Below are 120,121 nucleotides of genomic sequence, written 5' to 3' on the forward strand. Positions count from 1 at the left end.
AAGTTTGGAAAATCCTGTCAGACGAATCTGGCCAATTTATCTTTTGTAGAAAACATCAATATACTCGTAACAACCTACCATTATAAAACTTAAATTTAATCAAATATTCCTCACCTATCAAAATACTGTTGGAATTCACTTTTATCTTGAACAAATTCGACACTCATTGCTCCCCATACAAAACCTTACTTGTTCTGCTTAACATCAGACTTAGGGTAGAATCAACCTTCGCCATTTGCCTCTTTCTCTGTGAATACTCACCTGAGAAATATGATACCTTAATTTTTTGTTACATTTTGCTGTAAAGAGCGGCAGGCAGCATCAAATGATGTGGATAAATAGATGGATAGGCATTCAATGTTTTTTTCTGTATTTTTTTTTTCTGGTTCTATGAAAGTCAATGATCTAAGACCAGACCCAACTGCTATTGCATTGGTGTCTATGGGAGATATATTCAATTAAGTATACTGGAACTGACCATGTTTTTCTTTTCAATGGTAAACCGCCTAAGTGACCCATCTTCATTTATCCACCATCTTTGGTATCTTTTGCCAATTAAATCAAACTTTATTTGTCACATGCGCCGAATACAACAAGTGTAGACCTTACTGTGAAATGTTTACTTACAAGCCCTTAACCAACAGTGCAGTTCAAGAAGAGTTAAGAAAATATTTAACAAATAAACAAAATGTTAAAAATAAATGATAAAAAGTAACACAATCACATAACAATAATGAGGCTATGTACAAGGGTTACCAGTGCCACACTGCATAGATAATAAACAGCGAGTAGCAGCAGTGTACAAACAAATGGAGGGGGGGGCAATGTAATAGTCCGGTGGCCATTTGATTAATTGTCTTATGGCCTGGGGGTAGAAGCTTAAGGAGCCTTTTGGTCCTAGACTTGGCGCTCTGGTACCGATTGTCGTGCGTTAGCAGAGAAAACAGTCTATGACTTGGGTGACTGGAGTCTCTGACAATTTTATGGGCTTTCCTCTGACACTGTGTCCTGGATTGCAGGAAGCTTGGCCCCAGTGATGTACTGGGCCATACGCACTACCCTCTATAGCGCCTTACGGTCAGATGCCGAGCAGTTGCCATACCAGACGGTGATGCAACCGGTCAGGATGCTCTCGATGGTGCAGCTGTAGAACTTTTTGAGGATCTAGGGACTCATGCCAAATCTTTTCAGTCTCCCGAATGGGAAAAGGTTTTGTCATGCCCTCTTCACTGGGCCCCAGTGTTGGGGATCAGGGGCAGACGTGTTGTTGCCTACCCTTAACACCTGGGGGTGGACTGTCAGGAAGTCCAGGATCCAGTTGCAGAGGGAGGTGTTTAGTCCCGGGGTCCTTAGCTTAGTGATGAGCTTCGTGAGAAATATGATGTTGAACGCTGAGCTGTAGTCAATGAACAGCATTCTCACATAGGTGTTCCTTTCGTCCAGGTGGGAAAGGGCAGTGTGGAGTGCGATTGAGATTGCGTCATCTATGGCTCTGTTGGGGCGGTATGCGAATTGGAGTGGATCTAGGGTATCTGGGATGATGCTCTTGATGTGAGCCATGACCAGCCTTTCAAAGCACTTCATGGCTACCGATGTGAGTGCTACGGGACGATAATCATTTAGGCAGGTTACCTTGGCTTCCTTAGGCACAGGGACTATGGTGGTTTGCTTGAAACATGTAGGTATTACAGACTGTCAGGGAGCGGTTGAAAATATCAGTGAAGACACTTGCCAGTTTGTCTGTGCATGCTTTGAGTACACGTCCTGGTAATCCATCTGGCCCTGCGGCTTTGTGAATGTTGACCTGTTTAAAGGTTTTGCTCACATCGGCTACCGAGAGCATTATCACACCGTCATCCAGAACAGCTGGTGCTCTCATGCATGCTTCAGTGTTGCTTGCCTCAAAGCGAGCATAAAAGGCATTTTGCTAATCTGGTATGCTTGCGTCACTGGGAAGCTCGTGTTTGGGTTTCCCTTTGTAGTCTGTAATAGTTTTCAAACCCTGTCACATCCGACGAGCGTCCGAGCCGGTGTAGTAGGATTCGATCTTAATCCTGTATTGATGCTTTGCTAGTTTGATGGTTCATCTAGGGCATAGCGGGATTTCTTATTGGCATCCAGATTAGTGTTCCGCTCCTTGAAAGCGGCAGCTCTAGCCTCTAGCTCAATGCTGATGTTGCCTGTAATCAATGGCTTCTGGTTGGGATATGTACGTACGGTCACTGTGGGGACAACATTGTCGATGGCTTTATTGATGAAACCGATGACTGAGGTGTTATACTCCTCAATGCCATTATATGAATCCCGGAACATAATCCAGTCTGTGCATGCAAAACAGTCCTGTAGCGTAGCGTCTGACCTCTTCCATATTGAGTGAGTCACTGGTACTTCCTGCTTTAGTTTTTGCTTGTAAGCAGGAATCAGGAGGATAGAATTATGGTCAGATTTGCCAAATGGAGGGCGGGGAAGAGAGCAATGACTGTATATACAGTATGAATGGACAAAGCCATCAATCAAGTGACACCTTTCATTCATGTGAAGACTCAATAGCACATTGTAGCCAAATGAATTCGGTTAAGATGGCATCTCATGGAGACATAACATGTGCAGTTTGAGCTACTCCAGGAAGTGACGTTGCAGACTAGCTCAGTGCTGCCCCCTCTTATTGAGTAACTCAAGCTGAAGGCCGACTGAGGTACTGCAGGCTGCCATTAGCAACTTTATTATCCTTATAACTTCTGTGTGATTTTTAAATAATCGGTTCAAGGACATATGTCTGGCGTATTAGAAGCAATTATTGGTACCTTGATTGTCTTCAAAACGTTTTTATTTACACGAAGATTGACCAGTTGTCACTAAGTACCATAGCCACAGTCATAAACCCTGCCTATTTCTACAAATGATCTTCTTAAAATGTGATTTTAAACCTAACCTTATCCCTAACCTTAATCACACTGCTAACCCTAACCTTAAATTGAGACCAAAAAGAAAAAGAAAAAGCCTGAAATTGTGGCTGTGGTAGAATGACCACGAAGATTGCAATTTTTCCATTCACTGTAATAGGGGATCATGTTTTCTGCTAACAATGCCTGCAGTACTGCGGTCAACCTTGAATTTCCGTAGCTTCAATGAAAGGGGGCAGTCATCATTCTCATTTACATTACATTTACATTTAAGTCATTTAGCAGACGCTCTTATCCAGAGCGACTCCCCTGGTAACTGTATACGTGGAGAGTGTAAGTGGGAGGATCAAAATAAGAGGATCAACATAACTGAAAACATAGCTAATTGGGCAAATTGGTTGCCAAAATCGTTTTGCGTGGCTGCTTAATTGCTATTTCCTTGTAACATTTTAGCTAAGCTGGAGAGGCTGGTTAGGATAATTAACCTGGGAGGTTAGGAGAACTAACCTAGCAGGTATGAGAACTAAACTAGCAGGATAAATAAAAATATAGGACAAAACACACATCACGACAAGAGAGACAACACAACACTACATAAAGAGAGACCTAGGACAACAACATGACAACAACATGGTAGCAACACAACATGTCAGCAGCACAACATGGTAGAGGCACAAAATAGTGTACAAACATTATTGTTTGTGCTTTGGGGACCTTTAACAGAATGTGACTGGCAGACTGGGTGTTGTATGTGGAGGATGAGGGCAGCAGTTGATATCTCAGAAAGGGGGGAGTGAGGCCTAGACGGTTTTATAAATAAGCATCAACCATTGGGTCTTGCGACGGGTATACAGAGATGACCAGTTTACAGAGGAGTATAGAGTACAGTGATGTGTCCTATAAGAAGCATTGGTGGAAAATCTGATGGCCGACTGGTAAAGAACATCTAGCCATTCGAGAGCACCCTTACCTACCGATCTATAAATTATGTCTCCATAATCTAGCATGGGTAGGATGGCCATCTGAATCAGGGTTGTTTTGGCAGCTGGGTTGAAAGAGGAGTGGCCTTCCGTATAGCCTGATTGCACTTATTTCTCATTTGCCTGAATGAGAGCTAGTCAGCCTGAGTATGCGTGTGCTGAGCAAAATGCAAATCTAGAGGCGGAGTAACTCTGCCAGATCACAGTCGAACCAGGGGCTGAACCTGTTTTTAATTATATTTCGTTTTACTGGGGTGTGTTTGTTAACAATATCACTGAAAATATCAAAAAAGAAGGTCCAAGTGTCTTCAATAGAGGGGATCAAGCTGATTCTATACCAATTTACAGAGGCCAGTTCATGAAGGAAGGCTTGCTCATTAAAGTTTTTTAGCAAGAGTTTATGACAAATCAGGACAGGTTGTTTCTCTTAGCAGCCATTACGAACGCAGGCTGTAAAACAGGGATTACTAATGTCATTACATAAAACACTAGACTGATACCTATCAGGATTATTTGTGAGTATAACATTAAGGAGGGTAGCCTTTTCTGGGTGTTTGGGCTCATACCTTGTGGGGTTGGTAATAATCAGAGTAAGATTTAGGAAGTCCCATTGCTTTAGGACTTGGTTAGGTGGTTTAAGTATGTCCCAGTTTAGGTTAGCTAGCAGGACAAATTCAGACTTAGTGTAAGGGGCCAGGAGAGAGCTTAGGGCAGGTAGGATACAGGCCAGTGCAGATGGAGGACGATAGCACCCAGCAACAGTCAACAAAGAGCTATTTGAAAGTTTAATGCTTAAAACCAGCAAATCAAATTGTTTGGGGACAGACTTTGTGGACACAACCGAGCACTGAAGGTGATTCTTGGTAAAGATTGCCACTCCCCCACCGTTAGAAGATCTGTCTTGCCGAAAAAGTTTATAACCAGGGAGATAAACATCAGTATTCAAAACACTCTTTCTTAACCACGCCTCAGTAATGACCAACACATCTGGATTGGAGCTGTTAACCCACACTTTCAATTGATCCATTTTTAGGTAATAAGCTTCTAATGTTAATGTGCAGAAAACCCAGGCAGAAAACCCAGCATAAATCAGTGAAGCAGATAGAGCACAAGTCAAAATTTGGGCTAGCAACAGTAGATGGGCCAGGGTGTACATGCACATTTTCAGATATCATCAGCGGTAATACAATCAGGGCAATAAGGGAGAGCTCTGCCGTGTTGATTTATGACATGTGAATGTGCATTAGCTGGCAACAAGATCATATTGTACAGCAAATTTAATCTGGTAACATGAATACAAAGCTGGCGAGAGGTGGTTAAAATAGGATGGGAGGCCAAAAGTCTGTAACCAATAGAGAGTCAGAGTCCCCAGTGTGGGAACAAACATAGTCTGTCCCACGGTTGGGTAAACAAGGAAGTTCATAGTCAACATGAGGCATATAGCAAAATGCATAAGAAAAAAATATAACGACTTAGGGCTAGCCAAGTTCAGAGTCACTCAACAGTGCCTGTGTGCTGGAGGTGTGCGAAAGCTTGGGAAACAGGGAGGAGTGTGGTGGGGTACCTGTACCAGACAGGGGGAGACAACCAGGGCAGACGGTGAACAGATCGCCAGGTGGAATCCAAGCAGCAGTGCAGCAGGCAACAGGAGTAGGTGTCACACCCACTTGGGGGAAGCTTTTATTTCTGGAGGTAGATTTCTTGTAGAAAATGCCAGTGGATGGTCTCTGAACAGCAGCAGGGGGCTTCAAGGACTCTGGATTTGGGTGGGCTAGCCTGCCATTTTTGGGGGGTTTAAAGGTTTTGACACTGTTAAGGGAATTTTTATCAATGATGACTAATTATGTATACATTTCTTGACTAATCAGAATACTATTAAAATGCCAGCTGTGGAGCTGCTCTTCCTGGTCTCCATGAACAGCAGTCCTCCTCCCAGGGGGCTTCAAAGGACTCTGGTTTTGGTTCATGCTCTACAACATGGGCTAGGTCCTAATCCAGGCCTGTCATCTCCCGTCATTTTTGGCTGGGGGTGCCATTAAACCCCTTTAAAGTGGTTTTGACACTGTTAAGCTCGCATCCGCTACAAGACCATGGTTTTATCAATGATGACTAATTATGTATACATTTCAATCAGGACTGACTAATCAGAATACTATTATGTTACTGTATATGTACTAATCAGAATGAATACTATTATGTTACTGTATATGTATGAATTTTCTTTTTAATCCCAGTAATGAATATAATGTGTGTAAATATAATCAAGAATTAGAACAATGGTACCATGGTCTGTACCATGGTAGAAATGAATGAACTTATAGCCAGACTGGCTAAAAGGCTTATCTACACAAGCTGACCTTGGCTCGGTCATATATTATCTTAATAGGGAGAGACATGTGAGAACCATACAGCCATTGTACTAGAGCGGACATGACACGGGCAAGTACTGAAACTAATGACGTCATTTTCAGTTTATAACCTGTGGTAAAATGTGCAATGGGCAGTACTCTCGTGAATAAAAGCTGCTGGTTGACTTTAAGACTGGGCTCTGTCCATTTTATACAAATAAGGGTCATACAATCTCTTATGAATTGACAGACACCTCTCACTTCACACATCTGTGCTAATTGAAGTTGTGTCTGGTCTGTCTCAGTTCCAGGTTGGATGGTGTCCTTGGCAGTATTAATCCTTCCAGGTAATTTTTTCCAAAATTAGGTTGTAGGTTTGGTGTTTTGATCTGGAGTGAAGGTTATGCTGTGGTGGATAGCATCCCATACATGTCCCTGCCGAAAAATCCAAGTTTACCTAACTCCAAATCTATCTTTTAGTAAAAAAAAACATATTGAAAAATGTGAGAACTCACATTCAGCTGTGTCTCTCTCTCCTTCAGCAAGGGGGGCAGGGAAAAAATATGTCATCCTATGCACTTCAATAGCGAATGGAGGACGCTTTTCTCGCAGTTAATTTTCATGCCAGCCAGAATGGCTGGTTGGAAAGAAAAGCAATGTGCTTAGTTTTAGGGAAGTTAAGAAATAAATATAGTAGGCCTCTCCTATAGAAAGCTGATGGGATCCTCTTTTTAATAGACGCCATCAAAACTATTGCATAGCCTATAGGAATGTTGCGCAACATGGGCTTATGGGCTCTTGTGAAGTGTTTGATTAGATTTTCGATTTCATTTCCATTGATGTCCGAGTGATTGTGGGGACAATAGAGCACTGAGTACCAGACCATTAGCAACTGGCAGTTAGCAAGTTTGGTAGGCTACTAATGGCCATTGGCGGCATCAGAGCGCAGTTTTGGAGAAGCCTAGTTACCATAACTAAATTATCACGTGGGTTTTGACTGAGGTCATGACTCGTGACTGCCAGTGTGGCGGCAATTCGTTCACCGTAACAGCCCTAGTCCAGCATAAAGGAGAAAGGCTTAATCTGTGTTTGGGAAGAATCTATTACCATGGCTTGCTGTGAAGTAACTGTTTTGTAATTGAACTCATGTTTGATAGCATTGCACACACTCATGTTTTTACAGTAAGTGCAATTTACCCCCGTTTCCCTTTCAGGCTACAGTATAGTGCCTCCAAACTTGGCTTGTTGTGAGGGTCCTCATCACCCTCCTTGTACACTCATCCGGGGTTGGACCCAGCTATAAGGCTGAGATGATGAGTCTGCAACGTAACAGGAATTGAATCAGAAATGCTGTTGGGAAAGGGCATAATGTTTTTAAGACAACAGGTTTGATGTCAGTATTTGCACACTTGTGAAATTGTTTTACCGCCATAAAGTTGTGGCAGACAACAGAGCTGTGTGCCAGCCACACATTTGTGCTCATTGGCCATTGAGGAAGTAGACTAATGTTGATGGCAAATTGGTGAGCCTAGTTGATTTATTTCATGACCCATTTTCTAAATAATTATCGGGCCAAGGGGTGTTATGGGGATATTGAAACTCAGTCAGAACTAACTGTTACATGGCCAGGCCAGGTCTCCTTGTTTAGCAGCCCACATCCTTCACAAATGAAGGAGGATCTCTTGTTGTGTTTCTTTAATGACCTTCACTTTTTGAATGAAAACCTGTTTGAGTGTGTCTGTTTGAGATACTGTACACAAAGGTTTAAAATATATATTGAAAAATGATTGCCTCAATAACTACAAAATGCAGTACTTTATTGCAGGAAAACTTATGTGCAACCAGGGGAAAAGCAACTCTCGACTAACTTTACTCCACACACAGAGACGTGTACAAAGTTCTGCCTTTTCCTCCATTTGGCAAATCTGACCATAATTCTATCCTCCTAATTACAAGCAAAAACTTAAGCAGAGAAATAACAGTGACTCACTCAATACGGAGGTGGTCAGATGTCGCAGATGCTAAACTACATAACTGTTTTTCTAGCACAGACTGGAATATGTTCCAGGATTCATCCCATGGCATTGAGGAGTATACCACCTCAGTTACTGGCTTCATGAATAAGTGCATCGATGATGTTGTCCCCACAGTACTGTACGTTCATATCCCAAACAGAATCCATGGATTACAGGCAACATTCGCACTGAGTTAGGCTAGAGCTGCCACTTTCAAGGAGCAGGAAACTAATCTGGACGCTTATAAAAAATCCCGATATACTCTCAGACAAACAATCAAAGTCAAAGTGTCAATTCAGGACTAAGACTATTACGGATTACAAAGGGAAACCCAGCCGCGAGCTGCCCAGTGACGCGAGCCTAACAGACGAGTTAATGCCTTCTATGCTCGCTTCAAGGCAAGCAACACTGAAGCATGCATGAGAGCACCAGCTGTTCCGTAGCCAATGTGAGTAAGAACTTTAAACAGGTCAACATTCACAAGGCCGCTGGGCCAGATGGATTATCAGGATGTGTACTCAGAGCATGCACAGACAAAAAGGCAAGTATCTTCACTTACATTTTCAACCTCTCCCTGACCGAGTCTGTAATACCTACATGTTTCAAGCAGACCACCATAGTCCCTGTGCGCAAGAACGGCAAGGTAACCTGCCTAAATCACTATCGCCCTGTACCACTCATGTCTGCAGCCAAGAAGTGCTTTGAAAGGCTGGTCATGGCTCACATCAACACCATCATCCCGGAAACCCTGGACCCACTCCAATTCACATACCACTCCAACAGATTCAGAGATGACACAATCTCAATCGCACTCCACACTGCCCTTTCCAACCTGGACAAAAGGAACACCTATGTGAGAATGCTGTTCATTGACTACAGCTCAGCGTTCAACACCATAGTACCCAAAAGCACATCACTAAGCTAAAGACCATGGGATTAAACACCTCCCTCTGCAACCGGATCCTGGACTTCCTGACGGGCCGATAAATCAGCCCACATTCACATCGACTGGGTGCAGTGGAGTGGGTCAAGAGCTTCAATGTCCCTGTTGTCCACATCACCAACAAACTATCATGGTCCAAACACACCAAGACAGTCATGAAGAGGGCCCAACAACGCCTATTCCCCCTCAGGAGACTGAAAAGATTTGGCATGGGTCCCCAGAGCCTCAAAAAGTTCTACAGTTGCACCATGGAGAGCATCCTGACTGGTTGCATCACCGCCTGGTATGGCAACTGCTCAGCATCCGATCGTAAGGTGCGACAGAGGTTACTGCATACGGCCCAGTACATCACGGGGGCAAAGCTTCTTGCCATTCAGGACCTTTCTAATAGGTGGTGTCAGAGAACGGACCAAAAAAATGCCAAAGACTCCAGCCACCCAAGTCGCAGACTGTTCTCTCTGCAACCGCACAGCAAGCGGTACCGGAGCATCAAGTCTAGGTCCGAAAGGCTCCTTAACAGCTTCTACCCCCAAGCCATAAGACTGCTAAACAATTAATCAAATGACCACCCAGAGTATTTGCATTGACCCCCTCCCGCTGCTGCTACTCGCTGTTTATTATCTATGCATAGTCAATTTACCCCTACCTACATGTACATATTACCTCAATTACCTTGACTAACCTGTACCCCCGCACATTGAGTCGCACATTGAATCAGTACCAAAAACCCTGTATATACTGTAGCTTCATTATTGTTATTTTGTTGTGTAACTTTTTATTTTTTTTTTTATTTAGTAAATATTTACATAAACACATTTAGCATCTCCTGGCTTCCACCCATGGCCTACAAGCCACTGATGCAGACCTTTGAAACATCTCAATTTTAAAAAGTATAATAAATCCATGTAATATAAACTCAGCAAAAAAAGAAACATCCTCCCACTGTCAACCACGTTCATTTTCAGCAAACTTAACATGTGTAAATATTTGTATGAACATAAGATTCAAAAACTGAGACACAAACTGAACAAGTTCCACAGAGATGTGACTAACAGAAAATTAATAATGTGTCCATGAACAACGGGGAGTGTCAAAATCAAAGTAACAGTCCGTATCTGGTGTGGCCACCAGCTGCATTAAGTACTGCGCTGCATCTCCTCCTCATGGACTGCACCAGATTTTCCAGTTCTTGCTGTGAGATGTTACCCCACTCTTCCACCAAGTTCCCGGTTATTTCTGGGGGGAATGTCCCTAGTTCTCACCCTCCGATCCAACAAGTCCCAGACGTGATCAATAGGATCCAATTGAGATCCAGGCTCTTCACTGGCCATGGCAGAACACTGACATTCCTGTCTTGCAGGAAATCACGCACAGAACGAGCAGTATGGCTAGTGGCATTGTCATGCTGGAGGGTCATGTCAGGATGAGCTGGCAGGAAGGGTACCAGATGAGGGAGGAGGATGTCTTCCCTGTAACACACAGTGTTGAGATTGCCTGCAATGACAACAAGATCAGTCCGATGATGCTGTGACACACCACCCAAGACCATGACGGACCCTCCACCTCCAAATCGATCCCGCTCCAGAATACAGACCTCGGTGTAACGCTCATTCATTTGACGATAAACGCAAATCCGACCATCACCCCTGGTGAGACAAAACCGTAACTCGTCATTGAAGAGCACTTTTTGCCAGTCCTATCTGGTCTAGCAACGGTGGGTTTGTGCCCATAGGCCAGTCTGAGCACTGATGGTGGGATTGTGCTTTCCTGGTGTAATGCGGGCAGTTGTTGTTGCCATTTTGTACCTGTCCCGCTGGTGTGATGTTCGGATGTACCGATCCTGTGCAGGTGTTATTACACGTGGTTTTCATTGCGAGGACGATCAGCTGTCCGTCCTGTCTTCCTGCAGCGCTGTCTTAGGCGTCTCACAGTACAGACATAGCAATTTATTGCCCTGGCCACATCTGCAGTCCTCATGCCTCCTTCCAGCATGCCTAAGGCATGTTCATAGCTCAATGACTTTCAATGTGGCACGGTCATAAGATGCCACCTTTCCAACAAGTCAGTTTGTAAAATTTCTGCCCTGCTAGAGCTGTCCCGGTCAACTGTAAGTGCGGTTATTGTGAAGTGGAAACATTTAGGAGCAACAACGGCTCAGCCCGAAGTGGTAGGCCACACACAAGCTCACAGAACGGGACTGCTTTGTGCTGAAGCGCGTAAATCGGTAGCAGTCTGTAATCGGTAGCAACACTCACTACCGAGTTCCAAACTGCATCTGAAATTAACGTCAGCACAAGACGGAGCTTCATGAAATGGGTTTCCATGGCCAAGCTCCTGCACACAAGCCTAAGATCGCCATGCGCAATGCCAACTGTTGGCTGTAGTGGTGTAAAGCCTTGCCGCCATTGGACTCTAGAACAGTGGAAGCGCGTTCTCTGAAGTGAGGAATCACGCTTCACCATCTGGCAGTCCAATGGACGAATCTGGATTAGGTGGATGCTAGGAGAACATTGCCTGCCCCAATCCATACTGTCAACTTTAAAGTTTGGTGGAGGAGGAATAATGGTCTGGGGCTGTTTTTTCATGGTTCGGGCTAGGCCCCTTAGTTTCGGCAAAGGGAAATCTTAACGCTACAGCATACAATGGCATTAGACTATTCGGTTTTCAACTTTGTGGCAACAGTTTGGGCAGTGCTTCTCAATTATTTTCTGTTACGCCCCCCCCTAGGAAGAAGTAAACGTTTTGCGCCCCCCAACTCTCCGCCGCGACTGTAAATAGTATCATTTGTCTTTAAAATTGTTATAAGTACACCTCTGCTTAACATTGTATCCTTATTAACATTAAAGAAAAGAAAAAGCAAGAAATATAGATACATTTACAACAAAGAATAACTTTATTAACATTGTTTTTTAGTCTGTAACAGAAAAGACTTAAAGTGCATCAATTTGCCTGAAATTAAAAATTCAACTCTTATTTAAACTGTAAACATTTTGACCATTTGATACTGAAAAATTAAATGAAATATAATCAATAAATAATAATAAATTCAAATTGAATTTATCAGCAACATTAACTCAGGAGCACAATATATGAAACACTTTGACCTATAAAACAAAAATGAATAAAACAATTTGTGCTGATTTTAAAAGAAAAATCAAAATGAGGAAGTCAGGATTAATGGCTACAATGAGCACGTTTTGCAGAGCACAGCTTTTCGAAGCGGGGTTTGAAGTATGATACTTCAACTCTCAGCTCCTGCTCAATGTTTAGCTGGGACCTGTACTTGGTCTTCAGTGCAGCAACAGCAGAGACGCCAGTCTCACAAAGATAAGATGTTGCAAAAGGAAGAAGAATGCCCATGGCCCTCTGCCCTAAGAGTGGATACTGCCTCTCTACACTCAGCCAGAATTCACTCAGTGTCTGTGATGTGAACCTCAGTCTCAATGTGTAGTCAGACCTCATATCAATGAACTGGTCCTCCTCTGCAGAGCTGAAACCAGTTGGAGCTGGTGCATTGAAAGGATCTCTCACCCAGTCATATTGGGAACTGTTTTCAGGGAAGTACTTTTTAAAGAATCCCATCAGTGATGAAATATGTTCCTTAATATATGGAATCACTGAGGTGGCATCGTAGTCAGTAGTGTCAACAAATTCATGCAGGTTCTCGGATGAATCAGCATTTCCTTTGTCAAGTCGCCTGCCCCACATTGCAAGCTTTCGAGTGAAAGAGCTGATCTGGTCTGTGACCTGAGGGAGGTGTTTATCTTTCCCTTGAAGCTGTAGATTTAGTTCATTTAGCTTTCCAAATATGTCACTCAGGTAGGCCAATTTTGCCAGGAAGTTCTCATCACACATTTTTTCTGCGAGGTCATACTTGTGCTCCTCCCCCGAAAACATTCTTATCTGCTCTCTGAGCTCAAAAACTCGGGACAAGACTTTTCTTCGTGAAACAGCACAGCTTGATGTTCAGCTCCCATCTCCTCACAGATAGCAGAGAAGACTCTTGTTTTTGGTGGTCTGGTCTTTATAAAATTGACTACACCTACAATGTCAGTCATAACCTCACTTAATTCAGAGGAAAGGTGCCTTGATGCCAGTGCTTCTCTGTGCATAACACAGCGTGTCCACTCAGCATTAGGTGAGGCCTTCTTGATGAGTGCCCGAAGTCCTTTTCTCATCCTTGCCATGGTCTGTGCACCATCACTGCAAACACCAATGCAGTTCTCCCACTTTAGCCCATTCTCAGTCAGGAAGCAGTCCAGCATTTTGAATAGCCCTTCAGCTGTGGCTCTGTCTCTGACATATTTACAAAAAAGTAGATCCTCACACAGGGAGTTTGTCATGTCAAGACGTACATAAGCGATAAACAAACCGTCTTTGTTGCTGTCAGTTGCTTCATCGAACTGTAAGGCAACACGTTTGTCTTTGAGTTTATCTACCAGCTGTTCTTTAAGACCGTTAGCAATGTCATTTATACGTCTGGCAACAGTGTCATTGGACAGAGGGATAGTTTTTATTTTTGCAGCATTTACGTCATCCAGCATGACAGAGACCATGTCTAATGCTGCAGTCAGTATCAGCTCCTCTGCTATGGAGTGGGGTTTTTTGCACTGAGCAATTTGGTACGCCACCTTATATGATGCTAACAGTGCTGGTTTACTGAAGTAGCATTCACAAAGCGGGACGATTTTTGGCAATATTCGTTATGTTTTCGCTGAAAAAACTCAAGCGGCTTATCAGCGTGATTGGGGTGTAAATGTCTTTGTGACGCCTTAATTTATTTGGCCTCCATGCTGTCCGCTGCCAACATTTTTAGACACAGTAAACATACCGGTCTTTCCTCGTCTCCCACTGTAGCCACGGTGAAGCCAAGCGCTACATATGCTTCGTCATATTTCTTCGTCTTAGCTTTCGGGAGACTTACGTTTGTCTCATGATCTCCGTCTCTCTCCGCCTTTCTTTTCTTCCCTGTTAAATATTTTTCCATGGTGTCTCTTAAGGGTTTGTTATCTGCACTTCATATCTCCTGCTCTGTGCTCTGCAAAAAAACCTACTCCCTGTGTCAAAAAAAGCATGTTCCCCGGGGTCACACGCACCCCCCTGGCATCGCTCTGAGCCCCCCCAAGGGGGCGCGCCCCACTATTTGAGAAGGACTGAGTTTGGGGAATGCCCTTTCCCGTTTCAGCATGACGATGCCCCCTTACATACAGAAATGGTTTGTTGAAATTGGTGTGGAAGAACTTGACTGGCCTGCACAGAGCCCTGACCTCAACGCCATCGAACACCTTTGGGATGGAATTGGAACACCGACTGCCCAACCTCACGAACGCTCTTGTGGCTGAATGGAAGAAAGCCCCTGCAGTAATGTTCCAACATTTAGTGGAAAGTTTTCCCAGAAGAGTAGAGGCTGTTATAGCAGCAAAAGGGGGACCATTTTGCATGATTTTCAAATGAGATGTTTAACGAGCAGATGTCCACATACTTTTGATACAGTAACATGTTTTGGACAATTTGGGTCTTCAAAGTAGATGAACAATTTCACAGGCATTGTCACTCTTACTAGTATCTAAGTTCCAGGTTAAAATACAACTCAAATAAAGGGATAAAATACCATTAATTAATTTAATCTCTGGTGCCAGGGAAGGAGCTGTTTGCTGGGTGGCTGTGTACTTGCCATCTCAGAATGGTGTTTAGGGTCTCTGTTTCACTATGCAGAAATTGCTCCTCCATTTCCTGGTTGCTAAAATTTGAATATCTGACTGCTGTCAGATATATTTTCCATAACCAAAAATATTGTACTTTCAGCTTTTTGAAGCTGGTGTACATAACCGAAAGTAAAAGATGCAACAACAAAATGTAAGGAAAGTTAGTATAGAAATAGCGCACATTGAACAGCTCTACCGTTTCCTAGACTTGCTTTAAATGAGAATGACAGATCTCTAACACACATTTCTATGTGAATTTGGTAAGTTCGCATCCAAAAATGTACATATTGCAGCTTTAAAAGTTTGAAATCATGTCATTATCCACTGTGACAGCAAGATGATGGCAGAATTCCAACTGTAATCACTAGGCCAATAGGCTACTTTTCCTTTGTTGATGACAGACACTTCCAGACACTGAAAATAATGACACAGCAAAATAGTAATAGCATGCAACATGTCTGTCTGGGAGTAGTCTGTATCTAAGATATTGTCTGCTGCCAGGTAGCAAGATGTTGAGGGTCCATCAATGGCTGTGTGAAAAATTGCAAGTATTAGTAACAACTTGCCATTGTTGTAAGTGATGTCAAAAGAGCAGAATTGCAACACAACCATTGTGTCTCTTGATAATTCCTTGTTGATAAGGTTGACATCTGATATTCATAATGCTCCTGCAACAATGTTATCAAGATACTGTGATGAATCAGTAGTTCTTCACAGGCACATATACATCTTTGTCCATTTCATGAACTGACTAGTCAACATTTCATGCGTGTGTATATTATTTTCTTATACTTTTGAAATGTTGAAGATACATTTTTACAATCATACCTCTAGTTTTTGTTGTCTTTTGGCAGGAGGTTTCCATTGTGTTCATTGCCTGTGTCTTTAGTTCAGAGCCCTCGACTAAATAGCATACAGGATACTTTGGTCAAAAATGCAGTCAGGGTTAAGGGTTACAGAGACCAGATCAGATTCAGTGGGTGTATTGATCTGTTACCAGATCAGTTTGTGTCATACCCTCATCACAGCTGCTGTCTCTGTATTCCCTCTGTCTTTTCACTGGCCTTTTGTCAGGTAACGTTTCATCCACGCTTTCAACTGCTGACTTCCCTTCCGGAACCTTAGACCACTTCACAGATTTTGGAAAGTCATCTAAAAAAGATAGAAGAACATTAAGGGAAGGACAACTAGTACCCATCTGAAAAGTGGTAAACATTAGCAATTTCACAAGCCTGACTAGGACTGTTTGTGGGGCACTGTTAATGAATTCAATGGAGGCCAAAATGACAATAAATTGGTCCAACAGTACCTACCTCCAACAGTGGAAAATATTCTATTCCTCAAGATCTCAGCTAGGCGAGCCACCGTGTTTGTGTCAGTCTCCACAGCAGGCATCTCAAAAATGTGGTGAGTTCTGAGAGTCACTGGGCAGTGGCACGTCTTCCTGTGTGTCTAAGAGTGGCATCTCCTTTCCAGAGAGTTGCAACTTTGCATCTTCAGCAGTCAGCTCTGTCAGGCCCACTTTTATGCCACTAGTGGCATTGGAACACCCTCCATCCGTCAAGATCTCAGCTAAGTCAGCCACTTGGTTTGTGTCTGTTAGTCTCCACAGCAGGCATCTTCAGACCTGGTGTAGTACTGACACAAAAGTGGTCTTCTGTCCTCTCTCCACTCGTATGGCCCTCTGCCAGATCTCCGTGGATCTCCGTGGTCGGTATCCATTTTACAATTGTGTTTCTCCTGTGGTATTTGTACACACCAATCTTGGATGAGCTGCATGGGTCCAATAGCAGAGGTTCTGGATGGTGGAACAGCACCTTTCCCTCTTTCTCAACTACCTCCACAAGCTCACAGCTCTCTCCATCTTCCAACAGGTAGGCCTGGTCCTTGCTCTTTTTTGTGTTTCATTTTTTTGGCTGTTCAATTGGCCTGGTCAGACTTCTCCAGTCTGTTGGCTATTTGAGCCATCGGACTCTTTCCTGATCGCACAATCTTCTTGATTGTCTGCAGGTGGTTTTCAAACATGAAAGCACTGCAATTGTCCAGGCCACCAAATCTGACACCATCTGCTGTGCAGCATGATATGCGTTTTGTAGACAAGGAAGGTGGCCCCGTGAAGTTCACGTCCTTTTTCAACAAAGTACTGCAGCAGGTTGTGAGCATAGTGGTGATGCTGCTGTACCAGTGTTGGTACTAGTGTTGCAACCCAACTGCAACACTGAAGGTCAAGAAAGGATGGTAGGAAGGTCCTTCTCTGAGGACAGCCTTAGGCACCAGTTTCCCTGTGTACAAGAGAAACTGGCAGAACTCTTGCCTTCCATTTCTCAAACTCATAGAGGCCTCGGGGGGTGCGGGCAATGATTGAGTGGATCGACGACCTCAACTGTAGGAACCAGCTGCTCACCTCCCGCACCTGACTGGCAGAGATTCTCATCCCTTTCTCCCCTCTACACCAGGTCGGTCACCTGGAGTTTTTTAGTGACCCCTAGGCAGGCCTGGTGTATGTAATCGATGGGGAAACACAGCACCTTGTCAACCGGGAGGTCAGACAGTGGTGTGTTGCCGTGATGGTTCTCTGGCTGTGTTTGAGCGTGGAGTTATGCATTTGTGCGCACGGTTAGGTTAGTTGTCTCCTGGTATGTCAATCGGTTTGAACCAGTCCCCCTGTGTAACATTTGGGGTTCTTGACCATGGATCTTTCTGGAGTATCACACACAAAGCATTGGACTGTTATTTTGATGTTCCTCCCTCTGTAGTCCAGGCCATTCGTCAAGATCTCATCTAGGTCAGCCACGTGTCCTCTAGGAACACAAAGTTAGTCTGCCTTTTCAGTCCACAGGTCAGTAGTACTGTTGGGAAAATGGTCACTGGACTAAGCATGACTGCTCAGAGGACAGGCCACTTCTCGAGGAGTTTTGACGAGAGTACGGGCAGTGGATGTCACTTGTGGATGGCCATGGCTTTGCAATAGTTTCAGTAGCTTATCCACATAATTGTGCTTCAGATTGAACTCACTGGTCAAAGCAGCCAGGTCTACGGCCAATGATGTGCCCTCTGGGATTCTGTCAAGGTCTGATTCATTATTCATTGCTGATGCCCCTGCCATTCCAGGCAGTGAGTGAATCCACCCCACTTCCATAGTCTTCCACGACAGGGTCTTCATGAGGGCTAACATCACTTTCCTCCAGCTGCCGTCCTCCATCCCACTTGCATAGCTTTCACATGACTCTTCCATGACAGTGTCTTCATGAGGGCTGACATCTACAAATTGTTATGTTATGGCGTTAAGCAAATTGAAGTGGGTCTAGGGTGACAGGTATTAATTTTATTTTATATTTTTCTCCCTCAATTTCATGGTATGCAATTGGTAGTTACAGTCCCGTCTCATCGCCGCAACTCCCGTACGGACTCAGGAGAGTCGAAGGTCGAGATTCGTGTGTCCTCCACCTACACCAATGTGTCGGAGGAAACATCGTACACCTGGCGACTGTGTCAGCGTCCATGCGCCAGCCCGCCCATCGCGCTAGAGCGTCGTCCCTAACCCGGACGACGCTGGGCCAATTGTGTGCTGCCCCACAGGTCTCCCGGTCGCGGCCGGCTGTGACAGAGCCAGGACTCAAACCAGGATCTCTAGTGGCACAGCTAGCACTGCGATGTAGTTTCTTAGACCACTGCACCACTCTGGAGGCCCCGGTGATAGGATCCTTGACTAGCCTCTCAAAGCACTTCATGATGACAGAAGTGAGTGCTACAGGGCGATAGTAATTTAGTTCAGTTACTTTTGCTTTTGAAGCATGTGGGGACAGCAGAGTGGGATAGGGAGAAATTGAATATGTCCGTATACACACCAGCTAGCTGGTCTGCACATGCACTCAGAACGCAGAGGGGGTGAAGAAGGTGTTTAGCTTATCCGGAAGCAAGACGTCGGTGTCCACGCCATGGCTGGTTTTCCTTTTGAAATCTGGGATTGTCTGTAGACCCTGCCACATACGTCTCGTGTCTGAGCCACTGAATTGCGACTCCACTTTCTCTCTATACTGACGTTTTGCCTGTTTGATTGCTATGCGGAGGGAATAACTACACTGTTTCTATTCTGCCATATTCCCAATCACCTTGCCATGGTTCATGCTTTCAGTTTTGCGCAAATGTGGCCATCTATCCACGGTTTCTGGTTAGGGTATTTTTTATTAATCACATTGGGTACAACATCTCCTATACACTTCCTGATAAACTCAGTCACCGTGTCAGTATATACATCAATGTTATTCTCTGAAGCTACCCAGAACTTATCCCAGTCCGCGTGAAGCGCGGATTCCGATGGGTCAGACCAGTGTTGGATAGTCCTTAGCACAGGTACTTCCTGTTTGAGTTTCTGCCTATAGGAAGGGAGTAATATTATCCAGTGACTGAACGTTTGCGAGTAATATACTCGGAAGTTGTGGGTGGTGTGCGCATCTCCTAAGTCGGACTAGAAGACCGCTCTGAGTACCTTTGCCGTCATTGTTTTGGGTCAGCTTCTGGAATCGGTTAAATCGGGGTGCGAACAAAGGATCCACTTCGGGACAGTCGTATTCCTGGTTGTAGTGCTGGTGAGTTACTGTCACTCTGATATCCAATAGCTCTTCCCGGCTGTATGTAATAACACAAAAACATTTCTGGGCTAACAATGTAAGAAATAATACATAAAAAACAAAATACTGCAAAGTTTCCAAAGAGCGAGATGCGAGGCAGCCCTCTCTATTGGCGCCATTACAATCTGAGCGCTCTGGAGCAGGTTTTCATCAAGGATCTCTCTCTGTACTTTGTTCTGTACATCTTTGCCTCGATCCTGACTGGTCTCCCAGTCCATGCCACTGAAAAACATCCCAACAGCATGATGATGCTGCCACCACCATGCTTCACCGAGATGGTGCCAAGTTTCCTCCAGACATGACGCTTGACATTCAATCCAAAGAGTTCAGTCTTGGTTTCATCAGACTAGAGAATCTTGTTTCTCATGGTTTGAGAGTCTTTAGGTGCCTTTTTGCAAACTTCAAGCGGGCTGTCATGTGCCTTTTACTGAGGAGTGGCTTCCGTCTGGCCACTCTAACATAAAGGCCTGATTGGTGGAGTGCTGCAGAGAAGTTTTTCCTTCTGGAAGGTTCTCCCATCTCCACAGATGAACTCTGGAGCTCTGTCAGAGTGACCATCGGGATCTTGGTCACCCCCCTGACCAAGGCACTTCTCCCCCGATTGCTCAGTTTGGCTGGGCGGTCAGCTCTAGGAAGAGTCTTGGTGGTTCCAAACTTCTTTCAATTAAGAATGATGGAGGCCACTGTGTTCTTGGGGACCTTCAATGCTGCAGAAATGTTTTGGTACCCTTCCCCAGATCTGTTCCTCGACACAATCCTGTCTCGGAGCGCTACGGACAATTCCTCGACCTCATGGCTTGGTTTTTGCTCTGACGTACAATGTCAACTGTGGGACCTTATATAGACAGGTTTGTACCTTTCCAAATCATGTCCAATCAATTAAATGTACCTAAATATGTTTGTTTTTTCAGATTTTGTATTTTTTATAAATGTGCAAACATTTCTAAAAGCCTGTTTTCACTTTGTCATTATGGGGTATTGTGTGTAGATTGCTGAGGATCTTTTTTTAGAATATTGCTGTAATTTAACAAAATGTGGAAAAAGTCAACGGGTCTGAATACCCAAGGCACTGTACATGTAAGTCGATGTAAAACATGGAGGACCACAATAATAACCCACAGTGGAATGCTCAAAAGTAACAAATATTGTTTCTCATCACGCAAACTGTGACCACTTTGTGTGTGTCACACAAAACATTGGAGTAAAACAAGCTCATATTTTTGGTTATTGATAGTTTTTTTCAGTATCATGTTGAAAGAGTCAAACAATAGTTAAGTGTCAGAACTTATTCTATTTCATATCATTCTATTGCAATATGCAGTTCCAGAAACAGCCATGCCAATGGTTGAACGCAAATAATCCAGTTTCTGTGCCAGATACAATCCTACCATTAGTTTAAGGAACCCAATCCAATGCAGTGCAATCCACCATCACTGTATAATGAAACAATGAAAAGTAATGCACCTAAGCTGAGATCTGGTGTTTGGTGGCTGTAAACCCAATATAAGTGTTATGATATACAGAATGCATTTTACAGTGAAACAAGTTTTCTTTAGTCTGAATATTGATGTTTAAGACACTTTTTGGGGTTTCAGTGTATGTAAAAGTAAAAGTAAATACTGTATGTATTTTCCGACACTGTCTCTCATACATTTAAATAAAATTGCAAATTGGCTTTCTTTTGTTTCACTTTATGCATTGTGTATGTTATTTATTTATATTTTAAAGGGGAATTTCACCATGGGGGAATATGGGCTTGTTTTCATCACGTCCGAGGCATTTCTAGGTCATAGACACAGAGATTAGATTTAGAACAATATCTAGCCTAATAGAAAGAAATATGGCATAACCCTCAACCTTTGACCAGGCCATACAAATGTACCTAGGTAGGGTGGCAGACAGTATCTAGCTACAGCCATGTCTAGAAGGCATGCTTAGTAAAATAACATTTTATACTTATTTTGGTTGGGGGGCCCCTGAACTTGCCCATTCGGTAACCCGGCCCTGGTCGGACCCCAGGAAGAGTAGTTGTTGACATTGGCATTGGCTAATGGGGATCCCAATAAAATCTAAATGTACACTTGTTTTCCAACAGATGGTGCTATGAGCCAAAACATTGGGACTGAGTAATGCATTTCTTATTTGTAATGGATTATGACTTTGAACAATAACATAACATTAGATGCAACAACCATTATATCAAATAATTAATGTAGCCTAATAAAAGCACAAATCCAGAAAAGTCAAGTTTATTGTAGTCTTTGAGAATTTTTTACATTTTTTATACTAAGTAGCTAATACTTTTTAAATGTGGAAATATATGTAGATGGATAGATCCAAATAGATACATGTATGTCTTTTTTGTGTGCTTTCCCCCTCAAGAATGTTGCTTGTGGCAATCACAGGACTTTTCATTGGAGCGACTCAGACAAAAAAGGTGGATAAATTAAGATAGTTCACTCTGGCCATTTTCCATTGAAACAAATGGTCAGTTCCTGTCTATTTTAAGGGGTGGCTCTCCCATAGTTACCAATGCAGCTGGGTCTGGTGTACTTAGTTCATTGCCTTCAATTAAAGAGAACAAATGAGGGAGTGGGACTTTCCATCTCTGACTCATCTCTGACTCAGAAGGAATGTCAAACGGTGCAGTGCTATGCGGGATACTTGGGACGTCCCTACACTAGACCTTAACCCCGCTTTACCCAAACTCGGTTCTCGGGACCCTGCGCTAAACCTTAACTATAATCCTTACCTAACCCAAATCCTTCATTCAACCATTTTACATTTAAATTTCAATGGGCTAGGGACGTCATTATAAATAAGATTTTTTTTTTACTGACTTGCCTAGTTAAATAAAGGTCGAATAAAAAAAATGTCTTAACAATTCAAGATAGCACGGACCCTGCCAAAAGTAACGTTGTAGCTGTCTGAAAATATTGCCTGTTGGTCCGCGTCATCCAACAATGTTATACATTCTGATTAATATCACGTGGATTATCAATATCAATTTCACTGCTTCATCAATTTAATCATATAATGTGGTTTGATCATATATAAATATATTTCTTTCGGGTAGAGTTTGAAACAATTGTTAGTATACATTCAGGCACGTAAACAGACATTTACTCACCCCCCCCTAAACCAGAGACTTTACCAGAGATACTGTATATAATGACGAGATGCTTGTGTCTCCGCCTTAACACAATGATTCGTTGTCCACAGAGCGGAAACGGTGGGCTGTCAAACTCCGATATAAACAGTACACTCGTAACAACCTAACCATTACGAAAATAGCTATACATGTTTATATTGACTAAATTCGACACTCTCATGGTCTCCCTCCCCCCTACAAAAACTCATCACTTGCTTAATAATGAATGATCTGCTTATCGTGGACAGATTTGGGGCGGGGTAAACCCTCTCGCTTCGCCTCTTCCTCTCTGACCCTAAACAAAATTTACGCAAGACATTTCGCGGGGTTGATATACCGGGCGGGTGCTGAAACGACATGAGGGCAAAAGTTGACCTGTTGGAATTATATCTAGCTAGCAAGGTAGTTTCAATCGATCTGTGATTCACAACTACTTGAGATATCGGACTTGCTGGGTCATCGTTTAACAGCTAGGTTGCGTGTTGGAGGGAGTTTCGCTCCGCTCTTTCCCATTTTTCGCATACGTTCAAGCTTGCCAGGAGGCAAGCCAGGCGAAAATAGTCCAACAATGCCTCCCATCGACAATGACACTGGGAGGAATCAACTAAAAGCTCGGATACAGGAGCTTATTGATTCAAACCAAGTGTTGGTATTCAGTAAAAGCCACTGTCCATTTTGTGTGAAAGTAAGTCCAAAATATTTGTTTTTACTTTTTATCTACTTACCTTGCTAGCTAGTTAGTAGTTGCCGGTTACTTGCTAGCTTCTGACAGAATTAAGTAACGTTAAATGATGGGTAGTTAATCCAGCGAAGATAAAACGGGATTCAAGCAGTTTATTTGTTTTGCTTTCAGGTGAAGGATCTGTTCAAGGAACTGAACGTGAATTGCAATGTGGTGGAGCTGGATCTAATTGGTAAGGAATTGTTCACAGGAAGTGGTGGCAAGGTTCTTTCTTGGAAGGCCGGTGTACAGCATTCAAAAGTCTGACATGAAGTTCTCTTTGTTATATGACCAGTATTTTTCTAGCCTCAGTAAAGTTGGCTATACGTTTTAGGATATCATTGAATTGGCAATGGAAGTTCAAAAGCTATTAATTAGTACTCTACTAAGGATCCATGCCTCTAGACCAGTTGCCTCGTCATTCAGTCAGTGTGGACTATCAAGTGCTAAATTAGTCAATTAAATTAACTTTGGTAATGTTGATGGACCATACGCACATTTGCAATATGTCTTTTGAATGGGGAAACACAAAAATATGTACAGGACCTGTTATTCTACTAATGGGTTGTTTCCTCAAGCTCACCTTAAAGCTGTTCCTTATCACTTTATCTGATATTTCTCACTTGTTAATGGTTGATCAGAAGGTTTAAAAAAAAAAGAAGGCTAATGGGTGCCCTTTAATAAAATTAACATTGTTTTTACTTGCATAGTCAATATGTTAATGTTTTATCACAGAACACACTGTCAATGTTTGTTAGGGCCTCCACAAAATGTGCCGAGTCACTCCCTCAATCTCTTTCTCTCCTCTGGATGCTTGGCCATTTTATCTCTCACCGGTCACAGCTGTTCTGGTAAATACACACTGGGCACTACATAAATTGCTCTGGAAAAGATTGCCAGTACTGAATTATGCAGTGTATTAAAACGGTTTTGTTTGCAGAACAGACCCAAAGTACATTTGCATCAGACTGAACCCACTGTCAGCACTTAGAATTCAAGTTGTATGTTTTACGTTTACTGCTGACTCCAATTAGTCGACTGGCCGATTGTTTGTTCGATAGGCTGGTCGAGCTAGATTTGTTTTAATCGAGCAGAAGCAAATGTGTATATATTTTTCATAACACACGGGACACCAGTCTTATTCGACGACAACGATCTCGGTGTACTAATCGATTGCGGAGACCGCGGGGATGGCGAAGTTCAAGAAGGGGAGTGTGGCTAAGATGCCCAATGCACCCCTCTCTGCAGAATGCACTCTCCTGCCAATTTGTGCACATTCATTGTTTCATAAGTTCATTTGTGTGACGTGTTTGCATTTGACTGTCAGTCTCAATCAGTTCCCCGTTACATTTCACCATTAGTACCTGTACTGTTATTTCCTATTATTTCTAATCTACAATGTTTGTTTTGCTAATTTCTGTTAATACATTCAATATATTATTATTCCAGTCTTTTACCACTCTCATTGAGTGGAATGTTGTTTGCAGAGCGCACAACCTATACTAAAGTTTTTATTTATTTAATTCCATTTGTGAATTTTGTCAATTAATTTTCTTTTGTTTGGAGTGCTCCTGTCAATGTAGCGTTAGGCCGCGCACCTGATTAGGCCTATCGGCTACCTGGCCTACGTACAAATATAGGCATATAAATGTGCCCATTTTGGGGATTTGATAGTATTTCCGATTGAATTAACGCATCACCACTAATCCGCCGTAGAGCTTCTCAAAGTAATATTTTCTTCACCTCTAACAGCAAGCAAACGTCGTCTGTTTTTACATCATTGAGAATGACAACACATCCGCAATGTATTTATTTATTTTACCTTTATTTAACCAGGTAGGCAAGTTGAGAACAAGTTCTCATTTACAATTGCGACCTGGCCAAGATAAAGCAAACAGTTCGACAGATACAACGACACAGAGTTACACATGGAGTAAAACAAACATACAGTCAATGATACAGTATAAACAAGTCTATATACAATTTGAGAAAATTGGGTGAGAATGGAGGTAAAGGCATAAAAGGCCATGGTGGCAAAGTAAATACAATATAGCAACTAAAACACTAAAATGGTAGTTTAGCAATGGAAGAATGTGCAAAGTAGAAATAAAAATAATGGGGTGCAAAGGAGCTAAATAAATACATTAAATACATTTGGGAAAGAGGTAGTTGTTTGGGCTAAATTATAGGTGGGCTATGTGCAGTAATTTGTGAGCTGCTCTGACAGTTGGTGCTTAAAGCTAGTGAGGGAGGTAAGTGTTTCCAGTTTCAGAGCTTTTTGTAGTTTGTTCCCGTCATTGGCAGCAGAGTACTGGAAGGAGGGCGGCCAAAGAAAGAATTGGTTTTGGGGGTGACTAGAGAGATATACCTGCTGGAGCGTGTGCTACAGGTGGGAGATGCAATGGTGACCAGCGAGCTAAGATAAGGGGGGACTTTACCTAGCAGGGTCTTGTAGATGACATGGAGCCAGTGGGTTTGGCGATGGGTATGAAGCGAGGGCCAGCCAACGAGAGCGTACAGGTCGCAATGGTGGGTAGTATATGGGGCTTTGGTGACAAAACGGATTGCACTGTGATAGACTGCATCCAATTTGTTGAGTAGGGTATTGGAGGCTATTTTGTAAATGACATCGCCAAAGTCGAGGATTGGTAGGATGGTCAGTTTTACACGGGTGTGTTTGGCAGCATGAGTGAAGGATGCTTTGTTGCGAAATAGGAAGCCAATTCTAGATTTAACTTTGGATTGGAGATGTTTGACATGGGTCTGGAAGGAGAGTTTACAGTCTAACCAGACACCTAAGTATTTGTAGTTGTCCACGTATTCTAAGTCAGAGCCGTCCAGAGTAGTGATGTTGGACAGGCGGGTAGGTGCAGGTAGCGATCGGTTGAAGAGCATGCATTTAGTTTTACTTGTATTTAAGAGCAATTGGGGGCCACGGAAGGAGAGTTGTATGGCATTGAAGCTTGCCTGGAGGGTTGTTAACACAGTGTCCAAAGAAGGGCCGGAAGTATACAGCATGGTGTCGTCTGCGTAGAGGTAGATCAGAGACTCACCAGCAGCAAGAGTGACCTCATTGATGTATACAGAGAAGAGTCGGTCCATGAATTGAACCCTGTGGCACCCCCATAGAGACTGCCAGAGGTCCGGACAGCAGACCCTCCGATTTGACACACTGAACTCTATCAGAGAAGTAGTTGGTGAACCAGGCGAGGCAATCATTTGAGAAACCAAGGCTGTCGAGTCTGCCGATGAGGATGTGGTGATTGACAGAGTCGGAAGCCTTAGCCAGATCAATGAATACGGCTGCACAGTAATGTTTCTTATCGATGGCGGTTAAGATATCGTTTAGGACCTTGAGCGTGGCTGAGGTGCACGCATGACCAGCTCTGAAAGCAGATTGCATAGCAGAGAAGGTATGGTGAGATTCGAAATGGTCGGTAATCTGTTTGTTGACTTGGCTTTCGAAGACCTTAGAAAGGCATGGTAGGATAGATATAGGTCTGTAGCAGTTTGGGTCAAGAGTGTCCCCCCCTTTGAAGAGGGGGATGACCGCAACTGCTTTCCAATCTTTGGGAATCTGAGACGACACGAGAGGTTGAACAGGCTAGTAATAGGGGTGGCAACAATTTCGGCAGATAATTTTAGAAGGAAAGGGTCCAGATTGTCTAGCCCGGCTGATTTGTAGGGGTCCAGATTATGGAGCTCTTTCAGAACATCAGCTGAATGGATTTGGGAGAAGGAGAAATGGGGAAGGCTTGGGCGAGTTGCTGTTGGGGGTGCAGTGCTGTTGACTGGGGTAGGAGTAGCCAGGTGGAAAGCATGGCCAGCCGTAGAAAAATGCTTATTGAAATTCTCAATTATGGTGGATTTATCAGTGGTGACAGTGTTTCCTATCTTCAGTGCAGTGGGCAGCTGGGAGGAGGTGTTCTTATTCTCCATGGACTTTACAGTGTCCCAGAACTTTTTTGAGTTAGTGTTGCAGGAAGCAAATTTCTGCTTGAAAAAGCTAGCCTTGGCTTTTCTAACTGCCTGTGTATAATGGTTTCTAGCTTCCCTGAACAGTTGCATATCACAGGGGCTGTTCGATGCTAATGCAGAACGCCATAGGATGTTTTTGTGTTGGTTAAGGGCAGTCTGGTCTGGGGAGAACCAAGGGCTATATCTGTTCCTGGTTCTAAATTTCTTGAATTGGGCATGTTTATTTAAGATGGTTAGGAAGGCATTTTAAAAAAATATCCAGGCATCCTCTACTGACGGAATGAGAACTTAGGGAGGAGGCTTCTAATGTTAACATGCATGAAACCAAGGCTATTACAGTTACAGAAGTCGTCAAAAGAGAGCGCCTGGGGAATAGGAGTGGAGCTAGGCACTACAGGGCTTGGATTCACCTCTACATCGCCAGAGGAACATAGGAGTAGAATAAGGGTGCGGCTAAAAGCAATAAGAATTGGTCGTCTAAAACATCTGGAACAGAGAGTAAAAGGAGGTTTCTGGGGGCGATAAAATAGCATCTAGGTATAATGTACAGACAAAGGTATGGTAGGATGTGAATACAGTGGAGGTAAACCTAGGTATTGAGTGATGAAGAGAGAGATATTGTCTCTAGAAACATCATTGATACCAGGAGATGTCATTGCATGTGTGGGTGGTGGAACTAATAGGTTGGATAAGGTATAGTGAGCAGGACTAGAGGCTCTACAGTGAAATAAGCCAATAAACACTAACCAGAACAGCAATGGACAAGACATATTGATATTAAGGAGAGGCATGCTTAGTCGAGTGATCAAAAGGGTCCAGTGAGTGGAGAGGTTGGTTGGGGGTCACGGCGATGTAGACAGCAAGCCAGGCCATCGGTAGCAAGCTAGCATAGGATGGAGGTCTGTTGTTAGCCACCTCTTGCATTCCGTCAGTAGATTAGTGGGGTTCCGTGTGGTAGAGGGGATTAATCCAAATCACACAACAACAAAAATAAAAACAATAGATATAGTTATAAAGGCCCAAGAAGAAAACATAATAATAATAATAAAAATAAATAAATTGTCCGACTGTCTATTCAGATAGCAGCCGGTAAGACGGCTAACGGTTAGCAGGCCGCAGATGGGCGTTCAGGTAACGTCGCGACGGAGGAGCCAGCCGGATAACTTCTTCGGGTAGATAACGTCGGCAGTCCAGTTGTGAAGGCCCGGTGGGGCTTCGCGTAGGCAGTAAAACGGGTCCGGATAGGTGACTGCAGCCCAGGAGTGATTGAATTGATGGAACTCAGGAGTGATTGACGGAGCTGGGTAGCTCCGGAATAATTGATGTTTGCTCCGGAATCGATAAAAGCCGATAGTCACACGGATAGCAGCTAGCTAGCTGTGAGATCCGGGTATGAATGTCCAGAGAGCAGTTGAAATCCAGGGAAATGGAGAGAAAAATTGGTCTGGTATGTTCCGAGCCGCGCTGCACTGTACAAAACTGGCGATAGATTTTTGAGCTAAAGGATAGCTGATGACCACAAACCGTGGTTAGCTGAATACTAACGATTTGCTAGTAAACATTTAAGTCATTTAGCAGACGCTCTTATCCAGAGCGACTTACAAATTGGTGCATTCACCTTATGACATCCAGTGGAACAACCACTTTACAATAGTGCATCTAAATATTTTGAGGGGGGGGTGAGAAGGATTACTTTATCCTATCCTAGGTATTCCTTAAAGAGGTGGGGTTTCAGGTGTCTCCGGAAGGTGGTGATTGACCCCGCTGTCCTGGCGTCGTGAGGGAGTTTGTTCCACCATTGGGGAGCCAGAGCAGCGAACAGTTTTGACTGGGCTGAGCGGGAACTGTACTTCCTCAGTGGTAGGGAGGCGAGCAGGCCAGAGGTGGATGAACGCAGTGCCCTTATTTGGGTGTAGGGCCTGATCAGAGCCTGGAGGTACTGAGGTGCCGTTCCCCTCACAGCTCCGTAGGCAAGCACCATGGTCTTGTAGCGGATGCGAGCTTCAACTGGAAGCCAGTGGAGAGAGCGGAGGAGCGGGGTGACGTGAGAGAACTTGGGAAGGTTGAACACTAGACGGGCTGCGGCGTTCTGGATGAGTTGTAGGGGTTTAATGGCACAGGCAGGGAGCCCAGCCAACAGCGAGTTGCAGTAATCCAGACGGGAGATGACAAGTGCCTGGATTAGGACCTGCGCCGCTTCCTGTGTGAGGCAGGGTCGTACTCTGCGGATGTTGTAGAGCATGAACCTACAGGAACGGGCCACCGCCTTGATGTTAGTTGAGAACGACAGGGTGTTGTCCAGGATCACGCCAAGGTTCTTAGCGCTCTGGGAGGAGGACACAATGGAGTTGTCAACCGTGATGGCGAGATCATGGAACGGGCAGTCCTTCCCCGGGAGGAAGAGCAGCTCCGTCTTGCCGAAGTTCAGCTTGAGGTGGTGATCCGTCATCCACACTGATATGTCTGCCAGACATGCAGAGATGCGTTTCGCCACCTGGTCATCAGAAGGGGGAAAGGAGAAGATTAATTGTGTGTCGTCTGCATAGCAATGATAGGAGAGACCATGTGAGGTTATAACAGAGCCAAGTGACTTGGTGTATAGCGAGAATAGGAGAGGGCCTAGAACAGAGCCCTGGGGGACACCAGTGGTGAGAGCGCGTGGTGAGGAGACAGATTCTTGCCACGCCACCTGGTAGGAGCGACCTGTCAGGTAGGACGCAATCCTAGCGTGGGCCGCGCCGGAGATGCCCAACTCGGAGAGGGTGGAGAGGAGGATCTGATGGTTCACAGTATCGAAGGCAGCCGATAGGTCTAGAAGGATGAGAGCAGAGGAGAGAGAGTTAGCTTTAGAGGTGGGGAGCGCCTCCGTGATACAGAGAAGAGCAGTCTCAGTTGAATGACTAGTCTTGAAACCTGACTGATTTGGATCAAGAAGGTCATTCTGAGAGAGATAGCGGGAGAGTTGACCAAGGACGGCACGTTCAAGAGTTTTGGAGAGAAAAGAAAGAAGGGATACTGGTCTGTAGTTGTTGACATCGGAGGGATCGAGTGTAGGTTTTTTCAGAAGGGGTGCAACTCTCGCTCTCTTGAAGACGGAAGGGACGTAGCCAGCGGTCAGGGATAAGTTGATGAGCGAGGTGAGGTAAGGGAGAAGGTCTCCGGAAATGGTCTGGAGAAGAGAGGAGGGGATAGGGTCGAGCGGGCAGGTTGTTGGGCGGCCGGCCGTCACAAGACGCGAGATTTCATCTGGAGAGAGGGGAGAAAGAGGTCAGAGCACAGGGTAGGGCAGTGTGAGCAGAACCAGCGGTGTCGTTTGACTTAGCAAACGAGGATCGGATGTCGTCGACCTTCTTTTCAAAATGGTTGACGAAGTCATCTGCAGAGAGGGAGGAGGGGGAGGAGGATTCAGGAGGGAGGAGAAGGTGGCAAAGAGCTTCCTAGGGTTAGAGGCAGATGCTTGGAATTTAGAGTGGTAGAAAGGGGCTTTAGCAGCAGAGACAGAGGAGGAAAATGTAGAGAGGAGGGAGTGAAAGGATGCCAGGTCCGCAGGGAGGCGAGTTTTCCTCCATTTCCGCTCGGCTGCCCGGAGCCCTGTTCTGTGAGCTCGCAATGAGTCGTCAAGCCACGGAGCGGGAGGGGAGGACCGAGCCGGCCTGGAAGATAGGGGACATAGAGAGTCAAAGGATGCAGAAAGGGAGGAGAGGAGGGTTGAGGAGGCAGAATCAGGAGATAGGTTGGAGAAGGTTTGAGCAGAGGGAAGAGATGATAGGATGGAAGAGGAGAGAGTAGCGGGGGAGAGAGAGCGAAGGTTGGGACGGCGCGATACCATCCGAGTAGGGGCAGTGTGGGAAGTGTTGTATGAGAACGAGAGGGAAAAGGATACAAGGTAGTGGTCGGAGACTTGGAGGGGAGTTGCAATGAGGTTAGTGGAAGAACAGCATCTAGTAAAGATGAGGTCTAGCGTATTGCCTGCCTTGTGAGTAGGGGGAGAGGGTGAGGTCAAAAGAGTAGAGGAGTGGAAAGGAGGCAGAGAGGAATGAGTCAAAGGTAGACGTGGGGAGGTTAAAGTCGCCCAGAACTGTGAGAGGTGAGCCGTCCTCAGGAAAGGAGCTTATCAAGGCATCAAGCTCATTGATGAACTCTCCGAGGGGACCTGGATACATGTACTACATGTACTGTTTGTATTAGAGGTTGACCGATTAACAGGAATGGCCGATTTCAAGTTTTCATAACAATCGGAAATCTGTATTTTTGGGCGCCAATTTCCGATTTAAAATATACATATATATTATACCTTTATTTAACTTGGCAAGTCGGTTAAGAACACATTCTTATTTTCAATGACGGCCCAGGAACGGTGGGTTAACTGCCTTGTTCAGGGGCAGAACGACAGATTTTCACCTTGTCAGCTCAGAGGATCCAATCTTGCACCCGTACAGTTAACTAGTCCAACGCTCTAACCATTGCACTCCACGAGTAGCCTGCCTGTTACGCAAATGCAGTAGAAGCCAAGGTAAATTGCTAGCTAGCATTAAACTTATCTTATAAAAAATAAATCAATCATAATCATTACTTATACCTACTAATCCAGTTTAGCAGGCAATGTTAGCCAGGTGAAATTGTGTCGGGGTATATGCAACAGTTTGGGCTGCCTGGCTCATTGCGAACTAATTTGACAGAATTTTACGTAATTGTGACAACATTGAAGGTTGTGCAATGTAACAATAATATTTAGACATAGGGATGCCATCTGTTAGATAACATACCGAACGGTTCTGTATTTCACTGAAAAAATAAACATTTTGTTTTTGAAATTATAGTTTCCGGATTCGACCATATTAATGACCAAAGGCTCGTATTTCTGTGTGTTATTATGTTATAATTAAGTCTGATTTGATAGAGCAGTCTGACTGAGCAGCAGCAGGCCCGTAATCATTCATTCAAACAGCACTTTCGTGCGTTTTGCCAGCAGCTCTTCGCAAAAACAGCGCTGTTTATGACTTCAAGCCTATCAGCCTAATGGCTGGTGTAACCAATGTGAAATGGCTAGCTAGTTAGCCCGGGTATGCGCTAATACTGTTTCAAACGTCACTCGCTTTTAGATTTGGAGTAGTTATTCCCCTTGCGCTGCAAGGGCCGCGGCTTTTATGGGGCGATGGGTAACGATGCTTCGAGTGTGGCTGTGGTCGATGTGTTCCTGGTCCGAGCCCAGGTAGGGGAGAGGGATGGAAGCTATACTGTTACACTGGCAATACTATAGTGCCTATAAGAACATCCAATAGTCAAAGGTATATGAAATACAAATGGTATAGAGAGAAATAGTCCTATAAATACTATATTAACTACAACCTAAAACCTCTTACCTTGGAATATTGAAGTCTCATGTTCTGAGCAAGGAACTTAAATGTTAGCTTTTTTACATGGCACACATTTTGACATGGCACATATTGCATATTGGCACATATTACTTTCTTCTCCAACACTTTGTTTTTGCATTATTTAAACCACATTCAACATGTTTCATTATTTATTTGAGGCTAAATTGATTTTATTGATGTTTTATATTAAGTTAAAATAAGTGTTAATTCAGTATTGTTGTAATTGTCATTTATTACAAATCAAATTTTAAAAATCGTCCGATTAATCGGTATCGGCTTTTTTGGTCCTCCAATAATCTGTATCGGTGTTGAAAAATCATAATCGGTCGACCTCTAGTTTGTATGAATGTGATTTATAATGACCCTAGTGCACATGTCAGAGATATGAATGGTTAATTTCATATACATTTAGCTGCTACTCTGCTAACATCTCTTAACTGTTGTCTAGATGATGGATCAAACTATCAAGAACTTCTGCTTGAGATGACCAGGCAGAAAACTGTCCCCAATGTCTTCGTCAACAAAACTCACATTGGCGGCTGTGACAAAACAATGCAGGTATGGATCGTTGTAGCGTAAGATTTCAAGAACAACTTCATTGTCATTTCACTCGTGTTTTTGCAAATGCCACCAACTTTTGGAATGATCCTTTTTTGATTTACATTTTAGTCATTTAGCAGATGCTCTTGTCCAGAGTGACCTTAAAGTAGTGAATGTATACATTTTCACCCCCCCCCATATTGGTTCCCATTGGGAATTTAACCCCCTGGCGTTGCAAGAGCCATGCTGTACCAACTGTGCCACACAGGACCCATAACTCATAACTTCTGCTAAAATGTCAGGTTTTGGCAAAAAAAAGTGACATTTACATTTGATGTCATAGGTTCCCCTTGCATTTTAGTATGTGGTAAATTATGCCCACCTGCAGGCTTTAATTGCATTGTAATATTACTGACGAGTGTCTTTTGTCCATTTGCCAGAAACAAGGGTTGAGTGGATCTATTTGGGTCAAGTGGGGTTATAAGAGCCTGATGCCACTGCCAAACTTCTATTTACATGAAAATGGCTACTTAAGAACACTCAAATCTAGTGTCTCCTCTTCACTCTACACTGAGCTGCAATTAGCTTATGAAACTCTGTTTTTGTCTTTTCATGCGTAGCATAAGGTGACACTTTGCCAGCATGACACAATAGCTTATTTTTTACTTGAAGCCACCAACACATTCTCCTTCAGTGTATAATGTATTTTTATCCTTAAAATGTACATGCGTTCTGTCTCCTGCCCTTATCTTGGAAATGCTGGTTTAGTTTCATTTTATGTGGCACGAAGAACGCCCTCTCCGGCATGAATGGCATCGCTATTGAATGTAGAATAACCTCACAGCCATGCACATTTTTTGAATAACACCCTGGATCATCAATCAGCATGTCGGGTGTCCTTACTACATTACATTAGTTTTTTTCCCACCACAAGCTGAAACATGTTTGTGTGCCTTTTAAGATTTTGTTGGGTTAATGTTGTTCTTGCAATGGTAGCTGACCACCTGTCTTCCTCTTCAGGCCCACAAAGATGGCATCCTGCAAAAGCTACTGTGCGGGGAGAGTGAGGTCTACGAGTACGACCTCATCGTCATCGGGGGGCGGATCGGGAGGCCTGGCCTGCTCAAAGGTGAGAGCCACCCAGACAGTGCATCTCAAACCAAGCATAACTACAGGCCTGTACCTTTTCAAGTGTTGCGGCCCTTGAAGGAAGGCTGTAGTCTATCATGGGCTGTGTCTGAAAGCATTACTAGCTGTCCAATCCTTGCTTCCTCTGTCCTTGTTTCCTAAATTCCTCTCAAAACTGATTGGAGGAGAGGATCCAAGTTTTCCCTCAAACCTTCTTCTCTAATGAGCTTTGACTTCTAGTAATGTTTGCAGACTCTGCGAAATGAAGTTTCCACGATCAGCACCGCAGATATTGAGATGCAAGACCTCGCTCTCACACAGTATCTGCGTATGGGCACGTGTTCATTTCGCCCTGTTCACCTGAATGGTTCCAGGGCACCAAGACAGTTGAGCTTCAACGCTCTTCGCTGCAGAAATGTACCCTTCACGCTGTTTATTTGCTGAGTATTGCTGAGTACCTTTTAATCAAGTTGTCTAAATGGACATCTGCCCTCTTGTGCTTCTCATGGGATAGGAGGCAGCGACGCTGGGGAAGAAGGTGATGGTGTTGGACTATGTGGTGCCCACACCAAAAGGGAACTCCTGGGGTGAGTGGGCTTCCCTGGCGTACTGTATTAACTTTAAGGGGTTACAGAGTTCATGTTTACAGTGAATTCTTTCAGATTTTTTAAAGAGTTTATTGATGTGCAATGGGAATTTTATTACTTTTATGTGATTGAGAACTACACGACATGACTAAGTATGTGGACACCTGATTGTCGAACATCTCATTCCAAAGTCATAGGTGTTTAATATGAGGTTGGTTCCCCCCTTTGCTGCTATAAAAGTCTCCACTCTTCTGGGAAGGCTTTCTACTAGATGTTGGAACATTGCTGCAAGGACTTGCTTCCAGTCAGCCACGAGCATTAGAGTTCGGGCACTGCTGTTGGGTGGTTAGGCCTGGTTCTCAGTCGGCTTTCCAATTCATCCCAAAGGTGTTCGATGGGATTGAGGTCAAGGCTCAAGTTATTCCACACCTATCTCGACAAACCATTTCTGTAGGGACCTCACTTTGTGCATTGGGGACATTGTCATGCTGAAAAAGGAAAGGACCTTCCCCTAACTGTTGCCACAAAGTTGAAGACACAATGTCATTGTATGCTTTAGGGTTAAGATTTCCCTTCACTGGAACTAAGGGGCCTAGCCCGAACCATGGAAAAACATCCCCAGACCATTATTCCTCCTTCACTTAACTTTACAATTGGCACTATACATTGGGGCAGATAGCGTTCTCCTGGCATCTGCCAAACCCAGGTTTGTCTGTTGGACTGCCAGGTGGTGAAGCGTGATTCATTACTTCAGTTTCCACTGCTCCAATGAGCTTTACACCACTCCAGCCGACACTTGGCATTGTGCATGGTGATCTTAGGCTTGTGTGCAGCTGCTCAGCCATGGAAACCCATTTCATTAAGCTCCCGACGAACAGTTATTGTGCTGACGTTGCTTCCAGAGGCCGTTTGGAATTCTGAAGTGAGTGTTGCAACGGAGGACAGGCAATTATTTTTTTTAATGTACCTGCTTCAGCACTCGACAGTCCTGTTTTGTGAGCTTGTGTGGCCTACCACTTCGAGTCTGAGCCGTTGTTGCTACTATACTTCACAATAACAGCACTAACAGTTGACCGGGGCAGGTCTAGCAGGGCAGAAATTTTATGGACTGTCTTGTTGGAAAGGTATCATCCTATGACTGTGCCACGTTGAAAGTCAATGAGCTCTTCAGTAAGGCCATTCTACTGCCAATGTTTTTCTGTGGAGATTGCATGGCTATGTGTTTGATTTTATGCAATGGGTGTGGCTGAATTAGCCAAATCCACTAATTTAAAGGGGTGTCCACATACTGGTATGTATGTACAGTTGAAGTCGGAAGTTTACATACATTTAGGTTGGAGTCATTAAAACTCGTTTTTCAACCACTCCACAAATGTCTTGTTAAGCAAACTATAGTTTTGGCAAGTCTGTTACGACATCTACTTTGTGCATGACACAAGTAATTTTTCCAACAATTGTTTAGACAGATTATTTCATTTATAATTCACTATCACAATTCCAGTGGGTCAGAAGTGTGCATACACTAAGTTGACTGTGCCTGTAAACGGCTTGGAAAATTCAAGAAAATGATGCCATGGCTTTAGAAGCTTCTGATAGGCTAATTGACATCATTTGAGTCAATTGGAGGTGTACCTGTCTATGTATTTCAAGGTCTACCTTCAAACTCAGTGCCTTTTTGCTTGACATCATGGGAAAATCTAAAGATATCAGCCAAGACCTCAGAAAAGAAAATTGTAGTCCTCCACAAGTCTGGTTCATCTTTGGGAGCAATTTCCATATGCCTGAAAGTCCAACATTCATCTGTACAGACAATAGTATGCAAGTGTGGTCCTTCTGTAGCTCAGTTGGTAGAGCATGGCGCTTGTAATGCCAGGGTAGTGGGTTCGATCCCCGGGACCACCCATACGTAGAATGTATGCACACATGACTGTAAGTCGCTTTGGATAAAAGCGTCTGCTAAATGGCATTTATTATTATTATATTAAGTATAAACACCAGCTCTGTCAGGAGGATTGGGCCAAGCTTCACCCAACTTATTGTGGGAAGCTTGTGGAAGGCAACGCAAAATGTTTGACCCATGTTGAACAATTTAAAGGCAATGCTACCAAATACGAATTGAGTATATGTAAACTTCTGACCCACTGGGAATGTGATGAAAGAAATAAAAGCTGAATGAAATCATTCTTTCTAATATTATTCTGACATTTCACATTCTTAAAGTAAAGACCCAAGGCAGGGACATTTTACTAGGATTAAATGTTGGGAATTATGAAAAACTGATTTTAAATGTATTTGGCTAAGGTGTATGTAAACTTCTGACTTAAATGTATGTGTGTGCATTTTTTTCTGTATCGTTGGTTAGTATTGGATTACGCTATTGACTGGAAATGAAAGAATGAGAATACCAATTACTGCCAAGTGATTAGCCTGGCTTGTGCTAGCAACGTTATTTTATTGTTTGGTCTAATGTGTTACACTTTTACATGAACAAGTATTATTACTAAAAGATGCACAGCCTTGAGGAAAGTTTGGTGAGCAGATTCAACATGAGCTCAAGAGGAATGGACTGCTGCTCGCAGACTTTACACGAGGTGATGATCCTGAACTCTCTGTCCTGATAGGAGCAGACTACTACTGGCAGATAGTCTCTCCACTTTGCTGGATACTAAACAGAGATGCTTGTTGCTTTAGAGAGCACTTTTGGATGGTCGGTGTAGGCACCAGTGATGGACGATACCATGTGGAGTTACCATGAAAATGCAAACGACTAGAACCCGAGACGACTACAGTTCAGACTGCACGAGATCGCAGATCGCATGGCAGACATCAAGAAAGCCTTTCTGCAGATATCCCTAGCTGAGAGACAGCGACTCCGTGAAAGTCCTGCGGGTCACCAAATGGAGAAAATTACTGAAGTGGAGCTGTGTGCTGATGATGACGAGTGGTATTTGGAGCAATACAAAACAGAATAACCAGGAGTTGTAGAGGGACAAAGAGTGACTCGATGTAGATTACTTAATTTCAAGTTCACGCAATGTTAGACTTACTCTGTGAGCATTTGCTTTGCAGTTGTATCGACTGCAGGCTTGGACCTCTGCAAGTGGATGACTCTACTGAGCTCAAAATAAAATGGGAGGAGAGTACAACAACTGACCACACGTTGGTGGCAGGGACACGGAGCAGTGCTGAAAATGTTAGGCTTAGTGTAGAAACAAGAAACCGATGACTTTGTTTGACCTCAGACCACTACTGTACATTCTAAAGCAAAAGGAGAACGCAAAGAGAAGGGTTTTGCAGTCATTTTGCATGCATCTTCGACCCTATTGGCTTCCTGACCCCCTTTACCAGGATCAAGTGTGTGTTCCAGGAAATGTGGGACTGACATGGGACTCGGCTTGGACAAATGAGTGACCACCGGATTTGACACTAGAATGTGTTCAGAACTACACCATCTTGCCATACCAAGGTGGTACAGAACAGACATGCAGCCTCAGAAAAACCACACCCTGAAACTAGACGTGTTCTGTGACAAGAGATTGTATCTTACCTGTAAGGTGTAACACAAAACAAGTCCAGGATTGCCCCTCTCCAGAAAATGACGATGGAGCTGTGATTGTTTGCTAGTCTCGCTCCAATCTGACCACACTGAAAAAATGGTACAAACACAGATCAGAGTGTGGACAGACTCGATGATTGTGCTGCATTGGCTTTGCAGTTCAGCTCAAAAATGGAAACCGTTTGTCGCAAACAGTGTCGGAGATCCAGTCCTTGACCAACCGAGAGTCCTGGTCACACAATGAAGGGAAAACAAATCCAGCAGATCTCTCTGAGGACAAACTGTTCAAAACCAAAAAAGCCAGCTATGGTGGAACGGACCTAGCGATCAGTCAGAGGAAGCTAATAAGGTACCCGGAAGAGGTGATCACAGAACTTAAGTCCAGTCACTGTAGAGCTCACTGTAAACAACACAGACATCACTGAGCCATTGTTGGAGCTCGATGGGTACAGCAAACCGAAAGGAGTGTTCACAGTGACTTCCTGGATATAGCGATTCACAGCCAATGCTCATACAGACACAAGGTGAACTGACTGCTGGCAAACTGTTTGAAGCAGAAAAGTACTGGCTCAAAGTAACACGTGTTTCAGTCAGGAGATCAAACTGCTGAATGCAGGAAAAAAACTAAACAATGACTGTGAAATCAAAAAACAAACTGTTCCTGGACAAGGAAGAACTACTCAATCTCGGAGGAAGAATGCCACATTCCAACATACCATTCAGAGAGCAGCACCCATTGGTTCTGCCCAGCAAACCCAGATACTCAGAAATGCTGATGTAGTACTATCATGAGAAGGTGATGCATTCTGGAATATCAGTCACTCTAGTGCAAATCAAAGATACTGGATCTTGTGTGCTAGTCAAGGGCACCATGGCTAGATGCACAATCTGCAAGAGATTCAAAGCAAAGGCCGGATAGCAGGACACTGCTTTTACCAAAAGACGAAATAACTGAATCCCCACCACAGATGTGGATCTTGCCGGATCGTTTTACGTGAAAGCAAATGGTTCTGTGTAGTCCTACATTGCGCTGTTCACTTGTGCTGTTCCCAGAGCAATAGATTTGGATCTGATCTCAGGTCAGTCAAGAGACATTTCATGTTAGGTTATGCAGAGTAACTCATTCTGACAATGCAAAAACGTTCAAGGGAGGTGGTCAGGACTTGAAAGATCTGTAGAAATCAATAAAATATCTCCCAACTCTTGGAGTTCTTCTCAGAAAGAGGCATTGCCTGGAGGATCATCATCGGCAAGTGAGCAGCCTGGCGGGGCAGATTCTGTGAGACTCGTCAGATCAGTCAAAACATGCCTGAGAAGTTCTCGAGAGCTTCACTCAACTTTTGAAGAAATGTACACACAAAATATGAAAATGCACTCACTACTGTAAATCGCTCTGGACAAGAGCGCCTGCTAAATTACAAAAATGTAAATGTAATGTGCACAGTCCTGACGGGTTGAAGCAATCCTAATCTCTAGGCCTCTGACCTTCAAGTATTGAAGTGATTGAACCACAACTCCTGACACCAGCCCACTTCCTGGCGCACAAGCTATTTCCGAATGATGCTCAACAAGGTAGGAAAAGACATGCAGATGTAAGTACAGGCAGAGACTTGTGACCAGCTTCTGGAACGGCTGGCGAAGAGACTACTTGCTGGACTTAGTCAGCACACAGCCCACCACACTAAAAGTGGGTGATGTTTGCACTCATCGGAGAAGATGACACCCAGACAAACCTGGAAACTAGGGAAGATCAAGTAACTTTTTCCAGGCCTAGTTAGGTCATGTTCAGTTTGTGCTACCTCGGGGACATTGTTGAGACCTATTCGGTCGAATTAGGTGAACAGTTGTTTATTGGGGGGTTGTGGTAACTTGAATGGGTTACGGAGTTAAGTTTTACAGTTAATTCATTGATTATTTACAGTTATTTACAATTACACTTGTAAATATTACATTTCATGTAATGGAGATTGAGAACTATCTGTTTTGGATTACGCTATTGACTGCAAGTACCAGAATGGATTTGCGACAGGAAGTGATGAGAATGCTCCAGCTATAAACAAGTGACGTGATTAGCCTGGCTTGCACTAACAACTTTCTTTATTGTTTTGAACTGTCTAAAGTGGTGAAATGCAGCGTGAACAAGTACTATAAGCTTTAATCTTATACCTGACGTCTCAAGTCATTACTTTGAAGATAGCTTTACTATATTACGAGTGTGTGTGTGTCTTCAACCTAACTTGCAGTTGTTTTTTTGTTGTTTCAGACATACAATCTTACAGAAACTGCTGCAGGGCCACCGACGCATAAATCAAAATAGCTAGCAGAATACCGCTGTTTTCAGTTGCAACATGTCTGCGTGTTTCAATGGGATCTAAATGAAATCTCCAAATTTGTGATTCTGTACGTGTCCCTGAACAGGCCTGGGTGGCACGTGCGTGAACGTGGGCTGCATCCCCAAGAAGCTGATGCACCAGACAGCCCTGCTCGGGACGTCCATGCAGGACGCCCGCAAGTTTGGCTGGGAGGTGCCTGAGGAGACAGGTAGCGTCTGTTAGGTTACTGTGTCTAGTTAGGTTGCTGTGTCTGTATTGGCCACCTCATCCAAAGTTGTATGCTTCTAAGGATATTTGGAACAGAGCCACGGTCAGTGCTAGGCATGAAACATGAGGTGTAAGAGTACACTTTAAAAAAATTTTTTTAAACATTCAACATATAATGAAGAGTTCAAAATGTAATACTTCTGGCTGAGTACTTTTTCAGTAAGGGTAATAAATGACTAAATACACTTTAAAATAATTATTTTTTAACATTTTTGTTGACGTTGTCATTCTGGTCTGGTTTCCAGTGAAGCACAACTGGGAGACGATGAAGACAGCAGTGAACAACTACATTGGCTCATTGAACTGGGGCTACCGGGTGGCACTACGCGACAAAAATGTCAACTACGTCAACTCCTACGCAGAGTTCATCGAGCCACACAAAATCAAGGTTGGCACCCTATACATTTATAAGCAAATGTCTAACCATGGTTATTTTCTGATGCGTTTTAATTTTGAATTGACTTGCCTTCCATTTTCATACTTAATTTACTGCCTTCCATTTTCATACTGAATTGATTGTCTTCTAATGGTTAAAATTGATAAACTTTTTTTTTTTAGATGCACGGCACAATGTATTCTGAAACTGGATAGAAACTGTGTTAGTTCCTTGGCTTATCGTAAACAAACCCCAAAGATATGTAATGACTCCATACAAACACACATCACAACACAGTACAGCAGCTCGTGGACGGTTTCAAACCACACCCTTGAATTGATGCATCGATTAATTTAAACCATACTGTAGGATTGACGCAACAGACTGGGATACGCTGGGTGACTTAAAACGACTATTCTTTCAGTGTGTAAGAGAGCGTTTGACACCCTACTTCCCCTCAGGCGACCAACAAGCGAGGAAAGGAGACCTTCCACACAGCAGCTAAGTTTATCCTGGCGACGGGCGAGAGGCCGCGTTACCTGGGCATCCCCGGAGACAAAGAGTACTGCATCACCAGGTGAGACCACCCCCTCCCCAATTGCTCAGACGTTGCATGCCAATGGTTGTGTACCACGTCATTGACGGTGCCGTCAGGCACCAGATTGTTCTAACATAAGATGTGGGTTGCTGATAGGTAAAATACCTATCCAGATCTGGCATGCATCAGCAACACCTGGACAGAGTAATGTGCCCATTATTTAACCCACAATCCAATTTGACTGCTGTCCAGCCAGTGGAAAGCCCTCATTATTCAATCAACACAATAATATAGTGTATTCAGAAAGTATGCAGACCCCTTGACACTCTCCACAGTTTGCCTTATTCTAAAATCAACTATTTTTTTCCCCCCTCATCAATCAACACACAATATCCCATAATGACAAAGCAAAAACTTATATAATATATATATATATATATATAATGTTTTGCAAAAGTATTCAGACCCTTTACTCAGTACATTGTTGACGCACCTTAGGCAGAGATTACAGCCTTGGGTATGACGCTACAAGCTTGGCACACCTGTATTTGGGGAGTTTCTCCCATTCCTCTCTGCATATTCTCTCAAGCTCTGTCAGGTTGGATGGGGAGTGTCGCTGCACAGCTTTTTTCAGGTCTCTCCAGAGATATTCGATCTGGTTGAAGTCCAGGCTCTGGCTGGGCCACTCAAGGACATTCAGAGACTTGTCCTGAAGCCAATCCTGAGTTGTCTTGGCTGTGTGTTTTGGGTCCTTGTCCTGTTGGAAGGGGAACCATCACCCCAGTCTGAGGTCCTGAGAGCTCTGGAGGAGGTTCTCATCAAGGATCTCTGTCCTTTCCACAGAGGAACTCTGGAGCTCTGTCAGTAACCATTGGGTTCTTGGTCACCTCCCTGACAAAGGCCCTTCTCCCCCGATTGCTCAGTTTGGCCGGGAAGCCAGCTCTAGGAAGAGTCTTGGTGGTTCCAAACTTCTTCCATTTTAAGATTGGTGGAGGCCACTGTGTTCTTGGGAACTTTCCTAGATCTGTGCCTCGACACAATCCTTAAACGGAGCGCTACGGAATATTCCTTTGACCTCATGGCTTGGTTTTTGCTCTGACATGCACTGTCAACTGTGGGACCTTATGTATATCCACCTAAGCTCAATTTCAGGTCTCATAGCAAAAGGTCTGAAGACTTATGGAAATAAGGTATTTCTGTTTGACATTTTTTGGTAAATTTGCAAACATTTCAAAACCTGTTTTTTGTTTTGCCATTGAGGTATTGTGTGTAGATTGAGGGGGGGAAATCATTTAATCAGTTTTAGAATAAGGCTGTAACGTAACAAAATGTGGTATAAGCCAAAGGGTCTGACTACTTTCCGAATGCACTGTATAAACACACTGCAGGTGGTTTCATTAGTGTACACTGTAGTAAAACTATTTCCATCGGCATTAGAAACGGAAGTTTCTTATTGGACAAGTTAAGGTAACCCCCCTTCACTCAGAAAAAGCAAGTGAAATGTGGATGGGCATAACTTCTTGATTACTACCCATCCCGGATCCGGGAGCGCAATCATCGCCTGAAACTAATTAGCATAACGCAGCGGAATAAATATCCCTATAAAATCTTCTTATTTATGAAAATTACAAATGAAATATATTGAGACACAGCTTAGCCTTTTAATCACACGGTCATCTCAGATTTTCAAAATAATGCTTTACAGCCAACGCTAGACAAGCATTTGTGTAAGTTTATCATAGCCTAGCATAGCATTATGCCCTGCTAGCAGCAGGTAACATTTTCACAAGAATAAGAAAAGCAATCAAATTAAATAATTTACCTTTGAAGAACTACGGATGTTTTCACTCACGAGACTCCCAGTTGGATAGCAAATTTTTATATTTTTGTAGGCGAAATAGCTCCGTTTGCTCTTCACGTTTGGCTGAGAAATCGACTATTGGTCACTACAACGGCAAACTTTTTTCCCAAATTAGCTCCATAATATCGACAGAAACATGGCAAACGTTGTTTATAATCGATCCTCAAGGTGTTTTTCACATATCTATTCGATAGTATATCCGTCGGGACAATTGGTTTCTCATTAGAAGCGATTGGAATAATGGCTGCCTCTGTACTTTACGCAAGATTTTCTGTGGGAGCCATCATGTGACCACTTGCTCAATGTGGTCCCTTACGGCTATTCTTCAACATAAATGTGTAAAAATACGTCACAATGCTGTAGACATCTTGGGGATTACGTAGAAAGCGTAAGCTCATTCGTAGCCCATTCACAGCCATATAAGGAGTCATTGGCATGAGGCGGTTTCAAAAAATGCGGCACTTCCTGATTGGATTTTTATCTGGGTTTCGCCTGTAATATCTTTGCAGTTTTGGAAATGTTAGTGTTTTCTATCCAAAGCTGTCAATTATATGCATAGTCGAGCCTCTTGTGACAAAATATCTCGTTTTAAAACAGGAACGTTTTTTTTAAAATCCAAAAATGAAAATACTGCCCCACAGTCACAAAAGGATAAGGGATGTGGAACATTGCCATTAAGCTTGTGCACCGGAACACACACACACACACACACACACACACACACACACACACCTTCCCCAGGTGAGCTTAAATATCTAATTCCCATCACAGGAGGTCTTGTATCTCAGGTCATTCATTTAATAAGGCTATAATCTCCCACGTGTCTAAACACAGGTTGTCTAGAAGCTGAACCTCTTTGTGTTGGTGGGCTTTTGCTAACCTAAATGTCATAGGGACAGACCCTGGTATCCACACCCTGGTATCCATCTCTGTACCCTTTAAAGCAAATTGTATGCCTGATAGTTGTTTTGTGACTGAATACATTTTCAGAGTACATTCTTGTCGACTGGCGTCAAAGTTCACAGCCAGACCCATTTCAGACTACAACCAGTTGTAAGCTGAGCATTCTTTCAACAACAAAAAAGTTACTGGATTTTTCTGATTGTTAGTCCCAACGAATGGAAGGAGAGGGCAGCGGAGGGTCCGCCTCTCGTAGTCCCTGCTCTCGCCCTTCCTCCGGTGAGACTGATCAGAGGTCAGTCTTCCACCTGTATTTCTACCTCCTGCACAAATTAACGTTGTTTCTATGGCCAGAGAAAGTTAAATATTCCTTGATATTATTAAAACGGAAACAACGAGCCACTAAAAATAAAAATGCAAGCCTATCGATTGGCTACATATTCATTGCAGCTGCAGTGCTGGTTGGTTGGGAGAATGTAAATCGGGAGAAGCACGTTTTATGGTTAGTACAGTGTTTTATTAACTTTTTAAAAGAAAAAGAAATGCACACCTATTAAGACGAGGTGCTGGCTAGCGGAATAGAAACTTGAAAATAAAAGAGCCGCACACTCTAGAAGCACAGATGCAAAAATTTAATACCAATGTTTCGTATATACCCTGATGAAGACTGCTTGGCTGTCGAAACGTTGGTATTACATTTTTGCATCTGAGCTCCTAGAGTGTGCGGCTCTCTTTTATTTTCAAGTTATTAACTTTTTAAAACATGAAATCACTCACTCAGCAGCTCTTTTCTGCTTTCCTTGACAGTCTCTCTCTCTGATCATAGTTTTAAAAGTTCTAACATCTCACTTAGTATCAAACTTTGCCGTAGGAGCTGCAGGCACAGTGATTTTGAGCTATCCTAATCCGATTTGGCCAGCAATAGGTGCACTTGATTTAGCACTCCGGGTCGGCCAGGTTTCATACCTTGAGACAAATGAAATGCCTCTAAATGGGAACTATTCGCTTACCTGACACAGAGGGCCACTGAAACAAGTGAACCTACCACAAACTGCGTGGGACAAATTTTAAACAAATAGGAGCACAAGGCTTTATCGTTGGAATTTCTACAGAAATGTTTGGCAATCGACTAGGAATGCGACTAGGTTTGTGATCACTGGTCTAGTGAATGAATCTGACATTACAGGTATTTCACATACTAATCGCAGAAAGACTGGGAGAATTGTGACGTTTTTATACATTTTTAAGTGCATTATGGGTTTAAAAACGGAAGTGCACCCTACTATGGCTGATCTTCCCTTGTCTGTGGGTGTCTATGCTGCAGCGATGACCTGTTCTCGCTCCCCCACTGCCCCGGCAAGACCCTGGTGATCGGGGCATCCTACGTGGCACTGGAGTGCGGGGGTTTCCTTGCGGGCCTGGGCCTGGACGTGACGGTCATGGTACGCTCCATCTTGCTGAGGGGCTTCGACCAGGACATGGCCAACCGCGCCGGGGATCACATGGAAGAGCATGGTGTCAAGTTCCTCCGGAAGTACGTCCCAGTCAAGGTGAGCCAATGTGAGTTATCTACTACTAGACCTGGGTTCAAATAGTGTTTGAAGTCTTTCAAATACTATGAATGTTGCCTTAGCCTGGGTCAAGTTTGCACTCATGGGACTTTTCTATTGGTTCCCATTGCTACAGTTAAGCTTAATCATGCACGGCTAGTATTTGAAATGATTTCAATAGTATGTGAACTCAGGTACTACTACTACACCCTTTGTATCTTTACTCCGCTGTTCAGGGCTTTCTTTATGGCCTTTTTATGGTTCGGAAATGCCTGTGCTAAATTGTTCTGTCATCAGGGAAGTTGTGTAATATTTCGCTATTTATCGGAAGAGTCCTGTCATCAGATTAAGTCTAAAGTTCATGGATGTTAGTCTCTGAAGGTGAACTAAATTAAAAACCACAATCTTTCAGAGTGAAAGATGCCTTTAGTTCACCCGGCCTTGGCTATTATAGAGAATTTTGTAGCTAGATAGACCTTTTTTTCCCCCATACAATGAATTTTATATGTCAGGTGGAGGAGCTGGAGGCAGGCACTCCTGGGAGGCTGAAGGTGACAGCCAAGAGCACGGAGAGTGACGAGACCATCGAGGGAGAATACAACACTGTACGTACGCATTAAAGTCCCCTTAAGCCCCAATAGCCAAAGTAAATCTGTGAAATGAAACCAATACTGTTACTTAAATCTGCGAACAAAGTACTTTAACATATTGAATTAGGCATTATCAAACTCTGCATGATTATCAGTCTTTGAGCCTTCACTATAAGATGTTTTGTCCAGCAAAATTGAGTCATTCTTGCTCTGTAGGGATGACTGGTTTTATTTTTTGGGTGAATGGTCCCTTTAACACGGTGACTTTCTTGTCCTCCCTCAGGTGTTGATAGCCGTGGGGCGTGACGCGTGTACAGGCAAGATCGGCCTGGATCAAGCCGGAGTCGAAGTCAACCCCAAGTAAGTTTAACTTAGGGATAGGTGTCCCTTCAGACAGAACAGTTGTAAATCATTCAGCGTTGTGTGTCACGATCGCGGAAAGTTTAAATTCATGTTAATAAACTGCACTGTCCAATTTACAGTAGCTATTACTGGAAAAAAATGCCATGCTATTAGTTGAGCTCCCAACAACAAAACACTTTTTTTCACTACGTTAGGTTTGATCAATTCACCTCTGAAGGTGAAATGTGTACTTAAATCAGAGCAAGATTTCAGAATGTATCATCCGTAGGGTCCCAGCGATAACATCAAGTGTCGTTTTGTTAGATAAAATGTCTTTTTCATTTTCTACAAATATCCATATAAGCATGCACGATCAATATTGTATTTCCATTCATTAAATTTGCGAAGAAAGGAATCGGTGAAAATCTAACCCTAAACGTTGTTTCAACCAGTCAAATCGCATTTCGATGTATTCCTCAGAGATCCTAGAACGTAACCAGACTTCACTATATTATTAGGACTGTAGTATATCCTATCGGACATCAAATTTGTTCAGAGAGCAACACTTTCATGGCACGCCGATGACGCGGGCGGTCTTCACATGATTGACTTTAACTTTGGAAAATAAGCACCAATCGGGGTCAAACAAAGCTAGCTAGATAGCCAATGAGCGGGGCTTTACGGGAGTATGTGGAAACCCAGTATCTGTCGCAAAATGTTGCTGCTAACCTTATCCTTTTGGACAAATATTTAAGAGCATGGAGAGTTATGAAAACGGGGTGTTTTGCAAATGTTGAACTTATAATATGGCTACTAATACTGGAAAAGCTAAATCAAAGCCCAAGTATACAGATTTGACTATTCTTGCAGACAAATTTAATGTGAATGTAAATTGTCTCCTTCACGATTTGCCCAAATGTACCTGGGTGACTTCACACTAAATGTCATGTAGTTTGCTCATACTTCAAATTATCCGTCTGAGACTTTGCACATACACTGCCATCTTGTGGTCACCATCGCAATTACAACCAGAGTGATGGCTAGATGTAGGGACCTTCCTGTTGCATTTCAAAGGTGGTGGTAGAAAACAACTGGTTGTTTTTTGTCTTTGTATTTTCTTCTACCAGATCTATTGTTATATTCTCCTACATTCCTTTCACATTTCCACAAACTTCAATGTTTCCTTTCAAATGGTACCAAGAATATGCATATGCTTCGGGGGCTGAGCTACAGGCAGTTAGATTTGGGTATGTAATTTTAGGCAAAAAAAACAAGTTTAAGTAAAAACATTTCCTTAACCTATTGCGACGAGCAATCCCGTATCCGGGATCCTATTTATAGCCTCAAGCTCATTACCATAAGGCAACGTTAACTATTCATGAAAATCGCAAATGAAATGAAATAAATATATTGGCTCTCAAGCTTAGCCTTTTGTTAACACTGTCATCTCAGGTTTTCAAAATATGCTTTTGAACCATAGCTAAACAAGCAATTGTGTAAGAGTATTGATAGCCTAGCATAGCAGTAAGCCTGGCATTCAGCATGCAACATTTTCACAAAAACAAGAAAAGCATTAAAATAAAATTTACCTTTGAAGAACTTCAGATGTTTTCAATGAGGAGACTCTGTTAGATAGCAAATGTTCAGTTTTTCCAAAAAGATTATTTGTGAAGGACAAATCACTCAGTTTTGTTCATCACGTTTAGGTAAGAAAAAACCTGAAAATTAAGTCATTACAACGCAAACTTTTTTCCAAATTTAACTCCATAATCTCGACAAAAACATGGCAAACGTTGTTTAGAATCCATCCTCAAGGTGTTTTTCACATATCAATCGATGATAAATCATTCGTGGCAGTTTGGTTTCTCCTCTGAAGAAATGGAACGCGCATGGACCTGGAGATTACGCAATAATTTCGACGCAGGACACCGGGCGGACACCTGGTAAATGTAGTCTCTTATGGTCAATCTTCCAATGATATGCCTACAAATACTTCACAATGCTGCAGACACCTTGGGGAAACGACAGAAAGTGCAGGCTCATTCCTGGCACATTCACAGCCATATAAGGAGACATTGGAACACTGCGCCTTCAGAATCTGGGGCATTTCCTGTATGAAATTTCATCTTGGTTTCGCCTGTAGCATTAGTTCTGGGGCACCCACAGATATCTTTGCAGTTTTGGAAACGTCAGAGTTTTCTTTCCAAAGCTGTCAATTACATGCATAGTTGAGCATCTTTTCATAACAAAATATCTTGTTTAAAACGGGAACGTTTTTTATCCAAAAATTAAGAGCGCCCCCTATCTCGAAGGAGTTAACTTTCCTTTTATTTTCTTCTATTCTCTCTTTTCATTCATGCACCCTCGCGACTGTCACCAATGAGACGCAGACAAGGGTGTGTGTGCACACGCCTGTACCTTTAAGGCTCTCTACAGTCATGGTGATTCAGCACTATTGCCTCACCAGATGTGTGTGTGTGTGAGAACTGAACGGGGGGGGGGTTTTGTGGGGATAAGAGTTTTTGTGTTCGTGCTTTTTTGTGCTGTTACATTGGGACGTAACGGTATCTAAAAAATCTCAAGCTTCTTTAAAATATTGTTAACCGGATTGATTGAGGAAGAAGTGATTTCATGGGGTTTGTAACATGCAGTTCGGTTATGAATGGGTCAGCCCTACAGAGTGCTCTCTCGGCCAACGGGATTAAGCAAGCGCATGAGCCAGGCTTAGGAGTGTGTGTGCCTTAGTCAGTCATATGCCTCAGTCATATGACCTGGTCCCTAGCAGCATTTAAGGACATGAATGTGTAGTTCATACATGCATAATCTGAGAAGAATGACTGTTTTACCTCAATTAGCTACGAAATCCGTAGTTTGAAAGTGACTGTTTACTGGAAGCTGCGCAGTGCCATTTTCCTTACATTTTCCCCCACGTGGGCCAGCCCCCTAGCAATTCATGTTCCAGCCAATGAGGTTCAGCACCTCGCCATTTGAGTGAGAACTAGACCGATGCGCACACACAGCAGAGCGAGAGAGAGCAATGACGTGATGCACATATGTGACGTAGCACACAGATTTCGGTGACCACTTTTGGCTCGTGAGTGCTCCTTTCAGAACTACTGGCAAAAAAAATATACAAACATAACGGAGAATCTCTTTAACATGGGGCTGACTGACACACAGTTTAAGGTGCACCAGGTTCGGCCTCTCGGTTACACTACATGAGTGTAGCTTACCAGGCTTGGCTAAAGCGACCCAAGTCAGGTGGACTTTGAGTTTGGTATCAACCAGACTTGTAGTTTACATGTGTATTTTTACATAGCTGTTACTGAGCATTTGTCTTTTGCCAAGATAATCCGTCCACATGACGGGTGTGGCATATCAAGAAGCTAATTCAACAGCATGATCAATTACACAGGTGCACCTTTTGCTGGGGACAATAAAAGGCCATTAAAAGGCAGTTTTGTTACACAACACAATGCCACCTCAAGTTGAAGGAGCGTGCAATTGGCATGACTTGGCTGACTGCAGGAATTGAATGTTAATTTCTCAACCATAAGCAGCCTCTGTTGTTTTTAGAGAATTTAACAGCAAGTCCAACAAGCCTCACAACCGCAGACAATGTGTAACCATGCCAGCCCAGGAACTCCACATCTGACTTCAGCTGCAGGATCGCCTGGGACAAGCTACCCGGACAGCTGATGGAACTGTAGGTTTGTACAATTGAAAAGTTTCTGCACAAACTGTCAAACAGTCTCAGGGAAGCTCATCTGCATGCTCGTCGACCTCACCAGGGCCTTGACCTGACTGCAGTTCGTCGTCTTAATCGACTTCAGTGGGCAAATGCTCACCTTCGATGGCTACTGGCACGCTGAAGAAGTGTGCTCTTCGCGGATGAATCCCTGTACTGGGCAGACGGTGGCGTGTGGGCGAGACGTTTGCTGACGTCAACATTGTGAACAGAGTACCCCATGGTGGAAGTGGTGTTATGGTATGGTTAGGCGTAAGCTATGGACAACAAACAAAATAGCATTTTATCGATGGCAATTTAAATACTGTGACGACATCTGTGACATGATCTTGAGGCCAATTGTCGTGCCATTTCATCTGCCTGTTTCTGCATGATAATGCATGGCCCATGTCACAAGGATCTGTACTCAACTCCTGGAAGCTGAAAATGTCCAAGTTCTTCTATGGCCTGCATACTAACCAGAGATGTCACCCATTGAGCAGGCTTGGGATGCTCTGGATCGACGTGTACGACCGTGTGTTCCAGTTCCCTCCAATGTCCAGCAACTTCGCATAGCCAATGAAAAGGACTGGGACAACATTCCAAAAGCCACAACTAGCAGCTTGATCAACTCTATGCGAAGGAGATGCGTCACGCAGCATAAGGGAAATATAGATAATGGATGGATTTCTGATCTACCTCCCTACTTTTCTTAGGTACAGTGTCTGTGACCAACCGCTGCCTATCTGTATTCCCAGTCATGTGAAATCCATAGATTAGGGCCTAATGCTGTTATTTAAATTGACTGATGTCTTCATTTGAACTGTAACTGAGTATCTTTGAAATTGTTGCATTTTTATACATTATTGTTCAGTGTATATGCAGGTCTCATTTGTGCTACATGACTGTCGTTGATGATGAATCATCCTCATCGTTGTTGAATACTTTGTCTCTGTTTTTGTGATGGCAAGATCTTAGCCCCACCCAGACAGTCAGTACCATTCTTCATGGCCACAACCTAGGGCTGGGCGCTATGCCCTATTTGAATATACCGCTAATGATGCATGGGCCAGTTGGTGTTTTTACTTGACCTTCTATGACGATATTTTTGTTTGTTAAATGTGATATGCAACTCCGTTTTGCTTCTTGAGTAGTCTTCCTCTCCTCCTGCATGCCGCTTCCCACCATGCCTTGCCCGCTGTCACTCAAGGAGAGAGCAGTTTGTTGACCATTGATTCACGAGCACGTTCTTGCCGTTCACTCCGCATGGTCCGATGCCACAAGATGTTTGTGTGAGCATGTCAACATCTTGTTGCAGCTATATGGCAGTTCATATGCTGCAGGGGCTGGGAGACTAGTCAGGATCGAGGGAAAGATGAACGGAACAAAGTACAGAGATCCTTGAAGAGAACCTGCTCCAGACCTCTCAGGACCTCAGACTGGGGTGAAAGTTCACCTTCCAACAGGAAAACGACCCTAAGCACACAGTGAAGACAACCCAGGAGTGGCTTCTGAATGTCCTTGAGGGGCCCAGCCAGAGGCTGGACTTGATCCCGATCTGAAATCTCTTTCAACCTGAGAGCTGGAGAGGATCTGCAGAGAATGAGAGAAACTCCTCAAATATAAACTCAACAAAAAAAGAAACTTCCCTTTTTCAGGACCCTGTCTTTCAACGATCATTTGTAAAAATCCAAATATCTTCACTGTAAAGGGTTTAAACACTGTTTCCCATGCTTGTTCAATGAACCACAAGCAATTAATGAACACGCACCTGTGGAATTATGATTTTATACATTCTAATTAATTCCATACAATTGTGTTTCAGGGTGGAATATTCTAATCATTCAATTAACCAGTTGGATATAGGGGGCGCTATTTTATTTTTTTGGATGAAAAACATTCCCGTTTTAAACCAGATATTTTGTCACGAAAAGATACTCGACTGTGCATATAATTGACAGCTTTGGAAAGAAAACACTGACGTTTCCAAAGCGGCAAAGATATTGTCTGAGTGCAACAAAACTGATGTTACAGGCGAAACCCAGATAAAAATCCAATCAGGAAGTGCTGCGTTTTTTGAAACCGCCTCATGCCAATGACTCCTTATATGGCTGTGAAGGAGCTAGGAGTCAGCTTACGTTTTCCCCCAAGGTGTCTACAGCATTGTGACGTATTTGTAGGCATATCATTGGAAGATTGACCATAAGAGACTACATCTACCAGGTGGTCGCTTGGTGTCCTCAGTTGCAATTATTGTGTTATCTCCAGCTGCAGTATTTTTCCATTTGCTTCTGATGAGAAGCCAACTGCCAACACTGATATATTATCGAATAGATATGTGAAAAACACCTTGAGGATTGATTCTAAACAACGTTTGCCATGTTTCTGTCGATATTATCGAGCTAATTTGGAAAGAAGTTTGGCGTTGTAAGTGACTGCATTTTCCGGTCTTTTTCTTAGCCAAACTTGATGAACAAAACGGAGCTATACAAATATACACAAATAATATTTTGGGAAAAAAATGAACATTTGCTATTCGTCATTGAAAACATCCGAAGTTCTTCAAAGGTAAATTATTTTATTTGAATGCTTTTCTTGTTTTTGTGAAAATGTTGCCTGCTGAATGCTAGGCTTAATGCTATGCTAGGCTATCAATACTCTTACACAAATCCTTGTGTAGCTTTGGTTGAAAAGCATATTTTGAAAATCTGAGATGAGTGTTAACATAAGGCTAAGCTTGTGTTAGAATATATTCTATTTCATTTCATTTGCGATTTATGGAAATGAGCTTGAGGCTATGATTACGCTCCCGGATACGGGATTGCTCGTCGCTAGAGGTTAATGCAGCTGGTGGCCACACCAGATACCCCCCCCCTTTTGTTCAGGGACATATTATTCCATTTCTGTTAGTCACATGTCAGTGGAACTTATTCAGTTTGTCTCAGTTTTTGAATCTTGTTCTGTTCATGCAAATATTTAAATACTTTAAGTTTGCTGAAAATTAACACCGTTGACCGTGTGAGGATGTTCCTGTTTTTTTTGCTGAGTTTAGGTGTGCCAAGCTTGTAAACTCATACCCAAGAATACGCAAGGCTGTAATCGCTGCCAAAGGTGCTTCAACAAAGTACTGAGTAAAGGGTCTGAATAGTTATCTAAATGTGATATTTTATTTTTATACAGTTGCACACATTTCTAAACTTATTTTTGCTTTGTCATAATGGGGTATTGTGTGTAGATTTTGGGGGGGTAAATTTAATCAATTTTAGAATAAGGCTGTAACGTAACATAATGTGGAAAAAGTCTAGGTCTGAATTCTTTCCGAATGCACTGTATATGGTATTTTCTTTACTTAAATAATGCACCATTAAAAAGTGTGACCCGAACACCCTCTTATTGGTTTACCCTCAATCATGGAACCGTGTTGTTCTTTACATAGATATTTCTCAACCGGGAAACACACAACCACTCTTTTGTCAACATCCTGTGGTCACATTACATAATTCTTTCACATCACACTGAGAAATGTCTGTCGCAAGATCTGATTCTTTCATTTGCGAACATTTTCACCAAATAGTCTTAGCTTAATGTAGAATGCACGTTGGGAATGCTAAAATATTTACTTTGTTTGTATTCCACTTAATTGTCAAGTGGGATTTATTGACCAAATTCTGTACTTGTTGGACCTCTCACTTTACTCTGTTCTCCAATCAGTTCCTATGATGCCCTAAACATTTTTCAATCCGTCCACTGGATAATAAAGGTCAAATAGATTGGTGCGTATGTGTTCTGCAAACTGTGCTTATACATGTATGTGTAATAAGTCTTGACCAGGGATCTGCAACTTGTGGCTCCATGGGGATCTATAATAGTCAAATAGATACTTGCAACTGGAAACTATTTTCTACAGTTTTTCACCTTGGGTTTGTACAGTTTAATGTTGTCAAGGGGGAGAAAACATGTGTATGGCACTAACAGAACAGTATCTGACTATTTGCCAGTCATTTTACCCTAGCTAAGCTTCCACTCTTCCTCCCCCAGGAACGGTAAGGTTCCGGTGAACGACGAGGAACAGACCAACGTGCCGCACATCTACGCCATCGGAGACATCCTGGAGGGCAAGTGGGAGCTGACACCCGTGGCCATCCAGGCCGGAAAGCTGCTGGCACGCCGGCTGTACGCGGGAGCCTCGCTCAAGGTAATTATTGGACAGCGGGCCTCGATTCACCCCCCCCTGGGAGTTAACATGCTTTTCTATTGATAGACCATGGCAGTTTGTCAGTGTGACTCTTCTCTCTGTTGTCCCTCTGCTTTTAATAAGATTGGCTTTTGTTGCTTTCAAGTTCAAATCTTAATGTTGGCCCTCGTTGATGTTATATGGTGGGGCTTTTGCTCTCCACCTAAAATGTAAAAGGAGAAACCATGTAAACAATTTCCCAAGCTTCTATCGTCATACTGTAGTATATTCTGTCTGGTGAACCTCCAATGTGACTCCACCTGGTAAAGACTGTAAATTGTCATGTCTTGTTGTTTATTATTAACTGCGGTTGAATGTTGTTGTGTGCAGTGTGACTACGTAAACGTTCCCACCACTGTGTTCACCCCTCTGGAGTATGGCGCCTGTGGGCATTCTGAGGAGAAAGCTATTGAGCTGTACGGCCAAGACAACTTGGAGGTAGCTGCTGACGCAACACACAGACACACAGACACAGAGCCCACTTCCAGCCTAGTGGTGCCACATCACACACTTCCTTGCACTGAATGTTATAGACCAAAATCAACTGACATTTAGGTTCTGCTCCAATCTCCAATATGCATTGTAGCATACCAATTTAAATGTGGATATTGACTTGCCAGCTATTAAACGGTGATACCGATCATATACTCAGTGGTCAGTTTATTAGGTACACCACCCCGTTCGCAAATGGTTCGCTCCTACAGAGTGACTCATTCAGTTACTGTTCGATTGAATGTTAGAATGGGCAAAACTAGTGACCTAAGCGACTTTGAGCATGGTTGAGCGTTGTCAGGCGCACCGGTTACAGTACCTCAGAAACGGACATGTCCTGGGCTTTTCACGCACAGGAGCGTGACAAACAAAACCACAACATGCAGTCCTGTGGGCGAAAACAACACATTGATAAGAGGTTGAAGGAGAACGGCAAGAATCGTGCAAGCTAACGGGCGGGCCACAAACAGGCAAGTAACGGCGCAGTTAGTGGTGTGCAGAACGGAATCTCGGAGCCACACAACTCCGTCGGTCCTTGTCACGACTGGTCTATTGGCGGCAGACACCCACACCGGGCTCCTCCGCTGTCAGCTAAAAACAAGAAGCGGCTCCAGTGGTCATGCTATCACCAACACTGGACAATTGAGAGGTGGACAAACTTTACCTGGTCCGATGAATCCTGGTTCCGTCATGCTAATGGCTGAGTCACGATTTGGCATAAGCAGCATGAGTCCATAGCCCCATCCTGCCTGGCGTCAAATGTATAGGCCGGTGGCTGTGGTCATGTTGTGGGGAATGTTTTCCTGGCACAGGTCCCTTGATACCAATTGAGCAACATTTCCGTGTCCTGAAATTCCTGTTCTGGAAGCAATGGGGGGGGGTCCGACCAGTACTAGATGGGTGTACCTTATAAAATGTCCACTGACTGTATAAAACTATCATATATACGTGTGTATATATATGAATTATGCGGCTAACGTATCACAGGTTAATGTTGTAGTGTTAGTGTACATAAGATAAGAACTTTACATTTTGTGTTGAAATGGATCCCACTGCTGACACCGTACTGTAACATGCTGTTAGAATGACAAAAAAAAACAAAGGTCAAGTTCAATACCGGTAATACTGTTATAAATGGGGCCCTGTGTTTTGTGCAATCATGTGACACAGCAGGATTTGATCCTGTATTTTAAGCCTTATCCAGACATGAGAAATGCCCATTAAATGAAAGGTATTGTCTGAGGATGGTGCTGGACCATCTGGCATAAAAAGAAAAGGTGACAGTTTGAATGTAAAAAAATAATGGTTCAATACAATAAACATGTCACACAGAACACAGGGCCTAGTTATAACACCACACTCTAGAAACATACATGCATGACACTTTTAATGCAAGTTATTCTGCCCTTTCTGTACGTGTGTGTATTTAACGTGTGTCCTTAACTGTGTAGGTGTACCACAGTCTCTTCTGGCCTCTGGAGTTCACTGTCCCCGACAGGGACAACAACAAGTGCTACTCCAAGATCATCTGCAATAAACTGGACAATGTAGGAACCCTCCCCTCTCCTAACTCACCTGACTACCTGTTTGATTCATGGACACTGCAATTGTCACTTGCTGTGTAGAGTTAAAAAATTCTCACATTGAAAACTTCTAGGAAACCCGGAAAATGATTTTTTTGGGGGAGGAACAAAAATCTTCCACCCTTGTCTCTGGTCAAGAAGCTATGTGAACACTTTATCACTTGACACCATATTTCTGAAAGCTGTTCTAGAATAACAGTGGACATGCATGTCGAATTCAATAGCCATATTGAAGAAGAATGCAAGTTCTGATATGCAGGGTCTGGCTAACATAACAAACTAGTAGATTACCTATACACTTGATCTATCAGTAACATCATTCTCTGCAGGACCGTGTGATCGGGTTCCACTACCTGGGGCCCAACGCAGGCGAGGTGACGCAGGGCTATGGCGTGGCCATGAAGTGCGGACTGACTAAAGAGCAGCTGGACAACACCATCGGCATCCACCCCACCTGCGCTGAGGTAAGACTGATCTCACACCAGCTGCAGGCTGCGTTTTCATTCGACTTGCTCCCCCATTTTTGCCCCCTTTTTCTTTCCTCCTTGGATCGGGTGTAGACATAGGATGTGCGCCCTCTATCCATCTCCATCATTCCCATTAATCACTTCTATGACTGCTTTTGATTGACGTAAAAAAAAAAAACATGTGGAAGTATAACATGCAAGTCCCGCCACGGTGCAAAAAAAGTGAGCCACAACAGGTTATTCGACCTTAGAACCTATCAAATCAAGAATGTAATTGTTAACTAAAGGCTGGAAAACTAACTACTGTAACAGCTGACAGTTAGTGCCACAGGTTACTATTGCCATTACGTTCAAGGCTAATGTTATCACAGTATTTTGTAGCAAGAGTACCCTCTCTCTATGGTTGTAGCTTTAATCTGTTGCTTTTGCCCAGTTGTTTTTACATTTGTGAACGAGCCGCAGCACCACACCACAGAGATCAACGGTCGTTCTGCTTCTTCTCTTCCAGATCTTCACCACCATGGAGGTGACCAAGAGCTCGGGCGGTGACATCACCCAGACGGGCTGCTGAGGTTAAACCCTGCTCGTTTAGCAGGCTGTCCCGTTCTTCATCTTAGATATCTCCATCTCGCCCTCGCTCTCACCTTGTATCTCTGTGCCAACCTGGCCGCCACTCAAATTCTACATCCAAGACCAATCTCTTCTCAGGAAAAAACAATGAGGTGATTAGAAACCAGGGTAACGGGGTCTGAATGAATAAATCCACTCATTTTGGGAATAGCGGTGGATGGGGAAATATGTCTCACTGTCTGAAAGATTGAGCCAAAAGATGCACTGAGGGGGCCTGTAGCGTGGACATACAAGGTGAGATAATGAGAGGAGGCGAGTTACGATCTATGGGATAGCCTACTAGACAGCGGGGTTACTCTGCTGCTTTTACAAGGTGCCACTTGTGTGTCTTGCTCAGAGGTGCACCACCCCTCTAGGGATGTGTGAGTGCTGTTTGACGTCCTGGCCCTTAACCCAGTCGCTGCGGTGGGCTAGGACCGATGTCCCTCTGTGTCCAAAGGCACATGGGGTGAACCGAACCCTTCGTCCAACTCCCCAACTTAAACACATTTTACACACGCATGCATCAACATTCTTGGCAGAAGTGTACTGTCAAATATCTCGTATGGAGAAGAAAAAATCATTGAGGTTAATTAATGTGGGGGGCAAAGTATATATTTGTTTTTAATCTGCATTTCTCATGGTATCGACCTTTCTTCACATCAAGGTCGTTAGCCTTAGATTAAAGATGCCTCCCAGTTCCAATTTTTACCAAAGTGTTACCCAAAAAGGTGACTGAAGTCAAGAGAAAGCCTCCGACATTCAAAGCTCTGCTGCTTTAGGAAACACTTTCTGTTAGGACTTCCAAGGAATGAATACATAACTCTAATTGTACTGAATGTTAAAAATAAATACATCTCAAGTTTACAGTGGAGAATTAAACAAATGCTTCTTTGTATCAGTTTGCTGTTTCGTTTGCCTCTGCGTTATTTGTGTATTTAAGATGTAGCCAATCTGGTAGAGGAATTTATTTACTCTTAAAATACTGTCCTATCTGACCACTGTTGTTGAGCAGTGACACCAGTCAAATTGTATAAATGACTGCTTCACTGGTATCACCTTTGTAGATTATATTTTGTAGACAAATAAAAGTTGTCAACATACAAGCTACCATCTTGGCTGTTCGTTTGCTGTCTCAAAGTGAAATTGAAGATTATTTTTTTTGCTTCTATCATGAAGCGATCTGTTCCGTGTGGTTGCCTACGTGGGGGTTGGTGGTTGGCGTAATCTTGTGCATGCAAGAATGTCAGGTTTACAGGAAAGTACTGAAGGACGTGGGGTGATTAGGGTTCCTTAGCAACCTGCAAAGATACGTAGTCTGGTGTATAGTCTTCAGTCTGGTGTCGTTTCCTTCTTACTGGAAAGGGCCAGCAATGTAGCCTACACCGTGATCCGCTTGTGTCATCTTGCCAAGTGTGACTGACATTGGAGCTGGGACATTACTTGCATATCAAAAATTGTTATTCGTACAAGTGTATTGGTAAAGGGAAAGATATGTTGGCTATTTGTCAAGGCAATTGCTCTTCAACCTATATTATTCAACCTGTAAGTTTCTAAAGTTGAATTATGACTGAGGGAGGATTTTAGGACAAAAACTCTTTGACATTGTTTACTGATCCCTCTTTCCATACAAGTGGGCGTGCTGTTTAATAGTGATGATAATTAAAATAATCCAATAATGATCTTCATTCATCGCCCACATCGGTACAGTGGATCAAGCCAGTCTGTTGAAGTGGCCACCCAACATCCGAAAAGGGAGGTTTTGAAACATTTTAAAATGGGGTGTTTCATTTTGTGTATTTTTATTTCTATGGGTCTATTCAGCCAGCCAAGTGGCAGTTATGATCAAAAGAACCTAGACTGGTGTGACGTGCTTGTTGGGTTTAGTGGTTCCGTCCTACGCTTAGCTGTATGAACGTTGTCATCTGCACACGCTGCCATGACAACTGGCCTTTGTGAATTTTAATTTACTTTGAGTTTCAATTAAACTGTAGGACTAATCTACCAGCAATATGATTAAATTAATCTGTCATTCAGATGAGATATTTGTAAACATAAGTAGTTTTTTGGGCTATCTGTACTTTACTAGTTTATATATTTTCGACAACTTTTCAATACATTCCTAAAGAAAATAATATATTTTTTACTCCATACATTTTCCCTGACACCCAAAAGTACTCTTTTACATTTTGAATGTTTAGCAGGACAGGAAAATGGTCCAATTCACACACTTAACAAGATGACAACATCTGGTCATCCCTACCGCTTCTGATATTGCGGACTCACTAAACACTTGTGTTTGTAAATGATGTGTGAGTGTTGGAGTGTGCACTTGGCTATCTGTAAATGAAAACTAATTGTGCCGTCTGGTTTGCTTAATATAAGGAATTTTAAATGATTTATACTTTTAATTTTGGTACTTAAGTATATTTGAGAAATTACATTTACTTTTGATACTGTATATAAAACCAAATCATTTTATCTTTTTCTATTAAGGTATCTCTTTACTTTTTACTTTTACTCAAGTATGACAATTGGGTACATTTTCCCACCAATGTCCGGAGCTCTAGCCAACTGTTATTCAACCTTTTCCCTGGGTGTGTTCAGGGTGATACCTGAGTAATTCAAGGCATAAGACAAGTTATTAGAAATGTGTGACAATGAACAATCCAGAGTTTGAATAAAGTGGGAAGTAGACTCTCTTCTGGTTTAGTTATGTATCTACAAAGTCTCTCAGAGTAGTAGTGCTGATCTAGGACCTGTCCGTACAATCTTATCATGATGCTCTAAAAGGCCAAACTGACCCTAGGTCAGCACTCATACTCGGTCTTTGTGGAAATTAGTCCATGTAAATGTATTTATGAGCTAAAAGGCTGATCGTATATAAGCACTCCTACTCTGAGACACGTTTTGAATACAGATCCAGGTAGGGAAAATACTGCTGTTTTGACTTTTGTTTCAAGAACGAGGCTTGTTCTCCATACAGTTGTCTCACCGACGAAGTTGTGTCAAGGATTGCAAATATGCAAAGCCCCAAAACCACAGTGTACTTTGGTTACAGGACCCAAGGCTGGCAGTTCCTGTGTTGATTCGCGATATGCTATCAATGACGAGACATATTAGTCCTGTCCCACTGCAAACCATGACCACAGTTATGGCTGGCCCTCATCAACATGCCCCAACCACACCATATGTTGTAATGAAGGAGTATTTTGTTGAAATGTCCTTGTCTAATAGAAGGTATTCTGGTTTTACGTGCCATTGTTATTCTTTTCATCAATCAGTGGTAGTTCTCACATTTCCATTTGAATGTAATTAAGTTAAGTAGCTTGTATTGCAACCTGAACGGGTAATGTAGTTTGCTGTATTTTTACAACTCAGTGTTTTTCAAACTTCCTTGAGCTGTAACTGACCCTTGCATCAGTGACTCACTGATCCTATCATTTAGTAAGAATGGATTGATCCTTCCTTATTACTGAGGTAATGTAGTGTTTGTATTTGGGGTTTATTTTCCCACTTCCTCCTATGATCTACTGTGTTCACACAGTGGCAGAGTGCTGGACATGGACTCAACATTGCCCCCTACTGATGCTTTGGACTATTACATTCTCTGATTAAAAGCCTAGGTGCTATATAGAGTGAAGCTTTTGAAGGCTTCCATGAGCCTTTATAGGATGTATTTAGACTAGTTTAAAGTGCGACCATTCTACCAAACACCCTCGTATGAATGTGAGCAGTGGATAACTTTGATTCAAAATAAGTAGAGATGTAACATTTTCAGTTAGACTGAGTTACGAATAAGGAGAATCCATTTTGTTTCTTGCCTCAACATGTTTCACTTTTATCAATGATGTCCAGCAGGGGACAGCACAGTCTCATATTCCTCTCCAACCACTACCTCCTAGTCCATGAAGGGTTAGTGTGTTCTCATTCCAAAACATCAATCAACTGCTACGGAGTAAAGTGATTTCAGAGAGCATTACTGTTATTCCTACACCCTTCCAATACCAGCCTCCTGGCCCCTAAATTGAGTGTGGTCCAAATTGACAGCCAGTGATCAATTAAGCATGAAAAGGTCATTGTTGTTCATCAGCATGAGAAGGGAAAGGTTTTTAGCCCAACAGATAAGAGTTTGCAACTTGTCTAGAGCAAAACATGTATTTGCATAAAGACCAATACAGTCTGCATATTTAGACTCCTATTGATTATTTTTTTTACCCATTGTATGTGTTTGACTATTCAAGAAGCACCATTAGCAGCTAACGCCTTGAACTTTTCTCCCGGAATTACCTTGGAATGGCTGCAGTTTGCTGTACAGTCTGGGAACATGATATTCCCAATAAACAAATGTACCCTTCTCCTCCTCTGGAGAAAATGTGTTTCCAATGAAACCCTGGAGCCCGTGTAGGGTTTTCAAGGAGGAAGAGGTGGTAACGGGGGGAGGTAAGAAGTGAGGGAGTGAGCTCATATACCTCAACACTGTCAGAAGGGAGCTCAGCCTTGGACCTGTGTCAAGCGCAGAGCAAGAGACCATGCCAGGCTCTCGCTCACTTGCACTCTGCTGTCACCTTCTCCTTTGCCCTACGAATGCTAAAACAGTTACCACAGCAGTTTTTTTTATTTTTAAGCTGGGCAACTCAAGAACAAATTCTTATTTACAATGACTGTCTACTCCAGGCAACACCGGGCCAATTGTGCACCACCCTATGGGACTCTCAATCACAGCCAGTTGTGATACAGCCTGGATTTGAACCAGTGTGCCTGTAGTGACGCCTCTAGCACTGAGGTGCAGTGCCTTAGGGATCGGCCCATTTTTTAAATCTATTTTCAAACCGGTCCATCTGCTTTACATTTTAGTCATTTATCAGATGCTCTTATCCAGAGGGACTTACAGTTAGTGCGTTCATCTTAAGATAGCTAGTTGAGACAACCACATATCACAGTCATAGTAAGTACATTTTTCCTCAGTAAAGAAGTTATCAACAAAGGCAGTGCTAGTAGGAAAAGACGAGGAAGGTTATATTTATTTTAAAATACTTTTTTTTTTGGAGGGGGGTCTAGTTAAACACAACAGACTAATTGGCCTCAGAGCTGACAATGAACCCTCACCATTATCTCCCTAATAAACTGGCAAGCTTCACACCGTCTCCCTACGAGGGCTCTCGTTTGATCACTTGCATGGCTCCTAATCCACACTGGTTCCAAGCAGGATCTTCTGCTCTGAGACCCAGTGGGAAGCGGACGTGCCAAATGTCTGGGGGGGGTCAAGAGGCAAAGGCTGCTGTACAGGACATGTTACTAGCTCTTAATTAGAAGTACATGCCCCGACCCGAACCTGAGTCCAACGACTGTCATGCCAACAAGTTAATTGTTACGCCAAGAGGTCCGAACATCTTGAAAAGGTCGCTAGGTGTTGGGTTAAAGTCGCTACATTACCCTCTTCCTTTGGGAGAGCGTGTCCTCACGCTTCTCTTTACCGTGTCCCTCGTGTGTACACGCCTCTCCAATGGCCCTACTTCTGACACCAATGTAGCAATTTCGGGTCCAGCAACTGTCATGCCAACACCTTAACCGCTATGCCAAGAGGTCAAAACCTCTTGACGAGGTCGCTAGGTATTGGGGTCGCTACTATATGATCAGCAAACAGATTATTCAGTCCCTCTAACAACCGCATGTCCACTTAAGAATGTGTCCCTGATACATGTACAGGTATGCTGTAACTATGAGTAGATTGTTGAATATACACGCCTTTGGTGAGAGGTTACATATACACACGCCGAAGGTATAAGAGATGTATAAGTAGGCTGCTATGCAACTATTTGTACCTTGACTGTAATTACACTATAACAGCGTATGTAGCTACCATGTAATACTAAATACTAGAATGCATCATTATCTTACTTTATTACTGATAACGTTAGCCACTACTGGTAGATGCAGGGTCAATAAACACATGCCAAATATTGATTGACTTCTAAAAGGCATTATAGCCTAAATATCACTGTAATCATATCGTTATCAATATCATTGCATTGATAGTGCATTGATACCAGAAAGGTTAATTGAATAACGTATCATATTTATTTCCCAAATGTTCCAACGCTTGGGGGTGTGTGTAGCCAAAGCGTCACCTGTTCCATACATGTTTCTGGAAAGCAAGGAGTTAACAGCAAAGCTCACATTTGGAAAGATCTTAAGCTCTGAAGGGTTGCATTATAAACCCCTTCGTCGTAAGAGAAGTCGATTGCCGTTTTTATTTCGAATAAAATACCTTCTACCCTGGCCAGTAAATGTGTTCAGAACTCAAGCGACTGGCATGGCAAGTTGTGCCTGCAACTAATTATTTGCTGACTTCACGTAACTGTCGCTCCTTTTGCGGTTGGACTGTTGTAACTTTTCACCGGCGCAGGATATGCGTGGATGTACATCAAAATGATGAATCGCACAAGTAACAACCAGCAATTTGACTTGAAGAAGAGACGGTTCTATCTGTACCCGAGCAATGTACTCGAATCTCTAAATCCCTAACCTTACTTGAGCGTTGAACGGTCCTTTTTCGCATGAACCACAGAAGGACTTGGGTCGGCTTTGTCGTTCCTAAAGATTCAGGATGAGAAAACCCAAAGTTAATCGGATGGTTCTTGCAATGTGCTTGTGGTGTTTTATAATGGTTATATTCTATTTTCACAGCAACCCGAAACCAGGTGAGTCAAATATCCTGCACAAGCCTTTTATTGTATTCATGAATTTGTCACATTTCAGTACACTGAATGGAATATGCATGTTTTCCCAAGTGTTTTGCATACAAAGTTACTTTTGAACTCATCTCTATTAAAACTCTTAAATTGCATATTTTAGGAGTAAAAAAATCCATTGTATTTAGACAATGAATAATATTATAATGTCTCCTGCGTTCTAATACAGTGTGAATAGATAACAGGGGCATGTCATATCCCTACCAATGGTTGATAGCCAAGTAGCCTTCAGCCTTCCATGCCAGCACTTATTCACACTTTTCATTATAATGGGTTTAAAAGGCTCGATAGAGGTGTGCACAGTGTACAAAACATTAGGAACACCTATTTCCATGACATAGACTGACCAACATCAATAATCCTTTATTGATGTTGGTCCCATGTGGCTCAGTTGGTGGAGCATGGTGCAACGTCAGGGTTGTGGGTTTGATTCCCACAAGGGACCAGTACAAAAATGCATGCACTCACACTACTGTAAGTTGCTCTTCTCCTAAATTACGTAAATGTCATTTCACTTGTTAAATCCACTTCAATCAGTGTAGAGGAAGGGGAGGAGACAGGTTAAAGAAGGATGTTTAAGCCTTGAGACAATTGAGACATGGATTGTGTATGTGTGCCATTCAGAGGGTGAATGGGCAAGACAAAATATTTAAGTACCTCGAAAGGGTTATTGTATTAGGTTCCAGGCGCACCGGTTTGAGTGTGTTAAGAACTCCAACGCTGCTGGGTTTTTCAAGCAAACAGTTTCCCGTGTGTATCAAGAATGGTCCACCACCCAAAGGCCATCCAAACAACTTTACATCACTGTGGGAAGCATTGGAGTCAACATGGGCCAGCATCTCTGTGGAATGCTTTCAACACCTTGTAGAGTCCATGCCCCAACGAATTGAGGCTATTCTGAGGTCAAAATGGGGTGCAACTCAATATTAGAAAGGTGTTCCTAATGTTCTGTACACAATGTATATGCCCATTTACTTCAACAGAAATTCTACTTCAGTGAGAAAGTTTGTCATTGTGCAGACTTGGCCAAGTTGGCCTGACTAGACTTAGACCACACGCTATAATACTATAGAAACACGTCTCCTTTCCCTTGCGGTCAGTGAGTAAGCCACAGAGATGATATGTTTAAAGGGTGTGTTATTGTTGTACGGTGTCTCCAGCCCACCCCACGCGACAGCTTTCACAACCGTTTTACCTCATGTCCCACCCTCTGTCTCCGTTTCCCGTTGGGACGCAGAGCAGAATGGAGGAAAACTTGAATTAGCAGCCTGATTGGTTCAGTGTTTCCTCTGCCGTGTGGAATAACGTGGTGAGAGTTTGCTGCTGTCGGTGTATCCGTTCACTGTGAGACCCGGCCTTCTCCTCTAACCCCACACTGGTCCCTCTTTGCCCGCACAATGGCCTCATTCAGACATGTCCAACCATACTCAGTCCATGTGGTCCTACAAGGTAACATTTTGGGCTTTTTCTAAAAACTTTTGAACAGAATGGTCACCTTTTGTGGAGCTCTGTAGGTGCGTGTTGCTCTACTTATGACATTGTTTTTAAGAACGTATTCCGTTTATCAAATCAAAGTCCTAAACTTAAAATGTGGTTGAAATTACCCCCTTTCTATCTAGCCTAATGCCATGAAAGGTTTTGCTCAAGCTAAGGTCAATCAATATGGGTTTGTCACTACTACATGTCTAACCAAAAGGCATTTTACGGGTGCATCTTATTGTAGGTCTTCAGCATGACATAAGCACAAATGTATGCATGGAGTTCTGTAACAGGAAATGCCTCTGAGCATTCAGATAGTCAATAGATCTACGTGAAAGAGCACACTTTCATACCGATGCAGAGGTCTGGGTAACGAAATCTGCATCCTTTGCCAAATGAATTTGGACGGGCTTCTAAATGTTGCAGTCGGGCGTGCAGATGAGACTTTGGGAACATTTCCATTTCTAAGTCTGTTTTGTCAGACCCCAGTCTGACGTAGATGTCTTTCTATGTTAACAAAGGGAGAGTATCATATCACACTGGAGAGCATTGTTTAACTTACAAAAAGGGCAGCGTCAATTTTCTCCCACTTGCTGAATGGGATTTCTGTGTGCACAGTCCACACTCTCATGTTCAAGAAAGATAATTACATAGATTGCACCAGATGCTGGCTTTAGCCTCTGATCCCCCTGACCCAGGAGACACAAATAAAATGTTTGTGGTGGCCACAACGTGTATTCAACCCAATATACCCTTTGTGGTTTGCAGCGAAAGCCAGTGGATCTTGAGGGTCCGACAAAAAAAGCCTTGGTGGAACAACACAACTTTTGAAAAGATGTGAGACAGCATGTGGCACTAAACCTCAATGGCATGTTATGTCTATAACGCAGACACACTGTCAGGATCGTTCCACCACTAACCTCTCTATATGCCCTGTAAGCCAGTGCATGCTTCTGTGGTGTACAAGTCAGAAATATGTTTTACAAGTGGACGGGTGAAAGAAGACTCCAAACCAATGATTTCACTCATTTAGTTCTGTTCTGAGGCCTGATTTCCCTATCTTGGTCCCAACCATAATCATTATGGCTAATTAAGGAAACCTGGCTGTAGATCAGTGCTTGGGGCAACTATCAGCTTACACTGTGAAGTTGGTCTCCACCTCATACCTGCCTTGCCTGGGCTTGACTCAAGAGCATTGGGGTCATGAAATACTTATCTGCTCAACACACGAGTGTCAAAATCAATTGCAGTGCCCCAGACCTATACAAATATCCTTAGCCACAAATCTGTACATTGTCTTGCCTTTTAGAAGAGTAGGAGCACAAAGTGTCTTGAACTTTGTTCTGGGGAATATTCCAGTCTCTCATATGTTTGTCATTGTTGTTTGACTTCAGTCTAGTACTATGTGTCCCAGAAGAGACACCGACTGACTGTCTGTCATGCAGATCTCGATGGTACTCTCAGGTTGCCAAGTGAAATGAGTTCTGCCTGAGATTGCCGTCAGATCTGTAGCCATCTTGGGATATTGATGACAGTTCAGTTCAGCCCTGCTGTTCCAACCTGTTCTTTTCCCCCTGCCAGTTGCATATTCATGTAGAACACAGGAGGTTGGTGGTACCTTAATTGGGGAGGACAGGCTCGGGTAATGGCTGGAGCGGAATGGTATCTGATACCATTCCATTTGCGCCGTTCCAGCCATTATTATGAGCCGTCCTCCTGCTCAGCATCCTCTAATGATGTAGATCAATCGCTCCAGGATTAGATTAGTTTGTGTGATGTGGGAACACGGATTTCTTTGCTCACTCTGGTTTTGTTCATAATTGGCCTCTATTACTTCCAGCTGCTCTCACCATGGCACAAATCCCTATCTAGGATTGGATTATCTTCTCACACAGAGGACTACTGGGAATAGCAATGGGAATTCTCTCCATTTTTTTTGTGGAATTTTGATGTACCCTGTGTTCTTGTTTTGTCCCCAGTTTGGCACTGTCACCTAAATGTTAGCTTTGAAGTTAAAACTGTTCCTAGATCTGTGCTGAAGGTCACTTTATCCCCCCTAGATTGCCCATGCCCATGCTCAGCAATTTCGCAGATCCCCGTGAAGCGCTTTGAGAGGCTTGTTCTCTTCACTAGGCAAAACACTTGTCTTCTGACCGGCACATAACGGGCGTAGCATGTAAGGTGTTCCCATGTCATCAACCTGGCACGCAATTAAAGACTTCAACCTTGGTGACGATCCAAAGAACCGTCTGGAAGACGGCCCTCCTTGTGGAACACCATAGTCTGCTTTGCTGCTATAGGCAGCCTTGCTACTCTTTTTACCCCCACAAATGTGCCTGTACACAATATAAGCCTCCACCTGTTCCGTAATCCATACTATGTGTCTCGGGGAAAGACCAAGACGATACCTGCCCCACATCTGCTTGCACTCTCCTAAGACTCTCACTCTCGTTAAAAAAGATAACCCCCACCACCCACGCACCCGTGGATTTGCACTAACACCCTTCACATTAGAGGTCGACCGATTAATCGGAATAGCAGATTTCAAGTTTTCATAACAATCCGAAATCGGTATTTTTGGGCTCCAATTGTTTTGTTTTTTTTGGTGTTTTTTTTACACCTTTATTTAATCTTTATTTAATTGGGCAAGTCAGTTAAGAACACATTCTTATTTTCAATGACGGCTTAGGAACGGTGGGTTAACTGCCTCGTTCAGGGGCAGAAAGACAGATTTTCACCTTGTCAACTCGGGGGATGCAATCTTGAAACCTTACAGTTAACTAGTCCAACGCAATAACGACCTGCCTCTCGCTTGTTGCACTCCACAAGGAGACTGCCTGTTACATGAATGCAGTAAGACAAGATAAGTTGCTAGCTAGCATTAAATGTATCTTATAAAAAACAATCAATCATAATCACTAGTTAACTACACATGGTTGATGATATTACTAGATATTATCTAGCGTGTCTTGCGTTGCATATAATCTGACTGAGCATACAAGCATACAAGTGTCTAAGTATCTGACTGAGTGGTGGTAGGCAGAAGCAGGCGCGTAAACATTCATTCAAACAGCACTTTCGTGCGTTTTGCCAGCAGCTCTTTGTTGTGCGTCAAGCATTGCGCTGTTTATGACTTCAAACCTATCAACTCCCAAGTTGAGGCTGGTGTAACCGAAGTGAAATGGATAGCAAGTTAGGGCGCGCTAATAGCGTTTCAAACATCACTCGCTCTGAGCCTTGGGGTGGTTGTTTCCCTTGCTCTGCATGGGTAACGCTGCTTCGATGTGGTGGCTGTTGTCGTTGTGTTCCTGGTTCGAGCCCAGGGAGGAGCGAGGAGAGGGACGGAAGCTATACTGTTACACTGGCAATACTAAAGTGCCTATAAGAACATCCAATAGTCAAAGGTTAATGAAATACAAATGGTATAGAGGGAAATAGTCCTATAATAACTACAACCTAAAACCTCTTACCTGGGAATATTGAAGACTCATGTTAAAAGGAACCACCAGCTTTCATATGTTCTCATGTTCTGAGCAAGAAACTGAAACGTTAGCTTTCTTACATGGCACATATTGCACTTTTACGTTCTTCTCCAACACTTTGTTTTTGCATTATTTAAACCAAATTGAACATGTCTCATTATCTACTTGAGGCTAAATAGATTTTATTGATGTATTATATTAAGTTAAAATAAGTGTTCATTCAGTATGGTTGTAATTGTCATTATTACAAATACATTTTTTTTAAATCGGCCGATTAATCGGTATCGGCTTGTTTGGTCCTCCAATAATCAGTATCGGCGTTGAAAAAATCATAATCGGTCGACCTCTACTTCACATACATTGCAGCAGCAGCGGGGATCGGCCTCCACACAGCAGTGTCTCTCTCAGTAAAGCGCCTCTCTTTGGCAGACCTGGAGAGCCCGTGGAGGGGGATGGGGCCCTGCTTCCCGAGGGATTTCCACACAGAGCAGCGTTCATGGCAGGGACAGGAGAAACACACATTGGCCTTTCTACATTCTGCATCTCCTAAGATCTTGCTACTGTACCAGAAAGGGAGAGTGGGAAAGAGAGAGGATCAGCATGGGTTCTAACTTCACAGTGTTAGCTAATAGGACTTGGTCAGCTCACATAAATGGGTTTTTGGTTGAGTGCAAAGAACACCTTTATAGAGTACCACGGTATGAGTCATAATACCCATAAAACCATGTGGTCAAACAACGCAATGATTCCAATCGTTTTTCCACCATTCATTTTTCCCATAGGGATTTTAGAAACACTTAAAATAAGGGCTGTGTTTCATGTAGGCTTAGCCTGGCATGACGTTTTAATAACCGTGTAAATCTTTTCAGGACAAGGTGACTTATCAATATACAGTATGCGGCTGTATTTACTCCCCCAAAATGAAATGCTAATTAGCTGCTAATGTGGCTATCATATAGAACTACAAATGCCATAATGATATGGATGAGACTGCCGAATAGAAGCAATGGTAAGAATCTCTGCATTAACTATCTAATGTTAGCTAAATTTAGTAATTAATACATTGTCTACATTTCTTTAAATTTACAACTCTGTAAACTGTTTAAAACTGTTAAAAATTTGAAGTTTTAAATTGACTAAATACCTGTTAGCAAAGGTGTCAGCTAGAGATGGCGTCCAGGAGCTTTCAAGGATTTGTGGTCTTGCACAATGTCTACTTTGATGCTAATTAGCATTTTAGAATCTGAGAGTAAATAGAGCCAAATATATTGATAAAACTAATCTTGTCTGATTGAGATTTAACTGGTTATCAAAATGTCACGCAAACGTAAGCCGACATGAAACACAGCCCTTATTTTAAGTGTTTCTAAAATTCCCTATGGGAAAAATGAATCGTGGAAAAATGATTGGAACCATTTCCCTGTTTGACCGCTAGATTTTATGGGTATTATGACACATCCACTGTGGGGCTCTATTAGGTAGACAAGTCTGTACTTGGGTTAAATTTTCTGTCACTTAGCTAGCAGATCTTTTTATGTATCCGTTATTTTACCAGGTAAGTTGACTGAGAACATGTTCTCATTTGCAGCAACGACCTGGGGAATAGTTACAGGGGAGAGGAGGAGGATGAATGAGCCAATTGTAAACTGGGAATTATTAGGTGACTGTGATGGTTTGAGGGCCAGATTGGGAATTTAGCCAGGATACCGGGGTTAACACCCCTACTCTTACGATAAGTGCCATGGGATCTTTAATGACCTCAGAGAGTCAGGACACCCATTTAACGTCCCATCCGAAAGACGGCACCCTACACAGGGCAGTGTCCCCAATCACTGCCCTGGGGCATTGGGATAAAAAAATTAGACCAGAGGAAAGAGTGCCTCCTACTGGCCCTCCAACACCAGGTCTCCCATCCAGGAACTGACCAGGACCAACCCTGCTTAGCTTTAGAAGCAAGCAAGAAACAATCTTATTCTGAGCAATACTCAGTCAACATATACAATGAGCAATTTTTGGGGTTTACTTAGGCCTAGATCTTCAGCCGCTGGCTGGTAATGCTTGCAAATGCAACAATTTATCTTCCGTAATTGGATGGGAAACTCCTGAACGTATTGCTCATTAGTTTTCATCCGAATAAATTTGAATTCATCAGAAGAATAGCAAATAGAGTGATTTGTAGATTTTTTTGTGTAACTTTCCATGGTTGTACAATGATAATAACTAGTGCTGTGACAATACCAGTATCGCATTTGTTTTTTTTTTCATGGCAAAAATGAAAACACGAAGCAGACCAATTTGGTCCTTTAAAAACCTGCTGTTTGTAAAATATTGTGTGCTGTAGATTGGAAAATAAATTAAAGTGACTAGAAGACAACATTATGATGTCTGTTTCCAACATTATGACTGTTTTCCTAAATAAGTTACATTCACTTCATGTTTTATTTCCTTGCCACGATACTAATAAGTATAGAGATACTGGTATCGTCCCGGCCCTAATAAGAACAACAGGAAATTAAGGTACTAAGAGCGCATTGATTCAATGTGTCATCTCTGCTCGTTCCTGGAATACAGTAGCTATAGTCATCACATTCTTGCCAGGCCCTGCTTCGCATATTCAAAAATAGTACTGACGTTACCTGTACTCCTGGCATTTAATTAGGGAAAAAATGAAAAGGTTTGGGAGGGGTCGTATTTAAAATGTGTGCTGCCTTGACTGACAGTGGCAATTTCCATAAGGAAGTTGTAATGTGTTTATAAAACAGTTTGAAATACATCAATGTACTGTATCACTGTTCACCACAAAATGCCCCCACACCTTGGCACACGCTAGGCAAGGGCCAGGCCAAAGTGACAACATTGCCCTTTGGAGACCCGTTCTCTCTCTATTACTGTACAAGTTGGCTCCATTGACAACAGTGGCACTGGCAACACCTTTTTTATCATCAACATTATTTAAGTATCAACATTATTTTTGTCATTGTGATTGGCCCACAAATGGTAAAGCTATGTCTGTAGAGAAAGTAACCTTTAAATGGTCTTCAATACTGAACAAAAATATAAACCCAATGTAAGTGTTGGTCCCATGTTTCATGAGCTGAAATAAAATATCCCAGAAATGTTCCATACGCACAAAAAAACGTATTTCTCTCAATTTTGTGCACAAATTTGGTTACATCCCTGTTAGTGAGCATTTCTCCTTTGCCAAGATAATCCATCCACCTGACAGGTGCGGCATATCAAGAAGCTGATCAAACAGCCGGATCATTTCACGGGTGCACCTTGTGCTGGGGACAATAAATGGCCACTAAAAAGTGCAATTTTGTCACACAACACAATACCACAGATATCTCAAGTTTTGAGGGAGCATGCAATTGACATGCTGACTACAGGAATGCCAACCAGAGCTGTTGCTAGATAATTTCATGTTAATTTCTCTACCATAAGCCGCCTCCAACATCGTTTTAGAGAATTTGGTAGTACGTCCACTCCACCCCAGGACCTCCACATCCGGCTTCTTCACCTGCGGGATCGATTATATTTTTGGTCAGTATAATTCCAAGTTCCACAGTCATGTGTGCAAGTGCAAGTACAGTGAAATGCCTTTCTTGCAAGCTGTAAACCCAACAATGCAATGATCAATATCAATGTAGTGCTAAAAATAACATAAGGTGGAACAAAAACACATGAGAAAAAATAAAAAGAGGAACACGAGAATGTAAGAAGTTACTGTATATACAAGGTCAATGGGGCGGCAGGGTAGCCTAGTGGTTAGAGTGTTGGACTAGTAAGCGAAAGGTTGCAAGTTTGAATCCCCGAGCTGACAAGGTACAAATCTGTCGTTCTGAACAGGCAGTTAACCCACTGTTCCTAGGCCGTCATTGAAAATAAGAATTTGTTCTTAACTGACTTGCCTAGTAAAATGAAGGTAAAAATTGTTCAGCGTGGAAATGGTTGTTTCTCCACACAAATAACATGTCATTTCTAGTAGCAAGTTTCCAAAAAATATTATATTTTGACACGCAGTTATTCAGATCTAGCTTGCCAACTAAGTAGCTGTTGGGTTTATAGGTTATCCCCAGCTACAGTGGTCTACAGTATATATTTCCCGCATGCTTTGCTCTGGCATAGAGAGTGTGAGTGTGTTCATTGTTCACAAGTGGCTTTGACATTCAGACTTGCCGAGTCTCACACGGGCGTGGAGAGAGAGACACACACATCGTCCGTTTACCTTTTTCCTTGCCACACATACATACATTTCCCTCTATACTCTTCATCTTACAAAAGTAGTATTCAATTGCCTTTATCCTTGGTGGAACTACCAGGTAATGCAGAAACAGCATTGTAGATCACAGTGGCTGTCACTGACCTTTAAATGAACCCTAACCTTAACTAAACCCTTAACCATGACTCTAACCTTAACCTATTTTTAACCAATTCTTAAATGAAATATTGGTTTGCAGGTCAGGAGTGTGCATATAGCATTTACCCTCCTTGAGCCTGCCGCACACGTTGCTTCCTGCTTATACGGTGTATCTCTATAAAGTCACTCACTCCTGACTCATGTCACAACAGCATCATCAAATTGGATCTAATGCTGCTTAGCCTAATGGGTATATATAGAGCTTGAAGCTCAACAGCCTTATAAATATTGCGATCGCATGCTATTGGTTGATTGGATTGGGATCGGACAAGATTAAGCAATCAGAGCCGGTCCATTCAATGTGATAGCATGAATGCTAAGAAACAAAACATTTTCCCTTAGCCATTCTTTACACTATATCCTATTTAGCATATTACATCAGGACTCCTAGAGTATATACCGTGCACACGCACAAGGCACCTATTCTTAACTCTCCCTCATCCTTGTTGCAGGGGAAGGTTTGGTTGCGTGGCAGTCTTGCTCTGCTGGATTCCTGATGCACCCAGCCTTTCCTCTTCTGTCAGTGTGTGTGTGTGTGTGTGTTGAAGTTAATCCACACTGCAGTTAGGTGTCACTTTCCTCCCTCTTTTAGAACGTACGCCTTTTGGGTTAATCTAGCCACGTTGAGTTGTGTCATGGGTTAATCCAGCCATGTTGAGTTGTGTCGTGGGTTAATCCAGCCACGTTGAGTTGTGTCGTTTACAAGTTTTAATCTCATGTGCACAAGTATAGTGAATTGCCTTTGTTGCAAGCTCTAAACCCAACGTTGCGGTAATCAATATTACTGTATCACTAAAAATAACATAAGGTAGAACAAAATGACAAAATAAATCAAGAAATAAGAAATAAGAACACGAGAGAGTAAGAAGCTATATACAGGGTCACTTTCAATACCATATTTACATTGTGCAGGGATACTGGAGTGATAGAGGTACTGTAGATACTGTATGTATAGGGGTAAGGCATCAGGATATATGATAAACAGAGTAGCAGCAGCGTAAATGATGATTGCATGTGAGTGTAGTTAGTATAAATGTGTGTGTATGTTATGTGTGTGTTGGAGTGTCAGTGTGCGTTAGTCCAGAGTCAGTCCAAAATACAACATTTAACACAAGGGTCAAGTCAGATAGCCTGCTGAGCCATTCTGTTATCTATTTAGCAGTCATATGACTTGGGAATAGAAGCTGTTCAGGAGCCTGTTGGTGTCAGACTTGATGCACTGGTACTGCTTGCCGTACGGAAGCAGAGTCCTTAACGATTTTCCGGAATTTCCTTTCACATCGCCTGATATAGAGGTCCTGGATGGCAGGGAGCTCGGCCCCAGTGATGTACTGGGCTGTATATACCGCCCCCTGTAGCGCCATGTGATCGAGGCCGGTGCAGTTGCCATACCAAGCAGTGCAATCAGTCACAATGCTCTCAATGGTGCAGCTATATAACTTTTTGAGGATTTGAGGGCCCATTCCAAACCTTTTCAACCTCCTGAGGGGGAAGAGGCGCTTTCTTCATGACTGTACGTGTGTGAGTGGACCATTTTATGTCCTTAAGTGATTTGGAGACCGAGGAACAGAGTTCTCGAACCGCTCCACTTAAAGGAGCAGTTCTCTCTGTGGGTCTAACCCCAAGAAGTTCTGGAAGACGGTGAAATACCTTGAGAATAAACCCTCCTCCTCACAGCTGCGCATGTCACTTAATGTTGATAATCTGGTAGTTACTGTGGCTGAGCTCATTTATCAACACTTCATTAAGTCAGGAGTCCTATTTGACTCAGCCACGTCTCCTTGCCCTTTCAACACTTCCTCATCTCCCAGCCCTTCTAATGCGACTAACCCTGATGCTCCTCCCTCTTTTTCCCCTGACCCGCTAAACAGCTTCTCCCTTCAGGCGGTCTCTGAGTCTGATTTGCTAAAGGAGCTCCTTAAAAGTTGACCCCCAAAAAAACATCTGGGTCTGATGGTTTAGATCCTTTCTTCTTTAAGTTTGCTGCCCCTATCATCGCCGAGCCTATCGCTGACCTTTTAACCTGCCTCTCCTCTCTGGGGAGGTTCCCAGTGCTTGGAAGGCAGCCACGTTGCATTCCTTATTTAAAAGGGAGATCAAGCTGATCCTAACTGTTATAGTCCTATTTCTATTTTGCCCTGTTTGTCAAAAGTATTTGAAAAACTTGTCAATAATCAACTGACTTGCTTTCTTGATGTCTATAGTATTCTCTCTGGTATGCAATCTGCTTTCCACTCAGGTTATGGATGTGTCACTGCAACCTTAAAGCTCCTAAATTATGTCACCACTGCACTTGACTCTAAGCAATATTGCTGCTATATTTATTGACATGGCCAAAGCTTTCTCTGCTCTTAACCTTGTTCTGAACACCTCCAAAGCAAAGGTCATGGGGTTCGGGAAGAAGAATGTCTCTACCTTCTTGCCCTTCATGTTCTCGTCGGTGCCTAACAATGTTTGCACCGTGTTTGTATTGCTACCATGTTGTGTTGCTGCCATGTTGTGTTGTTGTCATGTGTTGCTACAATTGTTTTGTTTCTACCATTGTTGTGTTGTCTTACGTCTCTCTTTATGTAATGTTGTGGTGCCTCTTTTGTCGTGATGTGTGTTTTGTCCTACTTTTAAAAATGGTTTTATCCCAGCCCTCATCCTCACAGGAGGCCTTTTGCCTTGGTAGGCCGTCATTGTAAATAAGAATGTTATCTTAATTGACTTGCCTAGTTAAATAAAGGTTAAATACAAATAAAATAAATAAACGTACCACAATGTATATTTATATTTTCTCTGTGTGATGTCTCTCCTCTCTGGGGAGGTTCCCAGTGCTTAGAATGCAGCCACGTTGCGTCCTTTATTTAAAGAGGGAGCTCAAGCTGATCCTAACTGTTATAGGACCATTTCTATCTTAAAGTTACCTCTTAAAACGGATGAAATGCATAGTCATTTGCTTCGGGTTAGTCTCACCTTACCATACTCCCATACTCCTGAAATCGAGGCTAGCGTTGGGTCAACACACAGATGCCACTTCAAATTGTGATGCCAAGTCTTAAACCAGTTCTCTTCCATTAAAGAATATGAATTGTGAATTCTCCCAGTAAAGAAAAAACTGACAAAATATCGAAAATGCTCGTTTTGCCAAGTGTCAAACACTGCATGTCTCAGCTGGTCTTTTATGCCAAAAAAAAATCACATCTCAAGTGTTGCAGTCAATTGGAATAAAGTGGAATAAGAAAATTCAGGCGATACAAATGTATACAGTGATACACATTTATGACGGTCGTAACTTCGCAGGTAGAAAGTCTCCTCAATTCCATTTTGACAGGTTTGAGAAGTGCCTCCGTGTAGCTTTACCCGAGAGTTGAAACATGTCGGACCACTGTCAGAAGAGGCCCTCTCTTTCTCTTTGAACTGGACAGAGACCGACTGCTTTTACGGCCTTAACAGGGCTAAGTTAGTACCAGTCATATTGACTTGAACAGCGGAGGTCGTTAAAGCAAGGGATAATATATTAAAATCGGGTATACTGAAAGCAGGTGGACCGGTCTTACGAGCTGGGAATGACTGTGTAAAATGTCATCTGTGTATATGTAGCCCCATACCTTTTTTCAATGTCTTGATGCAAGGACTAAGAACACACCAGGTGGCCTTTACACTGCTAGAAGAGAAGTGTTTCCTGAAAATGTTATGGCATAGTTACAGTATGTGCTTCAGCTGTTTGCAATGTCCTTAAACTTAACATAAACACTGTCTTGCGTTTGCCAAAAGAGCTGAACATATAGAAACATACGGGATGACTGTATAAACATATTTTCTGAATGTTGATGTCCTCTTGAAGTCATGTGCTGATGGATCTCTGGTGTGTAGTGAGTAGACTGCACAAACTGGTTGAATGGTAAAAACTGGTTTAATAAACATTGTTTCCAGGTCATTTGAACAACAACAAAAATGTATGTGATGTTGAATTAATGTGGAACTGAAAAAATGTCATCAACGTAAGGGAATTTCGTCTTTATTTCACACAACATTTAACCTAAATCCAATCACGTGGTAATTTTTGTCATTAAATTCACGTTAGTTGACAACTGAACCGAATGTAAAACAAAACTAGACGTTGAAATGACGCCTGTGCCCGGTGGGTAAAACTCAACGGACACTATGAAAGCTTAACCCAAGTTTATTCTTCCCAGAGGATCAATACAGCTGCATTAGACAAATACATTTTCACAGAAGAACTGATATTTAACCCTTCCTCCTAGGCTGAGTATCCTCCTAAACATCTGAACAGACGACGCATCTCTGTTGCTAGACAGAACCTTTGTGATATCTGTTCTTCCTCACTTCCATTGACCTCTACCCCAAATTCCTCACTCCTCCCCAACTCAAGGCTGTCATGGTGATTGGTACCAGACTGTGTCTCTTCTCCCAGAGGATCCCTCCCATAGGATCCCTGATGTCTAACAATAACATATCCTGACACAATGTAAACCATTATACATTACCCTCTCTTCCTCAGTGACATGAATAAGTGTATTTCATATTCTCAGAACCCAACAGTAGTGACTAGTACGAGAATGTTACATTTTTGTGAAGGAGACGCAGGGAGTCAGAAAGCAGGTGCAGCCTGTCGGTTTAATAGGAACGAACATGGACTGAATACAACAACAGGAGTAGCATCTAAACAGGAAACAATACTACCTAATGGGTGATACAACAGAGTGCTAGATAAAAGGGAAGTAATCAGGTAGTAATAATGTCCAGGTGTGCCTCATGAGGGGGCGCAGGTGTGTGTAATGATGGTTGCCAGGTGAGCGTAATGATGGGTTGCCAGGACCGGCGGTTAGTAGACTGGTGACGTTGAGTGCCGTAGCGGGAGGAGACGTGACAATTTTGGACCAAACTACGGTGGTTGGGTCAGTGGACAGTTGGGTACATAGGAAGACTGTATGCCACCAGTTGTAGTCTCTCCAGTCTAAATCTTTCCACCAGACTGGTGTACTGTATGGTGGCTAAGTTGGTCCTGTTGACCTCCTTAGTGTGGGTTGCAGTGTGTGTTTGTGTGTTCCACTCATTTGGTCAGAGTGACACATCAGTTTGTTTTATCCTTTTCATACTTTTATGTTCAATCCCAGTCATATTTAGTTTTTTTAATTAGCTACTGGAAGTCATGCTAATTCATTTAAGTTTTAAGCTAATTATTCTCAGTAGGTGAATGCTCCATTCTTGTACAGTAACATGAAGGAATAAATTGGTGCCATTTATGGATGTCGGATTTCTGAAGACGTGCTTGATGGCACTGAAACACAGACAATTATCTCAGCCATGCCCTGTCTGGCTGCCTCCTCACCAATTCTCCCCTGTCTCGAGAGACCATGTCTGTGACTCTTTGTCTCTCTCAATTCCGATGTGAAGGTTTCTTGTCAACCCACACTGTCTGACAAATGTGACATTTTTTTAACCATAACACAGTAAATTGCATGCTTGCACTGCCAACCATTTTGTTTTTTATAGAACATCACATGAGCCACAGCATACGAAACAGAGGCTACGACAACAACAGCCTATACAACAACAATCTACATGCCACATCATGTTTCTTAAAGTAACTTTAAAGTAGTCCCAGAGGCTTCCTACCACTGTTTATCCTCCATCTACTCTCTTGGTTTTCTATGATTGCAAGCAAATATTCACCCTTTTTCGCCTCATACTTCCTTCCACTTCCTCCTCTGCTCCCATAAAGGAGTGCTGTTTTCAGTAGTGTTGCTGCCTTGTATGTTTAGGAGAGAGCTACAGTAAAAGATACAGTAGTCTGAATGGATGCACAGTCCTTTTTGAGGCCTGGTTTTACATAAAATACCCTCTCTTTTCTCTGTGACAACCAGGTGTGCGCACCTGTTTGTTAGTGTTTAATGACCCTCAGGTGTGTAGTAGTGTGTACAGTATGTAAAAAATGACACATGGGTGAGTTTCTCTTTCTGGTCTCCCTATGACTCAACTGTATTTGTGACTTTCTATTAGGCTATATTAAAGTCTCTGATTGTGGTTACATTCATACCTTTACATTTAACATGATTCAATGATTATCTCTCTTGCCACTTTTTTAGGAAGTTGCGCGTTTTCACTAACACTAACTAAACTATGGCACGGGCGTAAAATACATTTTTCCCTAGTTTCAACTAGGCTGTGTCAGAGTGGTCGCTTATCAAGCATTGGGCTCAACATTAAACAAACATGAAATTTGCATTCAAATTGAAAGTTCAGTAATAACTTGCCATACCTGATGATTTGCCACAATGGCATAACATGGAGTGTGTGGATACCAATTTAGAATGCAGCAGAGATGGCTAGCGGTCTTGAGTGTGTACTATAGGTAATCTGCCTGTACTGACCTAGATATGTGTACCTGTGTGTGTTTTCTCAGCCTCAGCGCAGGGCAGTGGGAGGAGCAGCGGCCAGGGAAAGTCAGGGAGAAGTCCACTCCAGATGCTCTATGACAGTGACCAGGTAAGTCCCGCCCACCACCAGGTAGCCTTCACATCATTGGCTGATGAATTTATAGCTACATGAGTGTTGATGACCACTGAACTTGTTTTGATCTTGTTTTGTGAATTTTTCAAGGTGCATTTTTTAAATATTCGGAGCCTTTGCTGTTTACTTGCTGAAAGTTCCGTATAATGTGAGAGTGTTAACCTTATTGGTTGAGGAAAGCTGACATTTAATTCTGCTGCTGCTGCGCTCTCTCATTGAATGACAGCAAATGCTTAATTGAAGAATCCCGTCCATATTTCCCACCCCTACTGTTGACCTACTGTATCACCGTGAAGGGTTGTAGACTTCGGCTACCAAACTTCAACTTACCTCATGAAAACATTTTGTGTGCGCGGACAGCCGAAATCTCGAATTAATATATGCGTGATCTGTTTCATTCCATCTCTGATGTGAATGGTTTGTCTGTAAAAGCAGATTTAGGTTAAATCATAATTATTAAGCCCACATTGCACTACAGATGTACCTTAAGCTACAAGGTTCGGGTGTCTTGAAATCTGTACATCTTAAGCCTTTGAAACTGTCTGCTGTAGTTACCGGTGACAGTCAGTGATTGACACAGGTGCGACCCTTGACCTTTTTTTGAGGTTTGTTTACTGTCTAGTACAGCTCTTTTGAAGTTACTCATCAGACAAAAGTTCAAACGTCTGCGTAAAATTTTGCTGCAGAAGATGATTTGAAGATGATTCATTCCTAGCCCTGATTTGGCGATTCCAGACTGCAGTCAGACATTGGTTAGCAAAATACAATTATTTTAGATGCTTAGGATGAAAAAAGATGAATTATAATGCAAAGGGAATTCACACAGTTAATTTTGCCTGCTTCTCAGGTGTGGTGGGCATAAAACCATCTTGTTCAAAATAAAAATAACTGACATAGATGCTAGCAAAGTTACAATCTCCCCCTCTCTCTCTCCCTCCCTCTTTCGACTTGTCATACCACTGTTGAAAAAATGTCCAGACAGTGATAGGGTGCAGTATAAAGTTCCCTATAAATAGTTTAGGGATTAACATGGGTAAATGGGATCCCAGGACTGTCCCAGGAACACTCTTCACATTTCCTGAAAAAATTGAATGACAAGATCTGGGAAATTACAAAAAAATGTATCCAATGTTGCACTTCTGCAATACTACAAAATACACGACATGCGCAGCAGCAGATTAGCAAAAAATAAAATGGCACCTTATCCAAACAGGTTGTCGCATGGAAGCCTTAAACTTAGTGTATTTACTTCACACAAAGTCACCATAAATTCAAAGCACACTGTTATGTTCGTTGTTTGAAGGATTGGACCAAGGTGCAGCGTGGAAAGCGCTCATCATATTTATTAAAGTGAACCAGCAACAAAACAAAATAAAGAGTAACGAAACGTCCAGCTAAATATGATCCCCAATCAGAGACAACGAAAGACAGCTGCCTCTTATTGGGAACCATACCAGGCCAACATAGAAATATACAAACTAGAGTACCCACCCTAGTCACACCCTGACCTAACCAAAATAGAGAATAAAAAGGCTCTCTAAGGTCAGGGCGTGACACACATGCATAATTGATACTGCAGTACTGCACACACACCAGAATGCAGTTTATAAGCCCTACAATAAACCCCCACAGTATGGCCTACAAAATAGCGTGTGCCTCTTTGAGCTGTCATTGGGACTCTTCAGACAGTCACAAATTGAATCTGCACAATTCACTACATAGGCATCTCTGTCTGTTAACAATTCATGAGGGAAAATTCTAACTTATCCTGTCCTACAGCCTAAGCTATTTTCCTATCCAGTCCCTATCCCACTGAAACCCAAAATCCTGAATCCTGTCTCTCATGAAAATTCCTAACTTTAATCTGTAATCGCCTATGGCTGTCAAAATACCGTTATAACATGTTCCCTGCTTCTCTGCGCCGTCTCGTACTTGCTGCCCATATGAGAGCTTCGGTAGAGAATGTGTGATCAACAAACGGTATGAGAGTAGATATGGATATTTTTATCTTGACATTTAAACTTTTTCCACTCTTCAGCTCCCGGTTATTCATGAGCTGATCTGCAAGCTGTATAATCATCAACTTGATTTTGCCAAATAGAGGAGATATTCTGTCATTCGTTGAAGGAGGTTATCTACCAAGAGTAGCAACTTTGGTCGTTTGACTTTTGTTTGACTGCCGTTGCAAACTCCGTTTGATTCTACAACTCTTTATTCAGGGTGCGTCCTGGGGGCCTCTGTGTCGAGATAGCCTACCGCTGAAATGCGATGAATTAATTGAGGAACATGATAACGCTCAGAATTTATGAATGGCCTGTTTTGCAATTCACAACAATGGCATTGGTTGATCAAAGATAGTTACTATAACATTACTAAAATATCTGTTTAATTTGCTCTGAAATCTTTCCATAGTGGCACAACCAAGCCGGTGCAGCGCCCCTCTTAACCCTGGCATAGTGACCATATCTTGGTTTTAAACACTTTAAGTGGGTAATTCTTTAAGTGGGTATTTTTGCGGTATTTCTCCGGACTCTCTCTGTTAGTAGGAATTATTCCCGGTATTTAAACGGGAAAATATGAATCCCTAATAGGTAGCCTATAGAGTTGTACTTTATAGGCTACTTAAATACCTCATGACATTCTTCTTCTAAACAAACATCTATACAGTGTGTCACTATGACGGTTTGACATTCTGGTGTCAGCAGAGGCAAAAAGCAAACCTGTGGCCTGGAACTCTCTGCAATTACTTTTCATCAACACAAGGTTCGCTAAAACTTTATGGCAACATTTGACATTACATGGGCATTACTCCAGGCCACAGGCATTACTCCAGGCCACAGGCATTACTCCAGGCCACAGGCATTACTCCAGGCCACAGGCATTACTCCAGGGTAATTGTAATGTAGAAAACATACATCATTCCCGGGATGTGTTTGTATGTACAGGTTGTGGTATATTATACAGTATGACATTACGTAGGGACTGTTCCAGAACTAAGACTTGGAGAGAATGTGAGAGAAATTAGCTTGGCTGTTGCCAATTAAATCATACAGGGAGGGTAGTCTGAGGCTCATGCCAAATGACAGAACTGCTTGAGACATTATTTACTTATAATCGCTTTGCAGTTTTCTTTTTGTTATTTTGCACTTAGCTTGTCCAAAGTGGAACTCTGTGCTCTTGCTATACTTTGAGGAATTTGAGTTTGAGTTTATGCAGGCAGCAAGCAAAACTGGTGGAAGATTTTAACAAATATTATTCTGATTTGTCTAACTTTAGTTTTGGAACATGAAAGGGTGTAATTGTTTATACTGGAAATGTAACTTAAGCAAAGGTTTTACAATGAATGGAGAGTTGACCTTGCATGCTTAAGTTACCCTTATATGCTGACTACACTGGCCAGGCACATGCGTCCGCATGCGCCATCACAAGCATTTAGATTTTGTTCATCCTTACCAGACGCGATCATGACTCGCAGGTAAAAATATTTAAACCAACTGTGAACCAACTATATTAATTGCGGGTCATGTCAAACACACCTGAAATATTCATGGACATTTATCTAGCCTCCATTGCTAACTTATTTGTCCTGGGAGATAAATATTGAGTTGTTATTTTACCAATGTACGATAACCAGAAGATGGTGGCTAGTTGATCAACAGGATTTTCACCCCAGGTCGAGGCATTGAAAACAGGGTTAAACTCCAGAATGGAGACCTCTCTCTCACCATTACCTCAGCTGGGCTACTATGAGTGTATCTGCAATAACAACATTTAACAGGATGTAGAACTAGTCGTTTTGGTCAAATCTGCTCATGTTGGTGATAACGTGAAGCTTACTTGCCACGGCTCAACTGAAAAACAAACTCCTGACTAGGGTTTGGAAATATATGCAAATTAATATTAGTACCATTTAAATGTAAAAGTTTTTAGCATTGGATATATTTACCATATCATATAGAGACAGAAACATAAACCTTTTACCTGATCATAAGTTGACATAATTGCAAATGATTCAATCCTTCCAACAGAAAGAAAATCTAAACAAATTGTTACGAATGAAACTTTAATTAAATGAGTTGACTCTTCACATGGGATGATTTCACTGAACAACAAAAGGGAATATTGAATGATTCCCAATGATCCATCGCATCTCCCAAAAATGTTTTCAACATACATCTGTAAAATGATAGTCTAGAAACTAAAGCTTTGGTTGTCTTCCTCTCAGGCTTCCATGTCTTCTTCCTGGACCTCCTCAATGTCCACCTTTGTCCAACTCTGAGGCCTCATCTTCACTGTAACTTTACAACCTTGTTGAGGATGGCTTGTTGTCAGGCTCAAAAAGCCTCAAATATGCCCGGATGGCCACCAATTTGTCAACCCTTGTATTGGTCAGCCTGTTGCATGCTTTGGTGTGTGTGTTCCCAAACAAGGAACAGTTGCGCTCTGAGGCGGCTGATGTTGGTGGGATTTGAAGGATGATGAAGGCAACAGGGTTGAAGAGCCTCAGATCCACAAAGTCCCTTCCACCAGGTGACTGATGAGATATGTTGGCACGACTGACATATTGCATATCCATCCCAAAGCCCTTGCTTGGAAGTGTACTTCACCAGAATGCCAAGAACCTTGCCCTCATCCAGGCCAAGGTGGCGAGACACGGTAGTGATGACACCATAGGCCTTCTTGATCTCTGCACCAGACAGGATGCTCTTGCCAGCATACTTGGGGTCCAACATGTACGCTGCAGCATGTATGGGCTTCAGGCAGAAGTCTTCACGCTTTTTGATGTATTTCAGAACTATAGTTTCCTCTGCATGTAGCAATAGTGTAGTGGGCAGGGCAGTACGGATTTCTTCTCTTACATCTGCAAGCAGAGTCTGAACATCAGACAGGACGGCATTGTCTCTCTCAATCCGTGCAATGGCCACTGCTATAGGTTTCAGGCTGCTTAGTACTCTTTACCAAAATACATCATCCATGAGGATCCTCTTGATGGGGCTGTCCATATCGGCAGACTGTGATATGACCATTTCTTGGAGAGACTCCTTCCCCTCCAGGAGACTGTCAAACATGATGACAACACCACCCCAACGGGTGTTGCTGGGCTGCTTCAAAGTGGTGCTCTTATTCTGCTCAGTTTGCTTGGTGAGGTAAGTTGCTGCTATAACTTGATGACCCTTCACATACCTAACCATTTCCTTGGTTCTCTTGTAGAGTCTATCCATAGTTTTCAGTGCCATGATGTCCTTGAGGAGCAGATTCAATGCATGAGCAGCACAGCCAATGGGTGTGATGTGAGGGTAGAACTCGTCCACTTTAGACCAAGTAGCCTTCATGTTCGCAGCATTGTCTGTCACTAGTGCAAATACCTTCTGTGCTCCAAGGTCATTGATGACTGCCTTCAGCTCATCTGCAATGTAGAGAACGGTGTGTCTGTTGTCCCTTGTGTCTATGCTCTTGTAGAATACTAGTTGAGGGGTGGAGATTAGAGGTTGACCTATTAATCGGAATGGCCGATTAATTAAATCGGTAATCGCCATTTTTGGACACCAATCATTGCACTCCACGAGGAGACTGCGTTGCAGGCTGACTACCTGTTATGCGAGTGCAGCAAGGAGCCACGGTAAGGTGCAAGTTAGCATTAAACGTATCTTATAAAAAACAATCAATCTTAACATAATCACTAGTTAACTACACATGGTTGATGATATTACTAGTTTATCTAGCTTGTCCTGCATTGCATATAATTGATGCGGTGCCTGTTAATTTATCATTGGATCACAGCCTACTTCGCCAAACAGGTGATTTAACAAGCGCATTTGCGAAAAAAGCACTGTCGTTGCACCAATGTGTACCTAACCATAAACATCAACGCCTTTCTTCAAATCAATACACAATGATATTTTTTTAAACATGCATATTTAGTTAATATTGCCTGCTGACATGAATGTCTTTTAACTAGGGAAATTGTGTCACTCTCTTGCATTCTGTGCAACAGATTCAGGATATATGCAGCCATTTGGGCTGCCTGGCTCATTGTGAACTGTGTGAAGACAATGTCTTCCTAACAAAGACAGCCAACTTTGCCAAACGGGGGATAATTTACGAATTTGCGAAAAAAAAGCACAATCGTTGCACAAATGTACCCAACCATAAACATCAATGTTATGCAGGTGAATGAGGACCCAAAAGCGACTTGGCGAAAACAGAGTCTTTAATCCAGTTTAAGGAAATAGCAATACTCCTAGACAAATCGGAGCGGTAAATAAAGCATAAGAAACAATTTCACTCGTAATCACGAGAACTGACTGGAGACTCGATAACGAACTGCAGGTTGCCTCGGGAAGGCTCTTGACCGTAGCAGACTCAGACACCTGCTCACCACGCAGCATCTGAGGGAAACACGACACGACAGGGCGATACAAAGACACAGCACGGTGAACAGTATACAAGGATCCGACAGGACAGAAACGGAAAACAAGGGGAGAAATAGGGACTCTAATCAGGGGGAAAGATAGGGAACAGGTGTGGGAAGACTAAATGATTGATTAGGGGAATAGGAACAGCTGGGAGCAGGAACGGAACGATAGAGAGAAGAGAGAGAGAGAGGGAGAGAGAAAAAGGGGAACGAACCTAAAAAAACCAGCAGGGGGAAAACGAACAGAAGGAAAAGCAAAATGACAAGACAATATAAGACAAAACATGACAATCAATGCCTTTCTTAAAATCATTACACAGAAGTATTTTTTTAAACCTGCATATTTAGTTAAAAGGAATTAATGTTAGCAGGCAAAACTAGGGAAATTTGTGTCACTTCTCTTGAGTTCATTGCACACAGAGTCAGAGTATATGCAACAGTTTGGGCCGCCTGGCTCGTTGCGAACTAATTTGCCAGAATTTTACGTAATTATGACAACATTGAAGGTTGTGCAATGTAACAGCAATATTTAGACTTATGGATGCCACCCGTTAGATAAAATACGGAACGGTTCCGTATTTCACTGAAAGAATAAATGTTTTGTTTTCGAAATGATAGTTTCTGGATTTGACCAAGTTAATGACATAAGGCTCGTATTTCTGTGTGTTATTATATTATAATTAAGTCTACCATTTGATAGAGCAGTCTGACTGAGCGGTGGTAGGCAGCAGCAGGTTGTATTGCCAGCAGCTCTTCACAATGCTTCAAGCATTGCACTGTTTGACTTCAAGCCTATCAACTCCCGAGATTAGGCTGGCAATACTAAAGTACCTGTTAGAACATCCAATAGTCAAAGGTATATGAAATATAAATGGTATAGAGAAAAATAGTCCTATAATAACTACAACCTAAAACTTCTTACCTGGGAATATTGAAGACTCATTTTAAAAGAACCACAAGATTTCATATGTTCTCATGTTCTGAGCAAGGAACTTAAACGTTAGCTTTTTTACATGGCACATATTGCACTTTTACTTTCTTCTCCAACACTTTGTTTTTGCGATATTTAAACCAAATTTAACATGTTTCATTATTTATTTGAGACTAAATTGATTTTATTGATGTATTATATTAAGTTAAAATAAAAGTGTTCATTGTTCATTCAGTATTGTTGTCATTGTCATCATTACAAATATATATATAAAAATTGCCTGATTAATCAGTATTTGCTTTTTTTGGTCCTCCAATAATCGGTATAGGTATCGGCGTTGAAAAACCATAATCAGTCGACCTCTAGTGGAGATGAGGTAGTTGATTATTCCTTGCCCATGAACATTCGACCACCCATCAGAGATGATTGCAATACAGTCTGATTTCTCTATGATTTGCTTGACATTCACTTGAACTCTGTTGAACTCTGCATCCAGCAAATGAGTAGATAAAGCATGTCTGGTTGGAGGGGTGTATGCTGGGTGAAGAACATTCAGAAATCTCTTCCAATACACATTGCCTGTGAGCATCAGTGGTGAACCAGTTGCATACACAGCTCGAGCAAGACATTCATCAGCACTTCTCTGACTACGTTCCTCCATTGAGTCAAAAAAAACTTCTGATTCCAGGAGGACCATGAGCTGTTGCTATCGATAAAGATTAGGAAAAAACGAGTTCAAAAACTCAAGTGTCTGATTAATAATGTTCACCTCGAATAGAAGTAGAGGGACTTTTGTCAGCGCTGAGGTAACTTTATGCACTTGGCCAGATGATTCTGCATCTATGTTGCATTCTTCACATATGATTTGGCACAGTATTTGGAAATGTACACAGCTTTTCCTTCATTAGCTGCATGTCACGCCTTGGTCATTGTATCTTGTGTTTTTGTTTTATGTTTGGGTAGGCCAGGGTGTGACATGGGTTTATAGACTGAGGAGGTCCAAGCCTTACTTTTGAAAGGGTGTTTTTTCCCCCTCATATTCGGGTTGAAAATGGCCCCATACAGAAACAACCCCTAGCCCCTAATAAGGCACTTGTGTAAATCTGAAAGAATTGGATGGGTATAAGCAATATGTAAACAAAATTCCATCCATCTAGCCTCTCTGATTCAGAGGGGTTGGGTTTAATGCAGAAGACACATTTTGGTTGAATGCATTCAGTTGTGCAACTGACTAGGTCTCCCCTTTCCCCTTCATTTTTACATTTGACATTTTAGTCATTTAGCAGACACTCTTATCCAGAGTGACTTGCAGTTAGTGCATCCATCTTAAGATATGTAGGTGAGACGACCACATGTCATAGTACGTACATTTCTCCTCAATAAACTATCTGCAAAGCCAGTGCTACTAAGAAAATACAAGTGCAAGTTGTTAGTTCGAGAAAAGCAAGGGTGTTATTATACTTTTGTTGATTAATCAAGATACGGGCAAGGTGGCGCTACAACAACATTGCCTATACCTATCCAATTATTTTGGATGTACTTGAAGTGTGTTTGGGCTAGGGGTTGTTGTGGGGCCAGAACCCTTCGTAGATTGTCCAGCCTTGTGTTCAGCCTCATTAAATATATATTTTTTTCGTATTGTGTAGACCGGTTTCTTGTCTCCCATTCTGCAATCTGATGAGTGTTGAAACTTCCTGCGTTCACCTGTTGAAATATGCCAATGTGTTCAGTAACATGGATATAAAGTATCCTCCAGCCATAACCATCTCACTTTCTACTCACCTCAAGAAAACAAACTGATCAAACAACACGAGACATCTACCAGAATTTCAGACAAATTCAAGCTGGTTTTTTATGTCACTACCTGGAATACTCACTGAATCCTCTCCTCTCTTCTCCTGTAGCTGGAGCAGTCGGCAGTGCAGGTGACCCACCAGGGTCGGCGGGAGCTGCTGGAAGACGCCTGCCGCTCGTACACGCGCAAGCGCCGCGTCCTCATCCCCGAGGACCTCAAGCACATCATTGTGGACGACCAGCATGGTCTGCTCTACTGCTACGTGCCCAAGGTGGCCTGCACCAACTGGAAACGAGTTCTCATGGTCCTGACAGGTGCCGCTGGCCCCAACCGCGACCCCCTCGCCATTCCCGCCAATGAGGCCCACGTGCCGGGCAACCTACGCACCCTCTCTGAGTACTCCACCTCCCAGATCAACCAGCGACTGCGCTCTTACCTGAAGTTTGTGTTTGTGCGCGAGCCTTTTGAGCGGCTCGTCTCGGCCTACCGCAACAAGTTCACACGGAGCTACAACACAGCTTTCCACAAGCGCTATGGCACCAAGATCATCCGCCAGCATCGGCCCGACCCGCAGGCCGAGGCGCTGGAGCGGGGCGACGACGTCTCCTTTGAGGAATTTGTGTACTACCTGGTGGACCCGGCCACGCAGCGTGAGGAGCCCTTCAACGAGCACTGGGAGCGGGTGCACACGCTGTGCCACCCCTGCCTCATCCACTATGATGTGGTGGGCAAGTACGAGACGCTGGAGCAGGACTCCCGCTACGTGCTGCAGCTGGCCGGGGTGAAGGGCCAGGTGACCTTCCCCACCTCAGCCAAGAGCACCAGGACTACGGGAGACATGGCTGCCCAGTTCTTCCACAGCATCAGCCCCTTCTACCAGAAGAAGCTGTACAACCTATACCACATGGACTTCCTGCTGTTCAACTACTCCACGCCGGAGTACCTGAAGTTTGGATGAAGTAACTTTTCTTAGGAGTAGGCTTTGTTTGAACCGTCTGTCATAAGGACTAGGTAATGCAGTTGTAAGCATGAAGTCGTGCCCAGTCCCCACTAGCTTATTGCTTGTGTCGTGGCAGCTTGAAGTAGTCAAATATCAGACAGCTGATATCAGCTGTTTGTATGACTTTTAGCAGCTGTTGCTTTATGACAACATTTGTATAACCTATGACAGAGGGCTCAAGATAATTGTTACAGACAATTTTAACATGGATCCCGGGACTCTCCAAAGCACAATAACACTTGTTACCGAGAGACCTAACCTGGTGAACTCTAAGCAACTAACTAAAGATATCTTTCATATCAAAGGTAAGAGTGGCTTTAAGATGAGATGTCCTCACAACCGGCAATGGACACTTTCTCAAGATGGAGAAGTTGACTAAACTAGGCAAATGATGTTGTACTGTAACAATGAGCCACTGGAGATTGAACTGTTGCCTTTGTATGTGTAAAATGCACCTACAGTATAGTGCACATTAACTCAAAATGACCAAACTCTATGACACCACCAACAAACCTTGTTTTTTTCTTACAAAGTTTCAATTGTCACCAACAATGCTCCATTCTACAGTCAGACTAAGAGGAACACAAGCTGTCTGAAAGTAATATTTATCTCACAGGGGTGCTGAAAGTCTTCATTTTAGTGCCTTTGAGTGTTGGCCTTGTGACTCAAAGGTGTATGACATCCTTTGGAAATGTGACTGACGTCAGCGTCTTCTTTGTACTGTAGAGAGTGCCTCTGGTGTGTACAGAGCATGGCATTGACTATCATTGTGATATTTGCGTCTCGATGTCAACAAACTGCGGTTAGATCACACGGAGACATTTGGAATATCTACCATAACTTCAGACATATTCAAATAAACACATAAACAATGCTGGTTTTGTGTGTCCCTGTCTGGAATGCTGGTGGACCGGTCAACATCAAGGATAAGAATCCAGCTGTGCAATATGTGGAATTTACTGTGTGTGAATGTTTGAAATATTGAGGTAAAATCAAGCTGTCTTGTAGTTGTTTTGAAAGAACATATGGAAAACCGATTTGTGTCCAATGTTCTGAAAGATGAGCTGTCACGATAGTCATTATTATTACCAGTCTTCATGTCTACACTCTTAATAATGTGCTAGCATCAACAGTGACACCCCTGGAGGCTTGGAACCCTGTCTGATAAAGTATACCTAAAGGCCCGCCCCGACTGTACGATTTTAGCCATCTTATGCCACGATTTTGCCGTCCCAGACAAGATGTCCACGTCGTAGGCAAATTCTTAAGTCGTAAATGATTGTCGGAGGTCTTGGCTCGTTCAGTATTACAAGGCCTAGGTCTGCCAATTAAGTACCACTACGTGCGGTTGTAGGCTTTGTCAAGTTCTGTCAGTGTCCAATTTTTGTTATGCCTTCATCGTATAGTGTGGCTGGTGTTACGAGCCGATCCCGGTGACTGACCAATAGGAACACTGCCAATGACGCCATGCTGGCGTGCCCATACTGCCCTCGTTCCCAGCCATAAACGGGTCCATACCCTTTTTCTTTTCTTTTTTGGGTTTCTCGAGACAAAATACAGCCAACATCACAGCAACAGCTTGTTGTTGTTCTTTTGACGCCATGCTTGACACGCACAGTTGATGTAGCCTACATCGCAGTTGACGTAGCCTACGTCTGTTGACGTAGCCTCGCAAGGCAGTCACAAAATGTGATGACAGAACTGAAGAAAATCTATAATCTGGCCAGGTTGATATCAATATTTGTATTTGGTCACATCGCACAGTGTGACATGTAATAATCGTAAAAGACTGAATCCAAAGTACGGTGTGGGAAGGCATTAAAACAAGGGATAGTACATAGAAATTACATTTGTTGGCAGTGGGTAGTTTAATAAACCCAAGGTGTGGACTCCTTGTCTATAAACTGCTTTCAAGGTAAAGAAACATATGTATAAATATGTAATAAATATTCAATTTTAAAGGAGATATATGTAATATGTTTGCATTGTTATTTCAGAAAATGGCCTTTATATACTGTATCTACAACAGTAATAGTGGAATGATAGTGTTTCACAATATTTCTTCCACCAAATGATTTATTCGGCCCACATAAAATTGCATTCTAATGGTGCAGCCCTCTTATTGGTCAACAAAAGACAGACTGGCTTTTGTTGTCAAATTGACTGGGTTCAGCAAATCTCTTGTTGTCAGTTCAACAACAGCCCCAGTCAATTTGATAGCAATAGTCTTTAAGTTGTTGAATTGTTTCATGTCCATTGAACCAAAATATCAATGCAACTTGTAAAGTGTTGGTCCCATGTTTCATGAGCTGAAACAAAAGATCCCAGAAATTTTAGAAACACACAAAAATATTATTTCTCTCAAATTTTGTGCACACATTTGTTTACATCCCTTTAAGTGAGCATTTCTCCTTTGCCAAGATAAGCCATCCATCTGACAGGTGTGGCATATCAATAATTAAATTAAGATTAAATAGCATGATCATTACACAGGTGCACCTTGTGATGGGGACAATAAAAGGCCACTAAACTGTGCAGTTTTGTCACACAACACAATGCCACAGATGTCTCAAGTTTTGAGGGAGCGTGCAATTGACATGCTGACTGCAGGAATGTCCACCAGAGCTGTTGCCAGATAATTGAATGCTCATTTCTCTACCATAAGCCGCCTCTAACATCGTTTTAGAGAATTTGGCAGTATGTCCAATCGGCCTCAGATACTGAGGACCATTGTCGTGCCATTCAGCCGCCGCTATCACCTCATGTTTCAGTATGGTACATTTAAGATTACATTTAAGTCATTTAGCAGACGCTCTTATCCAGAGCGACTTACAAATTGGTGCATTCACCTTATGACATCCAGTGGAACAGTCACTTTACAATAGTGCATCTAAATCTTAAAGGGGGGGGGGTGAGACAAGGATCTATACACAATTCTTGGAAGCTGAAAATGTCCCAGTTCTTCCATGGTCTGCATACTCACCAGACATGTCACCCATTGAGCATGTTTGGCATGCTCTGGATCGACGTGTACGACAGTGTGTTCCAGTTCCCGCCAATATCCAGCAACTTTGCACAGCCATTGAAGAGGAGTGGGACGACATTCCATAGGCCACAATCAACATCCTGATCAACTCTATGCGAATGAGATGTGTCGCGCTGCCTGTGGCAAATGTTGGTCACCAGATACTGACTGGTTTTCTGATCTACGGCCCTACCTTTTTTTGAGGTATCTGTGACCAACAGATGTATCTGTATTCCCAGTCATGTGAAATCCATAGATTAGGACTTAATGAATTGATTTCAATTGACTGATTTCTATTTATGTACCAAGCTAAAAACACGGAGCCTAACATAAGCTGCTAGGAGGATGTTATGTAATGTAATTGAAGTAGGTGAGTGACTGACCTTTTCCCCTCGTGTCGTTTTTCGGTGGCTATATACAGTTAGGGATGCAAGTGTCATTTGGTTAGCTAGCAATAACTTGAAATACTGTTATCCAGTTAGCATACCTCATGCATTCGCAAATTCACTCTGGCTAACTACTCCGATTTCAGAGCACTCTCGTTTGTGTGCCAGAGTGCAGAATAACTGCTGAATTTACGAATGCTCAACACTCGCTAGATATGACCGGTGTCAGTAAACTTAGGCAAAACATCTAATTGTTAGTCATGAACGCGCTAGATAACATGTTAACAGCTTAACCAGCTGTGCTACGGCGTGTAAAATGGTCAGAGTGAGGCATTCATTTGTGTCTGGAAGTAGTTAGCTAGCAAGCGAGCCAACTTTAGCCAGTTAGCTTGGGTGCTTGGTTGGGACAATAATTAATGCATTGGTAGGCAAGCTGCTGCAGAAGGACAAGTAGGCTACAATTCCCCATGATTTATTAGTGCAATTTTGACAGGCAACTAGCTAAACAAGTTCGAGGGTTTATCTAGTGTTCATTCTTTAAATTTTAGCTCATATGTATGTATATATGTATATGTAATTCCATTCTAAGAACTTATGAAAACCATATCTAAGTGCTCGCTTGTCAGATTATATATATATTTTTTAAAGGGTCATATTCTTCCTCGGGGTGTGTATGAACAGATTTGAATGAGATTTCATGTCGCTAAAATGCCGTCAGTTATACTTTAAGCAAAGGTCTCGCCATTTGTCAAAGGCTTCACTCAATCTGGATACCTGTCATGTTCTCTGACACAAGGTCAACAAGGCTCCTCTACACTCAGAAAAAAATGGTGCTATCTACAACCTAAAAGGGTTCTTCAGTTGTCCCCATAGGAGAACCCTTTGAAAACCCCTTTTTAGTTCCAGGTAGAACACTTTTGGGTTCCATGTAAAATCATTTCCATAGTGTTTTACATGGAACCAAAAGGGTTTCTCATATGGGGACAGCTGAATAACATTTTTTTTAATAAGAGTGCTGTTTGTGTATTCTTCTACAGTATGTGTACTGTATGTGCTCCACACACAGCTGAGAGCCACGAACCTTGACCCCGACACGGTTCTATACCTACAGCAAAGGCACTGGCATTGCTTTAGGAAATCTGCACCGTTTTAACTGACATTTTACTGTATTGTGTGAAATAACTATTGGGATAACTGTGTTCAGCACAGGTATTTACAGTATATCCCCTGGGCAGATTCTGGTCTGGAGGTGGAGACGGACGAGCTCCGCCCCGTGTTGCAGAGGATGGGCCTGAGCAATGCTCTTTTTGCACCGATTTGCTCATCTACATCACTTAGGATGTAATTGTTTGGAACGCAAGGTGATTTGAAGATCAGTGATTTTGTGCACCACTCAAACATGGAGATAGTTTAGTAGTTATTTCCCAACATGCACTGTGTGCCGTGGTGTTGAAATACAGGGCTGCCACAAAGACGCGCATTTGAGTGTTAGTGGTGAGGTCATGTTTTTTTTTAATCCGTTTTGTAAAATCACATGATGTATTGATTGTCCTGTAATATAAGTGGGGTCATAAAATGGAAGATAGGCATTGTATGTGAATGGTTTTATTCCAACAAAGGAACACATTGAAACAAAGTAATTGTGTAACTAAAATAACCTGCTCTAGGTATGATCTAGTCACATGAGTCTTTAGCATAAATACTAAATCAACATGGGTCCTGTACAATTTAAAATACGATTCTATACCATTTGTAGAAGTCATATTGTCATGTTCAATGCAGAACAGCTAATATATGATTTAAGCCTGTTTTTAAAAGTGCGTATTCATTTATTTAAAAGGGATGATCTATTTGAAGAGAAATCATATTTTATGCTCAAAAAAATTATCATTGGGAAATGTGAACAATGTCAAGCAGTGGTATTAGATACATTGATACAAACATGAACTTTTAAACCAATTAAATGTGGCAGACTAACTGACTAATAAGCAACATTGCTGATGTCATAAAACAAATACATGACTCCTCTAGCTTGGGTTGAAGGCACAAATGAAAATAGCAGTGCTTGATCATTGAAATTGTGACACCGGATACACCCTATGTCATCTATTGATTAATAATGTGTACATCCAGAGAGTGCAGTTGTGACCATTTTTGAGCATGAGTATAAATGTATAGACAGTCAACAAAACAAGTACAGACAACATTATTGCTTCAGTACAGGGCATTTGCCAGTTTACTATGAAGCATTTACAGACATTAGAGCACTTCAACAGTTCTATATGGTTATTGGGTGCTCAAAGCACATTGAGCTACAGTATACAGGTACTCCCTTAGCAGCATAAAGAAAAATACACATCTTTTTTTTTACCCATTTTTCTCCATTGTCTTTTCCCATTACTGCAACTGTACAGACTCGGGAGAGGTGAAGGTCGAGATCCGTGCGTCCTCCGAAACACGACCCCGCCAAGCCGCACTGCTTCTTGACACAATGCTTGCTTAACCCAGAAGCCAACCACACCACTGTGTCGGAGGAAACACCTGGAGACCGTGTCAGCATGCATTGCGCCAGAGCTAGAGTGTAATGGGACAAGGACAACTCGGCCGGCCAAACCCTCCCCTAACCCGGATGATCCTGGGCCAATTGTGTACTGCCTCATGGGTCTCCCGGTCGTGGCCGGCTGTGACACAGCCTGGGATTGAACCAGGATCTGTAGTGATGCACTGCCTTAGATCACTAGACACTTGGGAGGTCCAGCAGCATTCATTCGTTATCGGAGACTAAAGACTATGTGAAGTCAAGCTTGGTGGTTGTCGGTAAGCTATGTTGTTGAATCTTTTCTCCCTCACTTCTTAATTCCAGCCACTTGCATACAGTTGTTTATACAACGGGTGGGTCTAGTCCTGAATGCTGATTGGTTAAAACAGCATTCCAGCCGGTGTCTATTCCACAAGTTACCACTGGCTAAATCTATAAAGTTAAAATGTCTATTTACTCTGTTCCATCTGACTGCGCAATCCATTGTCTCATCAACCCCAGCCAAGCAATTTATAAACTTGATCTCAACTATAAAAAGCATTTAGACATTCTCATGTTTCTTTTAGACTAACATTTTGTTTTCAACAGCGGACATTTGTATAAACCTTCCTGTCTGTCTCTTCGACATTTGCAACATTGTTTCAATATTCAAATTTGATCTTCAGCTTGTCCCATAGTAATGAACATAGCACTCACTTCCGTCATCATGAAGTGCTTTGAAAGACTAGTCAAGGATCATATCACCTCCACCCTACCTGATACCCTAGACTCACTCCAATTTGCTTACCAACCAAATAGGTCCACAGACGACGCAATCGCAACCACACTGCACACTGCCCTAACCCATCTGGACAAGAGGAATACCTATGTGATAATGCTGTTCATCGACTACCGCTCAGCATTTAACACCATAGTACCCTCCAAACTCGTCATCAAGCTCGAGACCCTGGGTCTCGACCCCGCCCTGTGCAACTGGGTACCGGACTTCCTGACGGGCCACCCGCAGCTGGTGAGGGTAGGTAACAACATCTCCACCCTGCTGATCCTCAACACTGTGGCCCCACAAGGGTGCGTTCTGAGCCCTCTCCTGTACTCCCTGTTCACCCATGACTGCATGGCCATGCACGCCTCCAACTCAATCATCAAGTTTGCGGACGACACTACAGTGGTAGGCTTGATTACCAACAACGACGAGACGGCCTACAGGGAGGAGGTGAGGGCCCTCGGAGTGTGGTGTCAGGAAATATCCTCAACAAAACAAAGGAGATGATTGTGGACTTCAGGAAACAGCAGAGGGAGCACCCCCCTATCCACATCGACGGGACAGTAGTGGAGAGGGTAGTAAGTTTTATGTTCCTCGGCGTACACATCACGGACAAACTGAATTTGTCCACCCACACAGACAGCGTCGTGAAGAAGGCGCAGCAGCGCCTCTTCAACCTCAGGAGGCTGAAGAAATCCGGCTTGTCACCAAAAGCACTCACAAACTTCTACATATGCACAATCGAGAGCATCCTGTCGGGCTGTATCACCGCCTAGTATGGCAACTGCTCCACTCACAACCGTAAGGCTCTCCAGAGGGTAGTAAGGTCTGCACAACGCATCACCAGAAACAAACTACCTGCCCTCCAGGACACCTACACCACCCAATGTCACAGGAAGATAAAGATCATCAAGGACAACAACCACCCGAGCCATTGCCTGTTCACCCCGCTATCATCCAGAAGTCCGAGGTCAGTACAGGTGCATCAAAGCAGGGACCGAGAGACTGAAAAGCAGCTTCTATCTCAATGAGTGAGACATGTATTACATAAAGATGCAGTAGATGATATAGAGTATAGTATATACATGAGTAATGACTGTTAAACAGCCACCACTAACATTGAGTGGCTGCTGCCAACACACTGACTCAACTCCAGCCACTTTAATAATGGAAATTGATGGAAAAATATCACTAGCCACTTTAAACAATGCTACTTAATATAATGTTTACATACCCTACATTACTCTTGTATATACTGTACTCTATATCATCTACTGCATCTTTATGTAATACATGTTTCATTAGCCACTAAACTATGCCACTTTGTTTACATACCCCACATTACTCATCTCATATGTATATACTGTACTCGATACCATCTACTGCATCTTGTCTATGCCGTTCTGTACCATCACTCATTCATATATCTTTATGTACATATTCTTTATCCCTTTACACTTGTGTGTGTATAAGGTAGTAGTTTTGTAATTGTTAGGTTAGATTACTCATTGGCTATTACTGCATTGTCGGAACTAGAAGCACAAGCATTTCGCTACACTCACATTAACATCTACTAACCATGTGTATCTGACCAATACAATTTGATTTGATTTAGTAATGAACGGGACAAGACGGGAAGCGTGTCTTAGCCAGTCGAAATAATGAATCAGCTGGCATCATTTTTATGGTTATATACAAATAAATGTAAATTGAAACAAGGTCAAACAAAACCAAGTGCAGCTAGTTTTCAGGCTTTCCAGCTTCAGTTTGAAGTAATTGTGTTACTGTGTTTGTGATTGTGTCACTTTTTGACTTGACTGTAAGTTAGCACTAATTGGCTAGCTAGCAAGCAAGGAATAAGAACGTTGCCAGTCGGTATGGCAGTGGAACATTTAGAACGAACGACTGGAACGCGTCTCTGGCAATCGAACCGATAGAACGGCTTGGATAGCAACCCTAGATTTGTGTCGGGATTATATCTTGTAGAAGGATGAAATGGTATGAATAAATTCATGAAAATGACGTTTTTAATTCATATATGTCAATCATTATATGAATATGTTGGTAACCTGTTGTATAAAAGTGATAATGTTCTCAAAGCCGGTGTATATTGGCATTTCGTCTCGGGCCTAACAACAACCCTGCCAATATAGCCTCTGAACATTGGCTTCTCGGACATTATCACTTAAATATGACCTGAACAGAGTTGCTTATGGATGAACAGAACAACATATAATGCGTCAGCATAACTGACATATAACTACAATAGCTAAATGTCTCTATTTGAATATATTCAATAAGACCATGTTGGACAGAAATAGGCTGATGGATTAGCCCCTTCTCTCAAACCCCCTTCATCCCAGAGGAAATGCCCAAAAGAACGGCTCTGAATGTCAGGGCCAGGAAGCCAGTGCCCAACAGGTCCCCCAGAGCCGTGAGGTACGGGATAGAGTAGTTGTCCGGGTCCAGCCCCCGCCGCCACATCCAACGCATCATCAGGTCAGCCGTGTACAGCAGAATCACCACCTGTGAATAACAATAAACATATTACAGTGGCAAGACAAAGTATGTGAACTCTTTGGAAATACCTGGATTTCTGCATAAATTGGTCATAAAATGTGATCTGATCTTCATCTAGGTCACAACAATATACAAACACAGTCTGCTTACACTAATAGCACACAAACAATTCAACGTTTTCATGTCTTTATTGAACACACCATGTAAACATTCACAGTGCAGGGTGGAAAAATGATGTGGCAGCAATAACCTCAACCAAACGTTTTCTGTAGTTGCGGATCAGACCTGCACAACGGGCAGGAGGAATTATGGACCATTCCTCTTGACAAAACTGTTTCAGTTCAGCAATATTCTTGTGATGTCTGGTGTGAACTGCTCTCTTGAGGTCTAGCCACAGCATCTCTAATGGAATGAGGTCAGGACTCTGACTGGGCCACTCCAGAAGGCATATTATCTTCTGTTGAAGCCATTCTGTTGTTGATTTACTTCTGTGTTTTGGGTCGTTGCCCTGTTGCATCACCCAACTTTTTGGCGGACAGATAGCCTAACATTCTCCTGAAAAATGTATTGATAAACTTAGGAATTCATTTTCCCGTCGATGATAACAAGCTCTCCAGGCCCTGAGTCAGCAAAGCAGCCCCAAACCATGATGCTCCCTCCACCATACTTTACAGTTGGGATGAGCTTTTGATGTTGGTGGGCTGTGCCTTTTTTTCTCCATTTATATTGTTGTGTGTCCCTTCCAAACAACTCAACTGTAGTTTCATCTGTCCACAGAATATTTTGCCAGTAGCGCTGTGGAACATCCAGGTGCACTTTTGAAAACTTTAGACGTGCAGCAATGTTTTTTTTGGACAGCAGTGGCTTCTTCTGTGGTGTCCTCCCATGAACACCATTCTTGTTTAGTGTTTTACGTATTGTGTATCGTAGACTCGTCAACAGAGATGTTAGCATGCTCCAGAGATTTCTGTAAGTCTTTAGCTGACACTCTAGGAATCTTCTTAACCTCATTGAGCATTCTGCGCTGTGCTCTTGCAGTCATCTTTGCAGGACGGCCACTCCTAGGGAGAGTTGTCATGTTTTGTCATTGGTTATCATGTCTTGTCTCTGTGCTTCCCTTCTATTCGTTTCCCTCTGCTGGTCTTATTAGGTTCTTTCCCTCTTTCTATCCCTCTCTTCCCCTCCCTCTCTCCCTCTCTCGCTTTCTCTCCTTATCGTTCCGTTCCTGCTCCCAGCTGTTCCTCATTTACTCTTTTCACACCTGTCCCCTATTTTGCCCTCTGATTAGAGCCACTATTTCTCCCTCTGTTTTCCGCTTCTGTCCTTGTCGGATCCTTGTATGATGTTCGCTGTTCTGTGTCCTTGTCTCGCCCTGTCGTGTTTTATCTTCTTCAGATGCTGTGTATGAGCAGGTGTCTTAGTCTGCTACGGTCGGTGCCTTCCCGAAGCAACCTGCAGTCTATGGTCGAGTCTCCAGTCAGTCCTCGCTACTACGAGTGGATTTCAGTTTTTCCTGTTTTGTTTTCTCCTTGATATATCCAGGATTATTACTTTTGTCATATACTGGAATAAAGACTCTGTTTTCGTTAAGTCGCTTTTGGGTCCTCATTCACCAGCATAACAAGAGTAGCAACTGTGCTGAACTTTCTCCATTTATAGACAATTTGTCTTATCGTGGACTGATGAACATCAAGACTTTTAGAGATACTTCTGTAACCCTTTCCAGATTTATGCAAGTCACAATTCTTAATATTGGGTCTTCGGAGATCTATTTTGTTCAAGGCATGGTTCACATCAGGCAATGCTTCTTGTGATTTTGTGCGTGTTTTTTATAGGGCAAGGCCGATCTAACCAACATCTCCAATTTTGTCTCATTGATTGGACTCCAGGTTAGCTGACTCCTGACTCCAAATATCTTTAGCCTAGGGGTTCACATACTTTTTCCAACCTACACGGTGAATGTTTAAATGATGTATTCAATATAGACAAGAAAATACAATAATGTGTGTCTATTGTTGTGATTTAGATGTAGATTAGATCAAATTTGATGACAAATGTTTGCATAAATTTGGGAATTCCAAAGGGTTCACGTACAAAAACATGTATTCTTAACACTACCAGCATCAACTTATTTTTGCTTGTGCAAGTATTCATCCCCATTTTCAAAGGGCCTCTCTTGTCGTACATCTACAGTTGAAGTCGGAAGTTTACATACACTTAGGTTGGAGTCATTAAAACTTGTTTTTTCAACCACTCCACAAATATCTTGTTAACAAACTATAGCTTTGGCAAGTCAGTTAGGACATCTACGTTGTTCATGACACAAGTAATTTTTCCAACAATTGTTTACAGACAGATTATTTCCCTTGTAATTCACTGTATCTTAATTCCAATGGGTCAGAAGTTTACATACACTAAGTTGACTGTGCCTTTAGACAGCTTGGAAAATTCAAGAAAATTATGTCATGGCTTTAGAAGCTTCTGATAGGCTAATTAAAATAATTTGAGTCAATTGGAGGTGTACCTGTGGATGTATTTCAAGGCCTACCTTCAAACTCAGTGCCTCTTGCTTGACATTATGGGAAAATCAAAAGAAATCAGCCAAGTCTGGTTTATCCTTGGGAGCAATTTCCAAATGCCTGAAAGTACCACGTCCATCTGTACAAACAATAGTACGCAAGTATAAACACCATGTGACCACGCAGCTGTCATACCACTCAGAAAGGAGACACGTTCTGTCTCCTAGAGATGAACATACTTTGGTGCAAAAAGTGTAAATCAATCCCAGAACAACAGCAAAGGACCTTGTGAAGATGCTGGAGGAAACAGGTACAAAAGTATATACATCCACAGTAAAACGAGTCCTATATTGACATAACCTGAAAGGCCGCTCAGCAAGGAAGAAGCCACTGCTGCAAAACCACCATAAAAAAGCCAGACTACGGTTTGCAACTGCACATGGGGACAAAGATTGTACTTTTTGGAGAAATGTCCTCTGGTCTGATGAAACAAAAATTGAACTGTTTGGCCATAATGACCATCGTTATATTTGGAGGAAAAAAGAGGGAGGCTTGCAAGCCAAAGAACACCATCCCAACCGTGAAGCACTGGGCTGGCAGCATCATGTTGTGGGGGTGCTTTGCTGCAGGAGGGGCTGGGGCACTTCACAAAATAGATGGCATCATGAGGTAGGAAAACTATGTGGGTATATTGAAGCAACATCTCAAGACATCTGTCAGGAAGTTAAAGCTTGGTCGCAAATGGATCTTCTAAATAGACGTTGACCCCAAGCATACTTCCAAAGTTGTGGCAAAATGGCTTAAGGACAACAAAGGACCTCAATCCTATAGAAAGTTTGTGGGCAGAACTGAAAAAGCATATGCAAGCAAGGAGGCCTACAAACCTGACTCAGTTACACCAGCTCTGTCAAGAGGAATGGGCCAAAATTCACCCAACTTATTGTGGAAAGCTTGTGGAAGGCTACCCAAAACGTTTAACCCAAGTTTAAATTATTTAAAGCAATGCTACCAAATACTAATTGAGTGTATGTAAACTTCTGACCCACTGGGAATGTGATGAAATAACTAAAAGCTGAAGTAAATCATTCTCTCTACTATTATTCAGACATTTCACATTCTTAAAATAAAGTGGTGATCCTGCCTGACCTAAGACCGGTAATGTTTACTAGGATTACATGTCATTAATTGTGAAAAATGGATTTGAAATGTATTTGGCTAAGGTGTATGTAAACTTCTGACTTCAACTGTATTACCAAACAAGCGCTCCTCTGTTCCATTTTATGCCACTGTTATGTTCATACTGGTTGGTCCTGAACGATTAAGCTTTGGTTATGTTCATGGAGCAATGCTGAGAAGAAGAACTGATACAGTAATTTGGCAACACTGGGCCTGACAACCCACTGTGTATGCTGGACTTTAGTCAAACCCAATCTTTATTGAGCAGTAATCATTCCATTGCCTCTTGGTTTAGATCTTGTTTTTTATACGGTCTAGGTTTAGATAGTTACTATTACACATACGCTCTTGTACAAGTCCGCACATTTATATCACATATGGTTTTTGTAAGCCACATCTGTTTGTTGCTGTATACGGTGTATAATTATATTTATACGTCCCCTACTGATAAGCGGCTATCAGGTTTACACGGAAAAGTTGCAACACTGGTCATTTCAACTGTACTGAAAAAGACAATTTGATGTGAGAAACAGCAGGACTAAAACACTGTCGTGTTCTAGACAGACGTGTCAGTCTGTTGGTCGACCTGTTTCAGCAACATGTGGTTTGAATTGCAGCGCTGGAGTTTGGCCAAGCAAGAGGGCTGAAAAACTGTCAATCTTTTTTTATGAAACATTTCTACTAAGGCCATTGTTTTGTCTTGACGTGATAAAGTCATCCAACTGATTTTCTTAGTGTGCAGCTATGATTCCCTGGACTCAAACCCTCCTTAATGTGTGACATCCAAACACAAAAAGATATGTCAAGAAAATAAACATTCCTCCATGAAATGGACCTAACTTTTTAACAAAGTTCACAGGTTTATGGCAATAAAGGTGTCCTAATTTCTTTTTGCAGCGTGTCACTATGGAATAACTAGGTTCAACGAAATTACATAGAATAAAATACTATAACTAACACAGGGGTGTGAAACTCATTCTTCCCTCATTTCTAAACAATTCCTATTTGGTTTCTATCATTGAAGTTTATAAACCCAAAAACCTAAATGAATAATTGCACTCTAATTCATTATTATTACGTCCATATGTCAGCTATAGATTTTTCAATGTACAGTATGTCAGCTGTTACAGTAAGAGTTGTATACAGTCTATGGTTTAGCTAGTTTAATGTCTGTGGTACATATATATTTGACATCTGACCTGTAGCAGGGCTGCACACAGGTATAGGCAGACGAAGGCAGACGTGAGGGCGCCGTGGCCCCCCTTCAGTAAGTGGATGGTGTAGAGGAAGAGCAGGTGACCCGGAACCACCAGGAAGACCAGAACTCTGGCTGACTTGCTGTTGACCCCTGTGGATGTAAACAGGAAAATTTGAGGACTTAAAAACGGTTTGGATTAAATGACAGCACTCTTGGTAAATTAATAAAAAATAATCTAAAACTTTAAAAAGTTATTACTGTCTAGGTCGGAGGAAGTGTGCAAGACAACTGCTATGGGTAAGTAAAATTGTGTGTGGATGTGTGCAGTTGTCAAAATTGTATTTTTTACTGTTTGTGCTACTTTTGAAGTTTGTTTTGACTGGTTAGCTGAGGAGCTGAAGGTCAGGCAAGGGTCAGGGCAGTGTTGTGTCATGTTGTGTGTTCGTGTGGGTATTTAACCATCTCTATTTACAGTTGAAGTCGGAAGTTCACATACACCGTAGCCAAATACATTTAAACTCAGTTTTTCACAATTCCAGACATTTAATCCTAGTAAACTTTACCGGTCTTAGGTCAGGTAGGATCACCACTTTATTTTAAGAATATGAAATCTCAGAATAATAGAGAGAATGATTTATTTCAGCTTTTATTTCTTTCATCACATTCCCAGTGGGTCCGAAAATTTACATATACTCAATTGGTATTTGGTAGCATTGCCTTTGAACTGTTTAACTTGGGTCAAATGTTTTGGGTTGCCTTCCACAAGCTTCCCACCGTCAGTTGGGTGAATTTTGGCCCATTCCGCCTGACAGATCTTGTGTAACTGAGTCAGGTTTGTAGGCCTCCTTGCTCGCACACGCATTTTCAGTTCTGCCCACAAATTTTCCATAGGATTGAGGTCAGGGCTTTGCCTCCAAACATAAAGATGGTCATTATGGCCAAACAGTTTTTTATTGTTTCATCAGACCAGAGGACATTTCTCCAAAAAGTACGATCTTTGTCCCCATGTGCAGTTGCAAACCATAGTCTGGCTTTTTTATGGTGGTTTTGGAGCAGTGGTCTGTTTCCTTCCTGAGCGGTATGACAGCTGCGTGGTCCCAGGGTGTTTATACTTGCATACTATTGTTTGTACAGATGAACGTGGTACCTTCAGACGTTTGGAAATTGCTCCCAAGGATGAACCATACTTGTGGAGGTTTACTATTTTTTTCTGAGGTCTTGGCTGATTTCTTTTGATTTTCCCATGATGTCAAGCAAAGAGGCTGAGTTTGAAGGTAGGCCTTGAAATACATCCGCAGGTACACCTCAAATTGACTCAAATGAGGTCAATTAGCCTATCAGAAGATTCTAATATAATTTTCTTGAATTTTCCAAGCTGTTTAAAGGCACAGTCAACTTAGTGTATGTAAACTTCTGACACACTGGGTCGTATAAGTGAAGTGATCTGTCTGTAAACAATTGTTGGAAAAATTACTTGTGTCATGCACAAAGTGGATGTCCTAACCGACTTGCCAAAACTATAGTTTGTTAACAAGAAATTTGTGGAGTGGTTGAAAAAACAAGTTTTAATGACTCCAACCTAAGTGTATGTAAACTTCCGACTTCAACGGTAGATGTCCGACAAGAGAGGCCCTTTGAAAATGGGGATGAATACTTGCACAAGCAAAATTAAGTTGATGCTGGTAGTGTTAAGAATACATATGTTTTTGTATGTAAACCCTTTGGAATTCCTGAATTTATGCAAAAATTAGTTATCAAATTTGATCTAATCTACATCTAAATCACAACAATAGACACACATTATTGTATTTTCTTGTCTATATTGAATACATAATTTAAACATTCACAGTGTAGGTTGGAAAAAGTATGTGAACCCCTAGGCTAAAGATATTTGGAGTCAGGAGTCAGCTAACCTGGAGTCCAATCAATGAGACAAAATTGGAGATGTTGGTTAGATCGGCCTTGCCCTATAAAAAACACGCACAAAATGTGAGGTTGCTATTCACAAGAAGCATTGCCTGATTTGAACCATGCCTTGAACAAAATAGATCTCAGAAGACCTAAGATAAAGAATTGTTGACTTGCATAAAACTGGAAAGGGTTACAGAAGTATCTCTAAAAGCCTTGATGTTCATCAGTCCACGATAAGACAAATTGTCTATAAATGGAGAAAGTTCAGCACTGTTGCTACTCTCCATAGGAGTGGCCGTCCTGCAAAGATGACTGCAAGAGCACAGCACAGAATGCTTAATGAGGTTAAGAAGAAAGAAGATTCCTAGAGTGTCAGCTAAAGACTTACAGAAATCTCTGGAGCATGCTAACATCTCTGTTGACGAGTCTACGATACACGATACGTAAAACACTAAACAAGAATGGTGTCGATGGGAGGACACCACGGAAGAAGCCACTGCTGTCCAAAAAAAAGTGCACCTGGACAAGTTTTAAACAAGTTTTAATGACTCCAACCTAAGTGTATGTAAACTTCCGATTTCAACTGTATGTGTGTGTTTGAAGTTGAAGTGTGTTTTGACTGCTGACCTGAGGAGCAGAAGGTCAGGCAGGGGCCAGGCCAGTGTTGTGCCATCTTGGAGGGCAGGGTCCCAGGCATGCTCCAGTAGTGGAGGTAGGTGGAGATGCGGCTGGCCTGGATGGCCACCAAGTTACCTCCCACACCTGGGTGAAGGGATGGAACAGAACAATCATTGGAAATATACTTTTTTTTCTGGGATCATTTGTCGAAATGGTCTGTTCCATATTTAGGCTTGAGCTCTGGGTTTAATAAATGATAGGTATTTTCAAGGTTATGAAGCATCTTTAAGGTAATTGTAGGTAGTTTTGGTTTTCTGCAACTTTTTATAGTTCCTCAAGTAGGGCTTGTTCGGCTGTAACTGTAATGGCATGTCTTTAAAGTGAGTTCGTGCAAAGAGAGAGCATGATCTTGTATCCATGAGATTATACCGCTTCTCTTCAAATCAGAGAAGTATTAAAAGCGTGGTAGAGAGCACAACGCTGCAGGTGTTGTTGAAGACTGTATCATCCAGTCATGAAAAACTCAATATGGTCCTTATAATCTTAACAACATCCTCACTCAGAAACATGTGATGGGATGATAAATGCATATCTTATTGCCTTGGGGCGCATCTCTCCGAGAGGAATACAAACATGTCTAATAAATAGCCTTGAGCGTGTCTCGCTGTAGTTCCCTGCAATAGCTCTTAAAATGACATTCTCAACAGCCATGCATGCTTCCACAGCCAACAGCTAAGTCTTGCATATTATTGGATGGGGTTGAGAGGAACGGAGAGAGGTGGAGAGGCAGAGAGGAGGAGAGGGAGAGAGTGATTGGAGGCAGGAGAAAGAGAGGAAGAGAGAGATTGTGAGGGAGGCAGAGGGAGAGCGGCGAGAGAGACATAAAACAGTGATGGAGGGAGAGAGAGAGAGAGAGAAAGAGAGCGAGAGAGAGAAAGAATCACTGAATGGCAATGCAAATGTACTTCCTGTCTTGAAATGCAGATAAAAGCGAAAACCTTTGGTATCGCTAGCTGAGGCTGGAAAATATGCAGTATAGAGGAAATCCGAAGCAGAGAGTGCATAGTTGTCATTCTAAACAGGCTGAGGTTTATGTAAACCCTCTTGTTATTCCTTTCCAGCGATGGTGGCTAGCCATGGGTAACAAACATCGCCATACTAAGAGTCTTATTTACAGAAGATGTGGGAACTTCAATTACTCTCCTCCTTCCCCTCTGATGTTCTGACTAGGCTGCTGAGTGGCTTAAATTAGCGTCCTTTTATTCCGTATAAGTAATGAACATCTCGGGAGGCCTCGTAGTCATGGCTTTCAAGACTCGTGCATTTATAAGTGACATTCTTCACAATTAATGGGTATATATCCCTAATTTACATGGTCAAAAATGGCTGTAGATATCACAGACTAGGCCTTTAGTGACATGGCACTCTGCAACTTGTGTGAAAACCAACTTATGACTAATGAAATAAATGTTGATGCCATTTAGATGCTTTGCATTAAGCCGTTGTGCCTTTGTAAATAATCGCACAAATTATTGTAATTTACTGTCATACTTCAAAGACTGTTTAAATAGGACAAGATCCCACGCCCATCTATTTTGTCATACGTCATATATCTCTCTACCAAGAAAACCAGATGTTGTCTTTGAGGGAAAAGAGTACCAGATTTTACATTTAAGCTTACATAATATCTTACAGTAGTGGACAGGCTAAGGATAACAAGCATATGTAAAGTAATGCTGTGTTTATAACAATTTGAGACCAATTAAGCTATGGCTTCTCGACTCGAACCCATTTCCCAACATGAGCACAAATTAGATTTAATGGTGGCTTGACGAGAGACATATTTAGTAATGGTAAACAGCATTGCAAAAAGGTTAAACCTGTTTCTAGTTTTTCCCATACCCCACTGGGCACAGACGTAAGTTCAACTTCTAGTTTTGATTTACATTTGGCGGAGTTGTCAACAAACATGAATTCATCGTGAAACCAACAACAATGTCACCATATCATTGGATTTAGGTTAAAAGTTGTGTTAAAAAAAAGACTAAATGCCCTTATGTTGACGACTTTTTGCAAATCCAATCAGTTTTCCATGTTGATTCAACCAGTATTTTCCCAGTGGGACAGCTGTTTCTCGGGTGGTTTCTTGAGGATATTTGTTAGTTAGGAGGAAGTAGGAACTATTCAACATTCAACATTGAATTACACACAGGTCCCGCCCTTTCATTTGTTGGAGGAGTAAGGTTCGGTCCCACTCACCGTTGATTACTGGGGTGAACACCGCCATGCCCTCAAAGTTCGGGTCGCTCACGGTCTTGTCCAGAATAAGGCCTCCGATACTGTGGTTTAAAAGGACACAATGGGACACAAACGTCACTTAACGTGTCCAAAGCTGAAAGGTGACATAATAAAGTATTTTTTAATTATCTGCACTGATCTGAAAGGAGAGGATAGATGAAAGTGATATGGTGCATAGAAGCCTACTGAGAAGTATATTTTACTTGTCCAGTTATATCAAAACAGTTTAGATAAAGGTGAGGAAAGAGTAAGCGATTAAGTCCTTCAAGATGCACTTTAAGTGTGTATGCTGCACGCTTGTCTCCTTGAAGGAAACTAGTTGGTAACTCCTGAGTCTTTTGCAGATCATTAATAGAACATTGATTGAATATTGATAGAATGTTGATTGAATAACAATAGATTGTTGAAAGCCCCAGGCCTTTACCTGCTGATGGACATGGCTACGATGACAGGCTGCCACCCAGACCTCAGGACCTCTCTAATTGGAGGAGAGCGCCGGGCAATGACCACCCACAGCGGGATGAGAACCAGGAAGAAGCCACACACCAGCACAGGCAGGTACCACATCTCTGGAAGACAGGACAGGTAGCGAGTGTGTGTGAGAAAGTGAGCACATTCCACATACACAGGTATAAAATAAGAAAATGTGTGTCTGGAACACACCCGATGCACTGTGTTAGACATTTATCAAGCAGACCTGCAATAGCCAGCAAAACGGAATGTTATGACTATAACTACTGTTCCCTGAAGCAGGGAAACTAGGTACAACACAACTATGGGGTGTCGTACTTACGCCTGACAAGGGTAATGAAATCCGCGCCTGGCTGGAAGCCCAGCCTTCCACAGGTGATAAGCCGAGGCTCAGATTTGTTCCTTTAATTCATTTCCCCATAGTTGTGTTGTACCTCGTTTCCCGCCTTCAGGAAACAGTAGTTATAGTCATACCTTTACATTCCTTTTCAGTGGGGAAAGGGGGAAAGGAACTATGGGGAAAGGAAATCCCGCCCCAAGCCGGCCCCAATGGACACCAAGTTAAATGGCCCATGGCATTTATACAGGGCTATTAAAGGCCCAGTGCACTACTTTTGTGCAAAAATTCTTATTATTCATTTATTTGAGATTTTCCAGGGTGTGCTGCTGCCCTCAGCACCCCTACTTCCGGCAGCTATGCCTCATAGGGACTAGTGAGCTACAGGCAGGAATCAGCAATGAATCCCAGAAATGAGCCACCTATGGGGAGGGGTGCCTCCTTGTGGACAGAGAGCAAACCTATTACTCTCACCCTGGGTGGTTAGAGCATTGGGCCAGTAACCGAAAGGTTGCTAGATTAAATCCCGAGCTGACAACATTTACATTTTACATTTAAGTCATTTAGCAGACGCTCTTATCCAGAGCGACTTACAAATTGGTGCATTCACCTTATGACATCCAGTGGAACAGCCACTTTACAATAGTGCATCTACATATTTTAAGGGGGGTGAGAAGGATTACTTTATCCTATCCTAGGTATTCCTTAAAGAGGTGGGGTTTCAGGTGTCTCCGGAAGGTGGTGATTGACTCCGCTGTCCTGGCGTCGTGAGGGAGTTTGTTCCACCATTGGGGAGCCAGAGCAGCGAACAGTTTTGACTGGGCTGAGCGGGAACTGTACTTCCTCAGTGGTAGGGAGGCGAGCAGGCCAGAGGTGGATGAACGCAGTGCCCTTATTTGGGTGTAGGGCCTGATCAGAGCCTGGAGGTACTGAGGTGCCGTTCCCCTCACAGCTCCGTAGGCAAGCACCATGGTCTTGTAGCGGATGCGAGCTTCAACTGGAAGCCAGTGGAGAGAGCGGAGGAGCGGGGTGACGTGAGAGAACTTGGGAAGGTTGAACACCAGACGGGCTGCGGCGTTCTGGATGAGTTGTAGGGGTTTAATGGCACAGGCAGGGAGCCCAGCCAACAGCGAGTTGCAGTAATCCAGACGGGAGATGACAAGTGCCTGGATTAGGACCTGTGCCGCTTCCTGTGTGAGGCAGGGTCGTACTCTGCGGATGTTGTAGAGCATGAACCTACAGGAACGGGCCACCGCCTTGATGTTAGTTGAGAACGACAGGGTGTTGTCCAGGATCACGCCAAGGTTCTTAGCGCTCTGGGAGGAGGACACAATGGAGTTGTCAACCGTGATGGCGAGATCATGGAACGGGCAGTCCTTCCCCGGGAGGAAGAGCAGCTCCGTCTTGCCGAAGTTCAGCTTGAGGTGGTGATCCGTCATCCACACTGATATGCCTGCCAGACATGCAGAGATGCGATTCGCCACCTGGTCATCAGAAGGGGGAAAGGAGAAGATTAATTGTGTGTCGTCTGCATAGCAATGATAGGAGAGACCATGTGAGGTTATGACAGAGCCAAGTGACTTGGTGTATAGCGAGAATAGGAGAGGGCCTAGAACAGAGCCCTGGGGGACACCAGTGGTGAGAGCGCATGGTGAGGAGACAGATTCGCGCCACGCCACCTGGTAGGAGCGACCTGTCAGGTAGGACGCAATCCAAGCGTGGGCCACGCCGGAGATGCCCAACTCGGAGAGGGTGGAGAGGAGTATCTGATGGTTCACAGTATCGAAGGCAGCCGATAGGTCTAGAAGGATGAGAGCAGAGGAGAGAGAGTTAGCTTTAGCGGTGCGGAGCGCCTCCGTGATACAGAGAAGAGCAGTCTCAGTTGAATGACTAGTCTTGAAACCTGACTGATTTGGATCAAGAAGGTCATTCTGAGAGAGATAGCGGGAGAGCTGACCAAGGACGGCACGTTCAAGAGTTTTGGAGAGAAAAGAAAGAAGGGATACTGGTCTGTAGTTGTTGACATCGGAGGGATCGAGTGTAGGTTTTTTCAGAAGGGGTGCAACTCTCGCTCTCTTGAAGACGGAAGGGACGTAGCCAGCGGTCAGGGATAAGTTGATGAGCGAGGTGAGGTAAGGGAGAAGGTCTCCGGAAATGGTCTGGAGAAGAGAGGAGGGGATAGGGTCAAGCGGGCAGGTTGTTGGGCGGCCGGCCGTCACAAGACGCGAGATTTCATCTGGAGAGAGAGGGGAGAAAGAGGTCAGAGCACAGGGTAGGGCACTGTGAGCAGAACCAGCGGTGTCGTTTGACTTAGCAAACGAGGATCGGATGTCGTCGACCTTCTTTTCAAAATGGTTGACGAAGTCATCTGCAGAGAGGGAGGAGGGGGGGGGAGGGGGAGGAGGATTCAGGAGGGAGGAGAAGGTGGCAAAGAGCTTCCTAGGGTTAGAGGCAGATGCTTGGAATTTAGAGTGGTAGAAAGTGGCTTTAGCAGCAGAGACAGAGGAGGAAAATGTAGAGAGGAGGGAGTGAAAGGATGCCAGGTCCGCAGGGAGGCGGGCGAGTTTTCCTCCATTTCCGCTCGGCTGCCCGGAGCCCTGTTCTGTGAGCTCGCAATGAGTCGTCAAGCCACGGAGCGGGAGGGGAGGACCGAGCCGGCCTGGACAAGACAAACATCTGTCGTTCTGCCCCTGAACAAGGCAGTTAACCCACTGTTCCTAGGAATTATTATTCCTGTGAATAATAATTTGTTCTTAACTGACTTGCCTATTTAAAGAAAGGTAGAATAAAATAAATAAATACGTTGTGCTTCCTTGAGACTATATAGCCTGCACAAAGCCCGGGCTCTGGCGATGGCTGATGCCAGCAGCATACCACCCTGCATACCACTGCTGGCTTGCTTCTGAAGCTAAGCAGGATTGGTCCTGGTCAGTCAGCAACAAGAAATGAATTATTATGTGGATTATAATTCATGGAATTTTTGTTGTAGGGGTTGATACTATTTTTGTCAAGGCAAATCAAGTCGGACATTTTAAAGTGGAAATTATAAGCTGTAGATGCCTTTTTAAACCTCAATACACTACAGGAAAATTCTCAACAACAAAAGAGTGACCAAATTAAGATCCTACATCTGTCAATAGGACCAAGCCAGCAGCATACCACTGCTGGCTTGCTTTCTGAAGCTAAGCAGGGTTGGTCCTGGTCAGTCCCTAGATGGGAGACCAGATGCTGCTGGAAGTGGTGTTGGAGGGCCAGTAGGAGGCACTCTTTCCTCTGGTCTAAAAAAATGTCCCAATGGCAGTGATTGGGGACACTGTCCTGTGTAGGGTGGCGTCTTTCGGATGGGATGTTAAATGGGTGTCCTGACTCTCTGAGGTCATTAAAGATCCCATGGCACTTATCGTAAGAGTAGGGGTGTTAACCCCGGTGTCCCGGCTAAATTCCCAATCTGGCCCTCAAACCATCACGGTCACCTAATAATCCCCAGTTTACAATTGGCTCATTCATCCCTCTCCCCTGTAACTATTCCCCAGGGTCGTTGCTGCAAATGAGAACGTGTCCTCAGTCAACTTACCTGGTAAAATAACGGATAAATAAATAAAGTACCCCGTTTGGGCTGTACCCAAATGTGGAGGTACTGTTGTCACGGTAATGTTTTTGTGGAGGGGCGCACTGGTCTCTCAGACCCGTGCAAAGGCCCCCTGCTCCGTGGGTTAACCAAGCCAAGTGCTCGGGGGCTTCTTCCTTATCGGAGGTGCACGCAAGCCCCGCTTCCTCCACTCCCTCCCACTCCAGGAATTGGAAATAGGAATGAGTTGCCATAATCCTGGGGGAAAGCTAGGAAGTTTCATTCACCAGAAGTTATGCATGCTAGCCAACTTTAGCCAGGAGATGTTTGTCTAAGCTAGGCTAGATAGCGACTTAATGCTACATATATTAAACAAGAGAGCTACCCTAGCAACTCCACGTGGGGTGGCAGGAATAGCTTGGCGAGTTAGCTAACCTGGCTAGCACGCTATGCAGCACTTGTTTAGCTAGGCTGTTCTCGGAAGTCTGCATAGGACCGGATCACTGAGGTAGGACCGGACCCATCATTGACAAGTCTGGGAAGAGAGGCAAGCAGTGCTTGACCGAGGCAGACATAGGCAGCAAGGGGTACACACCGAACATTGCCACCCTCTCTCTTCGAGTAGGCTCCCGTAACTGGCGACAGCAACCGCGTACACCACACCCAGGCAGACAAGGTATTTGCTCCAACCAGACCCAATCCATCTCTGCGTCCAGCAACTCAGACTCAGCCGAGGTACGGGCACCAGGGAGAGGAAGTCACTATCAGAAACACCAAGCCCCCTCAAGAATGCTACACGATTGTCAAGAGAACCTGCGCCCTGGACTAAGGGAACAGTTCCAGCCGCGGGCAAGCCACTGTTACTGACTTCATCCCCTAGTCCCGCACACAAACTGATTCAAGTGAGGGCAGCCAGAGCATGCGTTGAGACATACAAGGCAACACATGTGGGTATCTTTATATTCATTTGGGCATGGTCGTGAACCCAAACCTGGCTTGTTAGCCTGTCTTTTCGGTCACGTCAGCGATCTTATTCTTTGCTACAGCCAGGCCAAGCAATACGAAGAAAAAGTCATTGGTTTGTGGTTAGGAAACTAGGAGAACAAATACAAAAACTCCAGCCCACAAAGCCCAGGGGGTGAGCACGCACTACCACAAAATGTTCCCAAAGGGTTTGTTTTTAGTCGTGTCAATCGTTGCTGCTCACGTCGAAGTGAAGAGCAGAAGAATTAAAGGAATGAATCCGACCGAGCCTTGGGCTTGTCACCTGTGGAAGGCAGGGCTTCCGGCGAAATGCAGATTTCATTGGCCTTGTCAGGCGTAAGAATTTTTATTCACTGCAAAGGTCAACAAGATTTTTTATTGCCTGGAAAGGAAATTAATGTAAAATGAAATAACGATGATGTAAAATATCTACTTTATGATCATAGTCTATTCCAGCTGGAAACAATGAGAGATCAGTTTTAAATCAACTCTTTTCTACCAAGCACCTGGGCTTCTGTTGGATTCTTTACCCTTCTCCTCAAAGTGTGCAGTCATTAATTCCCCTTCATGGACTGGTATAAAACATATTGTGGAAACTCCATCTAGTCTAGCCCATGCCCGGCTATGGTCTAGTCCATGCATACATTAATCCAATACTTTTAAATCCATGAGGGGGGAACAAGTGCCCATTTTGGGAAGAAGTGTAGGGAATCGGAACCTAGGCATATGAAAATAGCTCTACCCAGAGCCATATATTTAATATAATAATGGCTCTGACTCTACCTAGGCTTAGCTTAATATTGCATCCAGTCCTGGCAATCTTCAAGATGGGTCTAGTCAGTGGTAGGTGTGAAGGTTAAGATAAAATGTGGGCTTATTTTTTAAAAAATGAAATCAGAGATTCAAACGTCCTTTTGTACTTTAACAGGTTTTTTCCCCGACAGGACAGTGAAGTGGGGGACAGACAATGAAGAAGGAATGACAGGTAGGAAGGGCACAGACAGCGGCCGAGCCGAGGTTGGAGCATATGCATAAGTGGTCCGGCTGTTGAGAGAGTTACAGCTCGACCAGATTCCGGCACATTCCAGTTATTCTATGGCGATTGATCTGACCTTTGAACCTGAAGAGAAAGCTGCTGACCCCGGCCAGCAGAGAGAGGGTGATGAGGTCACCCAGGCTGGCAGCGATGGGTGTTGCCACATTGTCAGGGTTGATGCCCACCTTCCTGGAGCCGATGATCACTCCCACCATCACTAGTCCTACCGATACAGAGAGTGGACACACATACTATGGCCTACTGTCAAACTAAAATAGAATCATCCATATCAAAGTGCATATTTAGTTTTATTTATTTACTCAACCATTTCAGCAGAACAACTCTTAAGGTTTGTAGGGTTCCTGGCTGTCATCTATTGCCAAAAGATTTATCTTTTCTCTCTCAATTTCCGGTATACCTAGTAAATATACAGCTGCTAAACATCGGAACAATCTAAGTGATGACATGGTGTAGCAATCTTCACTAATGAGCCCTGATACAATTCTCACAAAGTGGCTTAACCATGGGTGGTATATAGGATTACGCTGGTGCAATGGGTAAGGTGCTTGCCTTTCACGCTAGCAACCTGGGTTCACTTTTCCATTCCCTACCATTCTACCTAGAATTACTGGTGTCAGTCAGAGCTTGTATATCAGCTAGTGGCAAGTATACTGTTGTGCTTTTGTTACGTTGACCTACCCAAGGACAGGGCAGCTACAAAGGCTGTCGTGACACTACTGCCACATAGGACAGCAGCCTGTAGAAAGTCTACACGACCCCTGGTCAACGCACCCAACCCCACTGCGGCTACCGCAGCCAGGAAACCCACCACTGTTGCCTGGACCTATGGAGGAAGAGAGAGGGGGAATAAGAAACTGGCAGTGAGAGAAGGGGGAGAGAGAGAGATAGGCAGGGAGAGGGAGAGGGAAAGGGAGAGAGAGGGAACAGGTGAGTCAGCAAGGGAAGGGTATGGGAGGCAGGAAAGGAAGGAGGGGGATCGAGGGGGAAAGGTTAGAGTAAGGGAGGGAAGAGGAGAGAGCAAGAGAGAGAGAGAGAGAGAATGAAGCATGGTACTGAGACATGTCATTGCCTTGATACAATGACACCCTCTTGTGCCCTCTGTTGGATTCACAGATAAACTCACTCCATAATAACTTGTGTGGTTGACTGTACATGCTAGCCAAAGTGACAGCACTGGTTTGCTAAAATGCCATTGGCTGTGTTTGCTGGACAGAGACGTCGGTGTCACCTGAATAAGAGCCAAGTTGCTACACACCATCCTCCACTGCTGCTTCGGGTCATCCATCTGCCCAGTGTTCGCCTGATAGGGAGGAGGGAGGAGGAGTTGGAGAGGAAAAGTGGTGAGATATAACATTTCAATTAAATTAAATACAATTTTATTGGTCACATACACATATTTAGCAGATGTCATTGTGAGTGTAGCGAAATGCTTGTGTTCCTAGCTCCAACAGTGCAGTAGTATCTAGCAGTGTAGTATTATCTAAAAACGATTCACAACGATACACACATCTGAAACAAAAAGAATGGAATTAAGAAATATATAAATATTAGATAGAGCTATGTCGGCGTACAGTAGATTACAGTAGAATAGCATACAGTATATGAGAGGAGTAAAGCAGCACGTAAACATGATTTAAATATTATTAAAGGGACTAGTGTTCCATTATTAAAGTGGCCAGTGATTCCAAGTCTTTGTATATATGGCAACAGCCTCTAAATGGTTGTTAGTTTGAGCATTAAACATGTCGTGCCAGCATTGAGTGTGTGTGCGTCAGTGTCTGTGTGTGTGCATGCATGCCTACGAGTGTGTGTGTGCATGCGTGCCTATGAGTGTGTGTGTGGCAATGTGTGTCCACTCACTGCTGTAGACAGTCTGGATGCCAGTGTCATCTCTAGGTTGCCTTTCAGTCCCACCAGGGCTGGCACCAAGATAAACACCTCTGTGATCTCCTTAAACACCTCCCAGTGCTGAGTAATACACAATTAAACACTAGCTAGTACTGAAACATACCACTCTGAATAAAATCCATAAGAACTTGCCAGTACTGAAACATTCACAATGATCTCCTTAAACACCTCTCAATGATGAAACATCCCAATCCCTCCCAACATATTTTCTGCTCGACTGATTGCCAGATATACAGTACTTGTGCTTTAGCCAACTGTTTGGTCGTTGTCATGCCAAAACAGAAAGGAGTTGGCTCAAGCACAAACAGATCTGGCAAGCAGAATAATTCACTGTAACAGGACATGATTAATATTGGTATTATATCATTTCTTTATTCAGATTAAAATCATTCTCTGTTGCTGTTGTCATGACTCTCCTGGTCAAGGATCCAAGGCCTCAGAGGTGGGGGGCTGGGCCAGTTTTATGACACCTTCACACCCTGTCGTAAATGGTTTTTCGTGTTCCTGGCACATTAACTAAGCCATGCCCCTAATGAGGTCAGAATAGTGTGTCAGTGTGATGGAACCGCCTTTCCGACCAGAGTGCTTAAATGGACTCGTCAAGAATGAACATATCGTGACAGAAGATGTGAGACCATGGTCCACACATTGAAATGTTTGGAAACTCTGAAAACCAACACGAGATGAGAAGATAACCTCCACCATAATTTTCAAATAAATTCATAAAAAAATCCTACAATGTGATTTTCTGGATTTTTTTTTTCTAATTTTGTCTGTCATAGTTGAAGTGTACCTGTGATGAAAATTACAGGCCTCTCTCATATTTAAGTGGGAGAACTTGCACAATTGGTGGCTGACTAAATACTTTTTTTGCCCCACTGTATATATATATATATTTATGTCTTTAGAGTTTAATTTGGGAGATGGTAACTCATGAAAAACATATTCCATGTTGCCCCAAATTCCTAATGAGTTCATTGTTACATTAAAAATGTAATTGGGTAACAATTAAACATAGTTTGTTTATAAAATAAATACAGTGATCAGATTAATGCAAGTCACCTCACGACACTGTTGTCATCTCATAATAATCTAATAACTATAATCTGAAGATTAAGGTTATAGTGAAACTAAAATACTCAGTATGTTTTGCTATTTTGCCTTGATATAAAGTAACTATTATGAGTTACAGGTGAATGTTTGAATAAATGTATTTTCCCCCTTCCCCCCACACACACACATTTTTGTCATTTCCAATTCAAATGGGGGGGGGATAGCTTTCAAGGCTAACTTCAGTCAAAGTGACTCCCAACCCACCAACCTATTCCATTATTCAGGGAGTTAGTCATGCCAGTGCAACTGCTGGGATCTTTCCAAAAGGTTAACCAGGGAAAGAGCTATTGCGCTGCTCTACTCTTATCTGCCTCTATGTCCTTTTGCTATACTACTAGCTACACGCACTATGCCTTTCTGCATGTCTTACAGAGTATACTTAGAAAAAAAATACAAATAAAGTGTGTCGTCATCTCCAAAATGTTCCATGGGGTGTAGCCACAAGTACCCTGGGTCCCAGATCTTATTGCGCTGTCTTGCCAACTCCTATTGAAAATAACA

At 42.9% G+C, this 120,121-nt stretch overlaps 3 protein-coding genes across 3 annotated transcripts; 2 read left to right on the forward strand and 1 right to left on the reverse strand.

The window, feature by feature from the left end:
* The first annotated feature begins 22,973 nt into the window (after positions 1 to 22,973).
* On the forward strand, positions 22,974 to 59,544 carry LOC124002569 (thioredoxin reductase 1, cytoplasmic-like). The gene is given in 17 exon segments (XM_046310056.1): positions 22,974 to 23,361; positions 23,530 to 23,590; positions 33,202 to 33,311; positions 34,314 to 34,388; positions 34,390 to 34,422; positions 34,936 to 35,008; positions 40,983 to 41,105; positions 41,410 to 41,552; positions 42,002 to 42,117; positions 46,164 to 46,389; positions 46,902 to 46,994; positions 47,263 to 47,339; positions 55,087 to 55,243; positions 55,613 to 55,720; positions 57,226 to 57,321; positions 57,687 to 57,821; positions 58,333 to 59,544. Coding segments are annotated over 17 exon segments (1,806 nt in total). The 5' UTR covers positions 22,974 to 23,244; the 3' UTR covers positions 58,396 to 59,544.
* A 5,050-nt stretch (positions 59,545 to 64,594) lies between these two features.
* On the forward strand, positions 64,595 to 91,560 carry LOC124003396 (carbohydrate sulfotransferase 11-like). The gene is made up of 3 exons (XM_046311621.1): positions 64,595 to 65,137; positions 80,982 to 81,064; positions 90,339 to 91,560. Exons 1-3 carry the CDS (start codon positions 65,044 to 65,046, stop codon positions 91,185 to 91,187), a joined length of 1,026 nt encoding a protein of 341 aa, XP_046167577.1. The 5' UTR covers positions 64,595 to 65,043; the 3' UTR covers positions 91,188 to 91,560.
* Positions 91,561 to 99,442: 7,882 nt separating this feature from the next.
* LOC124003570 (solute carrier family 41 member 1-like) lies at positions 99,443 to 118,687 on the reverse strand. Its single transcript, XM_046311927.1, has 9 exons — positions 118,460 to 118,687; positions 117,828 to 117,899; positions 117,278 to 117,422; positions 116,655 to 116,801; positions 110,607 to 110,751; positions 110,144 to 110,223; positions 107,894 to 108,028; positions 105,357 to 105,505; positions 99,443 to 100,468 (listed from the first exon to the last, which is right to left on the reverse strand). Exons 1-9 carry the CDS (start codon positions 118,487 to 118,489, stop codon positions 100,286 to 100,288), a joined length of 1,086 nt encoding a protein of 361 aa, XP_046167883.1. The 5' UTR covers positions 118,490 to 118,687; the 3' UTR covers positions 99,443 to 100,285.
* Between the last annotated feature and the right edge of the window lie 1,434 nt (positions 118,688 to 120,121).

This window comes from Oncorhynchus gorbuscha, linkage group LG18, assembly GCF_021184085.1.
Source record: "Oncorhynchus gorbuscha isolate QuinsamMale2020 ecotype Even-year linkage group LG18, OgorEven_v1.0, whole genome shotgun sequence".
NCBI classification, from domain to species: domain Eukaryota; kingdom Metazoa; phylum Chordata; class Actinopteri; order Salmoniformes; family Salmonidae; genus Oncorhynchus; species Oncorhynchus gorbuscha.

Bases quoted from the DNA above. Each gene is read 5' to 3' on its own strand.
- LOC124003396 (XM_046311621.1), top strand. From the start codon at position 65,044: ATGAGAAAACCCAAAGTTAATCGGATGGTTCTTGCAATGTGCTTGTGG. The intron at 65,138-80,981 runs GTGAGTCAAATA...GTGTTTTCTCAG, and splicing joins TCACAGCAACCCGAAACCAG to CCTCAGCGCAGGGCAGTGGG. The intron at 81,065-90,338 runs GTAAGTCCCGCC...CTTCTCCTGTAG, and splicing joins TGCTCTATGACAGTGACCAG to CTGGAGCAGTCGGCAGTGCA.
- LOC124003570 (XM_046311927.1), bottom strand. From the start codon at position 118,489: ATGACACTGGCATCCAGACTGTCTACAGCA. The intron at 110,224-110,606 runs GTAAAGGCCTGG...TTTAAACCACAG, and splicing joins GTAGCCATGTCCATCAGCAG to TATCGGAGGCCTTATTCTGG. The intron at 105,506-107,893 runs GTCAGCAGTCAA...TTACATCCACAG, and splicing joins CCTGACCTTCTGCTCCTCAG to GGGTCAACAGCAAGTCAGCC.